The 126550-nt window shown below is 46.7% G+C and overlaps 1 protein-coding gene across 1 annotated transcript; it reads left to right on the top strand.

Moving 5' to 3' along the window:
* Positions 1-5004: 5004 nt before the first annotated feature.
* Positions 5005-76468, top strand: LOC147117614 (uncharacterized). Its single transcript, XM_085988744.1, has 7 exons — positions 5005-10258; positions 18724-18785; positions 21092-21156; positions 32009-32140; positions 39532-39651; positions 40879-41148; positions 70995-76468. Exons 1-7 carry the CDS (start codon positions 9711-9713, stop codon positions 71058-71060), a joined length of 1263 nt encoding a protein of 420 aa, XP_085844870.1. The 5' UTR covers positions 5005-9710; the 3' UTR covers positions 71061-76468.
* The last annotated feature ends 50082 nt before the right edge of the window (positions 76469-126550 follow it).

The following is a 126550-nucleotide window of genomic DNA, read 5'->3' as shown; positions in this document are numbered from 1 at the left end:
CTTTTCCCATTTAATGAGCGGAATTTTGAACGTTTTTTTGATACTGTGGGCACAATTTTTGTCTGACGGAAAAGTAAATACGCTTATGACCGTTCCGGAATCGTAAGCTTTCTTTTGAAGTAACACGCGTGTAGGTACGCTCTATAACTTTCGAATGTATAGAAGACAGACAGACAGACAGAAGAGCAATTATATATATACTAGCTGAACTGCCCGGCGGTGCCGAGGGTCTTTTGAGGGCATGTTATTGTTGGAAGAGAGAGAGTGACTGGGGGGGAAGAGAGAGAGCGACTGGGGGGAAGAGAGAGCGACTGGGGGGAAGAGAGAGAGCGACTGGGGGGGAAGAGAGAGAGCGGGGGGAAGAGAGAGAGCGACTCGGGGGAAGAGAGAGCGACTGGGGGGGAAGAGAGAGAGAGAGCGACTGGGGGGGGAAGAGAGAGAGCGACTGGGGGGGAAGAGAGAGAGCGACGGGGGGGAAGAGAGAGAGCGACTGGGGAGAAGAGAGAGCGACTGGGGGGGAAGAGAGAGAGCGACTGGGGGGAAGAGAGAGAGCGACTGGGGGGGAAGAGAGTGCGACTGGGGGGGAAGAGAGAGAGAGAGCGACTGGGGGGAAGAGAGAGAGAGAGCGACGGGGGGAAGAGAGAGCGTGACTGGGGGGGAAGAGAGAGAGAGAGCGACTGGGGGGGGGAAGAGAGAGAGCGACTGGGGGGGAAGAGAGAGAGCGACTGGGGGGGAAGAGAGAGAGCGACTGGGGGGGAAGAGAGAGAGACCTACTCGACAAATACTGCCAAAATTGGGCTCTAACAGTAAATCTAAAGAAAACCAACATCATGATTTTTCAAAAAAGGCCCAGATGTCAGGAAAACAAATACCAATTTACCCTCAGTGATACCGCTATAGGACACACTATGAGCTACACCTACCTTGGTCTAACTATTACAGCATCAGGGAGCTTCAGCATAGCAGTGAATGCACTAAAAGAAAAAGCCCGAAGAGCCCTATATGCAATAAAAAGAAAATTCTACAACATCCAAATCCCAATCAAAATCTGGCTCAAAATATTTGACAGCATAATCCTGCCCATTGCACTGTACGGTAGTGAAGTATGGGGCCCGCTAAATCACCAAAGCTACACTAAATGGGAAAAACACACAATAGAAGCCCTACATGCAGAATTCTGCCGAAGCATCCTTCGCACCCAAAGAAAAACGCCAACAAATGCATGCAGAGCCGAACTAGGCAGATACCCACTGATAATAAACATCCAAAAACGAGCACTAAACTTCCTAAATCACCTCAAATCTAGCTCCCCAGACACCCTTCATTTCAAAGCCTTTCAGACCCAAGAGCTAAACCCAGAAAAGAGTCCCCTGAGTCAGCTGCTACTGAAACTAAGTACTCAGCCGGACCCTGACCAGCCCCAGACCAACACAGCCGTCCAAACACCAATCCGAGTGAACCAAATCATTAAACAATGCAAAGAAACCTACCTGGAACATTGGAACAAAATAACCGAAAGCCAAAGCAGATTAGAATGTTACCGGGCCCTAAAAAGAGATTATAAACTGGCAGACTACCTCACGACCATCAGAGACACAAAACAGAGACAGACCCTCACCAGGTACAGACTAAGCGACCACCAACTGGAAATTGAAAAAGGCAGATACAAGAAATCCTGGCAGCCTAGAGAGAATAGAATATGCGATCAATGTCTGGCCGGCGAGGTTGAAACAGAAATGCATTTCCTCCTAAAATGCGAAAAATTCAACACATCAAGAAACATATTATTCAACAAGCTAAGCCAAACAACCCCAGATTTCAAGGAATTGGATGACCTGTCAAAATTGAGATTAGTCCTGGGAGAAGGAGACAGACCATACCTTGGGGCCAAATATGTAACAACATGTCACAACCTGAGGACTGTTTAAAAGTAAGACTGTTTAAAATTAATATTGTTAAAAGTAATATTGTATGTACCCAACAAATGTCAAATCGATTGACACCTACAGAATGTTGGAAAACTGTACCTTTTTGCTATGTAAGCTTTGGCAATATGGTTCTCTGTAAACTTTCATGCCAATAAAGCATTTGAATTGGAATTGGAATTGGAGCGACTGGGGGGGAAGAGAGAGTGAGCGACTGGGGGGGAAGAGAGAGTGAGCGACTGGGGGGGAAGAGAGAGAGCGCGACTGGGGGGGAAGAGAGAGAGAGCGACGGGGGGAAGAGAGAGAGAGCGACGGGGGGGGAAGAGAGAGAGCGACTGGGGGGGGAAGAGAGAGAGCGACTGGGGGGGAAGAGAGAGCGCGACTGGGGGGAAGAGAGAGAGCGACTGGGGGGGAAGAGAGAGAGCGACTGGGGGGGAAGAGAGAGAGCGACTGGGGGGGAAGAGAGAGAGCGACTGGGGGGGAAGAGAGAGAGCGACTGGGGGGGAAGAGAGAGAGCGACTGGGGGGGAAGAGAGAGAGCGACGGGGGGAAGAGAGAGAGCGACGGGGGGGAAGAGAGAGAGCGACTGGGGGGAAGAGAGAGAGAGAGCGACTGGGGGGGGAGAGAGAGAGAGAGAGCGACGGGGGGAAGAGAGAGAGAGCGACTGGGGGGGGAAGAGAGAGAGCGACTGGGGGGGAAGAGAGAGAGAGCGACTGGGGGGGAAGAGAGAGAGCGACTGGGGGGGAAGAGAGAGAGCGACGGGGGGAAGAGAGAGAGCGACGGGGGGGAAGAGAGAGAGCGACTGGGGGGAAGAGAGAGAGAGAGCGACTGGGGGGGGAGAGAGAGAGAGAGAGCGACGGGGGGAAGAGAGAGAGAGCGACTGGGGGGGAAGAGAGAGAGCGACTGGGGGGGAAGAGAGAGAGAGCGACTGGGGGGGAAGAGAGAGAGCGCGACTGGGGGGGAAGAGAGAGAGAGCGACTGGGGGGGAAGAGAGAGCGACGGGGGGGAAGAGAGAGAGAGCGACGGGGGGGGGAAGAGAGAGAGAGAGCGACGGGGGGGAAGAGAGAGAGAGAGCGACTGGGGGGGAAGAGAGAGAGAGCGCGACTGGGGGGGAAGAGAGAGAGAGAGCGACTGGGGGGGAAGAGAGAGAGAGCGACTGGGGGGGAAGAGAGAGAGAGAGCGACTGGGGGGAAGAGAGAGAGCGAGCGACTGGGGGGGAAGAGAGAGAGAGAGCGACTGGGGGGGGAAGAGAGAGAGAGAGCGACTGGGGGGGAAGAGAGAGAGCGACGGGGGGAAGAGAGAGAGCGACGGGGGGGAAGAGAGAGAGCGACTGGGGGGAAGAGAGAGAGAGAGCGACTGGGGGGGGAGAGAGAGAGAGAGAGCGACGGGGGGAAGAGAGAGAGAGCGACTGGGGGGGAAGAGAGAGAGCGACTGGGGGGGAAGAGAGAGAGAGCGACTGGGGGGGAAGAGAGAGAGCGCGACTGGGGGGGAAGAGAGAGAGAGCGACTGGGGGGGAAGAGAGAGCGACGGGGGGGAAGAGAGAGAGAGCGACGGGGGGGGGAAGAGAGAGAGAGAGCGACGGGGGGGAAGAGAGAGAGAGAGCGACTGGGGGGGAAGAGAGAGAGAGCGCGACTGGGGGGGAAGAGAGAGAGAGAGCGACTGGGGGGAAGAGAGAGAGAGCGACTGGGGGGGAAGAGAGAGAGAGAGCGACTGGGGGGAAGAGAGAGAGCGAGCGACTGGGGGGGAAGAGAGAGAGAGAGCGACTGGGGGGGGAAGAGAGAGAGAGAGCGACTGGGGGGGAAGAGAGAGAGAGAGCGACTGGGGGGGAAGAGAGAGAGAGAGCGACTGGGGGGGAAGAGAGAGAGAGAGCGACTGGGGGGGAAGAGAGAGAGAGCGACTGGGGGGGAAGAGAGAGAGAGAGCGACTGGGGGGAAGAGAGAGAGAGAGCGACTGGGGGGGAAGAGAGAGAGAGAGCGACTGGGGGGGTAGAGAGAGAGAGAGCGACTGGGGGGGGGAAGAGAGAGAGAGAGCGACTGGGGGGGGAAGAGAGAGAGAGAGCGACTGGGGGGGGAAGAGAGAGAGAGAGCGACTGGGGGGGAAGAGAGAGAGAGAGCGACTGGGGGGGAAGAGAGAGAGAGAGCGACTGGGGGGGAAGAGAGAGAGAGAGCGACTGGGGGGGAAGAGAGAGAGAGAGCGACTGGGGGGGAAGAGAGAGAGAGCGACTGGGGGGGAAGAGAGAGAGAGCGACTGGGGGGGGAAGAGAGAGAGAGAGCGACTGGGGGGGAGAGAGAGCGACTGGGGGGAAGAGAGAGAGAGAGCGACTGGGGGGAAGAGAGAGAGAGAGCGACTAGGGGGGGAAGAGAGAGAGAGAGCGACGGGGGGGAAGAGAGAGAGAGCGACTGGGGGGAAGAGAGAGAGAGAGCGACTGGGGGGGAAGAGAGAGAGAGAGCGACTGGGGGGGAAGAGAGAGAGAGCGACTGGGGGGGGAGAGAGAGCGACTGGGGGGAAGAGAGAGAGAGCGACTGGGGGGAAGAGAGAGAGAGCGACTGCGGGGGAAGAGAGAGAGAGAGAGAGCGACTGGGGCGGAAGAGAGAGAGAGAGCGACAGGGGGGAGGAGGGGGGGAGTGGAGGGGGCTGAGGGGGGGCAGTGGAGGGGGGAGTAGGGGGGGAGTGGGGGGGGAGGGGGCTGAGGGGGGTAGTGGAGAGGGGGAGGGGGCTGAGGGGGGAGTGGAGGGGGAGAGGGAGTGGGGGGAGGGGAGAGGGAGTGGGGGAAAGGGGAGGGGGGAGGAGTGGGGGAGGAGAGGGAAGGGGAAGGGGCGATGAGGGGGAGGGGGGAGGGTAGGGGGGAAGGGATAGGGGGGAAGGGGGTGGGGAGGGGGGAAGGGGGTGGGGAGGGGGGGAACGGGGGGTGGGGAAGCGGAGGGGGGAAGGGGTGGGGGAAGGGGGGTGGGGAGGGAAGGGGGGTGCGGAGGGGGGAAGGGGGGGTGGGGAGGGTGCGGAGGGGGGTGTGGTGGGGAGGGGGGTGTGTGGGGTGGGGGTGTGGGGGGTGGAAAGGGAGGGGGGGAGATAAACTTAAAGTACAGGAAACTTTGTGCTATCCATCACCCACCGTCTCCAGAGTTAATGTTGAGAGATACGGAAATTCTTATCTCCGTATTTGACAACAAACACTGTTGCTTAGCAACAGCTTCTAAACACTGGGTGTGGCCCTAAAGCTCTGCAGCTAAAGCTGTTGCTATAGCTACAGACCTTGCACAGCTTGACTGTTCAAACAAAGGAAAATAAACAAACAAAGAATAAAAAAACGGCTGCTGATTTTTGTGGTGGCTCCAGATTGCCGGATAGCTCACCTCCGGATAGCACAAAGTTTCCTGTACTTATAAAACATTTTTGGTAAATCTTTCTATAATATACACTTTACAACCTCACCAATCTTTTTATTAAAAAAGGGGTCCTCACCTCTCACTGTTGTACCACAAACAATGGCCGCCGCTTGCTTTTCAGTTGGAAAGATTAGGCCCCGCCCACACAGCCGATTGTCTGTCTCGGTCACCAGGACCCGATTTGGAGCACAGAAGCCCCACCCACTCTATGTTCCTGTACTAAGATGGCCGCGCAGGCACTCTGTTACACACTGAATCAAAATGGCGTCGCACTGAAACTTTTCGCCCTCCTTGACAAAGATGGCTGCCGTTAACCTGGGGCTGTCTGCAGAAGAAATTTCCTCAGCTGCAAACACAGGATCTTCAGATTATTATTCGGGGCTTGCGACCTACCCCAGTTGCTTATGAAGCCTCCCCACCTACTGACCCTGGGAATGGAGCTGAGGCAGCACACCCTCTCTCCTCTGCCAGTGTTTGTCTCTGCCTAGGCCGGGAGCCTGGGTCTAGAGTTGCACTGCTGGCAGTTGGAGAAGCCTAGGCCCCGGGCCAGGAAAAACGGTGAAAGGTAGGAGAATTATAGAGGTTAGAGAAAAGATTTACAAATTAATTAACTTTTTTAAAACACAATTTGTGTTTTAAAAGCAACTTTTTTTTTGCTGGAAATGTAGATTTGAAAAGAAACACGCAGAAAGCGGGAAAAAGAAATGAAAAGTTTAGAATCAAGATGGCAGCGACTCACCTCGGTTCAGAACGATAAGGCCCGCCCACACACGCACCGATTGGTCGACCGTCAGGTGACCGAAGCGTAGGATTGGTCAATCGTCCCGTCACTCGACCGTAGGAGGGCCCGGCCGCACGCGCCAGCAACCCGGCGTACGATTGGTCGACCTCGAGGTCACTCTGTCGCTAATGAGCGGATAATGAGATGCTAATGAGCAGAATGTTGAACTTTTTCGGATACCGCGGGCGCGATTTTCGTCCGGCCGAAACGTAAATATGCTTACGACCGTTTCGGAACGGTAAGCTTTCTTTCGACGTAATGCACGCGTAGGTACGCCCTATAACTTTCGAGCGCATAGCCGGACAGATGCACGCGTGAGGATAGACAGACAGACAGATCGACTCGTTTATAACTTTTGAGCGCATAGCCGGACAGACGCACACGTGAGGACAGACAGACAGACAGATAGACAGACAGATCGACTCGTTTATATATATATAGATATAGATAGATAGAAATCAAATAGCTAAAGTTAAAAAAAAAAGTCTGAATGATGCAGTTTGTTGGAGCAGTGCCACGGAGTGGTTGGATGCAGGTTCCATTCTCTCCCCACCCCCCCATCTCAATTAATTTGCACTATTATGAGAAGGCATTGAATGGAAACCAGGAATCTCCCCACATCACTGTACTATTCTCTCTCACCTTCACATAACCAGATGGATATCTGTTTCCTGCAGTGTGTGACCTGAGAGAAAAACCTTCAGCAAAAAAAAAGTCCAGTGGTATATACATATATATATATATTTTTTATTAATAATATAAATAAAATGATGCGTTGCCATGGAAAAGAACATCTGACAGGGGTAGGACGGGAGGACTTGTGGAGGATGAAACTTCCTTGTAACTCCCATGGTGCAGAGTTCATCCTTTATGGTCGCTAATATATTAAGCCGGACATGAGTAGTTACTCTTAGTGAAAATAATAACATTTTGTATACTAGCAAAATATCAGCAATAAATGGTAGAATTACTATATTAGTAATTGCTGGTGTCTTTAAATGACAATTGTAATCTACACATAACACCAGAGTTACAAAATATTTTTAAAGAAAATCACAGTTCCCTGTTCTTAGCCCTAAGGGACATGTCCATAGGGGATTGGATAGAGCTTCGTTTCACTTTTATAGGGAGAATGCTACACACACTGAGGGGGAGGGGAGCTTTTGAAACTGAAATATAAATATAATGTTGAGGTCAGTTTTAATAACAGTACACCTACCAATTCTGCATTTGGAGAGAATTGTTCAGGAAAATCACAATCTCCTGTGTTTTGACTGAGTCAGTAATTTCTGACATTTCTTTTTCCTTCCTCTCTCTGGACAGCCAGATAAAGCAAAACATCCCCATGGAGGTAGGCTAACCCAGTTACCATAAAGATAATGTAGACCCTTTATTGAAACTATAACCCTAAACATTTAACCAAGAGCTTTCGCTGCTGCTGTAAATGCTGGATGGACCTGCCTCCATATCTGGCTCTTGCTTTCTCTGGCTCGCCAACAAGAGAAAGCAAATCCCACATCCAAGAGGGCTATGAATAGGCTAAAAGAAATACAGAAAGAGGGAGATGGAGGAAAAAGAAGACAAGGAAAGAGAGAAAAATTATTCTGCCGCTTGTGATGTTCACAACTTGCTACTTCAATTTTTGCCCCTCTTCTGAAGACAGTGATTTTTACATAGGTACTGGCAGCCATCTGGTGCCTCTCTAAGGTTTTTTCATATGTGAGAATAAAGAATGAGTGTCAACAGACTGTTCCACTGTAGGAGGCATCAGGACCAAGCCCAATTCTGTTCTCGACCAACATCCATAAACTGTATCCCTTCCCGCAGGAGCCACTGAATATTAATCAGGAATGACAAACCTGACTGATTTTTCCCTCCCTAGCTCAGGGACTCTTGGAACAGTTGGAGTTCCCCAACTGCATGATCAGAGGTGTTCAATCTGTGGGCGTAGGGTTCCAAGCCCTGGCGATCCAGTTCACAAAGCCCAGGCAACTCGGTCCTACTTGCACTTGTATTTGTTAATTGCTGATTTGTCCTGTTTTGATTTTGTCCTGTCTGGACTTTTGGGACTATTTTGAAAAGGACACAGTGGTATGCCCAATGCCACCAGGACAAAAACACACTCTACAAATGCCTTCCACATTAGGAGGGCACCACAAATAAAAATGGCCTATTTAAACTAAAATGTTTTAGTTAGATCAAGATTTGATTTTCATTGCCAATTATGTAAACTGTATCCAGCAGTGCCCACCAGTCGCGGAAGGCTTCAAGCATACCCAATAATCATGATCTCTCTCAAAGATCATCCAAGCACACAAGCACTTGAAAGAGTGGCAAGCAATCAGAAGGACTCTTCTGGACTTTTTGTTAGAATTGTTTGGTTAGAAATATTTTTAAGTTGCTTCATTAACGAATAAATCCTAAACCAGCATACCAAGATCTGTTCGTAGAAGCAACTTGAAATGTGTACAAGTTAATGGGAACATAAACTGTAACTTTGTGGTTCACAAAGACAAAAGTGGCGCACCTTCTTGTAAAGCGCCCGAGTGTTGTACAAGCATAAGACTTGTATGCAACTGCCATTACCTGTAATTTCCTGGCCTGGCACATCTCTTTCTTAGGGAGACCAATGTTGATTCAATGGAGAGTGTAGAAGGCTGTGCTCACAGTAGCACCGGCATACTTTTGCATCAAGCACCAAACTAGTGAATCGATAATACAGGGCTACTTGCATGATAAACACCAAAAGTAACAGGCTATAGACCAAGCTAAGCGGTTCTACAACCAATGGATCAGAGCAAAGCTCTGTAGCCCTACCACATCCAGTTGACAGTGGTGGTGGACAATCAGGCATGTAATAGGAAGAGGTGCAATGAACATCCCCATTCTCAACCATGGCAGAGCTCAACACATGAATGCAAGAGACAAGGCTGAAGTGTCTAATCATCTTCAACCAAAATTGCTGAGTGGACACTGCTCAACCTCTTCCCAAGTTCTTTTCAGCATCAGAGAGTTGGTGGGAAGAGGCCCAAGTTTGGGCCCTCATGGAGAGGGGAGGGAGGATGGAGTTTCTTCTTAGCAAGGAGGGGTGAACTCTGAGTGTGAAGTCCAGTGAGGGGGTGGAGATTGCTACCAGTGCAGATGCTAGGAAGTTTCAGCTTACTGTTCTTCATCAAGTGGGTCCATTTATGGGTTTTTGATGTTCACGATGAGCGCATCTAAAGCACATATGCACACCTAAACACTTTCTACCCTGGCAGACTGCACTTGCTGCCCTTCCTTGTCTGTGGGGCCATCAGGTGAGTTTATGTTTCTGGTGATTGCCATTGGAGTGGGGGGACGATATTAGGAGGAAACTGATAAGTGAGAATAGGGACATTTTAATTCAAGCTCCTCTATTGCAGTGATCTCTTTATAGTGTTAATGTTGGGGTTATTTAAATACAGTTTTGCTGCTGTTAGCTTTTTGTCAAAAAAAATTCAAATATGCTAATATATTTTAACATGTTTTTCAACATAGCTGTGACCATGATGCGCGATGCCACATATGTAATGAATTGGTGCTAAAACCAGTTTAAAAAAAAAAAAAAAATTCTAATTGAAAATTATTTAATTTTTGCAAGATGACTGTTTTTTTTATCTTTTTGCTACAGCTTCATGCAATGTGGGAAATATTGGAAATGGAATACATTGTGCAGATTCTGGATTGGATATATGCTGGGATCCAAGGAATATCTTGTGCAATAGATTATATATTGTATTATTTTATTGTAATATCAGTCACTGGATTGGTCATGAGTTACACTTACACAGAACTATTGACCAAAGACAGATTAACATCTAAAGAAGACACCATATCTAACAGAGATTACAGTACCAATGAACAAACGTCTGAAGTAAAGGAACACTTCTGCAGTGGTACAAAGATTGAAAACCACAGGAAAATAGAGAGTGAAAACAACAAGGATGTTCCTAGCAACTCTGTTGATTCGCTAGAAGATAGACTTGGTACTTTAATCGAAGATAATTGTGTTGAAGATCTTTCTTTAAGGAGTGTTGAGCTGTATATCGGGAAACCAATAGATATGTTTGATATCTACACAAGCTCTGATGAGGGTTGCCATGCTGATGTGACCTGTGGAGATACTAGCAACAGAAAGCAATGGGACAGGTACTGTAAAGCAGCATTACTGGTAGAAGAACATCTGTACTCTGGAATTGGAAGTATATTTTCAAAATTTGCAGATAACACCAAATTGGGGGTATAGTTAATACTGAGGAAGTCTGCAACAAAGTACAAGAAAGAAAGACTTGTATTTATATAGCACCTTTCACGACCACCAGACATCTCAAAGCGCTTTACAGCCAATGAAGTACTTTTGAAGTGGAATCACTGTTGTAATGTAGGAAACGCGGCAGCCAATTTGCGCACAGCAATGTGATAAATGACCAGACATTAATAAACTTACAGAATGGGTATGTAATTGGCAAATTAATTTTAAGGTAGATAAGTGTGAATGGTGCATTTTGGTAGGAAGAATAAGGAGGCCACATATTCCTTGGAAAATAAGAGTCTAAATAGGGTGGAGGATTAAAAGGAACCTAGGAGTACGATACACAAATCACAAAAGTAGGCCATAAAAAAGCATTCAAAGCACTGGGGTTCATTTCTAGATACTGAAAAGCAGAGAAGTTATGTTAAACTTGTATAAGATGTTGGTTAGACAACACTTCTGCATATTATAAAAAGGATATAGAGGCACTGGAGAAGTTGCAACAAAAATTTACAAGGATGATACCAGAACTGAGAGGTTATACCTATCAGGAAAGATTGAACAGGCTGGGGTTCTTTTCTCTTGAAAAGTGAAGACTTGGGGTGACCTGACAGAGGTCTTTAATATTATGAAAGGGTTTGATAAGGTAGTTGTAGAGAACATGTTTCCTCTTGTGGGGAGACCAAAACGAGGGGCCATAAATATAAGATAGTCACTAATAAATCCATTAGGGAATTCAGGAGAAACTTCTTTACCCAGAGAGTGGTTAGAATGTGGAATTCGCTACTACAAGGAGTGGTTGAGGTAAATAGCATAGACGCATTTAAGGAGAAGCTAGATAAACACATGAGGGAGAAAGAAACAGAAGGTTATGTTGATAGAGGGGTGGAAGTAGGCTCGTGTATCATAAACACTGGCATGGACCAGTTGGGTCAAATGGCCTGTTTCTGTGGTGTACATTCTGTGTAATTCTATGTATGACATGGTGCTCAAATCCTTTTACTCTGCTTTACTTTCTTGCTATTTCTTAGCCAGTTTCTAGAGACTGTGGGATAAATTTGTCAGACATCCCCTCTTTTTAGCCTCGGCACCTTTGTCAGACACAGCTTACATTCTTCAATTTTGTTTATTCCTTCTTGTTGATTTGAAACTAGTGATCAGCCATTGTAAATGCAGGATCATTACTAGCACAAGCATTGCCGATGATTGCGCTAACCTTTAGATCATGATGTAAAAAGACATTGAGGGGTTTACACACCAAAGAAATATTCCTTAGCAAAGGTGGAAAAGGACCACTATCTTTGATGCCCTAGTCCCTACTAAAACAATTACCCTCTCTCACTCTGCCCGTTCCCCCTGGTACGGCTCTCATCTTCGCTCCCTTAAGTCCAAGGGACGCAGACTCAAACGGATATGGCGGACAACTGGTTTAGCCATTCACCGCCAGATCTGGCTGGACCATATAAAGCATTATCGGGTCCTGCTTTCGTCTGCCAAAATTGCTCACTATTCCGGAATCATTCTGGAATGCAAAGATAAACCCCGGCTCCTATTCTCTACTGCTAACCGTCTTCTTAAACCCCTCTCCCCTGTCTCCTCCACCATCACCTCCGATAACAAGTGTGAGGAGCTCATGGACTTCTTTGTCTCTAAGATTGAGACCATCTGTTTAGCTGCCTCTGTCACTTCCCTTCCTTCCCCTAGCCCACTGGGCCAAACTTCCTCTAAGGTTCCCCCCTGCCCTAGCCCTGAACTCACATCTTTCTCCAGTTTCTCTCCGATCTCCCCTCATGATCTCTCCATGCTCATCTTGTCTATGAGAACCATCTCCTGCTCCCTCGACCCTATTCCCACCAAACTGCTGACCACCCAACTTCCTTTTCTGGCTCCCATGTTAGCTGATATTCTTAATGGTTCTCTCTCCTCAGGTACTGTCCCCCTCGCCCTCAAATCTGCCGTCATCACCTCTCTCCTCAAAAAACCAAACCTTGATTCCTCCGTCCTTGCAAACTACCGCCCCATCTCCAACCTCCCTTTCCTCTCAAGTCCTTGAACGTGTTGTTGCTTCCCAAATCCATGCCCATCTTTCCCGCAATTCCATGTTTGAATCCCTCCAATCAAAGTTACGCCCTTGCCACAGTACCGAAACGGCTCTCATCAAAGTCACAAATGACATCCTTTGTGACTGTGATAAAGGTAAACTATCCCTCCTCATCCTTCTTGACTTGTCTGCAGCCTTTGACACGGTTGACCACTCCATCCTTCTCCAACGCCTCTCCACCGTGGTCCAGCTGGGTGGGTCTGCACTCGCCTGGTTCCATTCTTATCTATCTAATCATAGCGAGAGAATCACCTGGAACGGCTTCTCTTCCTGCTCCCTCATCGTTACCTCTGGTGTCCCCCAAGGATCTATACTTGGCCCCCTCCTATTTCTCATCTACATGTTGCCCCTTGGTGACATCATCCGAAAACACAGTGTCAGTTTCCACATGTACGCTGACGGCACCCAGCTCTACCTCACTACTTCTTCTCTCGACCCCTCCACGGTCTCTAAATTGTCAGACTGCTTGTCCGACATACAGTTTTGGATGAGCAAAAATATTGGGAAGACCGAAGCCACTGTTTTCAGTCCCCGCCACAAACTCCGTTCCTATCCACTGACTCCATCCCTCTCCCTAACATCTGTTTGAGGCCGAACCACACTTCGCAACCTTGGTGTCATATTTGAAATGAGCTTCCGAACATATCCACAGCATAACAAAGACCGCCTACTTCCACCTCCGTAACATCGCCCGTCTCCGCCCTTGCCTCAGCTCATCCCATGCTGAAACCCTCATCCATGTCTTTGTTACCTCTAGACTTGTCTATTCCAACACATTCCCGGCTGGCCTCCCACATTCTACCCTACGTAAACTTGAGGTCATCCAAAACTCGGCTGCCCGTGTCCTAACTTGCACCAAGTCCCGTTCGCCCATCACCTATGTGCTCGCTGACCTACATTGGCTCTCAGTTAAGCAATACCTCAATTTCAAAATTCTCATCCTTGTTTTCAAATCCCTCCATGGCCTTGCCCCTCCCTATTTCAGTAATCTCATTCAGCCCCACAACTGCCCCCCCCCCCCCGAGATACCTGCGCTCCTCTAATTCTGCCCTCTTGAGCATCCCTGATTATAATCGCTCAACCTTTGGTGGCCGTGCCTTCTGTTGCCTAGGCCCTAAGCTCTGGAATTCCCTGCCTAAACCTCTCCGCCTCGCTACCTCTCTTTCCTTCTTTAAGACGCTCCTTAAAACCTACCTCTTTGACCAAGCTTTTGGTCACCTGCCCTAATGTGGATCGGTTTCAAATTTTTTGTCTTAAAATACTCCTGTGCAGCGCCTTGGAATGTTTTACTACGTTAAAGGCGCTATATAAATACAAGTTGTTGTTGTTGATTAATGACCAACCACTGAAAGTATCCAGTCATTTTAAACTGTTATCAACAATTAATTATTGAGCTGCATTGCCAGGGTACTTGATCCTAAGTCAAAACAAGTTATTTTAACCTTGTATAGATCATGATTTATTCTCCTCTTCTTTTCTAATGTGCCTAGCGGCACATGAGGCAACCCATTTCTTCCACAGCCTTTACATCTAGTAGATCATGCTCTGGGTTGATCTGTAATTTTTTTTGTTCATTCCTGGGATGTGGGCGTCGCTGGCAAGGCCAGCATTTATTGCCCATCTCTGGTTGCCCTTGAGAAGATGGTGCCGAGCCACCTTCTTGAACTGCTGCAATCTGTGTGGTAAAGGTACTCCCATAGTGCTGTTAGGTAGGGAGTTCCAGGCTTTTGAAACAGCGACGATGAAGGAACTGCGATATATTTCCAAGTCAGGCTAGTGTGTGACTTGGAGGTGGTGGTGTTCCCGTGCACCTGCTGCTCTTGTCCTTCTACGTGGTAGAGGTCGGGGGTTTGGGAAATGCTGTCGATGAAGACCCTTTTTTATATGGTCAAGTCGTAAGCATGACCGGGGGGGACTGGCTGATGCAATGGATGGGGGGGTCAACACTCTGTTCTCATTGGATGCGAGTACCCCATTGGATATCAGCCCACTATTTAGAGGCTGAAGCTCTGGTCTCCTCCTGCTGGCTGGGTCTGTCTGGAGTGGGACTCGAACTCATCACCTTCTGACTCAGAGTCAGGAAATACTACCACTGAGCCAAGGCTCATTCCATATAATGACCAAATAAGTCAAATTTTGTTTTTATTACATAGGATCTAGGGATGTTTACTGGTGTTTTGGGATCTCATTTCATGATTCCATCTATTTTTCTTTGAAAATCACAAATCAGTCACTTGATCATCAGTGACAGAACATTTGGAATATTGAGCACCATTTGGGGACCCTGCCTTTGTAATGACATTGATCCATTAAAGAGGATTCAAAGAGGAGCAACACGGATGATTCCAAAACTTGGGATTCTATGAGAATAATTTTATGAATCCACAATGCTAGTGGGGAGCCTTGCCCACCAGGCGCGTAAATCAGAAATTCGGTCAGAAAATGATGAGCAGTGCATGCTCAGATCTCCTTATTGCTGGCAGACAGGATTCTCCATGGGCAGTGTGGACTCATAAAATTACCCCCTCTATGTTATGAAGAGCACAGCTGAGCTTGTTTTCATTGGATAAACAAATATTGATATGATGCAGGTTTTTTTATATACTGAGAGGTGTTACTATGTGAATGAAAGTAGGTTTTGCAGCTTGAACTGGAATAGATCAACAGGATTGATTGGCTCAGTGACTTACAACATTGCCCTTTCACCTCCGGATAAAAGTAGTAAATGTAAAAATCTATATCGATTTATATTTACTATCTCATCCTTGTAAACTTGTAGGTTGTTGTATTTGGGTAGCGCATCTGGCCTGTGAAGGAGAAAATACTTTATCTCCATTCCCTAATAACTACTTTCAAATCCCATCAGTAACAACTATGATTACCATTGGCCAGGGATTATTGATGGGTTCAGATAAAGGACACCCACTGAATCTCATAAAAAATGATTAATATAAGAGGAATCTGAAAGAGATTAAGAATGAATACCAGATAGCTGTAATAATTGATGTGTTTGCAACTTGTATGATGAGATCATGATTTATTCTACTCTGGTGTGAATCTCTAGTTAAATATGGCAATCGATTTACACGCTTCTCATACTCAAATATGTATTGTTTTTAATTTGGGCATTGGTGAGTTCATGGGTAATAATGTTACAGAATGATTGGAACGGTAGCAGTTGTTGGGTGATATTTCAGGTGAGTAAAATTGTTTTGTAACAGTGTCAGCCATGGTTCAGTGGGTAGCACACCCTCGCCTCTGAGTCAGAAGGTTGTGGGTTCAACTCCCACTCCAGAGACTTGAGCACAAAATCTAGGCTGCAGTACAGTACTGAGGGAGTGTTGCACTGTTGGAGGTGCCGTCTGTCAGATGAGACGTTCAACTGAGGCTCTGTCTGCTCTCTCAGGTGGACGTAAAAAATCCTATTGCACTATTTCGAAGAAGAGCAGGGGAGTTATCCCGGTGTCTACACTTTATTAAAAAAAAACAAAAAAAAAACAGTACTTCATTGGCTGTAAAGCGCTTTTGAGACGTCCGGTGGCCGTGAAAGGTGCTATATAAATGCAAGTCTTTTTTTAACCAGTTTTAAATCTTACCATGGTGAGGAGTTGATATGGGAGAACACCAACAGTATCCAAATAGTAAACAATGCTGGATTCTAAAATCTATTTAAATTTCACACATTTTAAGTTCATGTTTTGAGGGCAAAAAGTATTAGTGCATGTGTCAAAGGCAGAATTTTTTTAAGGTGTAAGCTCAAGAACTTCAACCATACCTGTGCTCCAAAATTTCAACAGACACATTGGCCTCGATATTCACCCCTCACCCGGCAGGAGAGGGTCGGGTTAAAAAATGAAATACACAGAATGCAACCCCAACCCTCTTTTCCGGCGGCTGCTGTCAGGGCCTCCTAGTGTCCTGCCGTGGAGAGGTGGGATGCTTAGTTAACATATCTGATTAAATTAACTGGTGCTGCACAGATTTCCCAGGGGTCGGGAAACTCGTCAGTGAAAGGGAGGTGGGAGTTGCAGGCTCCCCAATGTAAGTGTCTCTATCAGCATTCTTTGTGGGCCAAGAGGAGCAGGAGTGCTCCCCTCAGCCCCGATTCCTGACCTCTTCCCTCCCATCCCTAAGTCTTTCTGATCGCGGGCCTCTCTCCCCATCCGATCGCGGGCCTATCCCCCCCCTCCCAATTGCCGGGCACCGTCCCCAAGGGTTCCTGGCAGTGGCTTCCTGCCGCTGGTGTTTACTCCTGCCTGCCGGCCAGGCTGTTCATTTGACCGGCTGCCAGGCAGTTAACAGACTTAATGAGGTACAGCCATTAAGATCAGCAGGACCTCTGCGTCCCCAGTGTTACCAGGTTCTTTGGCCTTTTTCAGCCTTACCTGCTCCCTCCCCACCTCCCCGTAAATATCTGGGCCTTTATCTCACTCATTCCTGTGGATGCTCCATCCCTGACCTACACAAGTTGCACCAGTATGCAAATTCTCTCCCAAATCAGCCAAGGATAAAAATATGTATGACTTAATCATTGGACCATAGGTCAATATTTTTCTAAACTGATTAGTCCATTTAATGTATATTGAATCTGAATCATTGAAACATAGAAGATAGGAGCAGGAGTAGGCCATTCAGCCCCTCGAGCCTGTTCCGCCATTTAATGAGATCATGGCTGATCATCCAAATTCAGTACCCTGTCCCTGCTTTCTCCCCATATCCCTTGATCCCTTTAGCCTTAAGAAATATATCTAACTCCTTCTTGAATATATTTAATGAATTGGCCTCAACTGCCTTCTGTGGTAGAGAATTCCACAGGTTCACCACTCTCTGGGTGAAGAAATTCCTCCTCATCTCAGTCCTAAATGGCTTACCCCTTATCCTTAGACTGTGACCCCTGGTCCTGGACTCCCCCACCATCGGGAACATCCTTCCTGCATCTAGTCTGTCTAGTCCTGTTAGAATTTTATAAGTTTCAATGAGATCCCCTCTCATTCTTCTAAACTCTAGTGAATATAAGCCTAATCGACCCAATCTCACTTCATACGTCATTCCTGCCATCCCAGGTATCAGTCTGGTGAATCTTTGCTGCACTCTCTCCATGGCAAGAACATCCTTCCTCAGATAAGGTGACCAAAACTGCACACAATACTCAAGGTGTGGTCTCACCAAGGCCCTGTACAACTGCAGCAAGACATCCTTGCTCCTGTACTCAAATCCTCTCGCGATGAAGGCCAACATACCATTTGCCTTCTTAACCGCCTGCTGCAGCTGCATGCTTACCTTCAGCGACTGGTGCACAAGGACACCCAGGTCTCGTTGCACTTCCCCTTTTCCCAATCTATTGCCGTTCAGATAATAATCTGTCTTCCTGTTTTTGCCACCGAAGTGGATAACCTCGCATTTATTCACATTATACTGCATTTTCCATGCATCTGCCCAATCACCCAACCTGTCCAAATCATACTGGAGTTTCTCTGCATCCTCCTCACAGCACACACGCCCACCCAGCTTTGTGTCGTCTGCAAACTTGGAGATATTACATCTAGTTCCCTTGTCTAGATCATATATATTGTGAATAGCTGGGGTCCTAGCACCGATCTCTGTGGTACCCCACTAGTCATTGCCTGCCACTCGGAAAAAGACCCGTTTATTCCAGCTCTTTGCTTCCTGTCTGCCAACCAGTTTTCTATCCAAGACAGTACCTTACCCCCAATCCCGTGTGCTTTAACTTTGCACGCTAATCTCCTATGCGGGACCTTATTGAAAGCCTTCTGAAAGTCCAAATACACCACATCTACTGGTTCTCCCTTATCTATTGTACTAGTTACATCCTCAAAAAATTCCAGTAGATTAGTCAAGCGTGATTTACCTTTTGTAATGGCAGTCAATGGGAGGTTTGTAAATATTTGCTTTAAACTTGAGTAAAAAGATACATTAGATATTTTCCTCGTAGATACTACTGATCTATTTGAAAAACATTTCAAAAATTCTTTTCTCAATATGGATCCGTAGATATTCCACAGCTCGGGTTTGTTTTTGGAGGGGTGGAGGTTTGTTTTTGTTCCTGTGAGCAAATCTGAAGCAAATTACAAACAAAGCAGTAAGTATACTATAAGTGAGTAAACTGCTGTATTCATGACCTATATTGGATAAATGATAAATGCATGAACTTGAAGATAGATTCCACCCTTAATATTTGATGTTCAAGTATGAAATATGTTTCAGTGCATTAACTTTTATGTCTTCTATTTTACCCAATAGTGATGAAGAAGATCTGTATCGTAGTGTGGATGACATTAGGGAAAGTTGGCTCAGTAAATCAGGTACTGATTGGATGTTTACCTGTAAATGTTAGTAGTACCTCAGTGTGTAGTTATGGTGTGTTAAATTTTTAAAGATGGCAAAGCACAGCTTTGATTGTGAGAAACTACAAGGCCTGACTGCACTCAGCAAGTGTAATATGTTGTACCACAGTGTTGTAAAAATTTATGCAAGAATTGACTAGCTATTTTTTTTAACCCAAAATGCTGAGTGGGTGTTTTGTACTGTTTGGTTATGTGGGTATTTGGGAAAATAGATTTGTCCCTTCAAAATGGTTCTCCTGTACATCTCAATCTGTATCAAAGGTAGAGGTATGTCTAGACCACGACACCTATATCTATATTGGCCCTGAAATTAGGATCGGGAGCTTGCCGCGCGTGCAAGCCCCCGATGTGCACTCACCCTGCGTGCCGACATCTGAAGCCCGGGCCTGCTTGCATTTCCTGTCACTGGCCCGGTTCAGATGTCGGCGCGATGTGCTTACCTGATCCAGTGGCGTAGTTAGTGCGATGTGCCGGCTGGGATCAGGTGAGCACTGTGCAGTCAATCAGGGGAGGGGAAACTCATTCATGAGTTTGACAGAAAGAGCTGTCAAACTCATGAAAACTCCTGGCCCCAAAACACTACATAAACCTGAAAGAAAATTAAAAAAAACATTGCACTACTTAAATGAACAATAAAGAACTCTGAAAAACTATTTTAAACAATAATTTTAAAATTTGAAAAAAAAATTTATATAAAAAATCGGAGCTAAAACTAAACTTACCTTACTGTAAATTCTTTAAAAATAACAAACCTGTGGGGAAAAAAAAATTCTCAATTGTACTAAAAGCCCACTTACCTGAAAAACGAAGTACTTACGTGTGGTTTTTCAATGCGTAAAGACCGGAGGCCTTTACACACGCGCAACTCGGGGGGGGGAAAAAAAAAGGTATTTCACTGCGCACGCGTTCTGCCTCTTAACCCCTTGGGTCAGAGGACAGGAAATGCCGGTTTTCAGCGCATGCGCTGTGCATGCTGAAAACCGGCAATTCTTCCGGGCACACGCGTGAGTACCCCGTCCGTACTCACGCGTTGTGCCCGGAATTACTGGGCTGATATATTTATCACAAAATTGTAAAAGGGAAGCATTACTCTTCTTCACAAAATAAAAGATTGCTGAAAAATAATGCTCTAATAGTAGGGCTGTTTTTCCGAATGCTCAATCTTGCAGCGCCTTGCCCACCATTAGCGCAACTCTGCCAGCCCTTTTACAATGTCAGCCATGTTACGGAGTTCTCACTTTCCTGGCCCATATGGTGTTAGGCATAAAACTAGAGTCAGGTGAAGCATACTGCCCTCTAGGACACAAGTGGGCCCCACTGGGGGAGTCCAGGGAAATAACTTGTACATCCCAAAAATGGGCCCATATTTGTTCTCAATGTTTGTGTCAGCCCTATTACAGAGGGGCTGAAAGGAACTGCAAATAGTGTATAGGTTATCTAGGGGGCCTTAGACATCTTCCCCCATCACCCCCCCCCCCCCCCACCCCCATCTCCGGATACTGGCAAGCACTGGAGTTTTAGCACAACAGGCTCTCAAGCTGTGCCTTTGGAGATGTGGGCATCTGTCAGTCCCAAGAAAATGGAGGTGCCCTCTCACTGACCCCGCAACTCTGATGAAGTATTGGTGAATACCAGTGGGTGTGTCCCCAGTGTAATTGCCAGGATCATGGTCCAGGGATTTTCGGTGTTAGTATAGTTGTGTGGAAAGTATTTTGTCACCTGATAGTTTCTTTCTTCTGTTTACAAGACTTCTGCTGTCCATGCAGCTGCCTTTAGCTTGGAGAACAAGTGGGACAGTGTGGGGTAGGCCTGGAAACAGATTTTCCCCAAACTGCAGCCAAAGTTATTTATGTACATTCCTATTGAAAAATAAGTTGTGCTAACATACACCTTTGTAATACATTTGAACCGTCAATTTTTTTTTATGATACACATCTATATTTTTCTAACATTTGTGAAATTATGGAATAAGCAGTTTAATAAATGCACAAACTGGTGGATCACTAAATGGTTGCTGATTCAGATGGTTATACGCTGAGAGAAAGCTAGAACTGAATGCCTGGTACATGATTTCAGAATACTGCCTCATATAGAATGAGCTAAATGGCCTCGTTCATTTGTTATTCTCTGTATATTTTTAACTTGGGGGTTGTGGTCAGATGAATTTCCCACCAGAGGTGAAGAAGTCAAGAGTAATAAACTTCCGAAGGTGAATGATGATGCAATAACAAAAAACATTTTCTTTTGATTTTTGGCACTTTTAGGCAGTGGTCGAAACTGTGACCTCATTTTACACAATGAAAGTCAACACAACACTACTCGAATGGAGGTAAGGTAATGAGGAACATGGTTTTGAATTTATCCAAGTAATCAATGATCTTGAAGGTTTTAGTGTATGAAACTCTTTAGTGGTCTCTCAGTAAATCTTGGAGGTATTTGTGACATGTTTGTATGAAGAGTCATCAGAAATTATTCCAATTCATTCATGTTTATCCATGAAGGCATGTTATGAACATACCAATGTTAGTTACTTATGTTTTTCCCTCTCAAGTTGCTCTCCTGGGACTGTGCTTCATGCATACATCTCCATGTACAGTATGTTGTACTGCATTCACTTAACTGAGCTGGAAAGTGGCATGTCATAAAATACCCAGACTTCCAGTTCATGGTAACACATTAAAAAAATGGAAATTATATATTTTTTAAACTGTCTGCATTAAAGAGATAAAGTTAGGGAAACAAGTTCAACCCTTGATTGATTGGACCTTTGACAGGAGGACCTGCTTGCTCAGTCCCCAATGAGTTTATCTTTTTACATTACTTGATTTTGTGATTCCACTCTCCTCCCACCCAATTTTCTTGCTATAGAACAATGTTCAATGAGGAAGCCTGTAGAATCTTGTGCATACTGACAATCCACCAGGCAGTGCAATTTAACAGGAAAGGATCCTTCTCAAACCAGTTTTTCTTTTCTTCTGATGACCAAGTAGAGATGGCAAATTTGACCTTGAGTGAAACTGCATGTGAGCACAGACATAACTAGATTTAATTGTAATTAATAACTCCGTGTTCTGCCCGTGTAGCTACTGGGCTATTATAGATAGGTAACAGATATACTTGCCAACCTCCTTCCCAGGCCATTAGCCCATCCACCGCTGCCCCTTTGAACTCAGACAGTGGATAAATCACAGTCGCTCTCCACACTCTCTCTCCTTCCCCCTTCCCCCCACCCACCACCAAAGAACGTATGGTCACTCGCAAACAAGGCCCCTGCCATCCACAGCCTTATTGTGGATCATTGCATTGACATCCTGCCTTTGACTGAAGCTTGACCTGGCTATACTTGTCACCACCTCCCCCACCCAAACTGTCACAGCCCTTATCACCAAGGGACAGCTTGGTCTCTGCCCGGACTCCTCTGGTACTTTCTCCTCCTTCAAGCACCTGATCTTATTCCACCCCTTTCGGCATTCCTTTCAAATCTTTGGGGGGTAAATTTGTGCTTGGTAGTGCCCGTTGTGCACTGAGCAGTGTGTGAAGCTAGTGGTGCAGTTGGTAGGAAACAGCTTTTGAAGATGCATTCACTGACCTTGACCACTGGTCTGAGGTCATGAATCTTCTTTGGGCACTGGAGCCAGGTTGTGGGGGCGACACTGCTGACAGTGAAGGCCTGGGTGATGTGCTCCCACATCGTTTTTTCTGGAGGGCCTCCTGGCCCCTGTGGGTAGAGGACCTCTCTTGCAGTGTTGACCCCTGCATAAAGCTGGAGTGCTGCATACAAGAACCTGGGTGCCCCTTCCCTGGTTTGCTGAGCCATTTGTGTTAGTGCTGAAGCACTTGTAGCATTTTTTTTGGTGCAGAAAGCAATTCAGCTTTACGAGATGAAAACTCCCATTTGGTAATTCTTTTTAATGTTAATTTTTTTTCAGAAGGCAGTTGAGCTGTAAGGGCTAGAAACTGCATATTTTTACATGATTTTAATTTTTTTTCATTTCAGAAGGCAGTTCCCCTTTAAGAGACCGAACTGCTTTCTGAAATGACAGCCTTGCTTTAAGTGTTGGCTGTTCTAGCTGCAATGACGCTATGGCCACGCCACATTGGGCCTCCTGCCAGGATGAATGCCACCAAAACGGCCTTGCACAGTAAGTTTAGTGCTGGGCTAATGTTAATTAGCCACCAGCGCCAGTTCACCAGTCCTGCCAGCGCCATCAAATTTGGCAGCCATTAACACCAGCCTGCGGTTGCACTGGCAGGTTTATATCGATGTTAAATTTCTAGGCCTTACTCTCTTCCATTCTGGTCTTACCACCTATTTGGCCTTCATCTTAATCCTTCAAGTCTAAGGGATGTCGGCTTGAGTGCATCAGGAATATAGATCTGGTTTAGCCATCCATCACAAGTTATCACCAGATCTGGTTAGGCCACATCAAGTACTATTGGGCCTCACTCTTCCAAAACTACCCACAACTTCAGAATCATCCTGGAGAACAAAGATAACCTCTGCCTCTCTTCACCACTACCAATCAGCCCCTTAAACCCCTCTCCCCTGCCCCCTCCACCCTCACCTCCAACAAGTGCAAGGAGCTCATGAACTTCTTTGTCACTAAGGTTGAGACCATTGATTGAGCTGCCTCTGCCACATCCCTCCCTTCCCACCAAACCAAACTTACCCCTCAGGCTCTCCCTGCCCCAGCCTTGAATCCACATCTCATTTCTCTTCCATCTCCCCCATGCCATCTTGAGCTCAGCTTGTCCATAAGGCCCACCTCAAGCTTTCTGGCCCCATGATAGCTGATATTGTAAATGTAATAAAGGTAGTAATCTCAGGATTGCTACCAGTGCCATGTGCTAGTCAGAGTAGAAATAGAAGGATATTTCAGATGAATATGTGGCTAGAGGAATGGTGCCAGGGGGAGGGATTCAAATTCCTGGGACATTGGAACCGGTTCTGGGGGAGGTGGGACCAGTATAAACCGGACGGTTTGCACCTGGGAAGGGCCGGGACCGATGTCCTAGGGGGAGTGTTTGCTAGTGCTCTGGGGGAGGGTTTAAACTAAAATGGCAGGGGGTTGGGAACCTGAGCAGGGAGACAGAGGAAAGGGAAACGAGGATAAAAGCAAAAGATAGGAAGGAGAAAAACAAAAGTGGCAGTCAGAGAAATCAACGGTTTAAATCAAACATGGCCGCAGTAAATAATAATTCTAATAGGTCTAAGAGCGTTAAAAAAACAAGCCTGAAGGCTTTGTGTCTTAATGCGAGGAGCATTCGTAATAAAGTGGATGAATTAGCTGCGCAAATAGAGGTAAACGAATATGATTTGATTGGGATTACGGAAACATGGCTCCAGGGTGGCCAAGGCTGGGAACTCAATATCCAGGGGTATTCAATATTCAGGAAAGATAGGCAAAAAGGAAAGGGAGGTGGGGTAGCATTGCTGGTTAAAGAAGGGATTAACAAAATTGTAAGGAAGGATATTAGCTCTGATGATGTGGAATCTGTCTGGGTAGAACTGAGAAATACCAAGGGGCAGAAAACGTTAGTGGGAGTGGTATATAGACCTCCAAATAGTAATGCGGAGGTTGGGGATGGCATTAAAAGGGAAATTAGAGAAGCGTGCAATAAGGGCACAGCAGTCATCATGGGTGACTTTAATCTACATATAGATTGGGCTAACCAAATTAGTAACAATACTGTGGAGGAGGAATTCCTGGAGTGTTTACGGGATGGTTTCCTGGACCAATATGTCGAGGAATCAGCCAGAGGTCAGGCCATCTTAGACTGGGTATTATGTAATGAAAAAGGATTAATTAGCAATCTTGTTGTACGAGGCCCCTTGGGTCGGAGCGACCATAATATGATAGAATTCTTCATTAAGATGGAGAATGAAGTAGTTGACTCAGAGACTAGGGTCCTAAATTTAAATAAAGGAAACTACGATGGTATGAGGCGCGAGTTGGGTAGGATTGATTGGGGAATGTCACTCAAAGGGTTGATGGTGGATAGGCAATGGCAAACATTCAAAGACCGCATGGATGAACTACAGAATTTGTTCATCCAAGTTTGGCATAAAAATAAAACAAAAAAGGTGACTCAACCGTGGCTAACAAGGGAAATTAGGGATAGCAGAAGGTCCAAGGAGAGGACATTGGCCAGAAAAAGCAGTAAACCTGAGGATTGGGAGCAGTTTAGGATTCAACAAAGGAGGACAAAGGGATTAATTAAGAAGGGGAAAATAGAATATGAGAGTAAGCTTTCAGGGAACATAAAAACTGACTGTAAAAGCTTTTATAGATATGTGAAGAGAAAAAGAATGGTGAAGTCAAGCGTAGGTCCCTTGCAGTCAGAATCAGGGGAATATATAATGGGGAACAAAGAAATGGCTTGACCAATTAAATACATACTTTGGTTCTGTCTTCACAAAGGAGGACACAAATAACCTCCCAGAGATGTCAGGGAACATAGGGTCTGACGAAAGGGAGGAACTGAAAGAAAGCAGTATTTCTAAGGAAATGGTGTTAGGGAAATTGACGGAATTGAAGGCGGATAAATCCCCAGGGCCTGATAATCTACATCCTAGGGTACTTAAGGAAGTGGCCCTAGAAATAGTAGATGCATTGCTGATCATCTTCCAACATTCGATGGAATCTGGAACAGTACCCATGGATTGGAGGGTAGCTAATGTTACCCCACTATTCAAAAAAGGTGGTAGAGAGAAAACGGGGAATTAGACCGGTAAGCCTGACATCGGTAGTGGGGAAAATGCTAGAGTCCATTATAAAAGATGTAATAGCAGAGCACTTGGAAAACAGTGACAGGATCGGACAAAGTCAACATGGATTTGCAAAAGGTAAATCGTGCTTGACTAATCTACTGGAATTTTTGAGGATGTAACTGGTAAAATAGATAAGGGAGAACCAGTGGATGTGGTGTATTTGGACTTTCAGAAGGCTTTCGATAAGGTCCCGCATAAGAGATTAGCGTGTAAAGTTAAGGCACATGAGATTGGGGGCAAGGTATTGACTTGGATGGAGAACTGGTTGGCAGATAGAAAGCAAAGAGTTGGAATTAACGGGTCCTTTTCCGAGTGGCAGGCAGTGACTAGTGGGGTACCGCAGGGATCGGTCCTTGGACCCCAGCTATTCACAATATATATTAATGATCTAGACAAGGGAACTAGATGTAATATCTCCAAGTTTGCAGATGACACGAAGCTGGGTGGGCGTGTGTGCTGTGAGGAGGATGCCGAGAAACTCCAGGATGATTTGGACAGGTTGAGTGATTGGGCAGAAGCATGGCAGATGCAATATAACGTGGATAAATACGAGGTTATCCACTTTGGTGGCAAAAACAGGGAGGCAGATTATTATCTGAATAACAATAGATTGGGAGAAGGGGAAGTGCAACGAGACCTGGGTGTCCTTGTGCACCAGTCGCTGAAGGTCAGCATGCAGGTGCAGCAGGCGGTTAAGAAGGCAAATGGTATGTTGGCCTTCGCAACGAGAGGGTTTGAGTACAGGAACAAGGATGTCTTGCTGCAGTTGTACAGGGCCTTGGTGAGACCACATCTTGAGTATTGTGTGCAGTTTTGATCGCCTTATCTGAGGAAGGATGTTCTTGCCATGGAAGGAGTTCAGCGAAGATTCACCAGGCTGATACCTGGGATGGCAGGAATGACGTATGAGGAGATATTGGGTCGATTGGGCTTATACTCGCTGGAGTTTAGAAGAATGTGAGGGGATCTCATTGAAACTTATAAAATTCTGACAGGACTAGACAGACTAAATGCAGGAAGGATGTTCCTGATGGTCGGGGAGTCCAGAACCAGGGGGGTCACAGAAGGAGTTGATATATTTCTTAAGGCTAAAGAGATCAAGGGGTACAGAAACATAGACGATAGGAGCAGGAGTAGGCCATTCGGCCCCTCGAGCTTGCTCCGCCATTCAATGCGATCATGGCTGATCATCCAAATTCAGTACCCGGTCCCCGCTTTCTCCCCATACCCCTTGATCCCTTTAACCTTAAGAAATATATCCAACTCCTTCTTGAATATATTTAATGAATTGGCCTCTACTGCCTTCTGTGGTAGAGAATTCCACAGGTTCACCACTCTCTGGGTGAAGAAATTCCTCCTCATTTCTGTCCTAAATGGCCTACCCCTTATCGTTAGACTGTGACCCCTGGTTCTGGACTCCCCGACCATCGGGAACATCCTTCCTGCATCTAGTCTGTCCAATCCTGTCAGAATTTTATAAGTTTCAATGAGATCCCCTCTCATTCTTCTAAACTCCAGCAAGTACAAGCCCGATCATCCCAATCTCTCCTCATATGTCATTCCTGCCATCCCAGGTATCAGCCTGGTGAATCTTCACTGAACTTCTTCCATGGCAAGAACATCCTTCCTCAGATAAGGCGACCAAAACTGCACACAATACTCAAGATGTGGTCTCACCAAGGCCCTGTACAACTGCAGCAAGACATCCTTGTTCCTGTACTCAAACCCTCTCGCTACGAAGGGCAACATACCATTTGCTGAAGCGACTGGTGCACAAGGACACCCAGGTCTCGTTGCAGTTCCCCTTCTCCCAATCTATTGCCATTCAGATAATAATCTGCCTCCCTGTTTTTGCCACCAAAGTGGATAACCTCACATTTATCCACGTTATATTGCATCTGCCATGCTTTTCCCCAATCACCCAACCTGTTCAAATCATCCTGGAGTTTCTCGGCATCCTCCTCACAGCACACACGCCCACCCAGCTTTGTGTCGTCTGCAAATTTGGAGATATTACATCTAGTTCCCTTGTCTAGATCATTAATATATATTGTGAATAGCTGGGGTCCAAGGACCGATCCCTGCGGTACCCCACTAGTCACTGCCTGCCACTTGGAAAAAGACCCGTTTATACCAACTCTTTGCTTTCTGTCTGCCAACCAGTTCTCTATCCAAGTCAATACCTTGCCCCCAATCCCATGTGCCTTAACTTTACACGCTAATCTCTTATGCGGGACCTTATCAAAAGCCTTCTGAAAGTCCAAATACACCACATCCACTGGTTCTCCCTTATCTATTTTACCAGTTACATCCTCAAAAAATTCCAGTAGATTAGTCAAGCACGATTTACCTTTTGTAAATCCATGTTGACTTTGTCCGATCCTGTCGCTGTTTTCCAAGTGATGGGGAGAAAGCAGGGACAGGGTACTAAATTTGGATGATTAGCCATGATCGCATTGAATGGCGGAGCAGGCTCGAGGGGCCGAATGGCCTACTCCTGCTCCTATCTTCTATGTTTCTATGTTTAACTCTCCTTGGGTACTATCCTCCTCCCTTTCAATACTGATAATGCCCCTCCTTAAAAAAAAAAACCTAATTCTTGAACTCTCCGTCCTTGTAAACTACCATCCCATCTCCAACTTCCCTTTCCTCTCCAAAGTCCTTCATGTGTTTTTACCTCCCAAATCAATGCCCATCTTGCCCACAATTCCCTGTTTGAATCTCTCCAGTGAGGTTTCCGTCACTGAAACAGCACTAATCAAAGTCACAAATGACATCCTCTGTGACTGTGCTGCATTATCCTAACCTGTCCTCCCCAAGCCCTCTGCAGCCTTTGACACGGTCCACCACACCATTCTCTTCTAATGCCTCTCCTTCATTGTTCAGCTCAGTGTGACTGCTGTTGCTTAGTTTCATGCTTACCGTTTCAATCATAACTAGAGCATCTCCAGCAATGGCTTCTCTTCTTGTCTCTGCACCGTTACATCCAAAGTCCCCCAGGAATTTCTCCTTGGCGCTCTCCTCTTCCTCACCTACATGCTGTCCCTTGGCGACATCCGCCCAGACATGGGGGTCAGCTTCCACATGTATACTGATGACACCCAGCTCTCCACCACCTGTCTCAACCGCTTCATTGCCTCTGTTGCCAGACTGCTTATCTCAGATGAGTCCTAATTTCCTCCAGATAAATATTGGCAAAACCGAACCCATTGTCTTCGGCCCCCGCCACTAGTTACATACCCTCGTCACTGATTGCATACCCTCGTCACTGATTGCATACCCTCGTCACTGATTGCATACCCTCGTCACTGATTGCATACCCTCGTCACTGATTGCATACCCTCGTCACTGATTGCATACCCTCGTCACTGGTTACATACCCTCGTCACTGATTACATACCCTCGTCACTAGTTACATACCCTCGTCACTGATTACATACCCTCGTCACTGGTTACATACCCTCGTCACTGGTTACATACCCTCGTCACTGGTTACATACCCTCGTCACTGGTTACATACCCTCGTCACTGGTTACATACCCTCGTCACTGGTTACATACCCTCGTCACTGGTTACCTACCCTCGTCACTGGTTACCTACCCTCGTCACTGATTACCTACCCTCGTCACTGATTACATACCCTCGTCACTGATTACATACCCTCGTCACTGATTCCATTCCCCTCCCGGTTACTGTCCCGCTATTCCATGTTTGAATCCTTCCAATCAGGTTTCTGCCCTTGCCACAGTACCGAAACGGCTCTCAAAGTCACAAATGACATCCTTTGTGTCTGTGAAAAGGTAAACTATCCCTCCTCGTCTTTCTTGACTTTTTTGCAGCCTTTGACACGGTTGACCATTCCATCCTTCTCCAACTTCTCTCCACTGTTGCCCAGCTGGGTGGGAGTGCACTTGCCTGGTTCCATTCTTATCTATCTAATCGTAGCCCGAGAATCACCTGCAATGGTTTCTCTTCCCGCTCCCGCATCGTTACCTCTGGTGTCCCCCAAGGATCTATCCTGGGCCCCCTCCTATTTTTCATTTACATATTGCCCCTTGGTGACATCGTCAGAAAACACAGTGTCATTTTCCACATGCACACTGACGACACCCAGCTCTACCTCTCTAAATTGTCAGACTGCTTGTCTGACATCCAGTTCTGGGTGAGCAGAAATTTTCTCCAATTAAATATTGGGAAGACCGAAGCCATAGTTTTCGGTCCCCGCCACAAACTCCGTTCCCTAGCCACTGACTCCATCCCTCTCCCTAACATCTGTCTGAGACTGAATCACACTGTTTGCAACCTTGGTGTCATATTTGACCCTGAAATGAGCTTCCAACCACATATCCGCAGCATAATTAAGACCACCTATTTCCACCTCTGTAACATCGCCTTTGCCTCCGCTCATCCGCTGCTGAAACCCTCATCCATGCCTTTGTTACCCCTAGACTTGACTATTCCAGTGCACTCCTGGATGGCCTCCCACATTCTACCCTATGTAAACTCAGCTGCCCATGTCTTAACTCGCACCAAGTCCCGTTCACCCATCACCCCTGTGCTCACTGATCTACATTGGCTCCCGGTTAAGCAACGCCTCAATTTCAAAATTCTCATCCTTGTTTTCAAATCCCTCCATGGCCTCGCCCCTCCCTATCTCTAATCTCCTTCAGCACCACAACCGCCCCCCCAAGCCCGAGATATCTGCGCTCCTCTAATTCTGCCCTCTTGTGCATGCCTGATTATAATCGCTCAACCATTGGTGGCCGTGCCTTCTGTTGCCTCGGCCCTAAGCTCTGGAATTCCCTGCCTAAACTCTCTGCCTCGCTACCTCTCTTTCCTCCTTTAAGATGCTCCTTAAAACCTACCTCTTTGACCAAGCTTTTGGTCACCTGCCCTAATTTCCCCTTATGTGGCTCGGTGTCAAATATTTTGTCTTTTAATACTCCTGTGAAGTGCCTTAGGATGTTTTACTACGTTAAAGGTGCTATATAAATACAAGTTGTTGTTGTTGTTGTCTCAGGCTAAAGTAGACTGTTTGAAATCTCAGCATCCTATTCGATTCTGTGCGGAGTTTCCCACTCTATATCTTCTCCCTCAAAGATTGCCTACTTCCATCTCCGTAACACTGCCTACCTCCACCTACCTCCTGCTGAAACTCTCATTCCTGCCATTGCCATCTCCAGCCTCGACTATACCAATGCTCTCTCATCTTGCATCTTCCGTAAACTTCAGCTCATCCAAAACTCTGCTGCCTGTATCCTATCCTACACCAAGTCCCACTCACACATCGCTGTTCTTGCTGACCTATGTTGGCTCCAGGTCCCCCAATGCCTCAGATTTAATATTCTCATACTTGTGTTTAAATCCCTTTATGGCCTCCTCTTCTTTATCTCTACCCTCCTCCAAGGAATCAGCCTTGGCTCAGTGGTAGCCCTCTTGGTCTGAGTCAGAAGGCCGTGGGTTCAAGCCCCACTCCAGAGATTTGAGCACATAATCTAGGCTGTCACTTCAGTGCAATACCGAGGGAGTGCTGCACTGTCTGAGAGGCCATCTTTCTGATGAGATGTTAAACCAAAGCCCCGTCTGCTCCCTCAGGTGGATGTAAAAGATCCCATGACGCTATTCAAAAAAGAGCAAGGAGTTCTCCTGGTGTTCTGGCCGATATTTATCTCTCTAAAAATCATTGTTTGTGGGACCTTTCTGTGCACAAATTGGCTGCAGTGGTTCCCTATAGTGACTACACTTCGAAGTACTTCATTAGTTGTGAAGCACTATATAAATGCAAGTCCTTTCCTTTCCAGCCATGCAACCCACCCCCGTTCCTCTGACATTAGCCTCTTGGGCAACCCTCCTACCTTTGCCCCATCATTGGGTGCCATACTTTCATCACTTAGGCCCCACGCTCTGGAATTCCCTCTCTAAACCCTCTGCCTATCCACCCTCTTTCCTCTTTTAAGACTCTCCTTAAAACCTCTCCTTAAAACCCACCTCTTCAATTAAGCTTTTGACCATCCATCCTGATACCTCCTTCCTTGGCTCAGCATCTTTATGCCTCTGTGAAGCCTATGTTAAAGGTGCTAGATAAAGTTGTTCTTGTTGTTGCTCCAACATGCAAACAGAGAAAGTGTTATAAAACATGGCTTATGCCTTGTAGTACATTACCAATCTCTCATGTGTTATTCAGGAGGCACTGAGCAGAAGTCAGGTGGCGCCACACAAGTAGGGTGGGATAAATTGGGATTTGCTTCGAGGCAACCTAAAATAGGGGAAAACAACGTTATTGAACTGAAACTAAGGGCAGGAAAATGTTTATTTTGAGATTCATTAAGTTTACTTTTAATAATATTTGTACCAACATTTGTATTTCAAGTTGCTGTTTTTAATTGAATACCTTGCCATTTTTTAAAAGGTTGAAAGCTCAGAGTTATATTCTGTAAATTTGAAGAATGATAATTATCATCAATTGAGGAAAGTCATGTGTGAGGCACTGGTCAAAGGCAAGCAACTCCCATCTTGGATAATGACTGAGGACACTTCACAGGTAATTCAATAACTGATGTTTCAATTGTCCTTCTATATGGTTTGTGCCGTATACTAAAGCTCCATATAGCAAACAGCTTGCTAGGGCCTGATGAGGGCTGCTTCAGTACTGTGGCAGGGACTGAAACCTGATTGGAAGGATTCAAACGTGGAATTGCAGGAAAGATGGACACGGATTTGGGAGGTGGCAACATGTTCAAGGACTTGAGAGGAAAGGGAGGTTGGAGATGGTAGTTTGCAAGTATGGAGGGGTTAAAGGTGGGTTTTTTGAGAGGGGTGATGACGGCAGATTTGAAGGGGAGGGGGACAGTACCCGAGGAGAGGGAACTGTTAACATCAGCTAACATAGGGGCCAGGAAGGGAAGTTGATGGGAATAGGGTCGCGGCAGCAGGTGAGTCTCATGGACAAACTGAGCTTGGAGAGAGCACGATGGGACATTTATTTATTAATGACTTGGATAACACAATAGAGAGCCATATATCCAAGTTTGCTGATGACACAAAGATTGATGGCATAATAAGTAGTATAGACGGGAGTATAAAAATACAAAGAGACATTGATAGACTAAGTGAGTCGGCAAAACTGTGGCAGATGGATTTCAATACAATACCAAAAAAGGATAAATCCAAGTATTTTTAAATGGTGAAAAGCTAGGAACAGTGGCAGTCCAAAGAGATTTAGGGGTCCATGTATACAGATCACTAAAATATAGTAGTCAAATCAAAAAATAATCAAAAAAGCTAATGGAATTTTTTTTTATTCGTTCATGGGATATGGGTGTCGCTGGCAAGGCCAGCATTTATTGCCCATCCCTGTAACGTTAGCCTTTATAACTAGACGGCTAGAATATAAAGGGGAGGAAGTTTTCCTATAGCTATACAAAGCCCTGGTTAGACCACATCTGGAATACCGTGTACAGTTCTGGGCACCGCACCTTAGAAAGGATATATTGGCCTTAGAAGGAGTGGATTGCAGATTCACCAGAATGTTACCAGGGCTCCAAGCGTTAAATTATGAGGAGAGATTACATAAACTAGGCTTGTATTCCCTGGAATAAAGAAGGCTAAGGGGTGATTTGATTGAGGTTTTTAGGATTTTGAAAGGAATTGATAGGGTAGATAGAGTGAAACATTTTTCGCTGGTGGGAAAGTCTAGGACAAGGGGATATAACCTTAAAATCAGAGCCAGGCCATTCAGGAGAGAAGTTAGGAAACACTCTTTGCCCAAAGTGCGGTGGAAGTGTGGAACTTTCTCCCACAAAAAGCAGTAGCTGTTAGCTCAGTTAATAATTTTAAATCTGAGATTGATGGATTTTTGTTAGTCAAGGGTATGAAGGGATATGGAGCCAAGGCGGGTGGATGGAGATAGGATACAGATTATTGAATGGCGGAAACAGGCATAGGAGCTGAATGACATTCTCCTCTTCCTATGTTCCTCAATCTCCCCTTAACCTTTTTTGCTCCAAGAACAACAATCCCAGTTTCTCTGGTCTCTCCATATAACTAAATTTCTTCATCTCTGATACCATTATAGTAAATCTCCTCTGCACCCTCTCCAAAGCCTTGTCACACCCCTTAGATTAATTAATTCAAATATGGTCCATGGTCAGGGACAGGTGGGTGTGACTACGAGCGAGGCAGGTAGGGAGACCCAGGAGGCAGTGGTGGAGGAGCCTCAGCCTTTGCTCTTGTCCACCAGTTATGAGGTTCTTACTCTCTGTATGGGCGAGAGAAGGGACTGCAGTGAGGATGAGCAAACTGGCCACAGCACCATGGTACAGGGAGCCATTCAAGTGGGGGGAGCAAAAAGAAATGTGGTAGTGGTAGGGGACAGTATAATTAGAGGGATAGACACTGTTCTCTGCAGCCAAGAGCGTGAGTCCGGAAGGCCGTGTTGCCTGCCAGGGTAAAGGACGTGTCCTCTGGGCTGGAGAGGAACTTAGAGTAGGAGGGGAAAGATCCAGTTGTCGTGGTCCATGTAGGTATCAACGACATAGGTAGGACAAAGAAAGAGGCTCTGCTGAGGGAGTATGAGCAGCTAGGGGCTAAATTAAAAAGCAGAACCACAAAGGTAATATTCTCTGGTTTACTACCTGAGCCACGTGCAAATTGGCATAGGGTAAATAAGATCAGAGAGATGGACGAGTGGCTCAAAGATTGGTGTGGGAGGAATGGGTTTCAATTCTTGGGGCACTGGCACCAGTACTGAGATAAGAGGGAGCTGTTCCGTCGGGACAGGCTTCATTTGAACCAGGCTGGGACCAGTGTCCTGGCAAATCAAATAACTAGGACTGTAGATAGGGCTTTAAACTAAATAGTGGGGGGAAGGGATACGCTGAGCGGAAATTGAAAAAGTCAAAGAAGTATGAGAAGGCAAAAGTGCAGGGTAGCGATAGGGGTAATGATAACCAGAGTGTGATAGGAAGGGACAGAGCATATACACAAGAGTGCATCAGAAATGGATCAGAATAGGGAATAATGGTAAAAAGACAAAATTAAAAGTTCTAGTTCTGAACGCACGCAGCATTCGTAACAAGATAGATGAGTTGACAGCACAAATAGAAATAAATGGGTATGATCTGATAGCCATTACAGAGACATGGTTGCACGGTAACCAAGGCTGGGAACTGAATATTCAGGGGTATTTGTCATATCGTAAGGATAGGCAGAAAGGAAAAGGAGCTGGTGTAGCTCTGTTAATAAGGGACAAGATCAGTGCAGTAATGAGAAATGATATTGGCTTAGAAGATCAAGACGTAGAATCAGCTTGGGTGGAGATGAGAAATAATAAGTATGTAAACAGAAAAAGATTAGTGAAGACAAATGTAGGTTCCTTACAGTCAGAAATGAGAGAATTTATAATGGGGAACAAGAAAATGGCAGAGCAATTAAACAAATACTTTGGTTCTGTCTTCACGGTAGAGGACACAAATAACTTCCCAGAAATGCTAAAGAACCAAGGGTCTAGTGAGAAGGAGAAATTGAAGGAAATTAGTATTAGTAAAAAAAAGTGCTGGGGAAATTAATGAGACTGAAAGCTGATAAATCCCCAGGGCATGATAATCTGCATCCCAGAGTACTAAAAGAGGTAGCCATGGAAATAGTGGATGCATTGGCTGTCATCTTCCATGATTCTATAGATTATGGAACAGTTCCTGCAGATTGGAGGGTGGCAAATATAACCCCACTATTTAAAAAAGGAGGGAGAGAAAACAGGGAACTAACATCAGTAGTAGAAAAAATGCTAGAGTCTATTATAAAGGATTGATAACAGGACACTTAGAAAATTTCAACGGGATTAGACTAAGTCAACATGGATTTATGAAAGGGAAATCGTGTTTGACAAACCTACTGGAGTTTTTTGAGGATGTAACTGGTAGAATAGATAAGGGATGTGGTGTATTTGGATTTTCAGAAGGCTTTTGATAAAGTCCCACATAAGAGGTTAATGTGCAAAATTAAAGCACATGGGATTGGGGGTAATATACTGGCATGGATTAAAAATTGGTTAACAGACAGGAAATTGAGAGTAGGAATAAATGGGTCTTTTTTGGGGTGGCAGGCGGTGACTAGTGGGGTACCGCAGGGATCAGTGCTTGGGCCCCAGCTCTTCACAATATATATCAATGATTTGGATGAGGGGACCAAATGTAATATTTTCAAGTTTGCTGATGACACGAAACTAGGTGGGATTGTGAGTTGTGAGGAGAATGCAAAGAGGCTTCAAGGTGATTTAGACAAGTTGAGTGAGTGGGCAAATGCATGGCAGATGCAGTATAATGTGGATAAATGTGAAATTATCCACTTCGGTCAGAAAGGCAGAGTATTATTTAAACAGTGATAGATTTGGAAATGTTGATGTACAAAGGGACCTGGGTGTCCTTGTACACCAGTCACTGAAAGCAAACATGCAGGTGCAGCAAGCAGTTAGGAAGGCAAATGGTATGTTGGCCTTCATTGCAAGAGGATTTGAGTACAGGAGCAAGGATGTCTTACTACAGTTATACAGGGACTTGGTGAGACCACTCCTGGAGCAGTGTGTGCAGTTTTGGTCTCCTTACCTAAAAAAGGATATACATGCCATAGAGAGAGTGCAGCGAAGGTTCACCTGACTGATTCCTGGGATGGCAGGACTGTCATATAAGGAGAGACTAGGCCTGTATTCACTAGAGTTTAGAAGAATGAGAGGGGATCTCATTGAAACGTATAAAATTCTGACAGGGCTAGACAGACTGGATGCAGGGAGGATGTTTCTCCTGGATGGGGGGTCTAGATCGAGGGGTCACAGTCTCAGGATACGGGGTAGGACATTTAGGACTGAGATGAGGAGAAATTTCTTCTCTGAGGGTGGTGAAGCTGTGGAATTCTCTACCACAGAAGGCTGTGGAGGCCAAGTCACTGAATATATTTAAGAAGGAGATAGATAGATTTCTAGATGCAAAAGACGACAAGGGGTATGGGGAGAGAGCGGGTATATGTTATTGAGATAGAGGATCAGCCATGATCATATTGAATGGCGAAGCAGGCTCGAGGGGCTGAATGGCCTACTCCTGCTCCTATTTTTCTATGTTTCTGAGAAGTCACTGGTGGGCGTGGTCTACAGGACCCCAAACAGTAGCCACACTGTAGGACAGAGTATAAATCAAGAAATAAGTGTCTTGTAAGAAAGGTACGGCTATAACCATGGGAGATTTTAATCTTCATATTGATTGGACAAAGCAAATTGGCAAAGGTAGATTTGAGGAAGAGTTCTTAGAGTGTATACGGGATGGTTTCTTGACACACTATGTTGTGGAACCAACCAGGGAGAAGACTATTTTAGATCTGGTAATGTGTAACGAGGCTGGTTTAATTAATGATCTCTAAGTGAAGGATCCTCTTGGGAAGAGTGATCACAGCATGGTAGAATTTCAAATTCAGTTTGAGGGTGAGAAAGCTAGGTCTCAAACTAGTGTCCTGAACTTAATTAAAAGGTAATTACAAAGGTATGAGGGCAGACTTGGTTAAAGTGGACTGGGAAAATATATTACAGGGTAAGACTGTAGAAAAGCAGTGGCAAACATTTAAGGAGATATTTCATAACTCACAGCAACGATATATTCCAGTGAGAAAGAAAGACATTAAGAGAAGGATGAACCATCCGTGTCTAACTAAGGAAGTAAAGGATGGTATTAAATTGAAAACAAAAGCATATAATGTTGCAAAGAATAGTGGAAGGCCAGAGGATTGGGAAATTTTTAAAAACCAGCAAAGGACAACTAAAAAAATGATAGAGAGAGAAGCTAGCTTATAAGATTAAGCTAGCAAGAAATATAAAAAAGACAGTAAGAGCTTCTACAGGTATATAAAAAGGAAAAGAGTAGCTTAAGTAAAAGTTGGTCCCCTAGAGGAAGAGTTTGGGGAATTAATAATGCAAAACAGGGAAATGGCGGAGACTTTGAACAAAAATGTTGTATCGGTCTTCACGGTAGAAGATGCTAAAAGCATCCCAATAATGGATAATCAAGGGGCTATTGGGGTGGGGGGGAACTTAAAACAATCACTATCACTAGAGAGAATGTACTAGGCAAACTAATAGGATGAAAGGTGGACAAGTCCCCTGGACCCGATGGCCTGCATCCTAGAGGAAAGCCGCAAATGTAATGCCCCTATTTAAGAAAGGAAGGAGACAGAAACCAGGCAACTATCGACCAGTTAGCCTAACATCTGTCGTTGGGAAAATGCTGGAGTCAATCATTAAGGAAGTGGTAGCAGGACATTTAGAAAATCATAGTATAGTCAAGCAGAGTCAGCATGGTTTTATGAAAGGGCAATCATGTTTAACAAATTTACTGGCGTTCTTTGAGGATGTAACGAGCAGGGTGGATAAAGGGGAACCAGTAGATGCCGTGTATTTGGATTTCCAGAAGGTGCCGCATAAAAAGTTACTACACAAGATAAGAGCCCACAGGGTTGGGGGTAATATATTAGCATGGATAGAGGATTGGCTAACTAACAGAAAACAGAGGGTCGGGATAAATGGCTCATTTTCAGGTTGGCAAACTGTAACTAGTGGGGCGCTGCAGGAATCAGTGCTGTGGCCTCAACTATTTACAATCTATATTAATGACTTGGATGAAGGGACCAAGTGTAATGTAGCCAAATTTGCTGATGATACAAAGATGGGTGGGAAAGCAAATTGTGTGGAGGACGCAAATAATCTCCAAAGGGATATAGATAGGCTAGGTGAGTGGGCAGGAATCTGGCAGATGGAGTATAATGTGGGAAAATGCAAGGTTATCCACTTTGGTAGGAAGAATTAAAAAAAAAATTATCATTTAAATGGGAAGAGATTACAAAATGCTGAGGAACAGAGGGATCTGGGGGTCCTTGTGCATGAATCACAAAAAGTTAATATGCAGGTACAGCAAGTAATTAGGAAGGCCAATGGAGTGTTGGCCTTTATTACAAAGGGAATGGAGTATAAAAATAGGGAAGTCTTGTTACAACTGTACAGGGCGTTGGTGAGACCACACCTGGAGTACTGCATACAGTTTTGGTCTCCTTATTTAAGGAAGGATATACTTGCATTGGAGGCAGTTCAGAGAAGGTTCACGAGGTTGATTCTGGAGATGAAAGGGTTGTCTTATGAAGAAAGGTTGAGCAGGTTGGGCCAATACTCATTGGAGTTTAGAAGAATGAGAGGGGATCTTATTGAAACATGTAAGATTCTGAAGGGGCTTGACAGGGTAGATGCAGAGAGGATGATTCCCCTCGTGGGGAACTCTAGAACTAGGGGGCATAATTTCAGAATAAGGGGGCATCCATTTAAAACAAAAATGAGGAGGAATTTCTTCTCTGAGGGTTGTGAATCTTTGGAATTCTCTTCCCCAGAAAGCTTTGGAGGCTGGGTCATTGAATATATTTAAGGTGGAGATAGACACATTTTTGAATGGTAAGGGAGTTGAGGGTTTTGGGGAGCGGGCAGGGAAGTGGAGTTAAGGCCATGATCTTATTGAATGGTGGAGCAGGCTTGAGGGGCCAAATGACCTACTCCTGCTCCTTGTTCTTAAAAATATTGACATCTTTTGTAAAGTGCTTGGTTAATTTTATTTTGTTCCACAATTTGAATTTGCTGATTATATACCGTACAGTTTACTCCTATTAGTCAATGTTTGCTTGAAAAAAATCTAATTATCCAGACATTTGAATTAAAAAACAGCACAGGAGCCACTTTTTGCACACTTTCAATTCGAATTAACAGATAATTCGAATTAAGCAACTTTAAATTAAAAGGAGTAAACTGTATTTGTGTTAAACAAGAAAATTTTCAGGTGCCCAATGAACATGCAATGATCCAATTTGTTGGAATTATAGCACTAATTAACTAACTCTTTGTTTTAACATCCATAGATTCCCACAAAGTTGTCCCAAGAAGGCTATGGCTGGATAAATCAGTGGTGTTTGGAACACAAACTTTGTGGAAATCCCATTGAAAAGCTGGAGATGTGTTTGGAAACGCTCCAGAAGAAGGTGCATTTTTTGACTCAGTGATGCTATATAAAATGCTCGTCTACCTTCCCACCCAGCTACTGCGAGCACAAGAGATCAGGCAATTAAAATGAGTAATATGCCAGGAAAATAATGTGTCTGAGTTGAAAATACTTGTGCAGAATAAAAGGTGTGAACCATCCAAAACAATTAGTTTCCTTCTCAAATTTTAAACCGCTTCCCTCCTTTTTGGAGTTCATATTTTTCTTCAATTTGATGACAGGACACCAGTCGACAGAGATCCTTCTGGATACAATCAGTGCTCATCCTTGGTTGATCCAGCAGAAGGTGAGGTTGAGGTCAGAGTTGCATTAGCACACGAGCCTATAGGGCTCATATCCAGGGGTCCCAGCCAAATATGGGGACACCGCCAGAGGAGTCTTAAAACAGCGCTGCCTGCCGGTTGCGTTAATTGCAATGCACGGCAGGTAGTGACTGAAATTTGAGCGCTAGAGTGGAAGGTGCTGTTGTAGCCTCACAGCAGGGTCGGAAGATGTGATGGGGAAAAACTTCTAGAAGCCCCTCCAGCTCTTCACAAGGTTGGATATTAAATCTTTTAGGCATTTTATTATTACACATTTGTGTTTTAATAGGAGGGGGGAGGGTGGCGAATGTTAATGGTGCCCAGAATCCAAGAATACTTATTATGGGACTGGTTGAGGGGCGAGGGTGGCTTAACTGGTCTCAGCAGTCCCACATACAATTGTCACCAGCAACTCCTGCTGGAGGTACGTCCCCCTCTTAACATCAAGTTCTGCTCCGTGACAAGGTCTCCAGCCAACAAACAGACTGGAAACTATTGAAACTCATTACAGAAAATCATGTTCAAATTCCAATCAAGGATGTCACCAGATCTCTGCTCTTAGTTTTATTTAAAATTGTTAGATTCTGTACACTGAAAGATCATGTGAAAAAATATAACTACTGCTTGGAAATTAGACTCTGCAATTTACCATACCTGTATGTATCAAATTTCTTAATCCACTATTTTAAGAGGTTTTAATTTATTGGAATAAAGTAATATAAATTGAATACGCTTCTATTAAAACAGCAGATTCATACAAATGTGTTAAGTGTACAATAATACTGCACACAGTCATTTCTGAGCTTTATTCCAAAGGATGATAGATAACAAACAGTAGGTATTGGCATAACTCTCAATAAACAGATATATTGGTGGGAACAATTATGCAATTTTTCCTTTTACAGTGGACGGCGATATGTTGCATAGAAAGTGAGACTGGAAGAGCAAATGAATGTGAAAATCTGGTTGAGGATGAAGTGATTGAGCAAAGAATCTATGAAGCTATGAAGTTTCTAATGTTGTACAAAGCCATTCACCTTCACAATGCCCTGGAAAATGGAAGAAATGTTCCTGAATTTTGTAAGCATCTGTTTGCAAGGAGTACATCGCTTTACCCATACTATCTAATGGTCAACCATCTAAATTTGATTGGCCACACCAGAAGTCTTGAAGAGGTAAGCAATGATAAATCATCATCTCCCAAATTGGATGGGTAAGGAATAGCTTGGGTAAAACATACATATGTATTCCAAATCTAATCATCTCTAGCTTCATTGTTCTATATAGTCTTTCAATAACCATTTCAGCTCATGTTGGGGTATAGTTTTTTTTCTTTTGTCAGGTTGCAACATCTTGCATATCATTCATAGACATAGAGAGGACAGTGCAGATAGCTTGTTTGTAGACCTCTGGCAATGCCTTCTGGAACTTACTGGAGATCTGCAAGAATGATCAGAGCTGACTCAGGGTTCAATTGTTCCTCACTTCTTGAACAGAACTACATCAGGCCCATTCAGAACCTGCTGTCTTATGAAATATATGAAAAAGGACCAACTGGTTCATCTAGCCTATCCAGTCTAGACATGGTGCATGAAATTTGCACTGTCAACTCCAGCCGCCCCGCCCGCACCCCCCAATCACACAATCTACTGGGAGAGGAAAAGAAACTCTGGGAAACTCCTCTTTGATCCCTGAAGACAATCAAACAACTTCTAGGAGACTGCAGTAACTGATATCACTAGTCACAGCTAACTTATCTACCTTCCATAGTTCAAGACGTGTTCCCTTTTGAAGGCCTCTCGCAAATCCATAGTCACTACACGTTTTGCCAATCAATTCCAGAGGTCACTGACTCTGTGAAAATAAGTACTTCTTGGTGTCTACCAGAACTCTCTTATTTTGTACTGATGCTCCTTCGTCCTATCCTTCCTATCTAACTCAAATAACCTATCCACCTGCACAAAATCTATGCCCCTCATCATTTCAAAGATCTCAATCGTATTCTCTGTCTATGGGTTAAAAATTTGATTAGGCCCGAAAACGGACGTGGGGATCATGATGCGCGATCAGCCTGCGTCCGTTGAAAGTAAGTGCAGACATTCGTGCTGCCTGCTAATTAACATTATTGATGCGTGCAGCCCAGCGCTGAGGGCGCTCAGCAGGGAGCCCAAGTTTGTACGAGGCTAGTTCTATTTAAAGCTAGCCTCCACTTTTAAACGTAGGCTGTATCTCTTAAAGGGGAGGTGCATTCTGCATTCAGCAGCTCATTGAACTGGTTGTGAAGGCAACTGTCAGGCAGTTATGACTCAACAGGGCAGTGAAAGGGCACCTAGGTTCCTAGACGCAGCACTGGAGGGCTTAGTGCAGGGGGTAGAATGGGAGTAGATATGTTCTCTAGCCACAGGAGGCCTTCTAGACTCAACCATAAAAAGGCAGTGGGAGCAGATAGCTGAAGCGGTCACTGCCAGCAGTCTTGACCTGAGGAACTGCATCCAGTGCTGAAAGAAATTTAATGACTTCACATGAGTGGTCAAGGACAGTGAATGAATCTTCAACTGCACCACTAGCCGCACACACACACACCTTGCACATACTTCCAGCTATTCAACCATGACAGGCACATCACCCAAACACATTGCACCACACACACTGACACACACATCAACCAATTATATTGCACCACACTCACTGACACATACATCACACTCACTAACACATTTTTTGAGGAGGTAACAAGGAGGCCAGATGAGGGTAGTGCGTTTGATGTAGTGTATATGGACTTTAGCAAGGCTTTTGATAAGGTTCCACATGGCAGACTGGTCACAAAGTTAAAAGCCCATGGGATCCAGGGCAAAGTGTCAAGTTGGATTCAAAACTGGCTCGGAGACATGAAGCAGAGGGTAATGGTTGATGGTTGTTTTTGTGACTGGAAGGCTGTTTACAGTGGTGTTCCGCAAGGCTCAGTACTAGGTCCCTTGCTTTTTGTGGTATATATCAACGATCTTGACTTGAATATAGGGGGTATGATTAAGAAGTTTGCAGATGATACTAAAATCAGCTGTGTGGTTGATACTGAAGAAGGAAGCTGTAGACTGCTGGAAGATATCAATAAATTGGTTAGGTGGCCAGAACAGTGGCAAATGGAATTCAATGTGGAGAACTGTGAGGTAATGCATTTGGGGAGGGCTATCAAGGAAAGGGAATACACATTAAATAGTAGGACACCGAGTAGTGTAGAGGAGCAAAGGGACCTTGGAGTGCATGTCCACAGATCCCTGAAGGTAGCAGGCCAAGTAGATAAGGTGGTTAAGAAGGCATACGGAATGCTTGCCTTTATTAGCCGTGGCATAGAATACAAGAGCAGGGGGGTTATGCTTCAACTGTATAAAACACTACTTAGGCCTCAGCTAGAGTACTGCGTGCAGTTCTGGTCACCACATTACAGGAAAGATGTGATTGCACTAGAGAGGATACAGAGGAGATTTACAAGGATGTTGCCGGGAGTAGAGAATCTTAGCTATGAGGAAAGACTGAATAGGCTGGGTCTGTTTTCCTTGGAACAGAGGAGGCTGAGGGGAGACCTTATTGAGGTGTATATAATTATGAGGGGCATAGATAAAGTGGATAGAAAGGAAGATAGAACAGATGAATGCGTGGCTAAAGGGATGGTGCAGGAGGGAGGGCTTTAGTTTCCTGGATCACTGGGTCTGCTTCTGGGAAAGGTGGGACTTGTACAAGTCGGACGGTTTACACCTGAACCAGAGGGGAACCAATATCCTTGCGGGGAGGTTTGCTAGCACTGCTGGGGGGGGTTTAAACTAACTTGGCAGGGGGATGGGGTACAGAGTGGAGCTATAGTAGGGGGTGATTTACAGCCAAATACAGAGGAAAAAACAAGTCAGCTGGGAAGGCAGAGCAAATATGTGAAGGCAAAAGGGAATATGGCAGGGCTGGAAGGCATTTATTTTAATGCAAGGAGTCTTGCAAATAAGGTGGATGAACTGAAGTTGTTGTTGAACACATGGGAGTACGATATTGTTGCCATCACGGAGACATGGTTGAGGGAGGGTCAGGACTGGCAGCTCAATATTCCGGGGTATAGAATCTTCAGGCGAGACAGGGGGGGGTGTAAAAGGGGAGGGGGTGTTGCAATATTAATTAAGGAGTCAATTACTGCTGTAAGGAGGGATGATATATTAGCGGGTTCCTCAAATGAGGCCATATGGGTAGAACTTAAAAACAAAAAGGGGGCAAGCACTTTGCTGGGAGTGTACTATAGGCCCCCAAACAGTCAGGGGGAGATAGAGGAACAGATATGTAGGCAAATCTCAGAGAAGTGTGAAAATAATAGGGTAATAATAGTGGGGGATTTCAACTTCCCCAATATAAATTGGGATAGTCAGAGTGTGAAAGGCTTAGAGGGTGCAGAATTCTTAAAGTGCATCCAGGAGAGCTTTTTGAGCCAACATGTAGAAAGTCCAACAAGAGAGGGGGCGGTACTGGACCTAATTCTGGGGAATGTAGCCGGGCAAGTGGTGGAAGTATCAGTAGGAGAGCATTTTGGCGACAGTGACCATAATTCGGTGAAATTTAAGGTGGTCATGGAAAAAGACAAAGACGGCCCGGAAATAAGGGTTCTAAATTGGGGGAAGGCCGATTTTAATATGATAAGGCAGGATCTGGCCAAAGTGGACTGGGAGCAGCTACTTATAGGAAAATCCACATCAAAACAGTGGGAGACTTTCAGAAGGGAAATAGAGAGAGTACAGCGCCAACATGTTCCTGTAAAGGTCAAGGGTGGGACCAACAAGCAAAGGGAACCTTGGATGACACGGGAGATACAAAAATGCATTAGAAATAAAAGGGGGGCTTTTGGCAGTTACTAAAGACGGAAGAAGCCCTAGAGGAGTATAAAAAGTGCAGGGGCATACTTAAAAAAGAAATTAGGAGGGCGAGGAGGGGCCATGAAATAACACTGGCGAGCAAAATAAAGGAAAATCCTAAGATGTTTTATAAGTATATTAAGGGCAAGAGGATAACCAGGGAAAGGGTAGGGCCCATTAGGGACCAAAGTGGCAATCTGTGTGTAGAGCCAGATGATGTAGGCGGGGTTTTAAATGAATTTTTTGCATCTGTGTTCACTATGGAGAAAGACGATGCAGACATAGAAATCGGGCAAGGGGACTGTGACATACTTGAACATATTAGCATCGAGAGGGAGGAGGTGCTAGCGGTTTTAGCAGGCCAAAAAGTGGATAAATCCCCAGGCTGCTGTGGGAGGCAAAGGAGGAGATTGCAGGGGCTCTGACACAAATTTTCAGAACCTCTCTGGCCACAGGGGATGTACCAGAGGACTGGAGAACAGCTAATGTAGTACCATTATACAAGAAGGGTAGCAGGGATAAACCAGGGAATTACAGGCCAGTGAGCCTAACATCTGTGGTAGGGAAATTATTGGAAAAAATTCTGAGGGACAAAATTAGTCTCCACTTGGAGAGGCAAGGATTAATCGGGGATAGTCAGCATGGCTTTGTCAAGGGTAAATCATGTCTGACAAATCTGATTGAATTTTTCGAGGGGGTGACGAGGGAGGTGGATGAGGGAAATGCTGTGGATGTGGTTTACATGGACTTCAGTAAAGCTTTTGACAAAGTCCCGCATAGGAGACTGGTCAAGAAGGTAAGAGCCCATGGGATCCAGGGTGCCTTGGCGCATTGGATCCTAAACTGGCTGAGTGGCAGGAGGCAGAGGGTGATGGTCGAAGGTTGCTTTTGTGACTGGAAGCCTGTGTCCAGTGGGGTACCTCAGGGATCGGTGCTGGGTCCCTTGTTGTTTGTGATCTACATAAATGATTTGGATGAGAATGTAAAAGGGATGATCAGTAAGTTTGCAGATGACACGAAAATTGGTGGGGTGGTAAATTGCAAGGAGGAAAGCCTCAGGCTACAGGACGATATAGACGGGTTGGTCAGTTGGGCGCAAAAGTGGCAAATGGAATTTAACCCTGAAAAGTGCGAGGTGATGCATTTTGGACGGACAAATAAGGCAAGGGAATACACAATGAGTGGTAGGACCCTAGGAAGTACAGAGGGTCAGAGGGACCTTGGTGTACATGTACATAGATCTCTGAAGGCAGCGGAACAGGTAGATAAGGTGGTTAAAAAGGCATATGGGATACTTGCCTTCATTAGCCGAGGCATAGAATATAAGAGCAGGGAGGTTATGATGGAGCTGTACAAAACGCTGGTGAGGCCACAGCTGGAGTACTGTGTGCAGTTCTGGTCGCCTCACTATAGGAAGGATGTGATTGCTTTGGAGAGGGTGCAGAGAAGATTCACCAGGATGTTACCTGGGATGGAGCGCCTCAGCTATGAAGAAAGACTAAACAGGCTGGGGTTGTTTTCCTTGGAGCAAAGAAGGCTGAGGGGGGACCTGATTGAGGTGTACAAAATGATGAGGGGCATAGATAGGGTAGACAAAGAGGAACTTTTCCCCTTAGTAGGGGGGTCAATAACGAGGGGGCATAGATTCAGGGTAAGGGGCAGGAGATTTAGAGGGGATTTGAGGAGGAACTTTTTCACCCAGAGGGTGGTTGGAATGTGGAACTCAATGCCTAAAAGGGTGGTAGAGGCAGGAACCCTCACAACATTCGAGAAGCATTTGGATGAGCACTTGAAATGCCATTGCATACAGGGCTATGGACCAAATGCTGGAAAATGGGATTAGACTGGACAGGGATGGATGGGCGGCGCAGACACGATGGGCCGAAGGGCCTCTTTCTGTGCTGTAAAACTCTATGACTCTATGACCTATTTCCCTTAGTAGAGGGGTCAAAAACCAGGGGCACAGATTTAAATTAATTGGGGAAAGGCTTAGAGGGGATATTTCTTCACTCAGAAGGTTGTGGGGGGTCTGGAACTCACTGCCTGAAAGGGTGGTAGAGGCAGGAACCCTAACCACATTTAAAAAGTACTTGGATGTGCACTTGGGATGCTCTAACCTGCAGGGCTACGGACCAAGAGCTGGGAAGTGGGATTAGGCTGGATAGCTCTTTATTGGCCGGTGTGGACACGATGGGCCGAAATGGCCTCCATCCGTGCTGTAACTTTCTGTGATTCTATGCCACACTCATCACCCAAACACATTGCACCACACTCAGACACACATATCACCCAAACACACTTCACCCCTCACTGACTCACACACTCATCACCCAAACACATTGCACCTCACTCACTGACACACTTCCCGCTCTCTTGCACAGGGGAAGGTGGCTCACAACCGCAGACAGCAGCAGCTAACCGGCAGGGGATGGGGCAAGCCCGCATATCATGACCCCGCTGGAGGAGACTGTGCTTGACATCCATCCCCCCCACTATTTAGGGCTTTAAACTAAATAGTTGGGAGAGAGGGATACGCTGAGCGGAAATTAAAAAAATCAAAGGTAAATGAGAAGGCAAAAGTGCAGGGTAGTGATAGGGGTAATGAGTGTGACAGGAAGGGACATAGAAACATAGAAGGCAGGAGTAGGCCCTTCGAGCCTGCTCCGCCATTCAATGAGATCATGGCTGATCATCCAAATTCAGTACCCTATCCCTGCCTTCTCCCCATATCCCTTGATCCCTTTAGCCTTAAGAAATATATCCAACTCCTTTTTGAATATATTTAATGAACTGGTCTCCACCGCCCTCTGTGGCAGAGAATTCCACAGGTTCACCACTCTCTGGGTGAAGAAATTCCTTCTCATTTCAGTCCTAAATGGCTTACCCCTTATCCTTAGACTATGACCCCTGGTTCTGGACTCCCCGGCCATCAGAAACATCCTTCCTGCATCTAGTCTGTCCAGGCCTGACAGAATTTTATAGGTTTCGATGAGATCCCCTCTCAATCTTCTAAACTCCAGTGAGTATAAGCCCAATCGACACAATCTCTCCTCGTACGTCATTCCTGCCATCCCAGGTATCAGCCTGGTGAATCTTCACTGCACTCCTTCCATGGCAAGAACGTCCTTCCTCAGGTAAGGCGACCAAAACTGCACACAGTACTCAAGGTGCGGTCTCACCAAGGCCCTGTACAACTGTAGCAAGACATCCTTGTTCCTGTACTCGAACCCTCTTGCTACGAAGGCTAACATACCATTTGCCTTCTTAACCGCCTGCTGCACCTGCATGCTTACCTTCAGCAACTGGTGCACAAGAACACCCAGGTCTCTTTGCACTTCCCCTTCTCCCAATCTATTGCCATTCAAATAATCTGCCTTCCTGTTTTTGCCACCAAAGTGGATAACCTCACATTTATCCACATTATAGTGCATTTGCCATGTTTCTGCCCAATCACCCAACCTGTCCAAATCGTACTGGAGTTTCACGACATCCTCCTCACAGCTTACCCTCCCACCTAGCTTTGTGTCGTCTGCAAATTTGGAGATATTACATCCAATTCCCTCGTCCAGATCATTAATATATATTGTGAACAGCTGGGGTCCTAGGACCGATCCTTGCGGTACCCCACTAGTCACTGCCTGCCACTCGGAAAACGACCCGTTTATTCCAACTCTTTGCTTTCTGTCCGCCAACCAGTTCTCTATCCAAGTCAATACCTTGCCCCCAATCCCATGTGCCTTAATTTGCACGCTAATCTCTTATGTGGGACCTTATCAAAAGCCTTCTGAAAGTCCAAATACACCACATCCACTGGTTCTCCCTTATCTATTTTACCAGTTACATCCTCAAAAAATTCCAGTAGATTAGTCAAGCATGACAGAGCGTATACACATAAGAGTGCATCAGAAAGAGGGGTCAGAGTAGGGAAAAATGGTAAAAAGACAACATTAAAAGCTCTATATCTGAACGCACGCAGCATTCGTAACAAGATAGATGAGTTGACAGCACAAATAGAAATAATTGGGTATGATCTGATAGCCATTACAGAGATGTGGTTGCAAGCTGACCAAGGCTGGGAACTGAATATTATGGGGTATTTGCCATTTCGTAAGGATAAGCAGAAAGGAAAAGAAGGTGGTGTAGCTCTGTTAATAAGGGATGAGATCAGTGCAGTAATGAGAAATGATATTGGCCTAGAAGATCAAGACGTAGAATCAGTTCGGGTGGAGATAAGAAATAATAAGGGTAAGAAGTCACTGGTGGGAGTGGTCTACAGGCCCCCAAACAGTAGCCACACTGTAGGACAGAGCATAAATCAAGAAATAATAGAGGCTTGCAAGACAGGTATGACTATAATCATGGGAGATTTTAATCTTCATATTGATTGGACAAAGCAAATTGGCAAAGGTAGACTTGAGGAAGAGTTCTTAAAGTGTATACGGGATGGTTTCTTGGAACAATATGTGTGGAACCAACCAGGGAGAAGACTATTTTAGATCTGGTAATGTGTAACGAGGCTGGATTAGCTAATGTTCTCGAAGTGAAGGATCCTCTTAGGAAGAGTGATCATAGCATGGTAGAATTTCAAATTCAGTTTGAGGGTGAGAAAGCTAGGTCTCAAACTAGTGTCCTGAACTTAAACAAAGGTAATTACAAAGGTATGAGGGCAGATTTTATTTAAGTGGCCTGGGAAAATATATTAAAGGGTAAGACTGTAGAAAAGCAGTGGTAAACATTTAAGGAGATATTTCATAACTCTCAGCAAAGATATATTCCAGTGAGAAAGAAAGACTCTAAGAGAAGGATGAAGCATCCATGGCTAACTAAGGAAGTAAAGGATGGTAGCAAATTGAAAACAAAAGCATACAATGTTGCGAAGAATAGTGAAAGGCCAGAGGATTGGGAAATTTTTAAAAACCAACAAACGACAACTAAAAAATGATAAAGAGAAGATAGCTTACGCGATTAAGCTAGCAAGAAATATAAAAACAGACAGTAAGAGCTTCTACAGGTATACAAAAAGGAAGAGAGTAGCTAAAGTAAACATTGGTCCCCTAGAGGATGAGTCTGGGGAATTAATAGTGGGAAACAGCAGAGACTTTGAACAAATAGGTCTTCACAGTAGAAAACACAATGCATCCCAATAATGGATAATCAAGGGGCTATTGGGGTGGGGGGGAAACTTAAAACAATCTCTATCACTAGAGAGAAAGTACTAGGCAAACTAATGGGACTAAAGGTGGATAAGTCCCCTGGACCCGATGGCCTGCATCCTAGAGTCTTTAAAAAAAGCGGCTGCAGAGATAGTGGATGCATTGCTTGTCATCTGCCAAAATTCCCTGGATTCTGGAGAGGTCCCAGAGGACTGGAAAACCGCAAATGTAACGCCCCTATTTAAGAAAGGAGGGAGACAGAAAGCAGGCAACTATTGACCAGTTAGCCTAACATCTGTCATTGGGAAAATGCTGGAGTCCATCATTAAGGAAGTGGTAGCAGGACATTTAGAAAAACATAATAGAGTCAGCATGGTTTTATGAAAGGGAAATCCTGTTTGACAAATTTGCTGGAATTCTTTGAGGATGTAGCGAGCAGTGTGGATAAAGGGGGACCAGTAGAGGTCGTGTATTTGGATTTCCAGAAGGCATTCGATAAGGTGCCACATAAAAGGTCACTACACAAGATAAGAGCTCACGGGGTTGGGGGTAATATTATAGCATGGATAGAGGATTGGCTAACTAACAGAAAACAGTCAGGATAAATGGGTCATTTTCAGGTTGGCAAACTCTAGTGGGGTGCCGCAGGGATCAGTGCTGTGGCCTCAACTATTTACAATCTATATTAATGACTTGGATGAAGGGACCAAGTGTAATGTAGCCAAATTTGCTGCTGATACAAAGATGGGTGGGAAAGCAAATTGTGTGGAGGACGCAAATAATCTCAAGGGATATTGATAGGCTAAGTGAGTGGGCAAAAATCTGGCAGATGGAGTTTAATGTGGGAAAATGCGAGGTTATCCACTTTGGTAGGAAGAATAAAAAAGCAAATTATTATTTAAATGGGGAGAGATTACAAAATGCTGAGGTACAGAGGGATCTGGGGGTCCTTGTACATGAATCACAAAAAGTTAGCATGCAGGTACAGCAAGTAATTAGGAAGGCAAATGGAATGTTGGCCTTTATTGCAAAGGGAATGGAGTATAAAAGTAGGGAAGTCTTGTTACAACTGTACAGGGCGTTGGTGAGACCACACCTGGAGTACTGCGTACAGTTTTGGTCTCCTTATTTAAGGAAGGATATACTTGCATTGGAGGCAGTTCAGAGAAGGTTCACGAGTTTGATTCTGGAGATGAAAGGGTTGTCTTATGAAGAAAGGTTGAGCAGGTTGGGCCAATACTCATTGGAGTTTAGAAAAATGAGAGGGGATTTTATTGAAACATATAAGATTCTGAAGGGGCTTGACAGGGTAGATGCAGAGAGGATGTTTCCCCTCGTGTGGAAATCTAGAACTAGGGGGCATCATTTCAGAATAAGATGGCACCATTTTAAATTGGAAATGAGGAATTTCTTCTCTCAGAGGGTCGTGAATCTTTGGAATTCTCTTCCCCAGAGTGCTGCGGAGGCGGGGTCATTGAATATATTTGGAGATACAGATTTTTGAAAGGTAATGGAGTCTAGGGTTATGGGGAGCGGGCGGGGAAGTGGAGTTGAGGCTAAGATCAGATCAGCCATGATCTTATTAAATGGCGGAGCAGGCTCGAGGGCCCAAATGACCTACTCCTGCTCCTATGTCTTATGTTTTTATCATTGGGGGGCCGTCACTGAGGCCGTGGCGATCGGCGAGGCTGAAACCATTGATGACGGTACTTTCATACCTAATCCTCTTTCTCACAGCCCACTTTCCCCATATCCCACAATCTCTTATTTACAAGCTACTGATGGTGTAAGCATGCACATCTTGCTTTCACACCCTTCCCTCACCACAACCCTACTCTTGTGCCTTTCTCCTTTCAGATACCCAAGAACTCCAAGCTCCCAGCCAGAGCAGGAAGAAGAGAGTGATGGAGAAGTGACAGAATCTCTCGATCTCACACTCGCAGGCACCAGCTCAGAAATTAGCACTGGCACTTTGGAGGGTAGTATACAGGCGGGATCTGCACGTAGTGAGTAACCGAGCATGAGTGGGCTGCAGACAGGATGGGGAAAAGGGTAGCGTAGGTGCCAGTTCCCCAGAGGGCGAGGTTGCAAACAAGTTCAGCCTTAGAGGACTCAGATAAGGACTTCAGTGGGGTGGCCTTCAGAAGAAGGGTGATGGGCATGCACACAGAAATATTAGTGCATTGGCAGGCCTGCCAGAGAGCCTGTGGTCACTGTCAAGGAGCATACATAGATACATAGATACATAGAAGATAGGAGCAGGAGTAGGCCATTCGGCCCTTCGTGCCTGCTCCGCCATTTAATGAGATCATGGCTGATCCTTTAATTCAGTATCCCGTCCCCGCCTTCTCTCCGTAACCCTTAACCCCTTTTGCCCGTAGAAATATATCTAATTCCCTCTTAAATATATTTAATGAGCTGGCGTACACTGCCCTCTGTGGCAATGAGTTCCACAGGTTCACCACTCTCTGAGTGAAGAAATTCCCCCTCATCTCTGTCCTAAATGGTTTAGCCCTTATCCTTAAATTATGTCCTCTAGTTCTGTTCTCACCCGCCAAGGGAAACATTCCTTCTGCATCCAGTCTGTCTAGACCTGTCAGAATTTTATACACTTCTATGAGGTCCCCTCTCAATCTTCTAAACTCCAGTGTGTACATCCCTAAACTACATAGTCTCTCCTCATAGGTCATTCCCGCCATTCCTGGTATCAGCCTGGTGAATCGCCGCTGCACCCCCTCCATGGCAAGAACATCCTTCCTCAGATGAGGCGACCAAAACTGTACACAGTACTCGAGGTGTGGTCTCACCAGTGCCCTGTACAGCTGCAGCAAGGTATCCCTGTTCCTGTATTCTAACCCTTTTGCTATGAAGGCCAGCATACCGTTTGCCTTCTTGACCGCCTGTTGCACCTGCATGCTCGCCTTCAGTGACTGGTGTACAAGAACACCCAGGTCTCTCTGTACTTCCCCCTCTCCCAATCTATTGCCATTTAAATAATAATTTGCCCTCCCGTTCCTGCACCCAAGGTGGATAACTTCGCACTTGTCCACATTATAGTGCATCTGCCATTTATCCGCCCAATCGCCCAGTCTGTCCAAATCGCTCTGGAGCTTCCTGGTCTCTTCCTCTGAGCCCACCCCACCTCCTAGTTTAGTGTCGTCTGCAAATTTGGAAATGCTGCATCCGACTCCCTGATCCAGGTCATTAATGTAAATTGTGAACAGCTGGGGGCCCAGGACAGATCCCTGTGGTACCCCACTTGTTACTGCCTGCCATTCAGAAAATGAGCCGTTTATTCCAACTCTCTGTTTTCTATCTGACAGCCAGTTCCCTATCCACGCCAAAACTTTCCCCTTTATCCCATGAGCCTCAATTTTCCATGCTAATCTTTTATGTGGGACCTTATCGAAGGCCTTTTGGAAGTCCAGGTACACCACATCTACTGGCTCTCCCCCATCTATTCTACCAGTTACTCCCTCAAAAAATTCCAATAGATTAGTCAAGCACGATTTACCCTTTGTAAATCCATGTTGACTCTGTCCTATCCTGTCCCCATTTGCTAAGTGCTCCGCTATTTCATCCTTAATGATGGACTCCAGCATTTTGCCCACAACTGATGTAAGGCTTACAGGTCTGTAATTACCTGCTTTTTCCCTACCCCCCTTTTTGAATAGTGGGGTAACGTTAGCTACCCTCCAATCCATCGGCACTGTTCCCGAGTCTAATGAATTCTGAAAAATCATCCTTAGTGCATCCGCTATCTCTAGGGCCACCTCCTTCAGTACCCTAGGATGCATGTTATCAGGCCCTGGGGATTTGTCCACCTTCAATCCCTTTAGCTTCCTTAACACCATATCCTTAGAGATATTGATTTGCGTCAGTTCCTCCTTTGCCAATGTCCCTATTTTTCCCGATATCCCAGGGAGGTTTTTTGTGTCTTCCTTCGTAAAGACTGACCCAAAGTATGCATTTAGTTGATCTGCCATTTCCTTATTTCCCATTATATATTCCCCCGTATCTGACTGCAATGGACCAACTTTGGTTTTCACCAGTCTTTTCCTTTTGATATATTTATAAAAGCTTTTGGAGTTAGTTTTTATATTTTCCGCCAGCTTGTTTTCGTAAGCTATTTTGCCCCTCTTGATCATGCCCTTTGCCCTCCTTTGCTCTATCTTAAACTGTTCCCAATCTTCCGCTCTGGCGCTTTTTTTGGCTATTTTATACGCCCTATCTTTGGATTTTATGCTGTCTCTAATTTCCCCTGTTATCCACGGTTGAGTCACCTTTTTAGATTTCCTTTTATGCCAGATTGGTATAAACAATTTTTGCAATTTTGTCATTCTATCTTTAAATGTTTGCCATTGTTTATCTACCTCCAGTCCTCTCAGGAACGTTGTCCAATCAGACCTACTCAGTTCCCGTCTCATGGCATCATAATTCCCCTTGTTTAAATTCAGGACCTTAGTCTCTGAGTCAATTTCTTCGCTCTCCATTTCGAGTGAGAAATCGATCATGTTATGATCGCTCTGACCCAAGGGTCCCCGTACAACAAGATTACTGATTAGTCCCTTCTCATTGCACAGTACCCAGTCCAATATAGCCTGTTCCCGAGTTGGTTCCTCGACATATTGATCCAGATAACCATCCCTTAAACACTCAAGGAATTCCTCCTCCTCATTATTTTTACTGATTAGGCTAGTCCAATCTATATGTAAGTTAAAGTCACCTATGATGACAGCTGTGCTCTTATTGCACGCTTCTCTAATTTCCCTCGTGATGCCCTCCCTAACCTCTATTTTACTATTTGGAGGCCTATATACCACTCCTATTAATGTTTTTCGCCCCTCGCTATTTCTTAGCTCCACCCATATAGATTCTGTATTAACTGAGTTAATATCCTTCCTTTCAATTGCATTTATCCCCTCTTTTACTAGCAATGCTACCCCTCCTCCCTTTCTTTTTTGTCGATCCTTCCTAAATACTGAATACCCCTGTATGTTAAGCTCCCAGCCCTGCTCACCCTGCAACCATGTTTCCGTAATCCCAATTAGATCATAATTATTAACCTCTATTTCCACAGCTAATTCATCTACCTTGTTCCTGATGCTTCTCGCATTAAGGTATAAAACCCTCAGGCTTTTTTTATGCTCACATTTTTTATGAATTAGTTTGGCCCTTTGTTTTTTGTTCCTCACCCTTTTACCATTTATTTCTGTCTGCCTTTCACTTTCCTCTATTTCACTACATAGGTTTCTAGCCCCCTGCCATACTAGTTTAAATGCTCCCGAACTGCTTTATCAAAAATTACCCCGAGAACATCAGTTCCATCTCTGCACAGGTGTAGACCGTCCCTTTTGTATAGGTCACACCTACCACAAAACTGGTTCCAATGCCTCAAAAATTTAAAACCCTCCCTCTTACACCACTGCTCAAGCCACGTATTTAGCCTAACTATCCTGTTCTCTGTACTCTTACTAGCACGTGGCACTGGTAGTAATCCAGAGATTACTACCTTCGAGGTCCTACTTTTTAGCTTGGCTCCTAACTCCCTAAATTCTACTTGTAGGACCTCTTCCCTTTTTTTAGCTACGTCGTTGGTACCAACATGTATCACGACAACTGGCTGTTCCCCCTCCCCCTCCAGAATGTTCTGCACCCGCGCCGAGACATCCTTGACCCTTGCACCAGGGAGGCAACATACCATCCTGGAGTCTCGGTCGCGACCACAGAAACCCCTATCTATTCCCCTTACAATCGAATCCCCTATTACTATAGCCCTGCCACTCTTTTTCCCTCCCTTCTTTGCAACAGAGCCAGTCATGATGCCATGAGCCTGGCTGCTGGTGCCTTCCCCCGATGCGTCACCCCCCCCGACAACAGTACCTAAGACGGTGAACCTGTTGCTAAGGGAGACAACCCCAGGGGATTTCTGCACTACCTTCCTGCCCTTGCTCTGCCTTTTGGTCACCCATGTACTGTCTACGCTGGCCTTAACCTGCGGTGTGACCAACTCACTAAATGTGCTATCCACACCCCTCTCAGAATCGTGGATGCTCCAAAGTGAGTCCATCTGCAGCTCAAGGGCCGTCATGCGGTCCCACATGAGCTGCAGCTGGACACACTTCCCGCACACATAGTCGTCAGGGACACAGGAAGCGTCCCTGATTTCCCACATGTTACAGGAGGAGCATGACACAGGTCCGAGCTCTACTGCCATGACTTAACCCTTATATTACTTTTTAATTTTCTAGTTTTAGTTTATTTATCGACTTTTGTTTTCCCGAAGCTTACTTAGACCAATGTATACTGTACTCCTCTTATTCCTTTTTAAACTAACCAAATCCCACTAGTTTTGGTTTTCCTTTCTAGGAAGGTTTGAGGAAAGTACTTACCAGTTAGTCTTACCTCCCTGGTCTTTCGCTGACTTCCCGGTCTTGTGTCCCCTTGGTCCTACGCCGACTTCCCGCTCCTCCCGGTTCCTGCCCTGCTGAAAAGAAACTGAGACCAAAAAATTTGTGACCTCTGTTTTTAGACAGCTGCTAAAAGACTACTAGGTTAGAGGAGGAGGGTGGGTGGGGTTTCCTACTCTGTAGGAACTCGGGTTTAAGCCACCACCCTCCTTAAATACCTTTCACCTGGGTGCTTCCCACCAGGTCCGCTTCTGAAAAAAAGCTCACGAGCTGGACTTCCGCCTCAGCTGTTTTTTTTAAATGGCTTTTTAACTCTCTCCTTCCCTGAGATTGGAGATTGGTGAGGCCTACCTGGGCCTCTGGAGCCTCTTGTAGTCGCTCTGCCGCTCAGCTCCGCCTCCACCCGCTGCCGATGCCGCACTGGGGCCTACCTGGGCCTCTGGAGCCTCTTGTAGTCGCTCTGCCGCTCAGCTCCGCCTCCACCCGCTGCCGATGCCGCACTGGGGCCTACCTGGGCCTCTGGAGCCTCTTGTAGTCGCTCTGCCGCTCAGCTCCGCCTCCACCCGCTGCCGATGCCGCACTGGGGCCTACCTGGGCCTCTGGAGCCTCTTGTAGTCGCTCTGCCGCTCAGCTCCGCCTCCACCCGCTGCCGATGCCGCACTGGGGCCTACCTGGGCCTCTGGAGCCTCTTGTAGTCGCTCTGCCGCTCAGCTCCGCCTCCACCCGCTGCCGATGCCGCACTGGGGCCTACCTGGGCCTCTGGAGCCTCTTGTAGTCGCTCTGCCGCTCAGCTCCGCCTCCACCCGCTGCCGATGCCGCACTGGGGCCTACCTGGGCCTCTGGAGCCTCTTGTAGTCGCTCTGCCGCTCAGCTCCGCCTCCACCCGCTGCCGATGCCGCACTGGGGCCTACCTGGGCCTCTGGAGCCTCTTGTAGTCGCTCTGCCGCTCAGCTCCGCCTCCACCCGCTGCCGATGCCGCACTGGGGCCTACCTGGGCCTCTGGAGCCTCTTGTAGTCGCTCTGCCGCTCAGCTCCGCCTCCACCCGCTGCCGATGCCGCACTGGGGCCTACCTGGGCCTCTGGAGCCTCTTGTAGTCGCTCTGCCGCTCAGCTCCGCCTCCACCCGCTGCCGATGCCGCACTGGGGCCTACCTGGGCCTCTGGAGCCTCTTGTAGTCGCTCTGCCGCTCAGCTCCGCCTCCACCCGCTGCCGATGCCGCACTGGGGCCTACCTGGGCCTCTGGAGCCTCTTGTAGTCGCTCTGCCGCTCAGCTCCGCCTCCACCCGCTGCCGATGCCGCACTGGGGCCTACCTGGGCCTCTGGAGCCTCTTGTAGTCGCTCTGCCGCTCAGCTCCGCCTCCACCCGCTGCCGATGCCGCACTGGGGCCTACCTGGGCCTCTGGAGCCTCTTGTAGTCGCTCTGCCGCTCAGCTCCGCCTCCACCCGCTGCCGATGCCGCACTGGGGCCTACCTGGGCCTCTGGAGCCTCTTGTAGTCGCTCTGCCGCTCAGCTCCGCCTCCACCCGCTGCCGATGCCGCACTGGGGCCTACCTGGGCCTCTGGAGCCTCTTGTAGTCGCTCTGCCGCTCAGCTCCGCCTCCACCCGCTGCCGATGCCGCACTGGGGCCTACCTGGGCCTCTGGAGCCTCTTGTAGTCGCTCTGCCGCTCAGCTCCGCCTCCACCCGCTGCCGATGCCGCACTGGGGCCTACCTGGGCCTCTGGAGCCTCTTGTAGTCGCTCTGCCGCTCAGCTCCGCCTCCACCCGCTGCCGATGCCGCACTGGGGCCTACCTGGGCCTCTGGAGCCTCTTGTAGTCGCTCTGCCGCTCAGCTCCGCCTCCACCCGCTGCCGATGCCGCATGGAGGAGTTCGGCTCCAATCTTGCACAGTGCTTTACGCAGACCTTGGCGCCCATCCTTTCCAGGATGGAAGTGATGGGCAACTTCATTAAAGCACTTGTGAACTCAGCCATGATGCAAAGTCTGATAGGCAATGTCTCAGCTTCTATTGCAGCACAAGCGGAAGCAACCCAACATCTAAGTGCTCACCAAAAGAGGAACATCTAAGTGCTGCAGTGGAAGCTCAGACTACTTGCCATGCAAGCTCAGACTGCTGCCATTGTGGCTGTGGCTATCAGTGTTCAAAAGGGACTTGCAGGGTGTCACAGCAATCTGCCCAACAGATTACTAGGATTGCGGATGTTCCACCCCGGGGAGTGGCAGTGGCTCTGTGGAGCACAAACCAGCTGTCCTCTCAGGATGACAGCATTCGTACTTCTCCCACTGCCACTCCGCCAGTGCACTTGCTGTTGCCTGTCAGCCAGCCAGACAGACTATTGCCACACATGCCGAAGTGGTGCAGTCTACAGCCAGGTCATCTAGGTTCAGAGCTGCTTGAAGTTGTCCTGTAAGGCTATCTGTAGTATCCCCCACAAAGTCAGCAACCTTCCACCAGCCAAGCTGCAGCCACTGGAGTAGCACTAGGGCAGCAAAGGCACATAGATGACAGGCACTAAGGGAATGCACAAGGGTGATTAGTTGACTTTGTTATGTAGTATTGGATTGAATGATTTATAACTGTGGTTTGGAATGTTTGTTTATGGTGGCTTTCATTTCAGCATTGTGGCCAAGCGGACACTGTGATGTTCCATGACGGGGATGGTAATGTGGGGAAGTGTTGAGCAACGGGTTTCTGGGGGTTCATTCAGGGGAACTTAAGTCTGATGATGTGCTCATGGACAGCCCGTCCACTTGAGGTGGTCTCGGAACCCGTGGTGGCAAGGGTTACGCCCTCATGATGGCCAAGTTGTGGAGGATGCAGCACACCATCACTAATTGGGACACCCGCTCCGAAGAGTACCGGGGGGGCTCCTCCCGAGTGGTCAAGGCAGCGGAACTGTTGTTTGAACACCCCGATGATCTTCTCAATGACGTTCCTTGTGGCAGTATGGCTCTCATTATATGAGTACTGGCCACGAGTTGTGGAGGGAGACATCAGCCAGGTGTAGAGCAGACAGCCCTTGTCGCTAAACAGCCACCTCTGGTTCGACATGGTGACTGGAAGATATCTGGCACAGCGGATTGGTGCAGGTTGAAGGCGTCATGACTGCTGCCAGGATAGCAGGCATTCACCATCATGATGTACTGGGCATGGTCACACACCAACTGCACATTGAGATGTGGCATCCACAAAGCCACGTGTGCGCAGTTGATGGCGCCCTGCAACATGGGGAAGTCCGATATCCTGGCAAAGCCAAGTGTGCGCACCTCCTGCTTCTTTGTTTAGAGAGAAGACAATTAAGTCCCCTCTCCTAGTGTAGAGAGCCTCTGTGATCTCCCGGAGGCAGCGATGGACGGCAAACTGAGATGTTTGCTATGTCGCATGTTCCAGCCTGGAAGGATCCGCTGGCGAAAAAATTCAGGGCCACTGTCATCTTGAGGACCACTGGCAGCACCTGTGAAGGAATAAACCATAGAACCTATTCAGAAAATAAACTATCTTTTGAAAGAATTCTGGCCTTATTAAAACATGACAAACTGGGTTTGGAAATCTAGAAACCGAACGATGAAAAAGCTGTGAAAGCATTCTGGCTACAGAGATAAGATAGTTGTTGACACTGAATCAATAACCTTATTGAAACAGAAGGTGAACCTTTCGGAATGAAACAATGGTTCACCCTGTACAAGGTGTTCTAATTTACACTTCGTAAAGAAGCACATAAAAGTAAGAAACATCTGCCTTCATAAAAATGACATCAAGTAAAAAACACACCTGCCGTAACACCATTTTTTTAATGGTAAACTTAGAACACCTAGAGAAGAGACATAATTCTGTAATGCTACCAGCTGAGTTGACTGTAAGAATTGCAGGGTTCAGCAGAAAAATGACTAGAGATAATTAGCTTACATCAGCAGAAAACCTTAAAGGAAATACCACTGGAAAAGGGTATAAATATTGAACTCTCAAATGGGATGGTAGACTCGCTTTAAAGGGGCAAAGCGATTCTCGGCTTCAGAGGCGGCTCTGTAAGTCTCCAACACTTTGTACCTCGGGGATCAATGGTATTTGATTATGGTAGATAACCTGAATAGCACTTTAAGAACTGTAAAACTGTAGCGAAGTTAAGATTTGAGAGTAAGGTTCTCTGATAATAGGATTGTAAGCTTTCTCTTTTTGGAACTGTTAATGTTGCGATTGACTCATCAACTGTAAATTACATGTCGGTTCTTTAATAAATCTATATATTTTTAGAACTGTCTCACAAGACTTCTGTATCAAACTCGCAAACTTAATCTCTGTACACTCTTTGGTGAGGAGTTGCAGAATTCTGGGGGAGTTTTCCGGACCCTCATAATATCCGGAACGTTACAGCCTAGCTAAACTTATTAAAAGTGCTATCTGGAGGATGGTAACAATTTCAGGTTTTTCCTTTCCTTTAGGGAGAGATAGTCCGGACCTTTGGACCCAATTACGCGTCTTTAGGATTCGGCTACCTCAAACTTTAGTTGAAAGTGAACGTCTGAGGAATACCCCTGATCTGGGGTAGCCCTAAAGGGGCTAGGACTAGTAATTATTCCTTCACATCGTCGTCATCCTGCTTTGAGGCTGCAGGTCTGGTTCCAAGAGGTGGCAGAGTTCTGTGATCTGTGAATGAGGAACTTAAAGAAATTATTATTAGTAAAAAAACAGTACTCGCAAAATTAATGGGACTAAAAGTCGATAAATCCCAAGGACCGGATGAGCTACATCTTAGGGTTTTGAAAGAGGTGGCCATTGGGATAGTGGACGCATTGGTTGTCATCTTCCAAAATTCTATAGATTCTGGAACGGTTCCTGCAGATTGGAGGATAGCAAATGTAACCCTGTTATTTAAGAAAGGAGGGAGAAAGAAAACGGGGAACTACAGACCTGTTAGCCTCACATCAGTAGTTGGGGAAAATGCAGGAATCTATTATAAAGGATGCAATAACTTGGCACTTAGAAACTAATAGTAAGATTGGGCAGAGTCAACATGGATTTATGAAAGGGAAATCCTGTTTGACAAACTTATTGGAGTTCTTTGAGGATGTAACTAATGGTGTAGACAAAGGGGAACCGATAGATGTGGTGTATCTGGATTTTCAGAAGGCCTTCGATAAGGTCCCACACAAGAGGTTGGTGAACAAAATTAGGGCACATGGAATTGGGGGTAATATACTAGCATAGATTGAGAATTGGTTAACAGACAGAAAACAAAGAGTAGGGATAAACGGGTCTTTTTCAGGATGGCTGGCTGTGACTTGTGGGGTACCGCAAGGATTGGTGCTTGGGTCCCAGCTATTCACAGTCCATATCAATGATTTGGATGAGGGGACTAAATGTAACATTTCCAAATTTGCTGATGATACAAAGCTAGGTGGCAGTGTCAGTTGTGAAGAGGCTTCAAGGGGATCTCGACAGGCTCAGTGAGTGGGCGAGAACATGGCAGATGGAATATAATGCGGATAAATGTGAAGTTATCCACTTTGGTAGAAAAACAGAAAGGCAGAGTATTTCCTACAAACTCTGCAAGAGACAGTACAAAAGCAATAATCAAGTTGCCTGCAATTTGGATGTGTCCCTTTAAGTAGTGCTGGGGGAGTCCCTCATGCAGCTGAACGCATGTTTGGTTGTGTGTGTTTAGGAGAGGGAGTTGACTGGAGCAGAGACTTTGAAAATGGCAGTTCGTGCATCAAGTGTTACACGCTAACTGATGTCACGATCTGCCTACTCTGCATACTGCGGGCACAGCACGTACCGCCCACACTTTCGCCCTCAGCAATATGGCAAACAACGCAGAAGCCATTTTTTTTTACAAAAACTGGCCAAAATAACCGGTGTTAAGGAGCCGAATTTTGTAGCCTATGCAAACTGTAATCTGTAGCCTCCTGAAAAGCAATTCCATTCCTTTCCAACAAAAGGTGTTCCATTCCTGCATCGTGTGCACCCAGCGCTCTCTTCGCGCGCACCCCGACTCATAGCTCGCATTGCTGGGGACCCGGCTGGAGGCAAGCGGATCACATGCCGCGCTCTCTCCCGGCCATCCCCGAGCCACTAATGAGGTTTGTAAATGAATTATCAATCTATGTTGGTTTATGTTTGAAATAAATAGCAACTCGATTTCTTACCAAATCTCATGATTTTGAAGAGTTTGTCTCCTGATTTATGAGACAGTGGAGTTGGCATTACTGTGTGACGCGCTATTAATTACTCAAAAGACTGAGGTTAAGCGAGTAACTAACAGGCTTTTATTAACAAGAGAATGAAGGTGTGCCTCGAGTGGTCGACCAGTCCAGAATAGAGGGACTGTGGAGCAGTCACCTTTATACCTGGACTCGTGGGAGGAGTCAGCCGAGGCATGTACAGACATGTACACAGTGGAATACAAACACCCACACAGGCAGGTATAACAGTGGTTTACCACATTCACCCCTTGTTTAAAAATGAGTCCGGCGGGGTGAAGTGTATTAAAAGTTTGTGTATTGGAGTCTCTCCGGAGGTCTTGTCTGCCACTGTGATCGACGTGGCGACGGCAGGGGTAGTGAAGCTTCCGGCGTCGAGTCCCGCGTAGGCTGGGGCACTGGTGTGTAGTCCTCGTGGGTGTCGAGCGGGTCGCGGGGCCCAGGCGTGCCGTCTGCTGGGGTTGGATATTGGATCGTGGGGGGGGGGGGGTGGTGGTAGTGGGTAGTGGATTACTGGGGCCCCCGCGGTTGCGAGGTCTCGTATGGAGACTGTGTCCTCCCGCCCGTCCGGGTACGCAATGTAAGCATACTGGGGGTTGGCATGGAGGAGGTCGACCCTCTCGACCAGGGGGTCCATTTTATGGGTCCTCACGTGTCTTCTCAGTAGGACCGGCCCTGGGGACGTCAGCCATGGTGGTAGCGATGTCCCCGATGTGGACTTCCTTGGGAAGACAAACATTTTCTCATGAGGGGTGGCGTTAGTGGCAGTGCAGAGCAGTGACCGAATAGAGTGGAGCGCATCGGGGAGCACATCCTGCCAGCGGGAGGTCGGAAGGCCCCTAGACTTTAAGGCTAGCAGGGCGGCCTTCCAAACTGTCGCATTCTCTCTTTCCACCTGTCCGTTCCCCCGGGGGTTGTAACTGGTGGTCCTGCTTGTGGCAATACCCCTAGCGAGCAGGTACTGGCAGAGTTCGTCGCTCATAAACGATGAGCCCCGGTCGCTATGGATATTGCTGGGGAAACCGAACAGGGTGAAGAGGTCATTCAGACATTTAATGACCGTGGCACTGGTCATGTCCGGGCAGGGGATGGCGAACGGGAAACAGGAGTACTCGTCAATAATGTTGAGGAAGTACACATTGCGGTTGGAGGAGGGGAGAGGCCCTTTAAAATCAACGCTCAGGCGCTCGAAGGGGCGAGTGGCTTTTATCAGGTGAGCCCTGTCTGCTCTATAAAAGTGCGGTTTGCACTCAGCGCAGACTTGGCAGTTCCTGGTCATGGTCCTGACCTCCTCAATGGAGTAAGGCAGGTTGCGGGCCTTGATGAAGTGGAAGAACCTGGTGACCCCCGGGTCGCAGAGGTCATTGTGGAGGGCCCGCAGTCTATCGATCTGCGCGCTGGCACAGGTGCCACGCGATAGAGCATCCGGGGGTTCATTGAGCTTCCCGGGCTGGTACAAGATCTCGTAATTGTAGGTGGAAAGTTCGATTCTCCACCTCAAGATCTTGTCGTTTTTGATTTTGCCCCTCTGCTTGTTGTTAAACATAAAAGCAACTGAACGCTGGTCAGTGAGCAGGGTAAATCGTTTTCCGGCCAGGTAGTGCCTCCAATGACGCACAGCCTCCACAATAGCCTGGGCCTCCTTCTCAACAGCGGAGTGTCTGGTCTCCGGGCCCTGGAGGGTTCGTGAAAAGAAGGCCACGGGTCTCCCCGCCTGATTAAGGGTAGTGGCCAGGGCAAAGTCGGACGCGTTGCTTTCCACCTGGAAGGGGATGGATTCGTCCACTGCGTGCATGGTGGCTTTGGCAATGTGTTCCTTGATACGGTGGAAGGCTAAGCGGGCCTCTGCCGTCAAGGGAAAAGAGGTGGACTTGATCAGCGGACGGGCCTTGTCCGCATAGTAGGGGACCCACTGGGCGTAATAGGAGAAAAACCCTAGGCACCTCTTCAGGGCCTTGAGGCAGTGGGGTAGTGGGAGTTCCATAAGGGGACGCATCCGGTCGGGGTCGGGACCGATGACTCCGTGTTCCACAACACAGCCAAGGATGGCGAGGCGGGTTGTGCGGAATATGCACTTCTCCTTGTTATACGTCAGGTTCAGGAGTTGGGCGCTGCAGAGGAATTTTTCGAGGTTTGCGTCATGGTCCTGCAAGTCATGGCCGCAGATGGTCACATTGTCCAGATATGGGAAAGTGGCCTGCAACGCATTTTGATCGACCATCCGGTCCATCTCCCTTTGGAAGACGGAGACCCCGTTGGTGACGTCAAAGGGAACCCTAAGGAAGTGATAGAGGCGGCCGTTTGCCTCAAAGGCAGTATACTGGCGGTCCTCATGGCGGATAGGGAGCTGGTGGTACGCTGATTTCAGGTCAATGGTCGAGAAGACGCGGTACTGCGCGATCTGGTTGACCATATCAGCTATGCGGGGGAGTGGGTAAGCGTCCAGCAGGGTGTAGCGATTTATTGTCTGGCTGTAGTCGATGACCAGGCGCTGCTTCTCGCCGGTCTTAACGACCACAACCTGGGCTCGCCAGGGGCTGGTGCTGCCCTCAATAATCCCCTCCTTCAGGAGCTGCTCCACTTCGGTTTTAATGAAAACCCTGTCCCCGGCACTGTATCGCCTGCTCTTTGTGGCGATGGGCTTACAGTCGGGGGTGAGGTTAGCAAACAGTGGCGGGGGGGGGGGTGACTCTGAGTGTGGAGAGGTTGCACCTGGTGCGCGGCGGGCAATTTGGAAGCTGCTGGCTGCGGACTGTGAGTGGGGGGAGGGGTCCACCGTACGCCATCGTAACACTTTTAAGGTGGCACTGAAAATCTAACCCCAGTAGAACGGCAGCACAGAGGTGGGGCAGGACCAGAAGATTAAAATTATCGTACACAGTCCCGTCTACTAAGAGTGTCACCACGCAGTAGCCGCCAATGTCCGCCGACTGGGACTCGGAGGCCATAGAAATCCGCTGGTGCGCAGGCAGGACTGGGAGAGAGCAACGCCGCACCGTGTCGGGGTGGATGAAGCTCTCCGTGCTCCCAGAGTCAAAAAGGCAGGTTGTTTCGTGACCATTTACCTTAATGTCCATTGTGGACCGGGCCAGTTGGTGCGGTCTCGCTTGGTCCAGCGTAACGGAGGCCAGCGTAGGGGTCGGTGTGTCGCTGCGGGTATCAGATGAGGCGGTGTTGGGGGCCTGCTGCGTCCCGGCTGGCATCCATGCTCCCCATGTGGCTGGAGGCGTCCAAAATGGCTGCTGTTCCGGTGGTTCGCACATGGCTGGGGAGGCCCAAGATGGCGGCCCGCACGGCCCACACGCGGCGCTGCTGGGGTTCGGGGTGGCTTTGGCCCTGCAGACGCTGGCGTAGTGTCTCTTCTTCCCGCAGCCCGAGCAGATCACATTTTTCGCCGGGCAGCGCGCTCTGGGGTGTTTGGCCTGGCCACAGAAGTAGCATTTCTGGCCTTGGGACACTGCTGCGGTAGTTGGGCCGTTGCTGGGATGTGGCTGGGGTGGCACGGCGCTATGAGACGGTCCTACCATGTCCCAGGCTGTCGTTCCCCGCGGCGTCCACGGTGCAGAGGAGTAGGCTGCGTCCAATGATAGTGCGAGTTCAGAGGCCTTGTTGAGGTCGAGGTCACTCTGCTCCAACAGTCGCTGTTGGGTGTAATTGGACCTGTGGCCCGCTACAAAAGCGTCCCGGATAAGTTCCTCTGTGTACACGGCGGCCTTTACATCCTTACAACCACAGGCCCGGCCAAGCACAGACAGTGCCTGAAGGTATTCCTCGGTCGATTCCCCAGGTTGTTGTTTACGACTCCCCAGGAGGTGCCTGGCGTACACCTCGTTTACTGGGCGCGTGTACTGGTCCTTGAGGAGCTTGAGAGCAGCCGTGTACGAGGTCGCGTCCTGGATGACCGAGTACGCTCGGTGGTTCACTTTGGAGGTCAGGACATCCAGTTTGTCCTCATCCGATTTGACCGTTGCAGCGGAGGCGATCAGGAATCTTTCAAAGCACCTAAGCCAGTGAGCAAACTTGGTGGATGCGTCCGCCTCCCGATGGTCTAAGTCCAGGCATGCTGGTGTGAGGATCTTCTCCATTATAAAAAAATCTTGTTAATAAAATTGATGCGCTATTAATTACTCAAAAGACTGAGGTTAAGCGAGTAACTAACAGGCTTTTATTAACAAGAGAATGAAGGTGTGCCTCGAGTGGTCGACCAGTCCAGAATACAGAGGGACTGTGGAGCAGTCACCTTTATACCTGGACTCGTGGGAGGAGTCAGCGCCACACTGTGATCCTCCAGTATATGAGAAGTTATTGGGGGTGATTTTCCCTGGCTACTTCAGGCGCTAAAGAGCCTCCAAGGTGGGCAAGGTGGGGTCTTGAGCTGCAGTGCCGGTATAGCGCAAGGCTCCAGCTTAGGCTGTCCGGAGGATCGTTAAGGGGTCGATTGCCAATTAAATTGCCTGATGGTGCTCATTAAAGAGGCTGCACAGCATTTTGGTGGCTAGCGCTTCAACATCGCCCTCTCCTAACAGCGACCAGCTGAATATGAGTAAACAAGTCGTTGCTGAGGATTTCGTGTGCTAGTAAAAGCCATGCTCAGCTTTCACTGTTCACTTGCTGCTGGAGGTTTGAAGAGGACTTTTGTGACACATCGGGAGACTTTCTGGGACAGTTTGTCAGGACTTCAGCAGCACTCCATCAACATTTATTCCAGAAATTTTCTGAAGACTTCACCTAAAAAGAGGCGAGTGCTGTGCTACTCTTACCTTTATAGGAGTCACCAGGAGAAAGGGACTGCTTGGTCATGGGCATCTTGCTAGGTGACCTTGTTTTGGAAGAGGATGCCACGAGGCCAGGTAAAGCAGCACCAGCTGCTGCAGGAGAGAGGGACAGGCGGGCAAAGTGGGTTCCTTCTCCCCTGCGGGTACAGGACATCCCTCCTCCACCAGGACCTCCAGTGCCGTGTCCGAGAACCTGTGCACTCTCTCCCTCAGTCCCTGAGCCACCCTGAAGCCTGCTGTTGTGTGTTAGCCAGGACACTCCACACCTTCAGTGGAAGTGGGTGCATGGAGCCCACATACACTGCTCCACGGAAATTGCTTCTGCACAAAAATTGCTTCTAATCAGCGCTTGAGTGCTAAACCTGCAGGTGTTTGTTTTCGCACCTCCAGGCAAGTTCAAATGATCGTATTCAGCAATTAAGTGCAAAATTGCATGCTAAAACCAGACTTTCAAACAGGCGTGTCTTATTAGCGCCTGTTTTCACCCTTTCACCAAAATAACCCCCAAAACTGGACACAATTTTCTATATGCAGTGTACCAAGGCCTTTTACAATATAAATATTGTATTTAACTGTCCTAGCCGTACACCCTAGCATCCTATTTGCTTTCCATATGGCCTCATGCCTCATGGGTTTCATAACACATTACCCTTGTTTTCCGTCCCATTCTTCAGCTTTAAGCGGGTAGCTTTGCATGGGAAGAGGCCAACATGAGCTCAAGTTAAAAAGAGAACATGTCAATATGAGTAATATTTCTAGCAGTTGTGATTTTTGGGAGGACCAGAAACAGAACGGAGTGAAAAAGAAGTTGAAAAATGGAGGGTAGTTGAGGAAGGAGGAGAAAAATGAAAGAAATAAAAATAGAAGGGAACTAAAATTTAGCTGATAATGCAAAATGAGGACAAACGAGTTAAAAATTTTAAAGCAATTTGAGAAGAAAGTAATGAAAAGCAATAAGTGGCGAGAAAGCAAGATGATACACTTATCAAAGTATGAACCAGGGAAGGGCATTATGACGGCTGGAGTTTCCTGTCTTTACCCTTCCAAACCAACACTCGCTGTTTAGGTTTACGTGAAGGATGGCATTTGGACAAGGCAGCAGAGGACAGCACCTATTTGACCACACCCTAGCAAGGGCTAGTCTTTTTTTTGTAGGACGTAAGCTGTGCCAATCAGAGAGTATGTGAATAATATGAATCGAGTGCTTCTTACAGGATCCGACCTGTCTGGTGAATGAGTCAAAACCCTGCTGTAGTGTTTTCTTTGAGAACAAAAAAAAAACTAAATAATTCAGTATATGTAGCTAAGCAGCGATGTGATTGTTTGTCTACTGGGCCTTCTGTGTGTCATGTAACATCCATAAACATGTTGGGGATGAATTTCCATGGGGATTCTCTGATTGTTTCCCGAGTTTCCGCAGCTCTTTTGCCGTAGTTACGACGGATGAGCAGGAGAAGCTCGATGGAAATTGACCCCCACTGATACTGAAAACAACCTGGGGTCTTTCATTAGTGATGCGAATAATCCAGGGTGCTGAGCAGTGAGCTGTTGTACTGACTTCATTAATGCCAGTATTTTGGGTACAAAAGTTCTACTGTTTCTGAAAATTTGCAGTATGTAATCACTCTGAAAGGGTACTGAAGAGCCAGTATGTAATCACTCTGAAGGGGTACTGAAGAGCCAGTATGTAATCACTCTGAAAGGGTACTGAGGAACCAGTATGTAATCACTCTGAAAGGGTAGTGAAGAGCCAGTATGTAATCACTCTGAAAGGGTACTGAGGAACCAGTATGTAATCACTCTGAAGGGGTACTGAAGAGCCAGTATGTAATCACTCTGAAGGGGTACTGAGGAGCCAGTATGTAATCACTCTGAAGGGGTACTGAGGAGCCAGTATGTAATCACTCTGAAGGGGTACTGAAGAGCCAGTATGTAATCACTCTGTAGGGGTACTGAAGAGCCAGTATGTCATCACTCTGAAAGGGTACTGAGGAACCAGTATGTAATCACTCTGAAGGGGTACTGAAGAGCCAGTATGTAATCACTCTGAAAGGGTACTGAAGAGCCAGTATGTCATCACTCTGAAAGGGTACTGAAGAGCCAGTATGTAATCACTCTGAAGGGGTACTGAAGAGCCAGTATGTCATTACTCTGAAGGGGTACTGAAGAGCCAGTATGTAATCACTCTGAAGGGATACTGAAGAGCCAGTATGTAATCACACTGAAGAGCCAGTATGTAATCACACTGAAGAGCCAGTATGTAATCACTCTGAAGGGGTACTGAAGAGCCAGTATGTAATCACTCTGAAGGGGTACTGAAGAGCCAGTATGTAATCACTCTGAAAGGGTACTGAAGAGCCAGTATGTAATCACACTGAAGAGCCAGTATGAATGTCCAGTTAGAGAACACTGAGTATTTCTCTCTTGGTTCAGCTGCACCAAAAGTTTTTGGAGAAAGCAAGTTCAATTCCTGTAATGTATTTTTGATCCATTAGCTAACTTGACCAATGAAAATCAGAATTTTTTTAAATCTGGGGTTTATGTATGCCAGGGCCCTCAGAATCCAAGTAATTTATTTTAAATATTAAGCATAAAGTGTGGTAATCCGAGGCTGTGGGGTTGTTACTGTAAAATATGGAAGCCTGTGCATGATCTGTCTTTGTGTTATCACATTAAGTCCTGCAGTAAATCTTTTGAAGCTGTGAATTAGACACAGCTTTTGAGTTTTCGCATTCCCAGCACTTTGTATTTCATAGCTGTGTCAACCACTTGAAGGCAAATGTTTTAGTTGTTTCTAAATCTCCACTATATTTCACAACTTAAGTTTAAACACCCTTTGACTAGTAAAACATTACTTCAGTCCAGTTCTTAAGGGATGCTGCACTCTCTGAGGTGCCAACAGTCTTTCGGATGAGTCATTAAACTGAGACCTCATCTGTCCTGCTCTTCACTGAAAGTGTCCGATTGGGAAATCAGACCTTATTTCTGTTATTTGTTTAAACAGTTTATTTCCGTAATTCCATTTACACAGCTCCTCTATGGAGTTATATATTCTTCCATTTGCAGTGGTGTTGGGTGATGTTCACCTCGAGAAGCATGTTCGCTTCATGCCAGTGGTGCCACTGAACCTGATCCCTTAGTTTACATACAGGTCACCATGTTCAACTGCTGAAATGGATGAATACAGAGACTACATGGGATTATTTAGAAAACAAAGCTGTTTAAAAAAATTACCAGGAACATATCTAAAAGGTAAGTATTTACCATTCATACTACTTGCCCCCAGATTTTAATTTTTATTCTTCAGAAGGGCTGTGCCAATCCTGGTATAGTCATCGCCACGATCACCTTATGTTCTGCTACGCTGGCTCCCTCTAGTGAAATCACTGTACATGTCTACACATACTGCAGCTAAATGTACTGGGAAAATTGTCTCAGACCGTAATATTTGAAGGCCATTAAATAGTTGGCTGCTTTCATGAAAGAATTAGTTATTTAGTTTATGTTGCAGCACATTGTTTTTCATACTGTTAATAAAATAGGATTGGAACTGCCACTCATCGAATCGCTAAAAACTGCTGTTTTGTCATTTTATTTTAGACAGAAATGGAGCTTCTGAAATACACTTTGGAAGTGACAATTGCTGACAGCTTTGATGTGGAGTAGTCAGATCACTGGTAATCTCAAGTATCAAAACCTGTCGTTATGCGTCTACTGAATAAATGTCTGTGATCAAGTTGGAGGCAGCAAGCCTGCCAAATGTATTTCACCATGGAATGAACAGGTGACATTCTTACTACTGCTGATTGCTTTTGAAATTCATACTTATTTGGAATGACTGACATCGGCTGCCACACACAAATTTAGCTAACCCAGCATAAAAAAGGTTAATTATTTTAATAACATTTTTAATTAAAGAATTTGCATTTATGTAGCACCTTATCAAATCTCTTGTACTTCCTGAAGCATTTCACGTACAATGAGTATTTGAAATCACTGTTGCCACGTAGGTGTACGTGGAAGCCATTTTGTACACAAAGATTCCATAAACAGCAGCGAGATGAATAATCAGTTGCTCTACTTGGTTGAGGAAAGGATGTTGGTCAGGGTACCAGAAAACTGCCTATTTTTCAAATCTTGTGGTATCTTTAATGTTCACTTGAACAGGCAGACAGGACTTCGGTTTTAATATATTATAGCTTGAAGTACAGCACCTTTAGGAATGCAGCATTCCTTCAGTATTGCACTGATGTATACTCTGAAGTCCTGGAGCAGGGCTTGAAAACTCATCTGTCTCAGTGACAAGATTACTACCAACTGAGCCAAGCTGATACTGATAGAAATGAAACACTCCCTCAGTATTGCACTTAAGTGTCAGCCTAAATTGTGCACTGAAATCCTGGAGCAGGCTGGGACCCTCAGCTCTGTCTCCGAGACGGGGGGCTGGATTTTCCCAGCCCTGGGGAGGCGGGTTTAGAGGCGGGACTGCCGGAAAAATGGCAGAATTTGGGGTCGGGTGCCCAACCTGCCTCCTTGCCATCTTGCCAGGAGGCAGGTAGCCATCCCGCGCCGGGTCCTGTCTCCTTGGAGGCGGGAAGGGATTAAAGCCACTTAACTACCTGTTAACAGGCAGTTAAGAGGATTATCCCCATTTTTCCCACAAGTGCGGGCTTCCCGAAGGCTCCAAAACCCGCCAGGGTCACCGAGGCGAGTAGTGGGTCTGCGGGGGTTGGAGGGGTTCAAAAGTGCGCTGTGAAGGCAAGTGATGGGTGCAAGTGTGGAGAGGTGAGTATCTGAGGTAAGTGCAAAGTGTTAGAAAAAGTGTACTTACCTTTGTTTCTTCCTGCAGGCTCCAATCGGTGGGTATGCGGAGAGCCTCGCACCTCCGTGGTAGAGATGACAGATGGCTGTTGCATTCTCTAATGCAGCAACCATCTAATTTCTACAAAAGAAAGAGGTTTGATGAGGTCTTGAATTCAAGAACTCATCAAACTACAGAGAATGTCAGTGTTTGACAGCTTCACAGAGTTGTCAAACAATGACAATTCATCTGTCAAAAATTTTCTACAACCGGCTTTCCCTTAATGGCCTGCTAAGCCCGTTGGTCAATCAAGGGAAAATAGCGTGGGTTGGCCAGACGTTGATGGAGGCGGGACTGAAACCCGACAAGTGGGAGTCCCGCCTCCAAAAATTCCCAATGGCAAAATCCAGCCCAGGATATCTACCAACTGAGCCAAGCTGATACTGATAGGGTGCCAAGTCTTATCTAGTATCAGTTTATGATGGAATATGACCTACACGACAAACAACCCATTTATGACTTGAATTTAATGCTGGTCAACTAAAAAAATGAAATTTTCCACTTTTCCTTAATTAAATTTTCAGCATTTATCTAGCAAGATTCAGAACATGAGGTATCTGCCAGTCATAGAATGGTTACAGCACAGAAGGAGGCCCGTCGAGCCCGTGCCAGCTCTCTGCAAGAGCACTTCTGCTAGTCCCACTCCCCTGCGCTTTCCCCGTAGCCCTGCAAATTTTTATCCTTCAGGTATTTATCGAATTCCCTTTCAGGCAGTGCATTCGAGATCCTAACCACTTGCTGCGTAAAAAAGTTTTTCCTCATGTTGCCATTGGTTCTTCTGCTAATCACCTTAAATCTGTGTCCTCTGGTTCTCAACTCTTCCGCTAATGGGAACAGTTTCTCTCTATCTATTCTGTCTAGACCCCTCATGATTTTGAACACCTCTATCCACATTACAACAGTGACTTCACTTCAAAAGTACTTCATTGGCTGTAAAGCGCTTTGAGACATCCGGTGGTCGTGAAAGGCGCTATATCAATGCAAGTCTTTCTTTATCAAATCTCCTCTCAACCTTTCTGCTCCAAGGAGAACAACCCCAGCTACTCCAGTCTATCCACGTAACTGAAGTCCCTTATCCTGGAACCATTCTTGTAAATCTTTTCTGCACCCTAAGGCCTTCACATCCTTCCTAAAGTGCGGTGCCCAGAATTGGACACAATACTCCAATTGAGGCCGAACTAGTATTTTATAAAGGTTCATCATAACTTCCTTGCTTTTGTAGCCCAGAATCCCGTATGCTTTTTTAACCGCTTTCTCAACCTGCCCTGGCACCTTCAATGGTTTGTGCACATATACCCCCAAGTCTCTCATAGAAACATAGAAGATAGGAGCAGGAGTAGGCCATTCGGCTCCTCGAGCCTGCTCCGCCATTCAATGCGATCATGGCTGATCATCCAAATTCAGTACCCTTCCCGTTTAATGCCACCCCCAACCTCAGCATTACTGTTTGGGGGTCTGTATACAACTCCCACTAACGTTTTCTGCCCCATGGTATTTCTCAGCTCTACCTATACAGATTCCACATCATCAGAGCGAATATCCTTCCTTACTATTGTGTTAATCTCTTTAACCAGCAATGCTACCCCACCGCCTTTCCCTTTTTTCCTGTCCTTCCTGAATATTGAATACCCCTGGATGTTGAATTCCCAGCCTTGGTCACCCTGGAGCCATATCTCCGTAATCCCAATTATATCATATCCATTTACACCTATTTGCGCAGCTAATTCATCCACCTTATTACGAATGCTCCTCGCATTAAAACACAAAACCTTCAGGCTTTTAAAAATTTTTTTATAAACACTCTTAGACCTTTTAGAATTATTGTTTACTGTGGCCATGTTTGATTTACATCCTTGATTTCTCTGACTTCCACTCTTGCTTTTCTCCTTCCTGTCTTTTGCCTCTATCCTTGCTTTCCTTTCCTCTATCTTCCTGCACAGGTTCCCAACCCCCTGCCATTTTAGTTTAAACCCTCCCCAACAGCACTAGCAACCACTCCCCCTAGGACATCGGTCCCGGTCCTGCTCAGGTGCAAACCGTCCAGTTTGTACTAGTCCCACCTCCCCCAGAACCGATTCCAATGTCCCAGGAATTTGAATCCCTCCCCCTTGCACCATTCTTCTAGCCACGTATTCATCTGAAATATCCTATTTCTACTCTGACTAGCACATGGCACTGGTAGCAATCCTGAGATTACTACCTTTGAGGTCCTATTTTTTAAATTTACTTCCTAACTCCCTATATTCAGCTTTTAGGACCTCATCCCGTTTTTTACCTATGTCGTTGGTACCTATATGCACCACAACAACTGGCTGTTCACCCTCCCCCTCCAGAATGCCCTGCAGTTGCTCCGAGACATCCTTGACCCTTGCACCAGGGAGGCAACACACCATCCTGGAGTCTCGTTTGCGGCCGCAGAAATGCCTATTTATTCCCCTTACAATAGAATCCCCTATCACTATAGCTCTCCCACTCTTTTTCCTCCCGTCCCGTGCAGCAGAACCACCCATGGTGCCAGGAAGTTGGTTGCTGCTGCCTTCCCCCGATAAGCCATCCTCCCCAACAATATCCAAAGCGGTATATCTGTTTGAGGGGGAGATGGCCACAGGGGACCCCTGCACTACCTGCCTGCGCCTACTACTCTGCCTGACGGTCACCCATTCCCTTCCTGCCTGTGCAGCCTTTACCTGCGGTGTGACCAACTGATTAAACGTGATATCCACGACGTCCTCAGCATCGCGAATGCTCCAGTATATATCCATTCGCAGCTCCAGCGCCGCAATGCGGTCTGCCAGTAGCTGCAGCTGGATACACTTCCCGCACACATGGTCGTCAGGGACACGGGAAGTGTCCCTGATTTCCCACATAGTGCAGGAGGAGCTTGCCACGGGGCCGAGCTTTGCTGCCATGACTTACCCTTTAATTAATTTAAATTAAATCAATACCACCAATTATACTACAATTAAATGATATACTCAAGGGCCCTTGTTTCCTAGCACTGCCCGCTACACAACAGAGACCTTAGAAACTATAACCACAAAATTAAGATCTTCTAAACTTTATAAACGATGAACCTTAACTGTCAAACTATAGAGTAGTATAAATACTCACCTGGCCGTACTCACCCAATCAGCTGCTTCCTCCTGCCCGTGTCATGTTTTGAATCATGACGTGGCTCTGGAACGCTGCCGCCGGTCTGTGAGATTGGTAAGCCTCTGTAAAAAAATAAAAAAAAGCCCACGAAAGTGAGTTTAAATACTCACTGAAACTCCGCTCTCAGTTCATGCTCCCTGTTCAGAATTGTACCCTTTACTTTATATTGCCTGTGATGAAATATTCCATTCATCTCTGCCTGTGACTGTGGTCGGTTTCAGTGTCATTTCCCTTCCCCTAGTCCTCATTGTATTGTTTATTGGAATGTGCTGTGTGTAGGGCTCCGCCCATACCTGGGCCCCTTTTGTAAGCTAGCTCAGTCTGGCCTCAGTCTCCAGAAGGAAGATATCTCTCTCTCTTACGTGTTACTTTCTAAGTTAATAAAAGCCTTATTTTGTTTCGCTAACATCGGGTCTCGGAATTATTGAGGCACATCATTGCCTCTCCTCATTCTTCCTAGCAAAATGTATCACTTCTCATTTTTCTGCGTTAAATTTCATCTGCCACGTGACCGCCCATTCCACCAGCCTGTCTATGTATTCTTTAAGTCTATCACTATCCTCCTCACTGTTCACTGTACTTCCAAGTTTTGTGTCATCTGCAAAGTTTGAAATTGTGCCCTGCACACCCAAGTCCAAGTCATTAATATACATCAAGAAAAGTAGTGGTCCTAGTACCGACCCCTGGGGAACACCACTGTGTACATTCCTCCAGTCCGATAAACAACCGTTCACCATTACTCTGTTTCCTGTCACCTAGCCAATTTCGTATCCATGCGGCCACTGTCCCTTTTATTTCATGGGCTTCAACTTTGCTGGCAAGCCTATTATGTGGCACTTTATCAAATGCCTTTTGGAAGTGCATGTACACTACATTAACCATGGTGTGGAGATGCCGGTGTTGGACTGGGGTGGACAAATGTAAGAAATCACACAACACCAGGTTATAGTCCAACAGCTTTATTTGAAATCACAAGCTTTCGGAGCGCTGCTCCTTTGTCAGGTGAAGTGGAGAGATGCATAAAAACACAGCTTATATAGTCAGAGAATAATGTCAGATGTTTACAGGTAATCTTTCTAACTGCCATTTATCACACCTCGGCAGAGAAATAATCACAGCAATCAAAGGTGTAAATGGTGTCCAAACAGGTCAGTCAGGAAAACATTACATCAATGTTCTTTGATGTAATGTTTTCCTGACTGACCTGTTTGGACACCATTTACACCTTTGATTGCTGTGATTATCTCTCTGCCGAGGTGTGATAAATGGCAGTTAGAAAGATTACCTGTAAACATCTGACATTATTCTGACTATATAAGCTGTGTTTTTATGCATCTCTCCACCTGACGAAGGAGCAGCACTCCGAAAGCTTGTGATTTCAAATAAAGCTGTTGGACTATAACCTGGTGTTGTGTGATTTCTTACACTACATTAACTGCATTGACCTCGTCAACCCTCTCTGTTACCTCATTAAACACGATTTGCCTTTAACAAATCCATGCTGGCTTTCTTTAATTAATCCACACTTGTCCAAGTGACTGTTAATTTTGTCCCGAATTTTGTCTCAGATTATCATTTCTAAAAGCTTTCCCACTACCTAGGTTAAACTGACTGGCCTGTAGTTGCTGGGTTTATCCTTGCACCCTTTTTTAAACAAGAGTGTAACATTTGCATTCTCCAGTCCTCTGGCACCACACCATCAGTTCTTGATTTTGCCATTCTAGCCCTGATTCAACTAGAAAAGAACAAATTATCACAGTTAACCAGATTGAAATATCTTCTGTGTATCTGTTTGTTCCCCCCATCACTGCCTACTCCCAAGTAAGCCCCACAAAACAACCTCAGAATGCTATTCCTACTAAAAGTGTCAGTTTTGCTCAGTAGCATCTGAGTCAGCAGGTTGTGGGTTTAAACCCAACTCCAGAATTTAGTTGGAAGAGTAGGGACTTCTCCCAGTATCCTGGCTAACAATTATCATTCAACAAACACCACCAAAACTGGTCATTTAACTCGGATGTTTGAGACCTTGCTTTGTACAAATTTGCAAGTGACAGCCATAAAAAAAATCTAAGCACGGAGCCTAATAAAATCAAAATTTGCCCCACTAGAACGTCAATGGAAGCCTGTTCTGCTAAGACATTAACAGTACAGGAAACTTTGGTTTATCCAGAAGTTGTATGTCCGGAAACCTCGATCTAACGGCAGAAATCAGCAGCCGTTTTGTTAGGTTTTTTTTCTTCTCCTAGCATTTTTTTACTTCTCCTAGCATTTTTTTAAACAGTCAGTCTCTGAAAAGACTCTCTGAAACTGTTGCTAAGCTACAGAGACGCTTCCAAGGTATGGGCCGACTGTTTACAAGCTGTTGCTAAGCAACAGTGTTTGTTGTCAGATACGGAGATGAAAACCTCTGTATCCTTCAACATTAGCGCTGGTCTGTCCGGAAGTTTTCATAGATCGGCAGCACGCCGGTCCCATTGGTGCCGGATATCGCGAAGTTTCCTGTAATAATCCATTAAGTGTGTGGCAAGAAGAGTATATTTTAGTGGCATGTGTCATAATGCTGTCTACAAATGCACAGGTCTCACTTAAACAGCAGACTTATGGCCCAAATATCAATTTACTCATTGTTCATTTTTTTGTTTGATCAGTGTCGGACACATGCAGAAATGTGTCACCATGCTGAAGAGTTTCCAAATCATGCTACTGGGAAATTCACACAGACAAGAGTTTCTGTTTGACTGATGGGGAGTACACACTTTCTCCCTGTAGGAACAAATCACATTTACCAAAGTCCAAACAGCTTTTGCACAGATTGGCAACAGCCAAATTTGGGATCCCCGAATGAACACAGGGGTACTACTGGAATTTAACTAGCTAAAATTGTGCAGCCTTCAAGTATAGAGTGCTGGTAAGCTTCTGGTTGCTTGTTCAACTAGGACCATTTACTTGTAGGGTTGTCTGGAGCCAACTGGGAAGAGTCCACCACTTAATGACAAGTCTACCCCTCTGGGTCCCATCAATGAGCCAGTTATCAATAGTGCCTGGAATACTGTGCACCTGCTTGGCTCAGTTATTGGATTATCAAGTCTGCCATTGTTCATTCATCACCAACGTCTAACCAATTATGGTATCACCATTATAGAACAATTACTTCCTAAATTTAGTTTTTGCCCCAAGTGTATTTTGAATATTCTCCTCTTACGATTACACCACATAGGTCTCAGGAAATTGAAACATCAGTTGTATGCCACAGATGAGTATACGGTACTGATTATTTAAACAGTGTTTGCAATAGCTCTTATTTTCTTTATATTATTAGTACCCCCACAGTCTCATTTCTCAACTTACCATTTGTATGTATTAATTACTAAATGAAAAGTCTAATAAACCACAGTTCCAGCTACTTTTCTGAACTCTTATGACCAATAGTAATGCTACAGAATGATCTCTTGTTTCAGTACAAAAAATTAAATTACACAAGTTGATTTACTGTCATCATGCTGGCTTCAAGTTCTCAACACACATCTCTCTCCAAATCTCTTAGTCTCACTTCAATATCTACTAAACAGTTGTGGTAAGGAAGAGGATTTGACCGTTGAAATGAAAGAATGCATACATATTTCTTATGTAACACACTACTAATGAGCATATTCTGAGACAAATCAGACTGACTCCTGGTGCGGGACAACTAAGTACAAAACTAGAAAATGACTGAGCATGTTCTCTTTGCACCATTACAGATAGTCCCCAGCTTATGGGAGGCGAATAACTACAGCTAATACTTCTGAAGCATAATTCTTCTTTATCTCCAATGATGATAATTGAGTGAAAATTCCATAATCTCAGTCTAACATTACAAATTACACTATTCAGCCTTGATCACTTGCAGTACACAGATGGCATTCCCATGGTTTCAACAGCAAAGCAATTATAGTGCTTTGTGGATCATCTATATTAGGAGTGTCCAAGGTTTTTGTCTTTATGGGCCATGTGATCCATGTTCCCATTAATCTTCATATTTATCAAGCTCCCGCTGAAACCTTCATCTATGCCACTGCCACGTCCAGACTCAACTATTCCAATGCTTGCCTGGCTGGCCTCCCATCCTCCATAAACTTCAGCTCATCCAAAGCTCTGCTGCCCTATATCATAACCTGCACCAGGTCCTGATCACCTATCACCCCTACCCTTACTGACCTACATAAGCTCCTGTTCGCCTAAAAAAATTCAATTAAAAATTCTCATCCTCATGTTTAAATCCCTTCATGGCCTCATCCCTCCCTATCTCTATACAATCCTAGAACCCACTCCCCGGCAGCTCTCCGTAACTCTGGCCTATTGTGCATCCCCCCCCCCCACCCACCACCGCAATTGGCGATCGTGTCTTTAGTCATCTAGGCCGTACACTCTGAAATTCCCTCCATGAACCCCTACATGTCTCCACCTTTCTTCCTTTAAGGCCCTCCCGAAAACCCACTTCTTTGACCAAGCTTTTGGTCACCCTTTCTAATATCTATTTTGTCTCGGCATTCATTTATGCCTGATTACACACACCTCCTTTAATCATCGAGGGACATTTTTCTACATTAAAGGCACTATATAAATGCAAGTTGTTGTTGCTAATACCATCAGATCTTGATGTTCAGATTCAGGACTTGTTAATCAATGAGGCAGCAGTGCTCAGAACAGTCATTTGGAAACCTCCAGACCCATTAATGTATGAGCATATAGACAGCAAGTGTCAGTTGGCTATTTGATTGTAGAACTCAGCACAATTAAACCCAAACCTGTCCACACATGCATACTTCCAGCAGGGGATCACTAAATAGCCATCAGGTACAGGAACCTTTTGATATTTTTCCTCTACCTAACCAATCAGCCAATTGTAGCTACTGCCACACATAGACCAGGATCAAACTTGAGATCCTTTTGGTCAATATGACTCAGCCACTCACTAGCAAAACTTGCTGAGCTCTCAGGAGAACCACTCCCAGCTCCCTTTCATAGGAACTAATGGATATAGCATTAATTATGCTAGATGACATATAATAACTTAATGATCTAGGACATTTAGGGATTGCTGTGATTTGTGCAAATTAAGGCAACTAGTTCCTACAATAGTGTGACAGTTACATCTATCTCAACTTTGTACTGCAAGCAATCTTGCTGTTTCAACAAAATACTTTAAATCAATTTGCAACAAAATCTAAGAATCAGTCAAAAAATGCCTTTTGTGTTCTTCATCTTGGATTAGTTAAATGTATCTTTCCTGCACATATCATGTATGCTATGATTAGACTGACCATTGAAACAGCAGTCACTAGTAGATGAGTGTGCCAGCAGGTAAAATTACATCAAGACTGCCTAATACACAGACATTGCAACACAATACAAGTAGACGCAACTACCTTTTGAACTTTACAACATTGCCAGTTACTCAAAGCTGCCCACATTTCTGGAAATATAGGCATGAAGAAAATCTAAAAAAGTGGGAATACAGAGCAAATAAATGGAGAAGGGAATAAAATATACAAAACAGACTTTATTTGAGTAACTTCTTCATGTGACGTATGTAGTGTGAAAAACAGTTGTGAAACTAAGGCTTCAATTATTGCTAATTTTCTAGTGATGCTATTAACATTTTCAATTTTGCTAGTCTCATTTCCAGTCACTGGAGCAAACTGGGCGGTTTTTGATCAGATGTCTCCTCATTCTTGTCTTTCCATGTATCTAGCGAGTATGTTGTATTATTTCTGTGGATGTTTCTTATCTTGTATAACATATCTGTTTGAATTGTTTTTAATGCTTTGAAACTTCTTTTTTAAATAGGTACATACATGATGTATAAGATGTAAACTAAGTATATGATGTAAACCAAATACTTAGATTAAACATTCACCTGTTAGAGTCAAAGGATTTACTCAAAAGTAATTTTCCTGGCTACATTTGCGTCATTGTTATTACATCTTGATTTGTTTTTCTAAACTGAGCCAAATTTATGCCATTTTATACTTTATTTTGTCAGTGGCAACTATATTGCTATTTTATTATTGCAACTCTGTCATAGCAATATGTTAACACCACAAGAGTGTGAATAGAACAGATGACTAAATAACCTAATTCCAAAGTGCATGTACATTAAAACGCATACAGGACAGGTATCTTGTCAAATAGGGACTAGAGATGGCTGTCATCACTTTACATGATACTGTCCTTAGTCATAACACCAATTGACATGTAATTAGCAGCTTTGCTTATCTGTACCTATTTAACACTCGTGTGTATTGAAACAAAGTTTGTTTTGCACCTGATGTATTCTTGCTGAGCTGATGTATAAATTTGATATTTTGTACTACTTGTTAAACCAATAAAATGTTCAAAAAGTATCTTCTGTGCAAGCTAGTTACGATGTTACACTTTTTTTAAAAAACACAAAAATAAAATCCACATGGTATAAGCAGCATGAAGCTTAGCAGTAGCCAAACAATGTGTGCTACTAAGCAGCATCTGCAACTCAGACTGCTAACAAACCGCATCTACTTGAGGACTATATATCTCGCTTGAGAGATTTTTTAAAGAATCTGTTTGTTGAAGCAAATCACTTAATACAACAGTTCATTATATCCAGATTCCTCATCAGCAATTACATCAATGCAAAAAGACTGGCATGGAAAACCATCTCCTAATCCAACCCTTTTGATTATCCTGTGATTAGTTTCATATTACAAGGTATTGTAAAAGCATATACAGTACAAGAAAAATCCAACATCCATAGTCATCATTCAGGATTTATAGAGGGTAATTTTCTGACTTTGTGCTCCTAGCAGGGGTCTTACCTGCTGCCAGTGCAGATTGGAAATTTGGGAGCCTGCTGCATATGATTTTTTGAATATTCATTTAAATGGTTGGAATATGCACTTTTGGAAGGCAAGTCAGGAGCACAATCTCAGAAAATTACCCCTTCATAATTTTCTTTCATCAATCCCAGTTCTGGGCGGTATATGGATTCAGATGTGTAACGTATGTGTCCATGTACAGGGCCCACTTTGAACTTATCACCCTGCTGCTTTGGATATTACACCAACAGATTTTTAGAAAAAAAGGATTTGGCTCAGCCAGTGGAGATGCCACAGTTGGTCCCAACATCCATGAACGAGGAAAGCAAAAATTAGGCAGGGGCCCCCGCTCCTAATTTCACAGAAATCTCTGCTAGACCTGCAAGTGAGCGAGCATAGGATTGAGCTCAGCAGTAGACCTGCTGGTTAACGCTAATTGTATAGGCTTGACTGAAGAATGGCCATTTTGGCTGAGGTTCCAAGACGGTGATGAGCACTCGTGGAACCAAACAATAGCAAAAGTCAGCACCTTCAGGAGAGGACAAGAGAAAAGGGCAGAAGGTGGTGGGGGAAACCACATTTGGTTTTTGAAAGTATAATTGTTAATAAAACACTCTCTGATTTGTATACAGTATCAAATGCGAAGGTTGGATAGCCATCCTAGTCTTCAGTCGCTTACACCTTTTATGTTGAATTCGGTGATTGATGGCTGCTGCCATCACCAATAAGAAAGGACGTAAGTGGCCCCTTTTAACGGGGTACAACTAATAAACTGCAAATTAAACCAAATTTAAATGAAACTTATCAAATCAAATCCAAATTTTGTTTCCGGTGGTGATTAAGCACTCCAGTCCCTCCGGTCGCGGAAGGCCTCAAGTGTACCGGTGGACACAGCATACTCCATCGCCAGGGATACCCAGGCGTGAACATAACCAGAGAGAGAGGCAGGCATTTGAGCCAAACGACCTCCTCGCCAGCCCACTGCCTGGACCTGTTAATGGCCACCTTAGCCAGACCCAGGAGCAGTCATCCGATCTGGCTGCTCCCCTCTGCAGTAATCGAACTGTGACGTCACCAGAAAGCAGGTAAGTGATTGGTTGGTGAGTATTTCTCTCTTTCTCCTTTTTTACAAGCTTAAATTTTGTGTTTTATAGTTTCTAGGGTCTCTGTGGTGTAGCGGGGACAGTTGGTAAACAAGGGCCATTGAGCATATCATTTAATTGGTGGTATTGATTTGATTTAATTTAAATTAATTAAAGGGTAATTCATGTCAGGACAGCCCGGCCCCGTAGTTTGCTCCTCCTGCACTATGTGGGAAATCAGGGACACTTCCTGTGTCCCTGACGACCATGTGTGCGGGAAGTGTATCCAGCTGCAGCTACTGGCAGACCGCATTGCGGCACTGGAGCTGCGGATGGATGCATACTGGAGCATTTGCGAGGCTGAGGACGTCGTGGATAGCACGTTTAACCAGTTGGTCACACCGCAGGTAAAGGTTGCACAGGCAGAGAGGGAATGGGTGACCACCAGGCAGAGTAGTAGGCACAGGCAGGTAGTGCAGGAGTCCTCTGGGGTCATGCCCCTCTCAAACAGATATACCACTTTGGATACTGTTGGTGGGGATGGCTTATCAGAGGAAGGCAGCAGCAGCCAACTTCCTGGCACCAGGGGTGGTTCTGCTGCACAGGACGGGAGGAAAAAGAGGGGTAGAGCTTTAGTGATAGGGGATTCTATTGTAAGGGGAATAGATAGGTGTTTCTGCGGCTGCAAACGAGACTCCAGGATGGTGTGTTGCCTCCCTGGTGCAAGGGTCAAGGATGTCTCAGAGCGGCTGCAGAACATTTTGGAAGGGGAGGGTGAACAGCCAGTTGTCGTGGTGCATATAGGTACCAACGACATAGGTAAAAAACGGGATGAGGTCCTAAAAGCTGAATATAGGGAGTTAGGAGGTAAATTAAAAAATAGGACCTCAAGCATAGTAATCTCAGGATTGCTACCAGTGCCACGTGCTAGTCAGAGTAGAAATAGAAGGATATTTCAGATGAATATGTGGCTAGAGGAATGGTGCAAGGGGGAGGGATTCAAATTCCTGGGACATTGGAACCGGTTCTGGAGGAGGTGGGACCAGTACAAACCGGACGGTCTGCACCCGAGCAGGACTGGGACTGATGTCCTTGGGGGAGTGTTTGCTAGTGCTTTGGGGGAGGGTTTAAACTAAAATGGCAGGGGGTTGGGAACCTGAGCATGGAGACAGAGGAAAGGGAAACAAGAATAGAAGCAAAAGACAGGAAGGAGAAAAACCAAAGGTGGCAATCAGAGAAATCAAGGCCTAGAAATTCAGTTGGGCGCGCCAGCCATTAGCGCCTTAGGAGGAGTAGATCTCGAGCGCTAGGCGCTTAGCGCCCGGGCGCAGCACGATCTGCGCCTCGCCCCAACTTCAGTACACATTTAGCGCCGGCGCAAAGTCTTAGCAGATCATGACGTCATTTCGTCGTGCAACGCCCTTTGTGCGCCCGGAACCGGAACTTCACTCGCGCCGCCCCATTGTGCGCCGGGCGGCCCTAACGACTGTGAAGTGGAACGGTACACAGCCGAGGCGGGCCGCGGGGAGCGCAAATTAAAGGGCACTTACCCTGCACTATAAAGGCCAGCCATTTTGCAGCATTCACTCTTGTGCAACGGTTTTTTGGAGAGAGACCAAGGAGGAGAGCTTACTGCTTTGGCCCAACACTAGGAGAGGTATTTTTGGCTCAGGCCAGAGCTTAGCAATTATCTTTGCCTTCATTGAGATCTCAGTGTTTGCCAGCATATAATGGGGGCTGCATTGGGTGCCAATGCTGAGTTTCAGCCTTATGCCGGAAGGGCTCACAGACGCCGTGAGAGAGTGGCAGCCCTGGCTAGACGCAGAGGGGGCAACAGGCATCGCCAAGTGAGGCCTTACCCACCCAGGGTATACCGCCAGCAGTCCTCCTATCTGACCATGTCTGCCGCGCAGTGTGTTAGGAGGCTGCGATTCAGAAGGGAGGTGGTTGCAGACATCTGCCAGCTGCTGCACAGAGATCTGCGTCCACAGCTGATGCGCAGGACGTCTCTGTCGGTGGCAGTGAAGGGGACGGTGGCTCTCAACTTCTATGCCACCGGCTCCTTCCAATCCGCTGCTGGGGACATCGCTAACATCTCCCAGTTCGCCGTGCATTGCTGCATCCACCAGGTGACCAATGCCCTTTTCAGAAGGAGACGTCAATTCATCTCCTTCCCCATGACAAGCAGCAGCAGCGTGCAGTGGGATTTGCAAGAATAGCGGGCTTCCCCATGGTGCAGGGCGCCATTGACTGCACGCATGTGGCTTTGCGGGCACCTCTGGAGCATGCCGAGGATTACCGCAACCGGAAGGGCTACCATTCCCTCAACGTACAGCTGGTGTGTGACCACAGGCAGCGCATCCTAGCTGTCAATGCCCGCTTTCCAGGCAGCAGCCACGATGCCTTTATCCTGCGACAGACAACTGTGGCTGACATGTTTCAGGCACAGCCTCACCCAAGAGGATGGCTTATCGGGGACAAAGGCTATCCTTTGTGTACCTGGCTCATGACCCCGCTCCGCGCGCACACGACCCCTGCTGAAGAGGCATACAACGAGAGCCATCAAGCGACTAGGAACATCATAGAACAAACAATCGGCGTCCTCAAGCAATGGTTCCGCTGTCTGGATCGCTCCGGGGGAGCCCTCCAGTATTCGCAGGAGCGAGTCTCCCAATTCGTCGTCGTTTGCTGCATGCTGCACAACCTGGCTATCCGCAGGACTCAGGCACTGCCACCTCACGTTGGACCACCACCTCAGGAGGAGGAGGAGGACGAGGAGTACCAGCCCAGGAGGGAGGCAGAAGGTCCAAGGGCCGCCCGTCGGCGGCTTATTGACCGTCACTTCTAGGCCCTGTCAGGGAATGGCTTGTGCCAATGAAACAACATGATTGCAGCCGCTCCGCAAGCCGTCAGCCGGCTAAGGCAACAAACACTTCAAAGATCAAACATGGACAATGTGAATAAATAAAATGGTTTATTGTACAAACTCAGGGGCCTTCCCACATGAAAACCAAAAACAGACGAAACCCCCAAAAAATACTCACACACATGACTCACTCCCACAACCTGGGGAGCATTAACAAAAGATGTAAACAAAAATGGCCTTCATCCTCGGCCTTCACAAAACACACATTCCAGAAAACACAACATTTGGACACACCCTCTACTTAGTGGCCCGCGAGGGCGATGCCTTCTGCCAACTTTGGCGGCCCCTGCCCGCCCTGCTGCTCCTCCTCAAAGTGAGGCCATTGGCTGCTGCAAGGCTGGGGGCAGGCTCCTGAGGGGCACATGTCGTGACGGCAGATGCCCTTGGGGGTCGGCCTAGACGAGGTCTGGCCGTCGAGGGGCCGGCTGGTGAATGCTGCAGCTGTGGCTGGCCAGCATCAGTCGCTGCAGCAGCTCCTGGCAGCTCCACTGGGGGAGTGGCAGTGGCGGCTGGAGGAATGGGGGCAAGCTGGCGGATGGCAGGCGCTTGCTGGTCGCCTGAGACACTGGCACTCGGCCAGGCCAGCACTGCAGCATGCGCACCAATCTGCCGAGGGACAGACCGCTGTGCTGCTGCAGCGCGCCGGGTGCTCTGGCGATGCCTGGCTGACACAGCGAGTGTGGCAGCAGTGAGTGCCCGTGTTGACCTGTTCAGTGACCGCATCAGAGCACCCAGTGACTGCACGGCACCACTGATCACCTGGCCACTCGCTGCCTGAGCTGCCCCGAATTCCGCCCGACTGGTGGCCTGTGAGGCCCCGAACTCGGTCACACTCCGAGACAGGGACTCGATGGCCTCAGGCAACCGTGCCACTACCCCCATGAGCTCCGTGTGCCGGCGCTCCGAGTCCGCGGACAAGTCCTCGAGGCGGCGCATCTCCTTGGCGTTGGCCGTCTCCGGACTGGAGGCCGGACTCTCCCTCTGGGGAGAAGGCCGCCGAGCTGGCCGACCCTTCCTGCGTTGCTGGACGCCGCTGGGCCCAGCAATTGGACTCCCCTCTGACCCTTCCCCCCTCTGGGGAGAAGGCCGCTGAGCTTCCAACCCCCTCCCGCGTTTCTGCAGGCCGCTGGTCCCAGGAGCTACCCTCCCCTCCGACACTTCCCCCACGTTCCCCTCCAGGGAAGACGTGTCCCCTACATTGGCATGGGTTGCCACGGCTGAGGGTTCCCCTGATGGGCCGCCTTCCTCTTGCTCCTCCTCCTCCTCCTCTTCTGAGGGGCTGTCACTGGCAACTTCAGGGACCTCCTCCTCACCATCTGAAAGCAGGAAGGCACAAGAGTAGCTTTAGAGTGAGGAGAGGGCGTCAGCGAGGGATGCATGAGTGGTGGCATTCAGCGCATTGGTCGGACAGTGGCAAAGGATGTAGATCTGATGCGCAAGTGGGACGAGAGAGGTCCAAAAGGTGATGTCCTTACCATTGGTGCCCAGAACAGGGTCGGCATCTCCAGATGCAACGGGGCCAATCACCCGGGCACCCATGATGCGCTCCACGCGATGTTGCAGCTCGGTGAGCGGCTGGATCTGGGGTCCGCCTCCCCCGGTCGCAGTCCGGCTCCTCTTATTATTGGCCAGCTTGGCCTGCAAGAGAAAGGACAGCCTCTAAGTACAGTGTGTAGCCCTGATCTTGTGTGCACTGCCTCCCATGGTCAAATAGCCTGGCCCGTGTGTAGCCCTGATCTTGTGTGCACTGCCTCCCATGGTCGAATAGCCTGGCCAGTGTGTTAAGTGCACAATGTGCAATTGATGTTCATGAGTGTCCCATAGCTGCTGCATGAGGGCTGGCCATTAGGGCTTTCAGGTCCCTTTGCCCATAATGTGAGGTGCACATGCAAGGATGAGGAGGACACTGGAAAGGGTACTCACCCTGACAATCCGAGTGAGGTCATTCAGCTTTTTGCGGCATTGGACACCGCGCCTGGGGACCTCGCTGTTGGATGACACCTTGGTGGCGACATGCCTCCAGGCTCTCCGGTAGACGCGGGCCGGCGGCTTCCTGCCATTGTCCGGAAACAAAATATGGCGTCTCTTCTCCACAGCCCCAACCGGCACCCTCAGATCAAGCTCTGAGAAGCGCTGTGCTCGTTCACGGGCCTTCTCCATGGTTTCAGGCGCTATTTGGGTCCAGCAGCAGTGTTCAGGCCTAGCTGCAGGGCTCCACTATCCAGGGCGTGGCAGCAGACCAAGTCGACCCTTCCCCCTTAAGAGCTGGCCGGCGCCAGGGTGTCTGCTGTCAATCAAGAAATGGCCGCACCTGCGCTGCGCCCGGCCTCGGCGCTCTCGCTCAGCACCTCCGGCTTAGCGCCTAAAGAGAGGCGTGCATCGCCAGTTTTAGCGCTCGAGCAAACTCTTAGGGCGAAGCTAATGAATATCGGAGAAGTGGCCTCGAATTTGCGCTGGGCGCAAAATTTAGCGGCCGCCCGATTTTACCGCCCCAAAAGTGGCTACAATGAATTTCTGGGCCCAAGTGTTTAAATCAAACATGGCCGCAGTAAATAATAATTCTAAAATGTCTAAGAGCATTAAAAAAAACAAGCCTGAAGGCTTTGGGGGAGAAATTCGGTTGGTAGTGCCAGCGATTAGTGCCTAAAGAGGCCGAGAAGTGGGGCGTTAGCCAATTTTCGGCCGGGCGCAGTGAACCCAGCGCCTCTTGCCATATTGAGTGGGATTTAGCGCCGGTGTTAAATCTTAGCACCCGCTCGTGGGCGCGGGCAGATCATGACGTCATTTCAGTGTGCAACGCCTTTTTGGCGCCCCGGACCGGAAATTCAGTGGTGCGCCCCTTCGTTCCGCCTGGCGCTAATAAGGACAGCTTATTGGAACGTTCCCCAGTCGCTCTCGGGCTTAGGGGGCGCTCTTTAAAGGGGACTGCACTGGTATAAAAGCGGCAGCCATTTTGGGAGCACAACTTCTTTGAGATTTTCACAGTGACCCAGCGCTGCCAGAGGACCTTCAGCGTTCAGACCATCACCCTGCTGCTGGTGAGCCTTTACACCATGTATAATTTCTTGTTACCTATTATTATGGGGGCTGCTTTGGAGGGGAACGTCCTGCTGCTCGACCATCTGGAAAGGGCACAGAGACGGAGGGAGAGGGGGCCAGGAATGGCCAGACGGAGGAGGGCCAACAGACGTCGCCACACCAGACCTTACGCTGCCAGGGTATTCAGGCAGCAGTTCTCTTACCTCAACATGTGGGAGGAGCAGTGTCTTAGGAGGCTGCGATTCAGAAAGGAGGTGGTGACTGAGCTGTGCCACCTGCTTCAGGCAGATCTTCAGCCGCAGATAAGGTGCAGGACCTCTCTGTCGGTGGCTGTCAAGATTACAGTAGCACTGAATTTCTATGCGACCGGCTCCTTTCAGGCAGCAACTGGGGACATTGCCAACATCTCCCAGTTTGCGTTGCATAGCTGCATCCAGCAAGTAATGGATGCCCTGTTTAAAAGGCGGCGGCAGTACATCTCCTTCACTGCGACACCGGAGAAGCAGCGGGAGCGCACAGAGGGCTTCGCGGCAATAGCGGACTTTCCCATGGTGCAGGGCGCCATTGACTGCATGCACGTGGCTTTGCGGGCGCCTGTTTTGAATCACAACAATAAGAACATAAGAAATAGGAGCAGGAGTAGGCCAATCGGCCCCTCGAGCCTGCTCCGCCATTCAATAAGATCATGGCTGATCTGATCCTAACCGCCAATCTACTATCACAGAACCATCTCCTGAATCTAACAGAATTAGACACACAAAATAGGAGCAGGATCAGGTTACACGGCCCCTGGGCCCGCTCCGCTACCCACAGGGCCATGTCTGATCCGAACCTAGACTCATGTCCAAATTCCTGCCCGCTCCCCGTAACCCTTAATTCCCTTTACTTCTAGGAAACTGTCTATTTCTGTTTTAAATTTATGTAATGATGTAGCTTCTACAGCTTTTTGGGGCAGCATATTCCATGGACCTACCACCCTCTGAGTGAAGTAGTTCCTCCTCATCTCAGTTTTGAAAGAGCAGCCCCTTATTCTAAGACTATGCCCCCTAGTTCTAGTTTCACCCATCATCGGGAACATCCTCCCCGCATCCACCCGATCCAACCCCTTCACAATCTTATATGTTTCAATAAGATCGCCTCTCATTCTTCTGAACTCCAATGAGTAGAGTCCCAATCTACTCAACCTCTCCTCGTATGTCCATCCCCTCATCCCCGGGATTAACCGAGTGAACCTTCTTTGTACTGACTCGAGAGCAAGTATGTCTTTTCTTAAGTATGGACACCAAAACTGTATGCAGTATTCCAGGTGCGGTCTCACCAATACCTTGTACAACTGAAGCAATACCTCCCTATTTTTATATTCTATCCCCCTAGCAATGAAAGCCAACATTCCATTGGCCTTCTTAATCACTTGCTGCACCTGCATACTAACCTTTTGAGTTTCGTGCACCAAGACCCCCAGATCCCTTTGTACTTCAGTACTTTCCAGTTTCTTGCCATTAAGATAATAACTTGCTCTACGATTTTTCCTGCCAAAGTGCATAACCTCACACTTTCCAGTATTGTATTCCATCTGCCAAATCTCTGCCCACTTACTTAGCCTGTCTATGTCCCCTTGCAGGTTTTTTATGTCCTCCTCACTCACTACTTTCCCTCCCATCTTAGTATCATCTGCAAACTTTGATATGTTACACTCGGTCCCCTCCTCCAAATCGTTAATATAGATTGTAAAGAGTTGGGGACCCAGCACTGACCCCTGCGGAACACCACTAGTTACTGATTGCCAGTCTGAGAATGAACCATTTATCCCAACTCTCTGCCTTCTGTTAGATAGCCAATCCTCTATCCACGCCAGAATATTACCCCCAATCCCTTGATTTTTTATCTTAAGCAATAATCGTTTGTGTGGCACCTTGTCAAATGCCTTTTGGAAGTCTAAATACACTACGTCCACTGGTTCCCCTTTATCCACCCTATATGTTACTTCCTCAAAGAACTCCAGCAAGTTTGTCAAACATGACTTCCCCTTCATAAAACGATGCTGACTTTGTCCTATTAAATGATGATCATCCAAATGTCCTGTTACTGTCTCCTTAATAATGGACTCCAAAATGTTACGTACCACAGATGTTAGGCTAACCGGTCTATAGTTTCCAGCCTTCTGTCTACTGCCCTTTTTAAATAAGGGTGTTACATTAGCAGTTTTCCAGTCTGCCGGGAACTTTGCTGAGTCCAGGGAGTTTTGGAAAATTATTACCAATGCATCCACAATCCCTACCGCCACTTCCCTCAAGACCCTAGGATGTAAGCCATCAGGTCCAGGTGATTTATCCGCCTTGAGTCCCATTATTTTACCGAGTACCACTTCCTTACTGATTTTGATCGTGTTTATCTCCTCCCCCCCTATAGCCCCCTGTTTGTCCAGTGTTGGGATATTCTTAGTGTCCTCTACTGTAATGACTGATACAAAATATTCATTCAGTGTTTTTGCCATCTCCATATTTCCCACCATTAATTTCCCAGTCACATCCTCTAAGGGACCAACATTTACTTTAGCCACCCTTTTTCTTTTTATATAACTATAAAACTCTTACTATCTGTTTTTATATTTTTTGCTAATTTACTTTCATAATCTATCTTCCCTTTCTTAATCAATCTTTTTGTTATTTTTTGCTGTCTTTTAACGTTTTCCCAATCCTCTATCCTCCCACTAGATTTGGCTACCTTATATGCCCTTGTTTTTAGTAGAATACTATCCTTAATTTCTTTACTTAGCCACGGATGGCTGTCTTTTCTTTTACACCCTTTTTTTCCTTCAGTGGAATATATATTTTTTGGAAGTTGTAAAATAACTCCTTAAATGTACACCACTGATCATGTATCGTCTTACCCTTTAATCTATTTTCCCAATCCACTCTACTCAATTCCACTCTCATACCTTCATAGTCTCCTTTATTCAAGCTTAGCACGCTTGTTTGAGATCCAACCTTCTCACCCTCTAATTGAATATGGAATTCAACCATGTTATGGTCACTTATTCCAAGGGGATCCTTTACTAGGACATTTTTAATTAATCCTGTCTCGTTACACAGGACCAGATCTAAGGTTGCTTGCCCCCTGTTCGGTTCAGTTACATACTGTTCAAGAAACCCATCCCTAATACACTCAATGAACTCATCCTCAAGGCAGCCCTGCCCAATTTGATTTGTCCAATTAATATGATAGTTAAAATCCCCCATAATTATAGATGTTCCCTTATTACAAGCCTCAACTATTTCCTGATTGATACTCCGTCCAACAGAGTTGCAACTGTTCGGAGGCCTATAGACTACGCCCACTAGTGTTTTTTTCCCCTTACTATTCCTTACCTCCACCCAAACTGTTTCATTATCCTGATCTTTTGACCCAATATCATTTCTCTGTATTACAGTGATTCCTTCCTTTATTAACATAGCCACCCCACCTCCTCTTCCTTCCTGCCGGTCCTTCCTGATCGTTAAATAACCTGGTATGTTTAATTCCCAGGCATTGTCACCCTGCAGCCATGTTTCTGTAATGGCCACAAGATCATACCCATATGTAGTTATTTGTGCCATTAACTCGTCTATTTTGTTACGAACGCTACGTGCATTCAGATAGAGAACTTTCAAATATGTTTTGTGACACTTAGTTCTTGCTTTTGCCCTTTTTATTACTTTACCTTTTACTCCATACCTTCTGCCCCTTCCTGACACGCTCTGGTTTTTAATTTCCCCACTGCTACCTAAGTCTATGACCTTCTCTGTTGTCATTTTTATTATTTGCTTTCTAGGAACCTCCCCCCCCACTAATTAGTTTAAAGCCCTCTCTACAGCCCTAGTTATATGATCCGCCAGGACTCTAGTCCCAGCACTGGCCAAGTGAAGCCCGTCCCAACGGAACAGCTCCCTCCTGCCCCAGTACTGGTGCCAGTGTCCCAGGAAGCAAAACCCATTTCTCCCACACCAGTCTTTGAGCCACGCATTTAACTCTCTAATTTTATTTGTCCTAGCCAAATTCGCTCGTGGCTCAGGTAATAATCCAGAGATTATTACCCTTGAGGTTCTGTTTTTTAATTTGACCCATAGCTGCTCATACTCCTTTAACAGAACCGGCTTCCTAGTCCTATCTACGTAGTTTGTACCAACATGGACCACGACAACTGGATCCACCCCCTCCCACTGCAAGTTTCTTTCCAGCCCAGAGGAGATGTCCTTAACCCTGGCACCGGGTAGGCAACACAGCCTTCGGGACTCTCGCTCTCGGCTGCAGAGGACTCTATCTATCCCCCTAATAATACTATCCCCTACCACTACAACATTTCTATTTACTCCCCCCTCTTGAATGGCCCCCCATTCCACGGCGCTGTGGCCAGGTTGCTCATCCTCCCTGCAGTCCCTGCTCCTGTCCCCACAGGGAGTAAGAACCTCGAACCTGTTGGACAAGAGCAAGGGCTGTGGATCCTCCAGCTCTACCTCCTGGATCCCCGTACCTGCCTCACTCGTAGTCACACTGTCCTGTCCCTGACCATGGGCTACATCTGAATTAATTAACTTCATAGGTGTGACCACCTCCTGATACACAGAGTCCAGGTACTTCCCCCCCCTCCCTGATGTGTCGCAGTGTCTGAAGCTCAGACTCCAGCTCATCAACACGGAGCTGGAGTTCCTGTAGCAGCAGACACTTGTCACAGATGTAATCACCGTGAGCCTCAATGGGGTTCACCAGCTCCCACATCTTGCAACAGTAACATCACCTGCTCCATTCTGTGTAATTAATGAAATTTTTTATTGTTAGTTATGGACACCCTCTGCCCGATTTTAGATGCTAGTATCCCCTTTAATTAATTGGATTTAAATTAAATCAATCCCTCTAGTTACACCAGTTAAATGGTTTACCAACAGTCACACTGCACCAGAAAGGCCGTATTAACTACAACCCACAGAGTTAAAGTTTGAAAAGAGCACCTAACACCCCACTTACCCTAACTCACACTTACCCAAACTCAGAGCACTCTTTGATGACTCGCACTCAGTGCTTGCTCGCACTAGGACTGGTCTTTTTATACTGTTTGCTTGTTTACAGCCAAATGAGTCACCCCTGCTGATTGGTTAGAAAACTGGTTTCCACTGCCTGCTGTGCCAATTTACTCCTACTGCAGTGTAACCTTGTTTTACTCTTCTTAAACCAACAGAATCCCAAATATTTAACTTTTCCCCTTTACTTAAACTGCTTAAGTAATCTTATCAAGAATGATTTAAAGAGAAATAACAATTAAAGAACTCTCACACTTACCCAAACTCACAGCACTCTTTGATGACTCGCACTCGGTGCTTGCTCGCACTAGGACTGGTCTTTCTATACTGAGGACTTCCGCAACCGCAAGGGGTTCCACTCCTTGAATGTGCAGCTGTGACCACCGGCAGCTGATCCTCGCGGTCAATGCTCAGTTCCCAGGCATCAGCCATGACACATTCATCCTGCGCCAGACTTCAGTAGCAGACCTTTGAGGCCCCGGCTCACCCAGAAGGCTGGCTTCTCGGTGACAAGGGCTATCCTCTGTGCCCATGGCTGATGACCCCGCTCTGTTCGCCCAGCACCCCTGCAGAAGAGCACTACAACGTCAGCCATCAGGCGATGAGGAACATTGTGGCGCACACAATCGGCGTGCTGAAGTAGCGGTTCCGCTGTTTGGACCATTGGGGAGGCGCCTTGCAATACTCACCAGAGCGAGTCTCCCACTTCGTCGTTGTTTGCTGCATGCTCCATAACCTCGCCACCCTGCGCACCCAGCCAATGCCAGCAGACATTGAAGGACCAGCAGAGGAGGAGGACCAAGATGGGAGGGTCCCAGAAACTCGAAGGGCCATCCATCAGAGGCTGATAAGGAGTCGGTTCTAGGCCCCTCTCACGGAATGCTTGGTGCCAATCGAAGACCAGGAATGGAACCATTCGGATAACCCAAAGCCTATGAAGGCCAGTATGAATGTAAATAGCAGACATGGCCAATGTCAATAAAATAATTTGTTTATTTTGAAAAATGTGCTTCCTTCCAACATGACAAAGCAATGGCACCAGAACGCTTAACTAACAAACTAACACATAAGTGACTCGCACACCCGGGAGACTATCCAATACATTACTAACATTCAGACCAAGTGCCTCGCACACCCGGGAGACTATCCAAAACATTACTAACATTCAGACCAAGTGACTCGCACACCCGGGAGACTATCCAAAACATTACTAACATTCAGACCAGCATCCACGGCCTTGATATCTAGAAATAAGATGTCTCAGCAGCACCTTCTACTCTTTCCCCTTTGATGGTGATCTACTTCTCTTGCGAGAACGGCCCCTTCCCTCCCTGCAGCTCCTCCGTAATGGGACCCCAGTGGCAGCATGAAGGCTGGGGGACGCCTGCTGACTGTCCGAAAGCGCAGATGCCCCTGAGGGACGGCCTGGACGGACTCTGGGCTTGGAGGGCCCGGATGCTAACTGCTCCAAATGGGCATGGGTGGAAGCAGTCTGTCCTGCAGGTGATGGCAGCTGCAGTGGAGATGTGCCAGCGGTGGCATCAGGAATGCTGACATCCTGAGAGCGGACACCTGCTCCGTGGTCGGCTGACACACTGGCACTCTGGTTCGCATGCTGCGGTGCTGCCCCGTCAATCGGCTGGTCCACAGATTGCTGGCCTGCTGTGGTGCTGCAAGGGCCCCGGGTAATCCTGCCTGATCCATCGAGGGTGGCAGCAGTCAGTGCTTGCATGGCCTCAATCTGCCTCTGCATGAGGCCAGCGAGTGACTGCATGGCAGCACTCAGCACTTGCGTGGCAGGTGCCAGTGCTTCGGTGAAGCCCTGGACAATCCTTTCCAGTGCTTTGGTCAAGCCCTGGACAGTCCTTTCCAGTGCTTCGGTCAAGTCCTGAACAGTCCTTTCCAGTGCTTCAGTCAAGCCCTGGACATCCCTTTCCAGTGATGTACTGAAGCCCTGGGCACTCCTTTCCTGTGCTGCCCCGAAGCCCTGGGCACTCCTTTCCTGTGCTGCCCCGAAGCCCTGGGCACTCCTTTCCTGTGCTGCCCTGAAGTCTTGTACACTCCTCGCCTGTGCTGCCCCGAAGTCTTGCACACTCCTTGCCAGTGTCTTGATGGATTCAGGCATCCTTGCCACTGCAGCCATCATCTCAGTGTGCCTGAGCCGAGCCTGGGCGCTCATTTCTGCGAGGGAACGCACCTCTTCTGTGCTCTGTGCAGCAGTCATCGTGGCCTGACTCGCCCTCCGGGGAGACGGCTCCCGAGCTTCCCTACCCCCCTTGCGCTGCTGGAGCCCGCTGGTTCCTGCAACTGGTTCCTCCTCAGAGCCATCCCCCCCCGCTCCCCTCCAGGGAAGCACTATCCCCAGTCTGCAGATGGGCTGGCTCGCCTGAGGGTGGTACGGATGGTCCGGCTTCCTCCTGCTCGTCGCCTCCGGAGTCAGTGTCCCTGGCAGCTTGATGGCCCGGCTCCCGAGCTGCTGATGCAGCATCTGAAAGCAGGGAGGTTGAAGAATGGCTTTAGCGAAAGGACAGGGTGGCAGCAAGGGATGCAAGAGTGCTGCAATGCTCTGACATGGGTCCAGAGTGAAAAAGCATGCTGGTGGGGGGAACAAGTGGAAGGAGACAGTTCAAAAAGGTGATGACCTTACCATCGCTGTGTACAATGGGGTCGGCAGCTCCAGTGGGGACAGGACCACTCATCCGGCCTCCAACAATCTGGTGGACTCTTTCCTCCAGGTCCGTCAGTGTCTGCAGCTGAGGAGGGCCTCCTCCGGTACATAGAAACAAAGAAGATAGGAGCAGGAGTAGGCCATTCGGCCCTTCGAGCCTGCTCCGCCATTCAGTGAGATCATGGCTGATCATCCAAGTTCAGTACCCTGTCCCTGCCTTCTCCCCATATCCCTTGATCCCTTTAGCCTTAAGAAATATATCTAACTCCTTCTTGAATATATTTAATGAACTGGCCTCCACCGCCCTCTGTGGCAGAGAATTCCACAGGTTCACCACTCTCTGGGTGAAGAAATTCCTTCTCATTTCAGTCCGAAATGGCTTACCCCTTATCCTTAGACTATGACCCCTGGTTCTGGACTCCCCGGCCATCAGAAACATCCTTCCTGCATCTCGTCTGTCCAAGCCTGACAGAATTTTATAGGTTTCGATGAGATCCCCTCTCAATCTTCTAAACTCCAGTGAGTATAAGCCCAATTGACACAATCTCTCCTCATACGTCATTCCTGCCATCCCAGGTATCAGCCTGGTGAATCTTCGCTGCACTCCTTCCATGGCAAGAACGTCCTTCCTCAGGTAAGGCGACCAAAACTGCACACAGTACTCAAGGTGCGGTCTCACCAAGGCCCTGTACAACTGTAGCAAGACATCCTTGTTCCTGTACTCGAACCCTCTTGCTACGAAGGCCAACATACCATTTGCCTTCTTAACCGCCTGCTGCACCTGCATGCTATTGAGTTCTGGAAGATGACCAGCAATGCATCTACTATTTCTAGGGCCACTTCCTTAAGTACCCTGGGATGTAGATTATCAGGCCCTGGGGATTTATCGGCCTTCAGTCCCATCAATTTTCCTAACACCATTTCCCTACAAATACTGATTTCTTTCAGTTCCACCCTTTCATCAGACCCTATGTTCCCCGGCATCTCTGGGAGGTTATTTGTGTCCTCCTTTGTGAAGACAGAACCAAAGTATGAATTTAGTTGGTCAGTCATTTCTTTGTTCCCCATTATAAATTCCCCTGATTCTGACTGCAAGGGACCTACGCTTGACTTCACCAATCTTTTTCTCTTCACATATCTATAAAAGCTTTTACAGTCAATTTTTATGTTCCCTGCTAGCTTACTCTCATATTCTATTTTCCCTTTCTTAATGAATCCCTTTGTCCTCCTTTGTTGAATCCTAAACTGCTCCCAATCCTCAGGATTATTGCTTATTTTGGCCAATTTATATGTCGTCTCCTTGGATCTTATGCTATCCCTAATTTCCCTTGTTAGCCACGGTTGAGTCACCTTTTTGTTTTATTTTTATGCCAAACTGGGATGAACAAATTCTGTAGCTCATCCATTCGGTCTTTGAATGTTTGCCATTGCCTATCCACCGTCAACCCTTTGAGTGCCATTGCCCAATCAATCCTACCCAACTCACTCCTCAGACCATCATAGTTTCCTTTATTTAAATTGAGGACCCTAGTCTCTGAGTCAACGACTTCACTCTCTATCTTAATGAAGAATTCGATCATATTATGATCGCTCCGACCCAAGGGGCCTCGTACAACAAGATTGCTAATTAATCCTTTCTCGTTACATAATACCCAGTCTAAAATGGCCTGATCTCTGGTTGGTTCCTCGACATATTGGTCCAGGAAACCATCCCGTAAACACTCCAGGAATTCCTCCTCCACAGTATTGTTACTAATTTGGTTGGCCCAATATATATGTAGATTAAAGTCACCCATGATGACTGCTGTGCCCTTATTGCACGCTTCTTTAATTTCCCTTTTAATGCCATCCCCAACCTCCACCTTACTGTTGGGAGGTCTATATACCACTCCCACTAATGTTTTTTTCCCTTTAGTATTTCTCAATTCTACCCATACAGATTCCACATCATCAGAGCTAATATCCTTCATTACTTCTTTAACCAGTAATGCTACCCCACCTCTCTTTCCTTTTTGCCTATCTTTCCTGAATTAAGAAAGGGAAGATAGATTATGAAAGTAAATTAGCAAAAAATATAAAAACAGATAGTAAGAGTTTTTATAGTTATATAAAAAGAAAAAGGGTGGCTAAAGTAAATGTTGGTCCCTTAGAGGATGTGACTGGGAAATTAATGGTGGGAAATATGGAGATGGCAAAAACACTGAATGAATATTTTGTATCAGTCTTTACAGTAGAGGACACTAAGAATACCCCAACACTGGACAAACAGGGGGCTATGGGGGGGGGAGGAGCTAAACACGATCAAAATCACTAAGGAAGTGGTACTCGGTAAAATAATGGGACTCAAGGCGGATAAATCACCTGGACCTGATGGCTTACATCCTAGGGTCTTGAGGGAAGTGGCGGTAGGGATTGTGGATGCATTGGCAATAATTTTCCAAAACACCCTGGACTCAGCAAAGGTCCCGGCAGACTGGAAAACTGCTAATATAACACCCTTATTTAAAAAGGGCAGTAGACAGAAGGCTGGAAACTATAGACCGGTTAGCCTAACATCTGTGGTAGGTAAAATTTTGGAGTCCATTATTAAGGAGACAGTAACAGGACATTTGGATGATCATAATTTAATAGGACAAAGTCAGCATGGTTTTATGAAGGGGAAGTCATGTTTGACAAATTTGCTGGAGTTATTTGAGGAAGTAACATATAGGGTGGATAAAGGGGAACCAGTGGACGTAGTGTATTTAGACTTCCAAAAGGCATTTGACAAGGTGCCACACAAAAGATTATTGCTTAAGATAAAAAATCATGGGATTGGGGGTAATATTCTGGCGTGGATAGAGGATTGGCTATCTAACAGAAGGCAGAGAGTTGGGATAAATGGTTCATTCTCAGACTGGCAATCAGTAACTAGTGGTGTTCCGCAGGGGTCAGTGCTGGGTCCCCAACTCTTTACAATCTATATTAACGATTTGGAGGAGGGGACCGAGTGTAACATATCAAAGTTTGCAGATGATACTAAGATGGGAGGGAAAGTAGTGAGTGAGGAGGACATAAAAAACCTGCAAGGGGACATAGACAGGCTAAGTAAGTGGGCAGAGATTTGGCAGATGGAATACAATACTGGAAAGTGTGAGGTTATGCACTTTGGCAGGAAAAATCGTAGAGCAAGTTATTATCTTAATGGCAAGAAACTGGAAAGTACTGAAGTACAAAGGGATCTGGGGGTCTTGGTGCACGAAACTCAAAAGGTTAGTATGCAGGTGCAGCAAGTGATTAAGAAGGCCAATGGAATGTTGGCTTTCATTGCTAGGGGGATAGAATATAAAAATAGGGAGGTATTGCTTCAGTTGTACAAGGTATTGGTGAGACCGCACCTGGAATACTGCATACAGTTTTGCTGTCCATACTTAAGAAGACATACTTGCTCTCGAGTCAGTACAAAGAAGGTTCACTCGGTTAATCCCGGGGATGAGGGGATGGACATACGAGGAGAGGTTGAGTAGATTGGGACTCTACTCATTGGAGTTCAGAAGAATGAGAGGCGATCTTATTGAAACATATAAGATTGTGAAGGGGTTGGATCGGGTGGATGTTCCCGATGATGGGTGAAACTAGAACTAGGGGGCATAGTCTTAGAATAAGGGGCTGCTCTTTCAAAACTGAGATGAGGAGGAACTACTTCACTCAGAGGGTGGTAGGTCCATGGAATATGCTGCCCCAAAAAGCTGTAGAAGCTACATCATTACATAAATTTAAAACAGAAATAGACAGTTTCCTAGAAGTAAAGGGAATTAAGGGTTACGGGGAGCGGGCAGGAATTTGGACATGAGTCTAGGTTCGGATCGGTCATGGCCCTGTGGGTAGCGGAGCGGGCCCAGGGGCCGTGTAGCCTGATCCTGCTCCTATTTCGTGTGTCTAATTCTGTTAGTTTCAGGAGATAGTTCTGTGATAGAGATTGGCGGTTAGGAGCAGATCAGCCATGATCTTATTGAATGGCGGAGCAGGCTCGAGGGGCCGATTGGCCTACTCCTGCTCCTATTTCTTATGTTATATTCTTATGAATATCGAATACCCCTGGATGTTGAGTTCCCAGTCTTGGCCATCCTTGAGCCACGTTTCCGTAATCCCAACCAAATCATATTCGTTTACCTCTATTTGCGCAGCCAATTCGTCCACCTTATTACAAATGCTCCTCGCATTAAGAGACAAAGCCTTCAGGCTTGTTTTTTAAACGCTCTTAGACCTATTAGAATTATTATTTACTGTGGCCACGTTTGATTTAAACCGTTGATTTCTCGGACTGCCACTTTTGTTTTTCTCCTTCCTATCTTTTGCTTTTATCCCTGTTTCCCTTTCCTCTGTCTCCCTGTTCAGGTTCCCAACCCCCTGCCATTTTAGTTTAAACCCCCCCCCCGAACAGTGCTAGCAAACCTCCCCGCAAGGATATTTGTCCCATTCTGGTTCAGGTGCAACCCGTCTGACTTGTACAAGTCCCACCTTCCCCAGAAGCAGGCCCAGTGATCCAGGAAACTAAAGCCCTCCCTCCTGCACCAACTCTTTAGCCACACATTCATCTGCTCTATCCTCCTATTCCTATACTCACTAGCACGTGGCACCGGGAGTAATCCAGAGATTACAACCTTTGAGGTCCTGCTCTTTAGTCTGCTACCTAGCTCCCTAAATTCTTGCTGCAGAACCTCATCCCTCTTCCTACCCATGTCATTGGTCCCAATGTGAACCACGACCTCTGACTGTTCACCCTCCCCCTTCAGAATGCCCTGCAGCCGTTCAGTGACATCCTTGACCCTGGCACCAGGGAGGCAAGAAACCACCTGGAGTCACGTCTACGGCCACAGAAACGCCTCTCTGTTCCCCTTACGATGGAATCCCCTACCACTATTGCTCTCCCACTCTTTTTCCTCCCTTCCTGAGCAGCAGAAGCACCCCTGGTGCCAGGAAGTTGGCTGCTGCTGCCTTCCTCTGGTAAGTCATCCCCCTCAACAGTATCCAAATCGGTATACCTGTTTGAGAGGGGGATGGCCACAGGGCTCCCCTGCACTACCTGCCTGCTTCTACTGCTCTGCCTGATGGTCACCCATTTCCCTTCTGCCTGTGCTGCCTTTACCTGCGGTGTGACCAACTCACTAAACGTGTTATCCACGACCCTCTCAGCATCGTGAATGCTCCAAAGCCCATCCATCTGCGGTACTCGTTCTGATGAGGCCGCCTGCCATTGTCAGGGTACAGCACTGCTCGCTGGCGCTCCACTGCGCCAACCAAAGCATCCAATGCCCCATCGGTAAAGCGCTCCGCTCTCTGCCTCACCCCCTCCATCTGGTCAAACGAATCTGTTCCCTCCGGTTCCTGGCCAGCTTGGCCTGCAGGAGAAAGGACGGGAAGTGATGAAACATGCTGCCCTGAGTTGTCATCTCATGCCCCCCATGGTGGAACAGCCCTTAGAGTATGCCGAGTTGAATGTGCGTGTGCGTTCCCAGAAAGGGCCATGGGTGCTGGCTGACAGATGGCCATTGGGGCATCGCGCACCCTCTGACCATAAAGTCAGGTGCAGATGGAGGGATGAAGAAGATTGCCAATAAGCCACTCACCCTAACGACCCGAGTGAGATCGTTGAACTTCTTCCTGCATTGCACAGGAGTCCTGGGCACCACGCTGCTGGATTTGACTATTTGCGAAACTTCCCTCCAAGCTCTGCGGTACTCGTTCCGATGAGGCCTCCTGCCATTGTCAGGGTACAGCACTGCTCGCCGGCGCTCCACTGCGCCAACCAAAGCATCCAATGCCCCATCGGTAAAGTGCTCCGCTCTCTGCCTCACCCTCTCCATCTGGTCAAAGTTTGTAACGCCACAGAATGCACAGCGCCGATTTTGAGGCCTACAGGGCGATGAGTGTGGCTGCTGATCCTAAATGACCCGCCCCTTTAAGAGCTGGCCGGCGCCAGCATGTCTCGTGGTCATCGATTATTGACAGCACCTGCGCTGCGCCCGGCCGCCCAGATATTGAGTAGCGCCGCCAGGTTAGCACCTTAGGAGTCCCGTGCAGCACCTGATTTTATGCCGCAATCACCTTTAGGGGGCGATGCAACCCAATATCGCTCGAGGTGGCGATAAGTTGCGCCTGGCGATAGAATTTGCGCACCGCCACTTCCAGCGCCCCAAGCGGGGCTATACCCAATTTCACCCCCTTTGTGTCTTAATGCGAGGAGCATTCATAATAAGGTGGATGAATTAGCAGCACAAATAGAGGTAAATGAATATGATATGATTGGGATTACAGAAACATGGCTCCAGGGTGACCAAGGCTGGGAACTCAACATACAGGGGTATTCAATATTCAGGAAAGATAGGCAAAAAGGAAAAGGAGGTGGGGTAGCATTGCTGGTTAAAGAAGGGATTAACACAATTGTAAGGAAAGATATTGGCTCTGATGATGTGGAATCTGTATGGGTAGAACTGAGAAATACCAAGGGGCAGAAAACGTTCGTGGGAGTGGTATATAGACCCCCAAACAGTAATGCGGTGGTTGGGGATGGCATTAAAAGGGAAATTAGAGATGCGTGCAATAAGGGCACAGCAGTTATCATGGGTGACTTTAATCTACATACAGATTGGGCTAACCAAATTAGTAACAATACTGTGGAGGAGGAATTCCTGGAGTGTATACGGGATGGTTTCCTGGACTAATATGTCGAGGAACCAACTAGAGATCAAGCCACCTTAGACTAGGTATTATGTAATGAGAAAGGATTAATTAGCAATCTTGTTGTGCGAGGCCCCTTGGGTCGGAGCGACAATAATATGATAGAATTCTTCATTAAGATAGAGAGTGAAGTAGTTGACTCAGAGACTAGGGTCCTGAATTTAAATAAAGGAAACTATGATGGTATGAGGCGAGAGTTTGGTAGGGTTGATTGGGGAATGTCACTCAAAGGGTTGACGGTGGGTAGGCAATGGCAAACATTCAAAGATCGCATGAATGAACTACAGAATCTGTTCATCCCAGTTTGGCATAAAAATAAAACAAAAAAGGTGACTCAACCGTGGCCAACAAGGGAAATTAGGGATAGCATAAGATCCAAGGAGAGGACATATAAATTGGCCAGAAAAAGCAGTAAACCTGAGGATTGGGAGCAGTTTAGGATTCGGCAAAGGAGGACAAAGGGATTAATTAAGAGGGGGAAAATAGAGTATGAGAGTAAGCTAGCGAGGAACATAAAAACTGACTGTAAAAGCTTTTATAGATATGTAAAGAGAAAAATATTGGTGAAGTCAAGCGTAAGTCCCTTGCAGTCAGAATCAGGGGAATTTATAATGGGGAACAAAGAAATGGCAGACCAATTAAATACATACTTTGGTTCTGTCTTCACAAAGGAGGACACAAATAACCTCCCAGAGATGTCGGAGAACATAGGGTCTGATGAGAGGGAGGAACCGAAATAAATCAGTATTTGTAGGGAAATGGTGTTAGGAAAATTGATGGGACTGAAGGCCGATAAATCCCCAGGGCCTGATAATCTACATCCTAGGGTACTTAAGGAAGTGGCCCTAGAAATAGTAGATGCATTGCTGGTCATCTTCCAAAATTCGATAGATTCTGGAACAGTAACCATGGATTGGAGGGTAGCTAATGTTACCCCACTATTCAACGGGGAATTATAGACCAGTAAGCCTGACATCAGTAGTGGGGAAAATGCTAGAGTCCATTATAAAAGATGTAATAGCAGAGCACTTGGAAAACAGTGACAGGATCGGACAAAGTCAACATGGATTTACAAAAGGTAAATTGTGTTTGACTAATCTACTGGAATTTTTTGAGGATGTAACTGGTAAAATTGATCAGGGAGAACCAGTGGATGTGGTGTATTTGGACTTTCAGAAGGCTTTCGATAAGGTCCCGCATAAGAGATTAGCATGTAAAGTTAAGGCACATGGGATTGGGGGCAAGGTATTGACTTGGATAGAGAACTGGTTGGCAGACAGAAAGCAAAGAGTTGGAATAAACGGGTCGTTTTCCGAGTGGCGGGCAGTGACTAGTAGGGTACCGCAGGGATCGGTCCTGGGACCCCAGCTATTCACAATATATATTAATGATCTAGACGAGGGAATTGGATGTAATATCTCCAAGTTTGCAGACGACACAAAGCTGGGTGGGAGTGTGTGCTGTAAGGTGGATGCCGAGAAACTCCAGTATGATTTGGACAGGTTGGGTGATTGGGCAGAAGTTTGGCAGATGCAATATAATGTGGATAAATGCGAGGTTATCCACTTTGTTGTCAAAAACAGGAAGGCAGATTATTATCTGAATGGCAATAGATTGGGAGAAGGGGAAGTGCAACGAGACCTGGGTGTCCTTATGCACCAGTCGCTGAAGGTAAGCATGCAGGTGCAGCAGGCGGTTAAGAAGGCAAATGGTATGTTGGCCTTCGTAGCGAGAGGGTTTGAGTACAGGAACAAGGATGTCTTGATGCAGTTGTACAGGGCCTTGGTGCGACCACACCTGGAGTATTGTGTGCAGTATTGGTCGCCTTATCTGAGGAAGGATGTTCTTGCCATGGAGGGAGTTCAGTGAAGATTCACCAGGCTGATACCTGGGATGACAGGAATGACGTATGAGGAAAGATTGGGTCGATTGGGCTTATACTCGCTGGAGTTTAGAAGAATGAGAGGGGATCTCATTGAAACATATAAAATACTAACAGGACTAGATAGACTGGATGGAGGAAGGATGTTCCCGATGGCCGGGGAGTCCAGAACCAGGGGTCACAGTCTAAGGATAAGGGTTAAGCCATTTAGGACTAAGATGAGGAGAAATTTCTTCACCCAGAGAGTGGTGAACCTGTGGAATTGTCTACCACAGAAGGCAGTAGAAGCCAATTCATTAAATATATTCAAGAAGGAGTTAGATATATTTCTTAAGGCTAAAGGGATCAAGGGATATGGAGAAAAGGCAGGGACAGAATACTGAATTTGGATGATCAGCCATGATCGCATTGAATGGCGGAGCAGGCTCGAGGGGCCGAATGGCCTACTCCTGCTCCTATCTTCTATGTTTCTATGTTTCTTTGCAGAACACCTCCTTTTAGTCTGCAAGTGTGACCCTGAGCTCCGGTCGCTTGACATTTGAATTCTCCATCCCACTCCCCTTCTGACCTCTCTGTCCTCGGCCTCTGACATTGTTCCAATGAAGCTCAACGGAAGTTTGAGGAACAGCATCTCATCTTTCAATTAGGCATTTTACAGCCTTCTGGATTCAAAATTGAGTTCAACAATTTCAGATCATAACCACTGCTCCCATTTTGTCCAGATAGCAGGTTCTGCTGTTGCCATTTACACCTCCTCTAGACTCATCTTTTGTTTCTTGTCACATTTCCACCCCCTTTTGCCTTGTACCATCATCCCTCGTCATTTAATCTCTCCTGCCTTCCACCACACCACAGATATTCCCTTTTGTTCTTTCCTCCCCTCCCCCTATTCCCTGCCTCTCTACTTGCTTAAAACTAACTTTTTCCAGTTCTGACGAAAGGTCATTGGCCTGAAACGTTAACTCTGTTTCTCTCTCCACAGATGCTGCCTGACCTGCTGAGTATTTGCAGCATTTTCTGTTTTTATTTCAGATTTCCAGCCCAACACCTTATTTTGCTTTTGTATTTATGGCCCCTAGTTTTGAATTCTCCCAGAAGTGAAAACATTCTCTCTACATCTACCCTGTCCAACCCATTCCTAATTTTAAAAACCTGCATCAGGTTTCCTTCCTCCAAGTCTTCTCTTTCTTAAAAAAAAGCTCTAACCTGTTCAAGCGTTCCCGATAGCTGTAATCGCTCAGTTCTGGTACCATTCTTGTAAATCTTTTTTGCACTTTCTCTCATGCTTCTATGTCCTTTTTATAGTATGGTGACTGCACAGCAGAACTGAGTGGGAGCGGCGACAGCAACATAAAGAGCGGGAGCGGAGAAGGCCTAGGACCCGAGTGGCGATTAAAAAACAAAACAAAAAGGAGTGAGATCACAGGACAGCAGGTAGGTGATTGGTTGGTGATTATTACAGGTTTTTTTCTTTAAACCAAGAGCTGGGGAACTAGAACTATTATGTTGTTAAATGTCAACTTAACTAGATAAACTCATTAATTGATATAACTATAAATAACTGTTTGATTAAAAACTTTAACTAATTAAATAAGCAAATAAATAAAGACTAGAGATGACAGGGCAAGCTATGAGTCGGGACTGTAGCATGTGGGAGTTTGTGGACAGCGAGACTGTCCCGGATTCCCACATTTGCAGGAAATGTCTCTGCCGTCAATCACTCCGGCTCAGAGTCATTGAGCTGAAGTGCGAGTTAGCGACACTCTGAAACTTAAGGAATGGGGAGGAATTTCTGGATTATCCAGAAAATAGTCACACCCCAGAGGAAAGCACAGGTTCAGGAATGGGAGGGTGTGACTGTCAGGGCACCGGGTAGCAGGGACTTAGGAGAGGTTGAGAAGGAGGTCCCACAGACACTGGTCCTGTCCAACAGGTATGATGTACTCGCTACCTGTGAGGACAAGGAGAAAGACTGTGGGGAGGACAGCCACAATGCAGACCAAGGCACTGTGGCTCAGAAGGCTGTCCAAGGTGCGGGGGTGGTGGGGGGGGGGGGGCAGTGCAGGATAGAAATGTGGTAGTGATAGGGGATTCTATAATTAGGGGGATAGATAGTGTCCTCCGCAGCCAAGAAAGAGAATCTCGAAGGGTGTATTGGCTACTTGGTGCCAGGGTAAGGGATATCTTGTGGCGGCTGGAGAGGAATTTGGAAAGGGAGGGGGTAAATCCAGTTGTCGTGGTCCATGTTGGAACAAATGACTTGGGTATGAACAGGGAGGTGGTCCTGCTGAGGGAGTGTTAGGAGCTAAATTAAAAAGCAGGACCTCGAGGGTAATAATCTCTGGATTACTGCCCAAGCTACATGCAAATTGGCATAGAAACAGATTAGGAGAATTAACACATAGCTAAAGGGATGGTGTGGGAAAGAGGGGTTCCTTTTGGAACATGGGACATTGGCACCAGTACATGAAAGAAGCTGTACCGATGGGACGGGCTCCACCTGAACCGGGAAGGGACCCGGGTCCTTGCGGAAAGGGTAAATAGGGAGGTGGCAAAGGCTTTAAACTAGTAAGACGGGGGGGAAGGGATCTACAAGAAATGAAATCAGCCTAAATATAAACAAAACAGGAAAGAAGAGCATAGGAAAGAGTAAAGTAAGGGAGGACATTGACGGCCAGGGAATAAATAGAGTTATAGAACAGGAGTTGAAAAAGATGGTTAAAAATAAAGGTGAGAGAAACTGCTATTAAAAATGAGTTGATCTGTCTGTACAGCAATGCACACGGGTAAAAATTAGGTTTTTAGCACCCTGAAAAAGTTAGCGCCTCCACGGCCGATTTTCCCAGGTAGCAGCCCTAGAGGGAGGAGGGGTGCTACTGGAAGCGCCCCGCGTCCCTCTTGGGGTGTTGCGAACCAATATCGCAGTGCTACGTGCCGCAGTACAGCAGGCCTTTCTCCCCTTATTAAAGGGGAGGGGCCTGGCGCAGTGCGTCACGGCGCCCAACTGGGCCACCAGGGATCGGGAGTGCCGGCAAATGAGCCCGGCACTCAAGGGGAATGCCGGGTTCACGGAGAGCAGCCGGCACCCCGCGGGGGGGCTTCACGGGGGCCGGGGACAGCAATGAGGGCAGGTGCTGGCAGGTGACCAGCAACAAAAATGGCTGCCCGCCACCTCCTCTTTAACTAGCGCTGCCCCGGCGGACATAGCGTCCGGCGGTAAGTCGGGGGACGCCACCCAATATTACTGCCGGGGCGCGAGCTGGGCGCTATGCATGGCGATGATGTCATTGCCGGCAGTGCAGCTGAATTTTGCGGGAGGCGTTAGCGGCGCCGCGCCCAGGCGCTAGTTGATTTGCGTCCTGGTCGGGAGGCACACATCAACCAAATTTAGCCCCCCACAGTGTCTGTAATAAAACAGCAGAGCTGGAGGCAATTATGCGTTGCGAGAAACCAGATACAGTAGGGATTACTGAGACATGGCTACAGAAAAATCAGGACTGGGAATTAAACAATGCAGTGTATAACCTATTTAGAAAAGATGGAGAGGGAAAAAGGGGAGGTGGAGTAGCTGTACTTATTCGGGATAACATAACGGCAGTAGAAAAAAGTGATGCAGCTATCAGCAAAACAGAAATAGAATCCATGTGGATAGAGGTAAAAGATAATAAAGGATCAATCACACTAATAGGGGTAGTCTACAGACCACCTAATAGTGGAAGGAGGTGGAGGAAGAAATATGCAAACAAATTAGGGAAATGAGTAAAAAACATAGAATAATCACGGGGGATTTCAACTACCCAGATATTAATTGGACAGAAGAGATAGGTAAACCAGAGTAGATAAGAGAAATAAAAGTAGGGGAACATCTAGGCAATGGTGACCATAATATAATATGCTTTAAGATAATAATTGAGAAAGACATGGGTATGACAAAAACCAAGGTAGTAGATTGGAGAAAAGCTGATTTTGAAGGGCTGAGAATAGATGTTGGGAAAATAAAATGGACAACAATATTGGTAAACAGTGACATAGAACAGTAATGGGAAACATTTAAAACAGTGTTCAACAGAGTCCAGGAGAAATATATTCCGCTAAAAAAACAAGAAGCTAAACAACAATGAGACACCATGGATGAATAAAGCCATAAGGGAAAAATTGAGGGTAAGGAAAGAGGCATACATTAAGTACATGGACAGCAAGGGAGAGCATGATAAGAGAAAATACAGAGAGATTAGGAGAGAAGTCAAAAAAACAATTAGGAAGGCAAAGAGGAACTACAAAATTAAATTATCAAGAAACATAAAACGAAATAGTAAAATATTTTACAGGCACATAAATAAAAAAAAGCAAGGACGGGATGGGAATAGGTCCACTAAGGGATGGATAGGATAATACCACAGGCAGCAATTTTAAATACAGGTAGACTACCCTTTATCCGAACTTCCGAAAACCGAAACCCTCTAAAAACCGAAGGTTTTTTCGTTCAGCGTAAGTCGTGCGCACGACCCCGACCCCCGCCGACCCCCACCGCCGACCCCCCACCCTTTCGGATAAGGGATAGTGTATCCTTTATCCGCACTTCCGAAAACCGAAATCCTCTGAAAACCGAAAGGTTTCGTTCAGCGTAAGTTGTGCGCATGACCCCGACCCCCGCCGACCCCCACCCCCGACCCCCACACCCGACCCCCCGCCGACGCCGACCCCCACCCCAACCCCCCGCCGACCCCGACCCCACCCCCGCCGACCCCGACCCGACCCCCGCCGACCCCCACCCCCGACAAATTTCCCAGGCTTATAAAATACCTTCTGAAATCCGAAATTTTCCGAAAACCGAAACACGGCTGGTCCCGAGGTTTTCGGATAAAGGATAGTCTACCTGTAATTATTTTGTTTCAGTATTTATCAGGGAGATAGAACAGGTGGACAGGATATCGGATGGTGAGATTAATAATGAGATAACTGCATTTAAAATAAAACAAGGAGATATATTAAATAAACTAATAAAATTCAAAGAAGATAACAGCCCTGGTCTGGATGGATTACAGCCACACATTTTAAAAGAATCTAGGGAAGAAATAGCAGAGGCATTACTACACATATTTAGTAATTCGTTAGAAAAAGGTGTAGTGCCAGAGGACTGGTGGATAGCTAACATAATAATACCTATATTTAAGAAGGGAGATAGAATATGTCCAGGGAACTATAGACCGTGTCCAGGGAACTATAGACCAGTCAGCTTAACATCGGTGGTAGGAAATATAATTGAATCCCTACCAAAGAAGAAAATGGAAGAACACCGAGAAACCAAAAAATAATAGTCAGCTTGGATTTCAAAAAGGAAAATCTTGCTTGACCAACCTGTGGTAAACCACTGTTAACCTGTACATGCCTGTGTGGTAAACCACTGTTAACCCTGTACAAGTCCAGGCATGTCTCAGCCCCTGGCTCCACCCCTAAGCCCGGGTATAAAGGTGACTCACCACCCTTCCCCCGAGAGCTCTTAGGATGGATTCACTAGCAGAGGCATGCTCTAGTTCTTAGTCAATAAAAGCCTACTTCATTTAAGTCCATCTCGTAGTCTTTGGTATTGTTGATAGCGCATCAATTTTATTGACTAATTTTCAACATGGAGCAAATCTTGAAGCCGGAACGTTTAGACCTGGATCCTCAAGCAGCAGATGCAGCCAATAACTTTGAACACTGGCTGAGCTGTTTCGAAGCCTTCCTGGAGGCCTCCAGCACTACTGTCACTACAGATGACGCGAAACGGCTTGTCTTGAACTCACGGGTGAGCCACCGAGTCTACTCGATCATCCGAGACGCCACTACTTACGCGGCCGCCATCGCGACGCTAAAGGAACAATACGTGAGGCCTGTTAACGAGGTCTACGCCAGACACCTCCTGGCTACCCGAAAACAGCGCCCCGGGGAATCGGGCGCTGAATATTTACTGACACAGAGTCCTTGGCCGGGACTGTAATTGCAAAGTGGTGGCGGCCAAGGAATGCACGGAAGACCTGATCCGAGACGCCTACGTAGCCGGCATCAGGTCCAACTATACTCGGCAGAGGCTGCTGGAACAGAGGGGGCTCGACCTGCAGAAGACGGTGGCCCTCGCTAACTCGTTAGACGTGGCCCTCCAGAACATGGACGCCTACCCCCCTGACCAGATGGCCACGTGGATGCCACGGGAGCAGCCATCTTGGGACTCGGTAAGGCCACAAGCCGCTAGCAGCCCAACTACAGCTGCAATGACCAGAGGCCAGAAATGCTACTTCTGCGGCCAGGCCAAGCACCCCAGACAGCAATGCCCAGCAAAGGACGCGACCTGCTCCAAATGCGGCAAGAAAGGCCACTACACGAGAGTGTGCAAGGCGAAATCGACCCCCAATTCCAGCAGCGCCGCGTGTGAACCGTACAGGCCGCCATTTTGGACCCCACCAACCACGTGTGAGCCGTGCGGGCCGCCATTTTGGACACCACCAGCCGAGGGGGAGCCGCCATCTTGGACACCATCTCGGGACCAGGCCCTCGGCGTGGGCGAATACTACAGCGACCCACCGACCTCGACAATGGCCTCCATCACCCTGGACCAATCTAGGCCCCATCAACTAGCCAGGTCCATGATGAACGTAAAGGTAAATGGCTATGCCACAAATTGCCTTTTCGACTGCGGAAGCACAGAGAGCTTCATCCACCCCGACAAGGTGCGACGCTACTCCCTATCGGTTATGCGCACACGCCACCAGGTCTTTATGGCCTCAAAGTCCCATACGGCGGACGTCGGCGGCTACTGTGTAGCGACTCTGACAGTGAACGGCGTGGAGTACAGAGAGTTTAAATTCCTCGTCCTGCCACAGCTCTGCGCTCCCGTACTGCTAGGATTAGACTTCCAATGCCATCTGGAGAGCGTCACGATGGCATATGGCGGGCCCCTGCCCCCACTTACAGTCTGCAGCCAGCAGAATTTAAACACGGCGCCGCGCAAAGTATGCAGCCTGTCCACCCTGAAGGTCAAACCCCCCCCGTTGTTCGCTAACCTCGCCAAAGACTGCAAGCCAATTGCTACTAAAAGCAGGCGGTACAGTGCCGGGGATAGGAGCTTTATTAAATCAGAAGTACAAAGACTCCTGAGGGAAGGGATTATCGAGGGCAGCACCAGCCCATGGCGAGCCCAAGTGGTGGTAGTAAAGACCGGCGAAAAACAGCGCCTGGTTATTGATTACAGCCAGACGATCAATCGATACACGCAATTAGACGCATACCCACTTCCCCGCATATCTGACATGGTCAACCAGATAGCACAATACCGGGTATTCTCGACGATTGATCTGAAGTCGGCATGCCACCAGCTCCCCATCAGGCCTGAGGACCGCCAGTACACGGCCTTCGAGGCTGACGGTCGCCTCTACCACTTCCTCCGAGTCCCCTTCGGCGTCACCAACGGGGTCTCGGTCTTCCAAAGGGAGATGGACCGGATGGTTGACCAGAACGCGCTGCAGGCCACCTTCCCCTATCTAGACAACGTCACCATCTGCGGCCATGACCGGCAGGACCACGACGCCAACCTAGAAAAATTCCTCCGTACGGCCCAACGGCTGAATCTGACATACAACAGAGAAAAATGTATGTTCCGCACTGCGCGCCTCGCTATTCTTGGCTGCGTGGTGGAAAACGGAGTCATCGGCCCCGACCCCGACCGAATGCGACCCCTCCTGGAACTACCCCCCCCCTCCCCCACTGCCTAAAAGCCCTGAAGAGATGCCTAGGGTTCTTCTCTTACTACGCCCAGTGGGTGCCCAACTATGCGGACAAAGCCCGGCCCCTCATCAAGTCAACCTCCTTCCCCCTGACGGCAGAGGCCCGTGCGGCCTTCACCCTCATAAAAGAGGACATTGCGAAGGCCACAATGCACGCAGTGGATGAGTCCATCCCTTTCCAAGTGGAGAGCGATGCATCCGACTTCGCCCTAGCCGCAACCCTTAACCAGGCGGGGAGACCCGTGGCCTTCTTTTCACGGACCCTCCAGGGCCCCGAAATTCGACACTCCTCAGTCGAGAAGGAGGCCCAGGCGATAGTGGAGGCTGTACGGCACTGGAGACATTACCTGGCCGGTAAACGTTTCACCCTGCTCACTGACCAACGGTCAGTAGCATTTATGTTTAACAACAGACAAAGGGGGAAAATCAAAAATGATAAGATATTGCGGTGGAGGATCGAGTTATCCACCTACAACTACGATATCTTATACCGGCCCGGGAAACCTAATGAGCCCCCAGATGCCCTATCCTGTGGGACATGTGCCAACGCACAAGTCGATAGGCTACGGACCCTCCACAATGATCTCTGCCACCCGGGGGTCACCAGGTTCTTCCACTTTATTAAAGCTCGCAACCTGCCTTACCCCATCGAGGAGGTCAGGACCATGACCAGGAACTGTCAGGTCTGCGCCGAATGCAAACCGCATTTTTATAGGCCAGACAGGGCACACCTGATTAAAGCCACCCGCCCCTTCGAACGTCTCAGCGTCGATTTCAAGGGGCCCCTTCCCTCCTCTGACCGCAACACGTACTTCCTCAATATTATTGACGAGTACTCCCGTTTCCCCTTCACCATCCCCTGCCCGGACATGACCAGCGCCACAGTCATCAGGTGCCTCCACGACCTGTTCGCCATATTTGGCTTCCCCAATTACATCCACAGCGACAGGGGCTCGTCGTTCATGAGCGACGAGCTGCGCCAGTACCTGCTCGAGAAGGGCATAGCCACGAGCAGGACTACCAGCTACAACCCCCGGGGTAACGGACAGGTAGCGAGGGAGAACGCAACGGTGTGGAAGACCGCCATGCTCGCCCTAAAATCCAAGGGCCTCCCAATCTCCCGCTGGCAAGATGTCCTCCCCGATGCGCTCCACTCCATACGATCACTGCTCTGTACTGCCACAAACGCCACCCCTCACGAGAAGATGTTCGTCTTCCCCAGGAAATCCACCTCGGGGACATCACTACCACCATGGCTGACGTCTCCGGGACCCGTCCTGCTCAGGAAACACGTGAGGAGCCATAAGACGGACCCCCTGGTCGAAAAGGTTCACCTCCTCCACGCCAACCCACAGTACGCCTACGTGGCGTATCCTGACGGGCGGGAGGACACAGTCTCAATTCGAGACCTCGCACCCTCAGGTACCACCCGAAACACCATCGATCACCATCCACTACCTCCACCCACCACCACAACCCACGACGCACCACCGGGGTGTCTACCACGAACTGACGACATGCCGGTGCCATCCCTACCCCGAGAGGACGACACGCCAGTGCTCCGTCCCACGCGAGAAGCGGCTGCAGGCAAAGAACCGCCGCAACCGGCACCACGAAGATCATTACGGCAGACAAGACCCCCGGAGAGACTTTCGTATACGAACTTTTGAAACACTTCACCCTGCCGGACTCTTTTTTAAACGAGGGGTGAATGTGGTAAACCACTGTTAACCTGTACATGCCTGTGTGGTAAACCACTGTTAACCCTGTACAAGTCCAGGCATGTCTCAGCCCCTGGCTCCACCCCTAAGCCCGGGTATAAAGGTGACTCACCACCCTTCCCCCGAGAGCTCTTAGGATGGATTCACTAGCAGAGGCATAAAAGCCTACTTCATTTAAGTCCACTTCATTTAAGTCCATCTCGTAGTCTTTGGTATTGTTGATAGCGCATCACAACCTCACTGGATTTTTTGAAGAGGCAACAGAGAGAGTAGACAAGGGTAATGTAGATGGTGTAATTTATCTAGATTTTCAAAAGGCCTTCGATAAGGTACCACATAATAGACTAATGAATAAGGTCAGGGAATGCGGAGTCAGGGGACAAGTAGCAGAATGGATAAATGGGGTAGAGGAGCAAAGGGATCTCGGAGTACAAACATACAGTACATAGAAACATAGAAGATAGGAGCAAGAGTAGGCCATTCGGCCCCTCGAGCCTGCTCCGCCATTCAATGAGATCATGGCTGATCATCCAAATTCAGTACCCTGTTCCTGCCTTCTCTCCATATCCCTTGATCCCTTTAGCCTTAAGAAATATATCCAACTTCTTCTTGAATATATTTAATGAATTGGCCTCTACTGCCTTCTTTGGTAGAGAATTCCACAGGTTCACCACTCTCTGGGTGAAGAAATTCCTCCTCATCTCTGTCCTAAATGGCTTACCCCTTATCCTTAGAATCCATAACCTTCTGACTCAGAGTTCTAGCACTGAGCTAAGGCTGACATCTGCACTCAGAGGGAAATCATCATCTGGAATTCACAGGCTGTGTCCCCATGATTTCCTGAGATATACTCCCTGCAAAAGCACTGCTTCCCACTGGCAATATTCGTTTGCAGAATCTTTTTTGTAACCATTCACTGAAATAGTTTTAAGTGTTGTAACATTTTTATAGTCAATGAATTTAATTTTTGAAGTTGATCACAAATCAAAGTGTTCTAGAAACTTGGTTAATTTATAACTTTAAATTGCAAAAGGGATTCTTCTATGGTTTACTAACCAGTAGCAGTGGACATTTCATCGTAATTTCATGTCTTATAATTGTGAAATATGAACTTTTCTACTGAGTTCAACATTAATGTACACTAAGGAGAAGTCAGAACCCAGGTTAAAAGTCCTCCCCATTGAATCAGCCTCTAGTGACTCCCACTGCAGCCAATCCAAATGACACTTCATCGGTGGCCACTCACTTTGCAGCTCCTAATATTTAACAGTTAGCTCCTGCGACTGGCTGCTTTTATATTGCTCTCATTCCTCGAACCTCCAGCGAACCGAGGCCCGACCAGAGTGGACCTGCGAGGAAGCACCTGAGGAGAATTCAAATACCGGCGGCAGTTGGGGAGAGGCGGCTGATTCAGCGAACCGAGGCATACCAATTCAACAGCAGAGGAGAGAGGTAAAAAGTAATCCAAGTGTGACGTCACCAGGAAGCAGGTAAGTGATTGGTAGGATTGGTTGGTGAGTATTTCTTTCTTTCTCCTTTTCATTACAAGCTTAAATTCTGCAGGTTATTTTTTCTAGGGTCTCTGTGGTGTAGTGGGGACAGTTGGTAAACCATTTAACTGGTGTAATTAGAGGGATTGATTTAGTTTAAATCCAATTAATTAAAGGGGATACTAGCATCTATAATCGGGCAGAGGGTGTCCATAATTAACGATAAAAATTTTTAAATAATTGCATAGAATGGAGCAGGTGATGTGTTACTGTTGCGAGATGTGGGAGCCGGTGGACCCCATTGAGGCTCACGGTGATTACATCTGTGACAAGTGTCTGCTGCTACAGGATCTCCAGCTCCGTGTTGATGAGCTGGAGTCTGAACTTCAGACACTGCGCCACATCAGGGAGGGGGAGAAGTACCTGGACTCTGTATCAGGAGGTGGTCACACCTATGCAGTTAATTAATTCAGATGTAGCCCATGGTCAGGGACAGGACGGTGTGACTACGAGCGAGGCAGGTACGGGGATCCAGGAGGTAGTGTTGGAGGAGCCGCAGCCCTTGCTCTTGTCCAACAGGTTCGAGGTTCTTACTCCCTGTGGGGACGGGAGGAGGGACTGCAGGGAGGATGAGCAACCTGGCCACAGCACCGTGGAACGGGGGGCCATTCAAGAGGGGGGAGTAACTAGAAATGTTGTAGTGGTAGGGGATAGTATTATTAGGGGGATAGATAGAGTTCTCTGCAGCCGAGAGCGAGAGTCCCGAAGGCTGTGTTGCCAGGGTTAAGGACATCTCCTCTGGGCTGGAAAGAAACTTGCAGTGGGAGGGGGTGGATCCAGTCGTCGTGGTCCATGTTGGTACAAACGACGTAGATAGGACTAGGAAGCCGGTTCTGTTAAAGGAATATGAGCAGCTAGGGGTCAAATTAAAAAACAGAACCTCAAGGGTAATAATCTCTGGATTATTACCTGAGCCACGAGCGAATTTGGCTAGGACAAATAAAATTAGAGAGTTAAATGCGTGGCTCAAAGACTGGTGTGGGAGAAATGGGTTTTGCTTCCTGGGACACTGGCACCAGTACTGGGGCAGGAGGGAGCTGTTCCGTTGGGACGGGCTTCACTTGGCCAGTGCTGGGACTAGAGTCCTGGCGGATCATATAACTAGGGCTGTAGAGAGGGCTTTAAACTAACTAGTGGGGGGGAGGTTCCTAGAAAGCAAATAATAAAAATGACAACAGAGAAGGTCATAGACTTAGGTAGCAGTGGGGAAATTAAAAACCAGAGCATGTCAGGAAGGGGCAGAAGGTATGGAGTAAAAGGTAAAGTAATAAAAAGGGCAAAAGCAGGAACTAAGTGTCACAAAACATATTTGAAAGTTCTCTATCTGAATGCACGTAGCATTCGTAACAAAATAGATGAGTTAATGGCACAAATAACTACATATGGGTATGATCTTGTGGCCATTACAGAAACATGGCTGCAGGGTGACAATGCCTGGGAATGAAACATACCAGGTTATTTAACGATCAGGAAGGACAGGCAGGAAGGAAGGGGAGGTGGGGTGGCTATGTTAATAAAGGAAGGAATCACTATAATACAGAGAAATGATATTGGGTCAAAAGATCAGGATAATGAAACAGTTTGGGTGGAGATAAGGAATAATAAGGGGAAAAAAACACTAGTGGGCGTAGTCTATAGGCCTCCAAACAGTTGCAACTCGGTTGGACGGAGTCTCAATCAGGAAATAGTTGAGGCTTGTAATAAGGGAACATCTATAATTATGGGGGATTTTAACTATCATATTAATTGGACAAATCAAATTGGGCAGGGCTGCCTTGAGGATGAGTTCATTGAGTGTATTAGGGATGGGTTTCTTGAGCAGTATGTAACTGAACCGACCAGGGGGCAAGCAACCTTAGATCTGGTCCTGTGTAACGAGACAGGATTAATTAAAAATGTCCTAGTAAAGGATCCCCTTGGAATGAGTGACCATAACATGGTTGAATTCCATATTCAATTAGAGGGTGAGAAGGTTGGATCTCAAACAAGCGTGCTAAGCTTGAATAAAGGAGACTATGAAGGTATGAGAGTGGAATTGAGTAGAGTGGATTGGGAAAATAGATTAAAGGGTAAGACGATACATGATCAGTGGTGTACATTTAAGGAGTTATTTTACAACTTCCAAAAAAAAAAAAATTCCACTGAGAAGAAAAGGGTGTAAAAGAAAAGACAGCCATCCGTGGCTAAGTAAAGAAATTAAGGATAGCATTCGACTAAAAACAAGGGCATATAAGGTAGCTAAATCTAGTGGGAGGATAGAGGATTGGGAAAACGTTAAAAGACAGCAAAAAATAACAAAAAGATTGATTAAGAAAGGGAAGATAGATTATGAAAGTAAATTAGCAAAAAATATAAAAACAGATAGTAAGAGTTTTTATAGTTATATAAAAAGAAAAAGGGTGGCCAAAGTAAATGTTGGTCCCTTAGAGGATGAGACCGGGAAATTAATGGTGGGAAATATGGAGATGGCAAAAACACTGAATGAATATTTTGTATCAGTCTTTACAGTAGAGGACACTAAGAATACCCCAACACTGGACAAACAGGGGGCTATAGGGGGGGAGGAGATAAACACGATCAAAATCACTAAGGAAGTGGTACTCGGTAAAATAATGGGACTCAAGGCGGATAAATCACCTGGACCTGATGGCTTACATCCTAGGGTCTTGAGGGAAGTGGCGGTAGGGATTGTGGATGCATTGGTAATAATTTTCCAAAACTCCCTGGACTCAGCAAAGGTCCCGGCAGACTGGAAAACTGCTAATGTAACACCCTTATTTAAAAAGGGCAGTAGACAGAAGGCTGGAAACTGTAGACCGGTTAGCCTAACATCTGTGGTAGGTAACATTTTGGAGTCCATTATTAAGGAGACAGTAACAGGACATTTGGATGATCATCATTTAATAGGACAAAGTCAGCATCGTTTTATGAAGGGGAAGTCATGTTTGACAAACTTGCTGGAGTTCTTTGAGGAAGTAACATATAGGGTGGATAAAGGGGAACCAGTGGACGTAGTGTATTTAGACTTCCAAAAGGCATTTGACAAGGTGCCACACAAAAGATTATTGCTTAAGATAAAAAATCACAGGATTGGGGGTAATATTCTGGCATGGATAGAGGATTGGCTATCTAACAGAAGGCAGAGAGTTGGGATAAATGGTTCATTCTCAGACTGGCAATCAGTAACTAGTGGTGTTCCGCAGGGGTCAGTGCTGGGTCCCCAACTCTTTACAATCTATATTAACGATTTGGAGGAGGGGACCAAGTGTAACATATCAAAGTTTGCAGATGATACTAAGATGGGAGGGAAAGTAGTGAGTGAGGAGGACATAAAAAACCTGCAAGGGGACATAGACAGGCTAAGTAAGTGGGCAGAGATTTGGCAGATGGAATACAATACTGGAAAGTGTGAGGTTATGCACTTTGGCAGGAAAAATCGTAGAGCAAGTTATTATCTTAATGGCAAGAAACTGGAAAGTACTGAAGTACAAAGGGATCTGGGGGTCCTGGTGCACGAAACTCAAAAGGTTAGTATGCAGGTGCAGCAAGTGATTAAGAAGGCCAATGGAATGTTGGCTTTCATTGCTAGGGGGATAGAATATAAAAATAGGGAGGTATTGCTTCAGTTGTACAAGGTATTGGTGAGACCGCACCTGGAATACTGCATACAGTTCTGGTGTCCATACTTAAGAAAAGACATACTTGCTCTCGAGTCAGTACAAAGAAGGTTCACTCGGTTAATCCCGGGGATGAGGGGATGGACATATGAGGAGAGGTTGAGTAGATCGGGACTCTACTCATTGGAGTTCAGAAGAATGAGAGGCGATCTTATTGAAACATATAAGATTGTGAAGGGGTTGGATCGGGTGGATGCGGGGAGAATGTTCCCGATGATGGGTGAAACTAGAACTAGGGGGCATAGTCTTAGAATAAGGGGCTGCTCTTTCAAAACTGAGATGAGGAGGAACTACTTCACTCAGAGGGTGGTAGGTCCATGGAATATGCTGCCCCAAAAAGCTGTAGAAGCTACATCATTACATAAATTTTTAAACAGAAATAGACAGTTTCCTAGAAGTAAAGGGAATTAAGGGTTACGGGGAGCGGGCAGGAATTTGGACATGAGTCTAGGTTCGGATCGGTCATGGCCCTGTGGGTAGCGGAGCGGGCCCAGGGGCCGTGTAGCCTGATCCTGCTCCTATTTCGTGTGTCTAATTCTGTTAGTTTCAGGAGATAGTTCTGTGATAGAGATTGGCGGTTAGGAGCAGATCAGCCATGATCTTATTGAATGGCGGAGCAGGCTTGAGGGGCCGATTGGCCAACTCCTGCTCGTATTTCTTATGTTATGTTCTCCCCCCTCTCTCTCCCCCTCTCCGATCCCCCTCTCTCTCCCCCCCCTCTCTCCGATCCCCCCTCGCTCCCCCTCTCCGATCCCCTCTCTCTGATCCCCTCTCTCTCCCCCCTCTCCGATCCCCTCCCCTCTCTCTCCCCCTCTCCGATCCCCTCTCTCTCCCCCTCTCTCGCCCCCTCTCTGATCCCCTCTCTCTCCCCCTCTCTGATCCCCTCTCTCTCCGATCCCCTCTCTCTCCCCCTCTCCGATCTCCTCTCTCTCTCCCCTTCGATCTCCTCTCTCTCTCCCCCCTCTCCGATCTCCTCTCTCTCCCCCTCGCCAATCCCCTCCACTCTGATCTCCTCTCTCTCTCCCACCTCTGATTTCCTCTCTCTCTCCCCTTTCGACCCTCTCCACCCCCCTGGCCAGCACAGATCCAGCGACCTTTTCCCACGGAGCTGAGAAAAGCATGGCCTACTACAGGCCGCAACTGTGGGGTACTGCGCATACGCGGCCTTGTTAATAGCGTGCATGCGCAGAAGGGGATCGGGTGCACATGTGCAGTTCCGGGATATCAAGGCCGTACATAACGCTCGTGCAGATCATAGAATCGTTACAGCACAGTAGAACGCCATTCGGCCTGTCGAGCTCATGCCAGCTCTCTGTAAGAGCATTTCAGCTAGTCCCACTCCCCTGCTCTTTCTCCGTAGCCCTGCAATTTTTATTCCTACAGGTACTTATCTAATTCCCTTTTGAAAGCCATGATTGAATTGGCCTCCACCACACTTTCAGGCAGTGCATTTTGGATTATAACCACTCGCTGCGTAAAAAAGGTTTTCCTCATGTCGCCTTTGGATCTTCTGCCAATCATTGTAAATCTGTGTCCTCTGGCTCTCGGCCCTTCTGCCAATGGGAACAGTTTCTCGCTATCTACTCTGTATAGACCCCTCATGATTTTGAACACCTCAATCAAATCTTCTCAATCTTCTCTGCTCCAAAGTTGAACAACCCCAGTCTCTCCAGTCTATCCACATAACTAAAGTCCCTCATCCCTGGAACGATTCTTGTAAATCTTTTCTGCACCCTTTCTAAAGCCTTCACATCCTTCCTAAAGTGTGTTGCCCAGAATTGGACACAATACTCCAGTTGAGGCCAAACCAGTGTTTTATAAAGATTCATCATAACTTCCTTTCTTTTGTACTCGATGCCTCTATTTATAAAGCCCAGGATCCCGTACACGTTTATAACCGCTTTCTCAATCTGTCCTGCCACCTTCAACGATTTGTGCACATATACCCTCAGGTGCCTCTGTTCATGCATCCGCTTTAGAATTGTACCCTTTTGTTTATATTGCCTCTCCTCATTCTTCCTACCAAAATGTATCACTTTGCACTTTTCGGCGTTAAACTTCATCTGCCACATGTCCGCCCATTCCACCAGCCTGTCTATGTCCTCTTGAAGTCTATCCTTATCCTCCTCACTGTTCACTATACTTCCAAGTTTAATGTCATCTGCAAATTTTGAAACAGTGCCCTGTGCACCCAAGTCCAAATCATTAATATATATCAAGTAAAGTAATGGTCCTAGTACCGACACCTGGGGAACACCACTGTATACCTTCCTCCAGTCCAAAAAATAACCGTTCACCACTACTCTCTGTTTTCTGTCACTTAGCCAATTTTGTATCCACGCTGCCACTGTCCCTTTTATTCCATGGGCTTCAACTTTGCTGGCAAGCCTATTATGTAGCACTTTATCAAATGCCTTTTGGAAGTCCATATACACATCAACCGCATTGCCCTCATCAACTCTCTCTGTTACCTCATCAAAAAATTCAAATCAAGTTAGTTAAACACGATTTGCCTTTAACAAATCCATGCTGGCTCCCCTTAATTAATCCGCACTTGTCCAAGTGACTGTTAATTTTGTCCCAGATTATCGTTTCTAAAAGCTTCCCCACCACCGAGGTTAAGCTAATACCATAGCAAAATACTGTGGATGCTGTAAATCTGAAATAACAACAGAAAATGCTGGAAACACTCAGTAGGCCAGGCAGCATCCGTGGAGAGAGAAACAGAGTTAACGTTTAAGGTCTGGGACCCTTCATCAGAATTGGAAAAAGCTGTTACATTTCCAGCTTTTTCCAGTTCTGATGAAGGGTCCCAGACCTGAAACGTTAACTCGGTTTCTCTCTCCACAGATGCTGCCTGGCCTGCTGAGTGTTTCCAGCATTTTCTGTTGTTATTACCGAAGTTAAGCTGATTGGCTTGTAGTTGCTGGGTTTATTCTTACACCCTTTTTTGAACAAGGGTTTAACATTTACAATTTTCCAGTCCTCTGGCACCACCCCTGTATCCAAGGAGGATTGGAAGTTTATGGCCAGTACCTCCGCAATTTGCACCTTTACTTCCCTCAGCATCCTAGGATGCACCCCTTCCGATCCTGGTGACTTATCTACTTTAAGTACAGCCAGCCTTTCTAGTACCTTTCTAGCAGGGGAGTTATCCCCGGTGTCCTGGCCAATATTTATCCCTCAACCAACATAACAAAAACAGATTATCTGGTCATTATCACATTGCTGTTTGTGGGACCTTGCTGTGCGCAAATTGGCTGCCGCGTTTCCCACATTACAACAGTGACTACACTTCAAAAAAGTACTTCATTGGCTGTAAAGTGCTTTGAGACATCCAGTGGTCATGAAAGGTGCTATATAAATGCAAGTCTTTCTTTTTCTTTTTACCTCCTCTTTTTCCCATCCAATATCTCAACTACCTCCTCTTTCACTATGACTTTGGTAAAGACAGATGCAAAGTACTCATTTAATACTTCAGCCATGCCCTCTGCCTCCTTTTTGGGCCCTAATTGGCCCCACTCCTTCTCTTACCACCTGTTTACTATTTATATGCCTATAGAAGACTTTTGGATTCCTTTTATGTTATTCTCATACTCTCTTTTCCCCTCTTATTTCTTTTTTCATTTCCCCTCTGAACTTTCTATATTCAGTCATTGCTGAATTACAGTTTTGCCTGCCATTCTTTGATTCCAATTTACCCGGACCAGGTCCGTTCTCAAACCACTGAAATTGGCCCTCCTCCAATTAAGTATTTTGACTCTAGATTACTCTTTGTCCTGCTCCATAGCTAACCTAAACCTTATGATACTGTGATCACTGTTCTCTAAATCTTCCTCGACTGAAACTTGCTCCACTTGACTCACCTCATTCCCGAGAACCAGATCCAGCAATGACTCCTTCCTTGTTGGGCCAGAAATGTACTGATCAAGAAAGTTCTCCTGAACACACTTCAGAAATTCTTCCCCCTCTCTGCCCTTTACACTATTACTATCCCAGCCCATATTAGGATAATTGAAGTCCCCATTATCACTACTCCATAGTTCTTGCACCTCTCTGTAATTTCCCTGCAAATTTACTCCTCTATATCCTTCCCACTAGTAGGTGGCCTACAGAGTACACCTAGCAGTGTACTGAGACCTCTATTGTTTCTTAACTCTAGCCAAAGAGATTTTGTCCTTGACCTCTCCAGGACATCCTCTCTCTCCAGCACTGTAATATTCTCCTTAATCAATACTGCCACACCACCTCCTTTCTTTCCTTCCCTAACTTTCCTGAACACCTGATATCCAGGAATGTTTGATACCCAATCCGGCCCTTTTTTGAGCCAGGTCTCTGTTATCGCCACATCATATTCCTATATGGCTATTTGCGCCTGAATCTCACCAAACTTTTTGTGTTTACATACATGTACTGTAAACCTATCTCAGACCTTCTTGTATTTTCTCTTAGTCTGACCCCATTTAATACCGTACTATCTCTTACTCGAGTGCTATCTGTATCTCCCACTCTGTTGTGCACCATGTTTCTCCTTTCTAATGCAACATTCTGGTGCCAGACCCCCTGTCAAATTAGATTATACCCTCCCCAACAGCGCTAGCAACCCCTACTGCGAGGATATTGGTTTGGCCTGTACAGGTCCCACCTCCCCAGAACCGGTCCCAATGTCCCAGGAATCTAAAGCTCTCCCTTCTACACCATCTCTCCAGCCACGCATTCATCTGCTCTATCCTCCTATTTCTATACTCGCTAGCTTGTGGCACCAGGAGTAATCCGGAGATGACTACTGCTTTTTAATCTCTTTCCTTGCTCCCTAAAATCTGCCTGCAGGACCTCATCTCTCTTTCTACCTATGTCGTTGATACTGATATGGGCCACAACCTCTGGCTGTTCATCCTCCCCCTTCAGAGTGTTCTGCAGCCGCTCAGTGACATCCTTGACCCTGGCACCAGGGAGGTAACATACCATCCTGGAATCACCTCTGCGGCTGCAGAAACGCCTGTCTGCTCCCCTAACTATTGAATTCCCTATCACTATTGCTTTCCCGATCTTCCAAAGTAGGGAAGCAACACCATGGAGCTGTTGGAAGATGCCTGTGGGCAAGAAGAGTTGGTGAATGGGTATAGCAAGATGTGGCACAACACATGAATGCCATTGTTACATTGTTATATAGTATCACATTGTTAAATGGAACTACTGGTATGGTGTAGTTATATTGCTATGTGGCACACTGTGCATGGGCAGTGCACAGTGCAGCGTCGGACATCTTGTAGCACTCCGCACCATGCGGCAGCACTGTAACAAAGCAAGCATACAGCTAAGTAAAAGCACTAACTAAAGTGAACTAAAAGTGTCTGTAATATATATAGTATAAATATAAGAACACAAGGAGACTCAACATGGTGACAGTGGTATAAGCGAGTACAAAATTGTGCTATACGAACTACGAATCAGACGAAAAGTGATTTTATGAGCTGATTGTGAGTGCCGGTGTCTGCGGTGATTGAGAGTGAATTGTACGGGAAACTAAAATGGCGGCTGCCGCTGCACTGACTGTGCAAATGCAACCCCTCATGAACTGGGAAGCCGACAATATAGTAGAAGCATTCCGCAAGTTCAAACAGAAATGTGAGCTTACATTCAAAAGTTTCCTGAAGGGTACTACCAACGAGGAAAAGGTTAGTTACATTCTGTTGTGGACAGGAGAAAAAGGTCTAGATTTGTATAATAGCTGGAGTTTGACTTAAGAGGAAAAGGAAAACCCTGCGACAATTTTTGATAAATTCAGCAACCATCTAGAGCCTAAATCCAATCACCGTATACACAGATACAAATTCCAGAGTCTAAGACAGGAACCCGGTGAAACAGCTGACAATTTCCTGACAAGGCTGAGAAATGAAGCCAGCAAGTGTAAATTTAAGGAAATGGAGGAAAGGCTTGTGGACCAGCTAATATGGGGGTTAGCGCATGTAGAGGTACAGCTTGGAATAACAGAGGCTATAGATACTGCGAGAGCTCATGAAGCAGCAAATGAAAACACTGATTTCTCAAACGGCTGACATGCAGACGGCTTCTGAGACGGACAACAGAGTGGATGCAGTGAGAGAAAAGTACAACACACAAATACATGCACATGACAACGGGGGAAACATGTGCAGAAATTGCGGAAGACCGCACGATTACACAGACAAGAGGAAATGTCCAGCATATGAAACAAGCTGCAATGC

This window comes from Somniosus microcephalus, chromosome 5 (genome assembly GCF_052327205.1).
Source record: "Somniosus microcephalus isolate GS21.2 chromosome 5, FLI_Smic_1.0, whole genome shotgun sequence".
Classification (NCBI taxonomy): Eukaryota; Metazoa; Chordata; class Chondrichthyes; order Squaliformes; family Somniosidae; genus Somniosus; species Somniosus microcephalus.
The sequence above is the reverse complement of the archived record's forward strand: the minus strand, read 5'-3'. Positions and strand labels throughout refer to the sequence as shown.

Coding starts and splice junctions, on each gene's coding strand:
- LOC147117614 (XM_085988744.1), top strand. CDS start 9,711: ATGACTGTTTTTTTTATCTTTTTGCTACAGCTTCATGCAATGTGGGAA. Junction 10,259..18,723: donor AACAGAAAGCAATGGGACAG/GTACTGTAAAGC, acceptor TTTACCCAATAG/TGATGAAGAAGATCTGTATC. Junction 32,141..39,531: donor TGACTGAGGACACTTCACAG/GTAATTCAATAA, acceptor TAACATCCATAG/ATTCCCACAAAGTTGTCCCA.